Source organism: Zootoca vivipara, chromosome 1 (assembly GCF_965207765.1).
Source record: "Zootoca vivipara chromosome 1, rZooViv2.hap1.1, whole genome shotgun sequence".
Taxonomy (NCBI): Eukaryota; Metazoa; Chordata; class Lepidosauria; order Squamata; family Lacertidae; genus Zootoca; species Zootoca vivipara.
Window position 1 is genome coordinate 52280863 of NC_142582.1, and position 104579 is coordinate 52385441.

The window sequence follows — 104579 nt, forward strand, 5'->3', positions numbered from 1 at the left end:
TTTATGTATTCTTTATTAAATTTGTATACCCCGCCCTTCATCTGTAGATCTCAGGGTGGCTCACAACATAAAAATACAATATAAAAACACAAAATACATAATAAAATCAAGAATAAACAAACAAACACACAAACCAATATCACACCCTCCCCCTCCCCCCCAAAAAAGTATTGGAAATGCTAGTATTTCACTATTATAATCTTAGACCATTGCTTGGCTGGTTGACCATTCTAGATATATGGCTTAAGGTACCTTATGTACCTTAAATATGATTTTTTTTAAAAAAAAAACCAATATGTATAAGAGAGGGACAGGAAACTCCAGGATTGGGGGAGTGATGGGTTTGTTTCTCTTTCATTCAGAGAGCTACTGAAGCCAAAGAGAGGAGATACTCTGGGACTGTCTCCTCCTCCCTTTACTAAGCTGAAGAATGTATGCAGATATGACACAATTCAGATAATCTATGGGAGCCCATATATGCCATCCAATTTTGCACTTGGACATTATTCAAGGCAGTATGGCCATATACAGGGCACCCTGCCACATAGCTTTGCATGGCCCATGCCCTCAACACTATAGCTAAGTAGCCCCTTCGGCGGTGGGATGGAAGGGTGTAGCCATGTATTTGTGCACCAAGAGGATCTGTGATGCTCCAGCTGATAGGATGACCATTGCTGTCCAGGATGCAGGTACTGGGGAAGCACTTCACCATGTTGTCCAGGAACCGTCGGCTTTGTTCATTGCCCCCATGGGGCCATGTTTCATTTAGGATGTCAACATGGGAGCTTTTCAAGGTGGAAATTGTGAAGCCGGGATCTAGCCTGCAAGAAAAGACAGGCAAGAACAATATAGTCAGCGATGTTGGAAGAACACAGGAACCACCTTTTTGGCTCAGATCAAAGGTTCATCTAGTCCAGGCATCCCCAAACTTCAGCTCTCCAGATGTTTTGGTCTACAATTCCCATCATTCCTGACCACTGGTCCTCTTAGCTAGGGATCATGGGAGTTGTAGGCCAAAACATCTGGAGGGCCACAGTTTGGGGATGCCTGATCTAGTCCAACACATGTTAACGCTGTCCAGCAACCTCAGTAAGTCTCAAGCAGGAAACCAGTTTGCTTTTGCACACATGGGTTGCTTTATGGTGTCAGCATAGCCATTAATAGACAAAACATCTTTAGGAAACTTGTAGTGCCACCTTCGGTGCTTTGCTGTGCCAGCCAGGAGAAGGCAGACTTGGAAAGAGTGAATGCAAGGTCTGACCATAGTATTTTGGCTATGGAGATTCTCCAACTGGAAGCCCCACAGGTTAACCAGTGCCTCAAGCAGAAAGGAAGAAAGGGGGGGGAGCAAGTTGGAGACTTACTGGCGCTGAGGCATTTTATCTGGATTAGGGTTCAGGTAGGTGAAGTGGGGAATTGCAGTCAGATGAATTTTCTTGGCAGCAGCAGCATCTTTAGAGACGTCATAGATCCCATTCTGGTTCCCTGTAGAATAGTACAATATTCAACAACCAAGAGAATTGTGTGTGTGTTTTGAGAATAGGACAAGAAGTTGTTCAGTGCATCAGGACCACAGTAGGAGGCAAAATGTTAAAGTCCCCTCCCCATCTTCCATTTTGACACCTGATATTGACATTTTGAAAGCCCTTCGTATAATAATAATCCGTGGTTTTCCATGGATCTGAGGGCAATGAAACAATCGCTGAGACGGTTAGAGCACCGGTGGCGGATAACTCATTCTGAAGCTGACCGGACACGGGTTAGAGCTCAGTGTCGAGCCTACCAAGTGGCGGTAGCGACGGCAAAGAAGACTTTCTTCACCGCCTCTATTGCATCTGCAGAAAACAGCAGCAGGAGACTCTTTCAGGTGGTTCGCAATTTAGCGGAACCACCTGCTCCATCGGGGCCCACCACGGGCCACATGATCTCCTGCAATGATTTTGCAAAGTTTTTTGCAGATAAAGTCGCTCAGATTCGGGAAGAGGTAGACTCCACCGTGGGAGCAGGGCCGAGGGAGTGCTAGAGTCCTGCCTAGTCAAATTGTGTGGGATCAGTTTCAATCTGTTACCTCCGAGGATGTGGACAGGCTGCTTGGACAAGTGAAACCAACCACCTGTCTCCTTGATCCTTGCCCATCCTGGCTTATAAAAGCTAGCCGGGAAGGGCTGGGTGATGGACTTTGCAGGGTGGTGAATGCTTCTCTCTGTGAGGGAGCCTTCCCACACCTGCTGAAAGAGGTGGTTATTAAACTGCTTCTTAAAAAACATCTTTAGATGCGGCCAATATGGCCAACTATCGCCCAGTCTCAAATCTTCCATTCTTGGGCAAGGTGATTGAGCGAGTGGGTACTGAACAACTCCAGGCACACCTGGAAGAAGCGGACCATTTGGATCCCTTCCAGTCGGGATTCAGCCTCATCATGGGACTGAATCTGCCTTGGTCGCACTGGTCGATGATCTCCGGCGTGTTAGGGACAAAGGTGAGAGCTGTTTCCTGGTTCTGCTGGATCTCTCCGCAGCTTTTGACACCATCGACCATAACATCCTTCTGGACTGTCTAGAGGGGTTGGGAGCTGGGGGCACTGTCATACAGTGGTTCCGCTCCTTCCTCCTGGGACGTGTTCAGAAAGTGGTGGTGGGGGATGAGTGCTCAGACCCTTGGGCTCTCACTTGTGGGGTGCCTCAGGGTTCTGTCCTCTCCCCCATGCTTTTTAACATCTACATGCAGCCACTGGGAGAGATCATCAGGGGGTTTGGGCTGGGTGTTCATCAGTATGCGGATGGTACCCAGCTCTACCTCTCTTTCAAATCACAACCAGTGAAGGCGGTGAAGGTCCCGTGGGAATGTCTGGAGGAGGTTGGAGGTTGGATGGCGGCTAACAGATTGAGGTTGAATCCTGACAAGACAGAAGTACTGTTTGTGGGGGACAGGAGGCGGGCAGGTGTGGGGGACTCCCTGGTCCTGAATGGGGTAACTGTGCCCCTGAAGGACCAGGTGCGCAGCCTGGGAGTCATTTTGGACTCACAGCTGTCTATGGAGGCGCAGATTAATTCTGTATCCAGGGCAGCTGTTTATCAGCTCCATCTGGTACGCAGGCTGAGACCCTACCTGCCTGCGGACTGTCTCGCCAGAGTGGTGCATGCTCTAGTTATCTCTCGCTTGGACTACTGCAATGCGCTCTACGTGGGGCTACCTTTGAAGGTGACCCAGAAACTACAATTAATCCAGAATGCAGCAGCTAGACTGGTGGCTGGGAGCAGCCACCGAGACCACATAACACCAGTCTTGAAAGACCTGCATTGGCTCCCAGTACGTTTCCGAGCACAATTCAAAGTGTTGGTGCTGACCTTTAAAGCCCTAAACAGCCTTGGTCCAGTATACCTGAAGGAGGTCCAGTGCCGAGGGCCTTCGGGCGGTTCCCTCGCTGCGAGAAGCCAAGTTACAGGGAACCAGGCAGAGGGCCTTTTCGGTAGTGGCACCCGCCCTGTGGAACACCCTCCCACCAGATGTCAAAAAGAAAAAACTGCTAGACTTTTAGAGGAATCTGAAGGCAGCCCTGTTTAGGGAAGCTTAATCTTCAGGAAATTAGTGTATTTTAATATTTCTGTTGGAAGCCGCCCAGAGTGGCTGGGGAAACCCAGCCAGATGGGTGGGGTATAAATAATAAATTATAATCATCATCATCATCATCATCAATTCAACTTATAAACCACCCTATACCCGGAGGTCTCAGGGCGGTTCACAACAAGACCACAACATAAAAAATCAAACCCAAAGCAGTAACCCAGTAACCCCCCCCCAAAAAAAGCCACATTCTAAAAGGGTGTTGGATGTCAATAAGATCAACCAAAGCCCTGGTTAAAAAGGAACGTTTTTGTCTTGTGCCTAAAGGTGTATAATGATGGCACCAGGCGAACTTCCCTGGGGATAGCATTCCATAGACAGGAAGCCACTACAAAGAAGGCCCATTCTCGTGTTGCCATGTGATGCTATTTGTGCCTAGTTTGGGCCTAAGGTGTAGATACACCCTCTCTGCCTCTGCGGTCCTGAACAACAGAGAGCAAGAAATTCTGACCATTTCCCCATCCTGCAGTCTGTATGTGGGATAGATATGATGAAAAGGGATGGGAATAGCCATAATGAGCACATGATAATTGTGGATTGAGTTGGCTTCAGTCTAATCCAGGGTACAGCCCTAGAAATAAAATAAAATATATATTCAAATGTTACCACGCTGCTTAGCTACCTTTTATTTGCCATTTAAAAATTCACAGCCAATGTGCGAAGAGACAGTTAGAAAGGACCACATAGGTAATCTAGTCCAACTGCCTGCAATGCAGGGATCTCTTGCCCAACGTGGGACTTTGAACTCGTGGCCCTGAGATTAAGAGTCTCATGCTCTACCAACTGAGCTATCCCAAGTTTATTATCTTATTTTTTCTATGCTTGACTATTGCAGTTCTCTTCTTTCTTTTTTGCCTTCTATTCTTAATTCAGCTGCCTGTGTGGTTTCCTCCCATATTTTGGTTTACCTACACTTCCCTTTGGTTACACTCCGGTGACTTCCTTTTGGTTAAAGTGATCACATAAAGTATTTTCACTCTTTAGCTCTTTCTCTTTTCTTCCTTTGCCTTCCTCTCATTTCCACTCACTGATATTCTTCACCTCCTGGCTAAATCTCCATGTGCTCTTTGATTTCACAGCTCCAGCTTTTCTCTCTCTTGCTTCACATTTCCTCCGGAAACCATCATGGCCTCTCAGTATTCACATTGCTCTTTCCTTGCAAATGTTGAAGTAGCATGTGAAAATGCCTCTCTCTTCCCAAACCTTTAACCTCTGCTTTCTTTATTCCCTTCATGTTCCTTTTGAGTCCCTCCCTCCTTCTCAATGGGCTTCCACTTTTTGACTTCATTTCTCAATAGCACTTAAGTGTATGAGACACTTTATCAGGGGCATCACATCTCGTTTTGCCATCTGAGGTCAAACCGGAAGTGCCACCTTGCCACTGCCACCACGACCCACTGACAGAAGTGTCACAGGTATTGGCACAGTGGTACCTTGGGTTAAGAACTTAATTCATTCCGGAGGTCTGTTCTTAACCTGAAACTGTTTTTAACCCGAAGCACCACTTTAGCTAATGGGGCCTCCCGCTGCCGCTAAGCCGCCGGAGCACAATTTCTGTTCTCATCCTGAAGCAAGTTCTTAACCCGAGGTACTATTTCTGGCTTAGAGGAGTCTGTAACCTGAAGCGTATGTAACCTGAGGTCTACGTAACCCGAGGCACCACCGTACTGAATTTGGGTGAGAGCATGCTGATTGGGGTTGAGATCTCACTCCACAAGATCTCGTGCAATTTTGGCAACATCTCACTGGAAATCAGCACTGGGGCAAGCGAGGGTACCACCTTCCGGCATCCACTGCCTCACTCTGCCTGATGGCTGTGATGGTCCTGCACTTTGGAGGCTGGTCTTTTAGGGTGAATGGGGCCTGCTTCACCAAGCGCTATCTGCCCACAGCCAGCTCCTCCCACCGGCTTTTTACTTTCATCCAATGTGTGTGTGGGGGGGGACGGGGACGGACAACTTCTATCAGCTTCCTCCTCCTTAGTCTCAGCTTTGCCTCTCGTAGAAGGCAAATGCTGCCTATTATGGGTTCTGGATCCACCTATGTTGGTCTCCCTGCCTTCCGCCCGACCAGTTCCAATGAGAACCAGCCACCACAGTTTACATTACTTACAGTAATGTTATTTTCAAGGGAGGGAACTCTCTCATCTCATAACTTTTCCCTTAGAAAGAACTGCCTTCTACCATAGAGACGAAAGGTTTGCTTCCAGTTGATGGCATCTGTGTCCAGCAACAGTCTCCGGTACACATCAAGATCCCAGTAATAGGCTGCATATATGTTTTTATACAAATCTGCATCGTCTGTATCGGCCTAAAAGAGAGAGACATGGAACTTATTAGGATAGCTTTCCTGCCATCCCCTTCTCTAACCAGTTCTTCTTAGGTTGACAACTTTATTCTGGTAAAATTCCTGTGCTTTTAACTGCCTCCTGACACTTGATCAGATAAAGCTTTTCCTGATGTTGAGATGAAATGATGGGTGAACTTTCACCTGCTGCTCATTCTACGTCATGTCAACACAGTCATGTCACCCACCGTCTCGGATTTTTATGAAACTTGGTGTGCACCCTTCCCTTATGGTTGAAATAAAGCCCCTTAAATTTCCCCCCTCTATCTCAAATGGTTTTGATTTTATAGCACTTCAAAATTTCATGAAATCTGCGTTGTCTGTCCCTCTTGAGACCCTCGGTTACATGTACATTTTATTTTTTCCCTCCATAACCAATGATCAGAACTCTTTCAAATTTTACACAGAGCTCAATAAGAGGATTTCAGGAAAAAATACACAAGCACTCAAAAGATTTTATAAATGCCTTAAAAAAATTTATAAATGTAATTTTTTTGGTGGAAAAACTAGGTTTAGAAAACCTCAATTTTCAGCATGTGGACATGATGGAACGCAAAGTTTTTGATGTTGAAAATTATTGCAAAGACATGCTCTTTCTCAACAAATAATGAAATTTACGGGTTTTTTTATTCCCTGTAATGAAAATTTTATACTTTTTGGACATCATAGGGAAGAAATGGCTACTGGGTACAACTTTCCTACAATCCATAGCTGTAATAGAAAAAATTAATGAAACAAAGTTGTTCATCATAAAAATGAATATAATATTGGTTATTATAAGTTTTCCCCCCCAAAAGTAAAATGCCTACTTGTTTTAATTTGGGGATATTTGAATTTGAAGTTATGAAAATTGGCTATCAGGAAGTGACCCCATTGAATTTTCACAATGGATTTTCGCAGATCAAACACACTTGATCAAAACCACTTCAACACTAGAAAAACTTATAAAATTAAAACCGTTTGAGATAGAGGGAAAAAAATTAAGGGAGTTTCTTTCAACCATAAGGGAAGGGTGTACACCAAGTTTCATCAGAATCCGAGACAGTGGGTGACGAAACCCTTGCTTTTGGCGTTGATTTGATATGGAATGACCCCTGCTCGGATGCCAAACGTGCCCTCCTAAACAAAAGCCAATATCCCCTTTCAGTTTGAGCTTGGCTCAGAGGAAGTCCCAGCAAAGATCACGCAGCATTTCCAGCTGACATCCCACAAAGCACCTCCCACAAAATCCCCAAAGGCTACTACCTCTGTCCCTGGACGAGTCAGGACCGCTTTGAAATCCGGCCAAGAATCCACAATCACCTCATGGCCCACTGGGTTCCCGCGGTTTATATTCACGACTGCACCACAGACCTGTCAAGAGTCATAGGATGTCAGAGTTGGTGCTGCAGTTGAAGGAGGCAGCCTGGGAGAAATGTGTGGGGTGTGGGGAGAGAATTAGTGGTGTGGTGAGTCAGGCATGCCTTGAGTGGGGAGTCCTGATCTGAGTGAGCACTAGGGACAGGAGAATCTGTCAATTTCCCTTGGTGTTGCAGCTGAAAGCCTGAGACAAATGTTTGAGGAGAGAATCGGTGGTGTGGCCCCTAATTCAGATTTTGATCTGCTGCAGGAATCCCCACTGTTAGTGCCTAGCCCTTGAATAGTATTCCTTGACTGAGGACTCCCTGTTTACCAGATGATTAACAAAATCCAGGAACCCAGAGGGCCATTTCACATACTACACATATTTCTCACGAATCCTAGCTCTCTGCTGAGCGTATCAACATGATTCACACATTTTCAAGCACCTGCTTGTTGAACTTAAAAACTTAAAGCATGCACCTAAAAATGTAACATGTAATGGTGTTCTAAATTCAAAACGTGGAGTTTTGGAAAGATAAAGAGATGTTGACAGGAACCTGCCCCCATTCCTACCGTGTTTCCCCTTTTTTAATACGTAGTCAGAAAGTAAGCCATAGCAGGCTTTCAAAGCATTTGTGCAATATTAAACACCCCCCGAAAATAAGCCATATCTCCACGCAGCAGCGCCGCTCGCCTTGAGGCAGCGGGACCCAGCAGCAGCGCTGTCCTGTTGCTGCTGTTGCTGCTGCTCGCCCCTGGGGGCTGCATGGCCCAAGGCTGAGCAGCGGCGGAAGGCCCGCGGACGCTTCTGCATGGCTGGAGTGACGGGCGGCAGCGGGAGCGCTGCTGGCCCCTTCCGCGCCGCCGGGACAACAGGCGGCGGCGGGAGCGCTGCTGGCGCGTCGTGGGCTGCATGGCCCAAGGCAGAGCGGTGGCGGGAGCGCTGCTGGCCCCTTCCGCGCCGCCGGAGCGTCATGGGCTGCATGGCCCAAGGCAGAGCGGTGGCGGGAGCGCTGCTGGCCCCTTTCGCGCGACCGGGGCAACAGGCGGCGGCGGGAGCGCTGCTGGCCCCTTCTGCGCCGCCGGAGCGCCCGGCGAGGAGGCCTGCCTCCCCAGCGCCCGGAACCGGCGGCTGCAGAGCAGAGCGCTCTGACGCGCCGAGAGCTCGGAGCGCCTAGCAGCGCCTTGCGGAGCGCTGAGCCAGCGGCCTGGCCTCTGCCTGCCTGCCACCCCACCGCCCAGAACCGGCAAGGAGGAGGAGAAAGGGCGCCTGGGAAGGAGTCGGGAGGGCCCTTGCTGCATGAGCCATGGGCACGCGGCTCCTTCCAAGCGCAGTGAATGCCGCGCCTCGCTTTGAGCAAGAGGCATGAAAGGGACGTGGTGACGAGGGTGATGGCTGTGCGGGTGGCGCCCGCGTCACGTCTCCCGGCGGCCGTGGGGGCTCTCGGTGCTGCCTTGCCCGGGCCCTGCATTCCCCGGAGGCAGGTGGGTGGAAGGCGCGCGGGTGGCCTGTCTAAGGCCGGGCGGGATCCCTCAGCCCTGCTCATCCTCATGCGTTTATTTCGTGAAACACCCCCCCCCCAAATAAAGCAGCAGGAACCTTGGAGTGGTTGGCAGGGGGGGGATGGGAGAAAGATTTAAAAAACCAAGACAAAGGCATCACTGGGCGGAGCACCGAGCTAGCGGCCTGGCCTCTTCCTGGCCATGCCGAGGAGGCCTGCCGCCCCGCTGCCCGGAACATAGGTACCATAAAAACATAATAAAAATAAGGCATCCCCTGAAAATAAGACACCATGTGGTTTTTTGAGGAAAAAAAGTTATAAGACGGTGTCTTAAAAAAGGGGAAACACGGTAGCTCTTAAACCAGATTACAAAGCTCAAGATTACCGCAACTGTCTGAGGGAGGTTTCTCTTCAGCAGCCTCTCCAGCAACTGCAACTTGGAAGCACAGGATAGGATCAACATAGCTTGGGAGGTGAAAGCGGATGGGCTGGTACCAGCAGAAACAATGCCTGTGATAAACACCTGGGAGAGAGATCAGTTCTTTGTTGCTCACCAGAATCCCCAAACTGAGAAGTCTTCTATGTCATTGAAGTGGCTGGGGCAACCCAGTCAGAATGGGCCGGGTACAAATAACAAAATTAGTTTTATTATTACTTATTTAACCCCTATGTCTGCACACCAGTGTGAGATGGCACAGCTCACCCTGAGCTTCTAACTATAACAGGAAAGCCCTCGCCTTCCTTCCAGCTCAATTCTGAAAACCTCTTGCGAACTACTGACAAGATGCTCTCATACTTTCTCACCTGCTGTCCAAAACAGCAACTCGGACCTTTGCAGTTGGAGTCCTCTTTCCAGCTTGGTAACTTTAGGGACTGTTTTGATTAGGAGGGGGAATTTATTTAATTTTGTACTAGAGTGAGTGAACTGTTAACAGAATCATTCATTGGATATTAGCCACAGGCCTTGTGAGGTTGCATCCCAGTGATACAGAAGAATTGGCTGTATTCCTGAATAAGAATGAGGTGGGTTTGCTTCAAAAGGCTGGGAGAGAAGTGCTAGCTGCAGCTTCTTCCACCAGGATGAGTTGAAGGAAATAATGGAGGAGATGGAAAGAAAGCAAAGTCCCAACTAAAGAAGAATGACAGTTTAAACGACAGTGGACCCTCAGGTTATGTACCGCTCTGAATACGTAATCTTCGGGTTACGAAAGCGGACCAGAAGTGTATTCTTCCGAGTTTCGCCATTTGCGCAGAAATTTGTACACAGAAACACTATCGCACCGCATGCGTCCACAGAAGCAGCACACCTGGTTACAGATTTTTCGGGGTGCGCTCAGACCCCCGAAACGAATTAAATTCATAACCGGAGGGTCCACTGTAAACAGTTAATGATCTCCTGAGCAATATCTGATTTACTGACAGTCCCTGTCATGCTGTTCAAATGATTCGTAAAACTGATCTCGGGTATTAGCATGCTTGTGTGTGGGTATGAAGGTTGGACTCAGAAGAGGGTTCAATTCAATTCTGTTAATCATTCTGTAACAAGTCTAGCAGAACTACGGGGATTATTTAAATGAGTCTGTTGTCAATTACAATTAGTGAACCATTGGGGAGGGTCTTGATAGGGGCTGGGACTGAAGTAAGCGGGTTTCCTCTCCATGGCTGCAAAACTTCCAACAACTTGCATCTCCTATAAAGATACATTTCGCTTCCATCAGCTAGAATTGGCATCTAGAATGGTTTCCATAAAGTATTGGAAAGTAAATCTGATACTGACACTCTAAGAATATGTCAAATTTTGTAGAAATCTACTTCAAGCTAGCCAGGGAAAATATGTACTTGTACTAGGTTTGAGGAATATTAGGGATACACCAAATAATTACTGTATTTTTCTCTCCATGAGACACACTTTCCCCCTATTAAAAAGCAAGGGAAAACTCTGTGCGTCTTATGGAGCGATGCGAGAGCCGTGCACAGCGTTTAAGCGGCTCTTGGTCCGTTGGCTTTACAGTGAGCCAGGAGGAGGTCCCTTCTTCTGGCTCGCTATAAAGCCAGCAGACCGAGAGCCGCTTACCGGCTGCTCCCCCCCACCCCCCGCGGAGCAGGGTGGTAGCCACAGTTGCCCCTGCGAGAGGCGGTGGCGGCGGGATCAGCGCCCCGAAATGGCTCCTTGATAGCCGCCGTTGGCAGAGGTGCAGCGCAGTTTACTCTCGCAACAGCCTGCCCCAGCGAGAGGCGGCAGAGGGACGAAGCCCTTTCGGGGCGTTTGTCCCTCTGCTGCCTCTGTCACTGGCAAGAGCCGGCAGAGGAGCTGTGGTTGGGGGAGACGCAGTGCTGTGCCTGCGGCTCTTGTGCCTGCCCTGCCGCCTCTGCCTTTCTTTCTCTCTTTCTCTCTCTCCCACCCCTTCCTTCCTTCTCCCTCTTTCTTTCACACTCTCTCACCCCTTCCTTCCTTATTCTTATTCAGATTTTTTTTTTTCCCTCTAAAATCTAGGTGCGCCTTATGGTCAGGTGCGCCTTATGGCACGAAAATACGGTATGAAATAACCAGCAAATTGCAACGTTGGGCTGTCTTTTGGTCTTAGATCCTGCAGACATCTAATGAATTATTTCTCTATCATAGACATTTTCTGAGGAAATATCTTTGGATAAATTGGATGGACTTGTACTTACATATTGACATAGAATGACATAGAAAATTATCTTAGATATTTTGTTTGGTAAATGTATATAAATAATCTGGTTGGCCATGGTGAGAACATGATGCTGGACTTGATTGACCCGATCCAGCAGGCTCTTATGTTCTAGTTTCTATGTGAAGCATAATTAAACTAGATATCTTTATTGATCTTCCAATTTCTGGAGGGATAAATTTTAAAATGAGGTAAAGGGGAATAATGAGAGAATTATTATATTTATTAGGATAGGTCTACAGAGAGTAAACTAACTGGAAAGAACAATTGGAGAAAAAAAGAAGCATCCAACCCATGAGGATTTCTTTGATTTTTTTCTCTTTTTTGCAACTTTTGAATGCAATTTCTTTTATCATTAATGGAGAATGGTAAAAAAAATTGCAGTATAATTTTTCATTAAAGCACTAGTTCTCACTCTTGTTCTTTTCTTTGTAAGTTGCTTTGGGTTGCCCAGCATAAGATAAAGTGACTAACAAATTCAGTAAATAATAATAATAATTTCCAATTTAGGGTAACATAAAAATAATACCTGTATGCTGTATGTAAGTGTTGTTCCGTGAAACAGTCACTACATTTATCTGTAGAAGTGAACTCCTGCTGTACCCCTAAGGCAAGCTTTCTAAATGAACCAAAATTTGACCCACAACCCCTACTCAGGTTTGAAACACAAATTCCAAACTCTGGCACAGGATCTTAAAATCCTCACACCTTCTACTGCAACCAATAGAACACTTTTTTCAAGCCTAGCAGCATGGAGGAAATTTTCAATAGGTTGCAGCTAACGTGTGTTTGGGGGGGGGGGGTTAACCTTCCCCAGTAGTGACAAGCCAATAGAAGGCTTCGTTATCTCTGAAAGCTGTTACCCAGGTCTGCTTCCATTCTTAGGAACCATAACTATGGTTTAAAGTTATGTGTGAACAAGTTCACTGTGTACTCTACATTGATTTATCAGTATTTGCCACTGATGAAGAACCGGACAAAACATATTTGGCAATTTAAACTGTTGTTTATGCACAGCAGTTTGCAAAGCTATGCATTCTTCTGTCTTCCGATCAACTTTGTATTTTATTACTCTGCTCAAAAGTTGTATGCTATGCACAACAATATATTGAGCAAAATTTGCAGTGGGTAAACTACAGTTCCCAGGATTCTTGGTATGTGTGAATATGCTTTAAATGTTGGTGTGTGTACACAGCCTGAAAGTAGGGATTTATTTAACAGAGGTGCAAGAAGGTGTAACAGCTCAGTGCTCAAGATAGACAAAAAACACGGTCTTATACCGGTACAAGCTGCTGATGCTCCACCATGCTTTCAGCTACTCAGTTGTGGTCTTCTTGTTGATAAAAGCAGATTAGGAATGAGAAATCAAACTGAACACCCACCCACTGTGTGTGTCTTGTCCAGCTTGGTCTGTCTAAGGGGTGCTTTGCTTCGGGGAGCAAGGGATGGTGGTGTCGTGTATATGTGATGCTGAATGGTTCATTAACTCCACAAAATTGCTTGTTGGGTTGCAGCCGCAGGCCCAGTGGGATGTGATCTGGATGATACAGAATAATCGGCCGATTCTCCAAATAAAAGATCCCCCTACGGTAGTAATGTTACAATGCTTTACAAGGGATTTACCCTCTTTACGTGAGGCAAGTGAATGAATGATTAAATGGATGTAGTGCTTTAGTAAATAATAATATCGGCAGTATTGGGCAGGGGGTGACAGGCAACTCAACCAGCATTTGCGTGACTGATATATATCTGTCTCAAACACATTGTATGTGCTTGGTGAAATTGGGCACCTCTGTGGGAGAGATAAATATGACGAGCCCTGCTTAAAGGTGCCTCTGTAGGTATGCTTAGATGGTGATGGCATCCAAACAAGAGATATTTGTGTTCAAGGTGTTGGGCTCTGCCTGACATTCTATGGTACAGAATATGAGTTGGGTTGACTCAAAGAGACTTAAAAGACACTTAAGATTGACTTAAAAGAGACAGAAGGGGAAATGTGACTTAGACTAACTGAATATCCATCAGGACTACCTTTATCCTTAGTTCTTATCGGGAATGAAAAGTAGCCGCAATAGCTGCTTTGCTATGTATTTCATTTTAATTTTAAATATGTCCAGAACAGGTCACTAAATCTGGCCATGATGCTAAGACTGAAGTGATGTGCACATTTCTGGGAGCAAAAGGTTGCGGTGTGCTATCTTGTGGGCTGGAGGCTTGGTGTAAAGAAAAGCGCATACTTTGTCAAGGGCAAGATGTGGAATCCTTGACGCTTCAATGCCTGTTTGCTAGGCAGATTGTCTGCCAAAACCCCACCATACAGGGGGAACCCACATGCGTGCAACTTCACAGCTGTTGCCCTTGTCACAGCTGCCACACAGCGTTGTCCTCGGTACTGAGGGAGGGTGTAGCCATGTGTCAAACAACCCATTGGATCACTAAGGCACCAGGAAACCAGCTGGCCTTCTTTGTCCAGGAGGCAAGCACTTGGGAAGTTGCGGATCAGGCTGTCCAGATAGCGCAGGCTCCATTCATTGCGCCCAACACTCCAGTTCTCATTGAGCAGAGATGAATGAGAGGAGTTGAGGCTGCCCAAGTAGAAGAGGCCACTTTCGTACCTGAAACACAAAGAGAGGCAGTGATTGTCATGAGACAAACGTTCTTGAGCAGGCATCCCCAACCTTCGGACCTCCAGATGTTTTGGACTGCAATTTCCATCATCCCTGACCACTGGTCTTGTTGGCTAGGGATCATGGGAGTTGTAGGCCAAAACATCTGGAGGACCGCAGGTTGGGGATGCCTGTTCTTGAGAGCAGAAGAAGCAGTAAGGCCTACAAGGCCTACAAAATCATTCAAGCCTAAGCCTGCTAACTGCTAACTGTTAACAGCAAACTGCTAAGTCACTATGACTCGTGACTCATCTTGGGTGATGACTCATTCTTGCTGTAAAAGTAGCCAGCCTCTCTTTGGGCCTCAGTCAGAGAGCCGAATGGATTGTGTATGGTGTAGTCTGTGGAACAGTGCTGCTGTGGTTGCCATGTAAAGCTAAGGCAGACTGAGTGGCTCCAGGACTCTAGTAACTAAGACTGTGCCTCTGTGAAGAGTCAGATAGCTATGAGCACTCTGTGTATGCTCTTTAACTATGCTGTTTCTGAACAAATATATATTCTTCAGTAAAGTTTTATTCTGTTTATAAAGAAGACTCTGCTTTGATTAATTTACTGCTGCGTGACAGTGATGGCGGTTGAGCAGACTGAAAGCACCCCTTAGGCTTAAAAAGTATTTCGTCACCATCAACCAGAATAAAGGAACAGGAAGTTGCAAGAGAAAGCTCAGGAAGTGGGGCTTCTGGTTGGCCGCGCCATCTTGATCGGTCGGGTGTCCGTTCAGTGGAGCAGACCTTGGCACTTCAGAGGTGGAGGGCATCGTTCCAGCGAAACAACCCCCCCTAAAAAGCCCCAAATCGAGCTTTTTGGGGACAGATTTTGTCTGGCGGTGCCATTTGCGGGCTCTCTCTTCCCCGGATCGGCTTTGTTTAAGCCCCCAAGAGCGAGGAGATGAACCGCGGCGGACAGACTTAGATTGCTACTCTGAGAGCGCGAAGCTGCGTGACTGGAAGGTGGAGGCGGTCAATTCTTCTAAGAAAATTCAGCAATAGATCGGACTGTGAGTAACTGGACTTTTTGGAATTAAAAATTAAGGAAATTTGCTTATGGAAGAGAGGTTCTAAAAACGGAAGCCGACCTCCTTCTAATGATTGCCGCAAGAAGCAGTTAAGAAAATACCCGTTGCCAGGATAAAATTGGATTTGTTGTGTTCATGTATCTGCAAGAACTGGACTGAACTCCCCTTTTGTGGCAGGGCTAAGGGGAGAAGTGTGTAATTTATTAAAATCCCTGCAATTTTGGCAACAGAGGAGAGAAAAGCCTCTTCTTGCCACTGGAATCAGCAGCCTGGACGGACACAGCGAGACTTGTGAAAGGAGGGAGAGTTGAAATAATGTTGATAAGTTGAACTGCAAGAATCATCTACGAAAACTCCCTCCAGATAATTACAATTTGGAAATAAGTAACTGATTCTTTTTTTTAACTTGAGGATATATTGTAACCAGTTTAGAAAATGGCGATGGAATGAAGAAATGTAACCACTTCCTGTGCTTTGGAACAACACTGTGTCCTTGAGAGGAGTATAAAAATTGTCAACATGCGAGTATGCAGCTGGATTCAAGGAAAGAACTTTGAGACTCTTATGGGAACTTAGAATTGGAACATATAAAGACAATTTGCAATTAGGAGAGATGAAACAACTTCTCCAAGGAGACAAGGGGGAAAAAATGTCGGATGAAGAGATCAAAGAAGAAATCGATGAAGAACAAGAAGTATGTCAACTTTCGTGTAAGGAGGAAGTTTGCCATGAGAAGAAAGAGGAAAAAGTCTTCAATCAAGCGTATCAGAGAAACAGTGCCCCCATAGAAGGGAGAGCACAAATTATGTTTGGACTTCAGAATTCCCATAAGGAACAAAGACTGTTGGAGAAGATTAATCACAATGAACGGAACATTCAAATAAGAAAAGGGCAACAGGGAGGGAATGGAAAATTTGGGCATGTAAAACATTGCAGAAAGGGAGTGGGGTGAAGGGAAAGGATGTTATGTTTAAAGGCTGGTCAAAATGGTTTTGAAACTGGTTTGTGGACTTTGGAGCTTGCTGAATCGAGAAGGGATATGCTGTGAACAGGGGGGGAAGAGTCTACGTTAGAAAGAAAAGATATAAAATGGAATAAGAAAATAAGTTTGGGAATTTATAAATGTATGAGTGTTCTTGGAGAAAAATTTCAGGCAAGGGAGAAGTAGAGGACAGTGAAGGCTAAAGTGTATTTTAGATTAGAAATGGGAATATTAGTATAGCTTCTAGAAAATTGAATTGGAAGGGATAGCTGGGTGCTTCACCCGCCCCTGTGAGTCGTCTCCGTTCTGGGATCCCTTGGTGGCAGGGGGGCTTCTGGAATGGGGGGGACGGGGGCGGGGGGATCCAGCTGGAAAAGAACCATCCCCTGCTTGTCTTCCGCATTCTGGAAACTCTCAGTGGCAGGGAGAGTTCTGGGGTGCGGGGGGAAGGAGGGAATGGAAGGAGATAAATAAATATAAAAATTAATAGATAATTTGATTAAATGGCTAAATAGATAAATATAAGTTTAACGAGATTGGAACAGTTTGTGAATAGTAAAAATTTAAACTGTTAAAGGTGATTTGGCAAATGAAAATCAATCTGGGGAAGCCCATGGGATAATGTTTAGGAAAAATGATAAGGTTTAAAATTTTTGGTGTTAGTGTTTGATTTAGCGTGTTTTATTTTGTTTTTGTTTTTATTTTTAATGTCTTTTTTCGATTTTTTTTCTTCTTTTATGTTGCGAAGAGAATTATGTTCGGACAATTATGGATAGATTTATGTATGTGAATTATTGTAAAAAATTAATAAAAATTATTTTTTTAAAAAAAAGAGAAAGCTCAGGAAGTGACTGTGTCTCCTCCTGTTTTGTGGGTGGGAGTAATCCAGGACGTAGCAATCAGCATGTGGAACTTTGTGCTGGGTTACAATTCACTGCTTACTGATTATGAGGAGGAATGTCTGAGAATTCTGATGAAAATAGAAGCAGAATTTGCTGATGTTCACCTAGTCAGCCCTTTTCCAGAACAGAAAACAGCCCAATGAATACTGCATATTTGCTGGTGTTATTTTCAGTCCACAAATATTGTATATTCCTGCGTATAAGACTATTTTTTAACCCAGGAAAATCTTCTCAACAGTCGGGTGTCGTCTTATATGCCAGGTCATATTTCTTATACGGCGAGTATATCCCAAACTCTGTATTTTAACTGGAAAGGTTAGGGGTCGTCTTATATGCCGGAATATACGGTAATATGTAATGATATTGTTGTGGCGAAGGGCCTTGAATATGTAACTCAAAGATGCTATGAGCTATGCCTTGCAAGCCACCCAAGATGGACAGGTCATAGTGGAGGGTTTTGACTAAACGTGATCCACCTGGAGCAGGAACCGGCAAGCCACTCCAGTATCCCTGCCAAGAAAACTCTATGAACAAGAACAACAGGCATATAAAAATTATGACGCTGGAAGATGAGCCTCTCAGGTCAGAAGGTGTCCAACATGCTACTGAGGAAGAGCAGAGGACAAGTACAAGTAGATTCGGAGCTGAAGAAGTGACTGGGACAAAGCCAAAAGGACACTCAGTTGCGGATATGCCTGGAAGTGAAAGGAAAGTCCAATGCTGTAAAGAAAAATATTGCATAGGAACCTGGAATGTAAGATCCATGAACCAGGTTAAGCTGGATGTGGTCAAAAATGAGATGACAAGAATAAATATTGACATCCTGGGCATCAGTGAACCAAAATAGAAGGGAATGGACAAAATCAGTTTGGATGATCATCAAAGCTACTACTGTGGGCAAGACTCCCATAGAAGAAATGGAGTGGCCCTCATAGTCAACAAAAGAGTGGCAAAAGCTGTAATGGGATGCAATCTCAAAAATGATAGAATGATCTCGATGCAAACCCAAGGCAGACCTTTTAACATCACAGTAATCCAAGTTTATGCACCAACTCCTGGTGCTGAAGAAACTGAAATTGACCAATTCTATGAAGTCTTACAACACCTTCTAGAAATGACACCAAAGAAGGATGTTCTTCTCATTATAGGGGATTGGAATGCTAAAGTAGGGAGTCAAGAGATAAAAGGAACAACTGGCAAGTTTCGCCTTGAAGTTCAAAACGAAGCAGGGGAAAGGCTAATAGAGTTCTGTCAAGAGTACAAGCTGGTCACCACAAACACTCCTTTCCAACAACACAAGAGACGACTCTACACATGGACATCACCAGATGGGCAGCATCGAAATCAGATTGATTATATTCTCTGCAGCCAAAAATGGAGAAGCTCTATACAGTCAGCAAAAACAAGACCTGGAGCTGACTGTTGGCTCAGATCATCAGCTTCTTATAGCAAAATTCCAGCTTAAACTGAAGAAGTAGGAAAAACCACTGGGCCAGAAAGACACAATCTAAATCAAATCCCTTATTAATACGCAGTGGAAGAGAGGAACAGGTTTAAGGATTTAGATTTGGTGGACAGAGTGCCTGAAGAACAATGGATGGAGGCTCGTAACATTATACAGGAAGCAGCAATGAAAACCATCCCAATGAAAAGGAAATGCAAGAAAGCAAAGTGGCTGTCCAATGAGGCCTTACAAATAGCGGGGGAGAGAAGGCAAGCAAAATGTGAGGGAGATAGTGAAAGATACAGGAAATTGAATGTAGATTTCAAAAAAAATAGCAAGGAGAGACAAGAGGGCCTTGTTAAACGAGCAGTGCAAAGAAATAGAGGATAGCAATAGAATGGGAAAAACAGAGATCTGTTCAAGAAAATTCGAGATATGAAAGGAACATTTTGTGCAAAGATTACCATGATAAAGTACAAAAGTGGTAAGGACCTAACAGAAGCAGAAGACATCAAGAAGAGTTGGCAAGAATACACAGAGGAATTATACCAGAAAGATAGGGATGTCCCAGATACCCCAGAGAGTGTGGTTGCTGACCTTGAGTCAGACATCCTGGAGAGTGAAGTCAAATGGGCCGTAGAAAGCACTGCTAATAACAAGGCCAGTGGAAGTGATGACATTCCAGCTGAACTTTTTAAAATATTGATGCTGTTAAGCTGCTACACTCAATATGCCAGCAAGTTTGGAAAACTCAGCAGTGGCCGGAGGATTGGAGAAGATCAGTCTACCTCCTAATCGCAAAGAAGGACAGTAACAAAGAATGCTCCAACTACCACATAATTGCGCTCATTTCACATGCTAGCAAGGTTATGCTTAAAATTCTACAAGGTAGGCTTAAGCAGTATGTGGACCGAGAACTCCCAGAAGTGCAAGCTGGATTTCGAAAGGGCAGAGGAACCAGAGACCAAATAGCAAACATGCGCTGGATTATGGAGAAAGCTAGAGAGTTCCAGAAAAACGTCTACTTCTGCTTCATTGACTATGCAAAAGCCTTTGACTGTGTCGACCACAGCAAACTATGGCAAGTTCTTAAAGAAATGGGAGTGCCTGATCACCTCATCTGTCTCCTGAGAAATCTCTATGTGGGACAAGAAGCTACAGTTAGAACTGGATATGGAACAACTGATTGGTTCAAAATTGGGAAAGGAGTACGACAAGGGGCTTCCGGGTTCAGCGCCAGCGTCGATCGGCGGGGTTTCGTCTCGTCTCCGAGACGGCCCGTCTCTGCTAGGAGTGGGGAGGGCAGCGAGAGCAACGCTGCGCCCCTTAGAACCTCGGGAAGGGCGTCCCGAGGGCAATTTGCTCGGCACAGACCCAATCCGGACTCCCCAACTCTTCGGTTAGCTCTAATAAGAGCTCCGGAGCGAGGAGGGTAGAAGTCGCGGGGGCCATTTTGAGCGGCAACGTTATTCTAGCAGGGAGAAGCTTCAAGCCGAAGGCGGAGAGCGCTGGATTCTTCCGAAAATAAAACGATTGGAAAAGACTGTAAGTAACCTCACGATTTGGATTATAAAACAATTTGGTCTGGGAGAGAGGGGAGAAAAGAGGAAGCCACCCCCCCCCCCACGGCAACAAAGAGACAGTAAATAGAAACCCGAAGCCATAAACAGAAGATTTGTAATTCAAAAGGATCCCTCAAAGGCATCAAAGAGAATATCCCCTTTGATGCAGGGTGAAAAGGGGAGAGAGACTGTGGTTTATGACTGCCCTGCAGCAATGAGGTAAAGCCTAAGAAAAACCTTTCTTTCCCTCGGGAGCCGGCAGCCCAGGCAATCCAGTGAGTTGATCAGGATTTATAAGTCAATTTTTACTTCACTTTGTATTTCTGGACTTTGTGGAATTTCTTTTTTGGCTTAAGTGCTTGTGAAATGTGAGTTCGAACTTTATTGTTAACAAGACTTGAAGAATGCAGCCAGCTTGTTAAAATGGAGTCGAGAAAATAAACTGTGATCATATTCCACCCCACGTGATAAGTTTTGACCTTGGCAGGACTGAAATATGTCAACAAAAAAGTGTTCCCCTGAGTTCCAGCGGTCTGTTTTGACCTTAATGTGGGAAACAAGAATAGAGTTATGTCAAGAGGAGACACGACGACAGGAGTTACAGCAGAAATTTCAGGAGGTGATGGCGGAATATGATTTTCTAGGAGATGAAGCTTTTGACACTGAAAAAGAGCAATGTGAGAATGACAATGATGGGGAAGGAAAAGATGAAGATGAGGACTGTGATGATTCAACACAAAATGAAACACACCATGAAAAAAATGATGACTCTACTCTACAAAAAGTTGGATGGAGTGCCCTGCCTTTGAGGGGGGCACGATTGGTATTATTGGAACTCCAGAACGCCCACAGGGAAGAAGGAAAAAATATGCAGAGAAGAGAAGAAATTCAGGGGTCCTGTATGGTGACCTGGATGGCAAGAGACTGTAAACAGGGGGTGGGGTGAAGGGAAAGTGATGTTGTGATTATAAGGATGGATTAACAGGTTTATAACTGGTCTGCTGATTTTGGAATTTGCTGGATTGGGGGGGGTGGAGCCGGTAATCGGGGATGTAAGGTTAAATTGAGAATAGTTATAGTTTTAAAAGTGAATGGATTTTGGAAAATGTGAAAATATGGAGGCTTATAGAGGGAGAAAAAAAAAATTAGGCACGGGAAGAGAAAATGGGAGTTTGAATTTTCAGTGATTTGAATATTAGATGAAAATGTTAACAATTGATTTATAAGTTGTATAAGATACAAAGGTGTATTTTTATAAAGTAAGAAACTGTTGCAGATGATAAAAAAGGGATGAAAACCGGGGAAGGGGGGGAGGGGAAGCCCATAAAATATGGTTTTTCAACTATGAATGCAAGAAAATTTTTTCTGTTTTGTATTGTTTTTTTCTTTTTCTTTTTTTTCTTCGCCCTTTCTTTTTCCCCTTTTTTTCCTATTTCTATTTTTCTCTTTTTTTGGTATAACAATAGATGGTTGGATGGATGTCCTCCTGCGTACTGCCCTGGTTTGCTGGAGCTCCCTGGTGGCAGGGGGGGGCTTTGGGGTCAGGGGAGGGGGAGGAGGACAGAAATCCAAGCATAAAATGGACCATTTCTGACTGTTCACAAACATGGGATACTTCTGTGGCAGGGGAGGACCCATGTGGGTGGGTAGGAAGGAGGTGGAAAAGGGGTTTAAGTATGTACCGTTTTTTTGTTTTTTTTTGTATTTTGTAAAATTAATAAAAAGTATGTTAAAAAAAAAAAAAGGAGTACGACAAGGTTGTATATTGTCTCCCTGCTTATTTAGCTTATATGAAGAATACATCATGTGAAAAGCTGGACTGGATGAATCCCAAACCAGAATTAAGATTGCCGGAAGAAATATCAACAACCTCAGATATGCAGATGACAGAGCTTTGATTGCAGAGAGTGAGGAGGAATTAAAGAACCTCTTAATGAGGGTGAAAGAGGAGAGTGCAAAATATGGTCTGAAGTTCAGCATCAAAAAAACTAAGATTATAGCCACTGGTCCCATCACATCATGGCAAATAGAAGGGGAAGAAATGGAGGCAGTGACAGATTTTACCTTCTTGGGCTCCATGATCATTGCAGATGGTGGCAGCAGTCACACAGTTAAAAGACGCCTGCTTCTTGGGAGAAAAGCTAAAACCTAGACAGCATCTTAAAAAGCAGAGAAGCTTTGGTTTTCCCAGTAGTGATGTATGGAAGTGAGAGCTGGACCATAAAGAAGGCTGATTGCCAAAGAATGGGTGCTTTTGAATTATGGTGCTGTAGGAGACTCTTGAGAGTCCCATGGACTGCAAGAAGATCAAACCTATCCATTCTTAAGGAAATCAGCCCCTGAGTGCTCACTGCTCACTGGAAGGACAGATCCTGAAGCTGAGGCTCCAGAAATTTGGCCACCTTGTGAGAAGAGAAGACTCCCTGGAAAAGACCCTGACGTTGGGAAAGATGGAGGGCACAAGGAGAAGGGGACGACAGAGGATGAGATGGTTGGACAATGTTCTCGAAACTACCAACATGAATTTGACAAAACTGCGGGAGGCAGTGGAAGACAGGAGCGCCTGGCATGCTCTGGTCCATGGGGTAACGAAGAGTCAGACACGACTAAACGATAAACAACAACAACAACAAATTGTTAAGAGTTGCAGGGGAGAACTGATGCCCTCCTTACCCCTGGACCCAGGAACTGTTAAAATATAAGTCAGGCTAGCTTCCTGTGCTGACGTGATCACCTGGGTGATGGGCCATTAAGAGAACAAAGGATTAAGAGGCTTGGTGTGAGATGGTAAAGGGGTAGGGAGCTCCTCTCTCAACTAAATTTCAAAGGATAGTTGTATTTAAGGAAAGTGCAAGTTAAATAAGCTTGCCTTTAAATGGGAACTAAATTTAATTTCTCCCCCTCTCCAGTCAACAGACTCCCATCAATTAGATACCCCAGAGGTGAGAGTACACTCACTAACCGGCTCTGACAGTAGGCAGATGGGTCAGGATGCAGTGATGTCTGGTAGAAGTATGGCTTAAGATTGACACGTCTGGACTCTGCAATATCTTTGGCAGCTTCATATACGCCATCTTGGAGCCCTGCACACAATGAAAATGAGATGTCAACCTGGGGGCAAGAGTGAGGAATTATATTTTCTAAAGCTCTGTGTCTGCACCTTTTTCCTGTCGTATGATTATAGTGTTGTGTGCCACCCCAATCTCTGAGTGGTGCGAGATTCCAGGGGTTCCAGGTGCTTTCCCAGGGTTGGTGTTTCCTTTGGAATGAGATACAGCAGAGACTGTGGTGTCTCTGTGGCCTGTGGTTTATTTACACATATATACAACCTGAGCTGATAGGGGGGGGGTGGTTCACAGTATTAACACCCCAAGAGGGACTTGCTTCCCCCATGGTCACAGCCTTCTAAAGGTATTCCAACAGAAATCAAACATTGCTCTCTTTCTCTATTCCCAGCTTGCTAATGTGCCTCTAGGTCAGATCACTGCAACTCTCTCCTCTCAATTCAGCCTTTACTCTTCGAACTACCCACCCATTTTCCATCTCACACAGAACCACTTCCTTTGTACCTCTTAATGGCTCATCCCCTTACCAGGAACCTAGCTTTGCTATTCCAGGAATGGAATAGGTAAAGCATGTGGAGCTTTACCTTGAAGTTGAAAGGCCTTTCCCCAGTCAATGGCATCTGCATTTTCCAACAGTGTTCGCCAGGCGTCTACATCCAAGTAGAAAGCAGTATGAAGGTTGGCGTAGTAATCCTGCTTGTCTTTCACCACCTGCAGAACGTGGCACAGTCATTTAGCTATTGACAGGATGCAGGCAGCAGGGGTTGGTTGGGTCTTATTAACGACGGAGAGCAGGAGCAAGAGAAAGGCAAAGGAGGCAGGAACAGGCCCAGCACCCCCACGGAGTGTGTCTCCAATGGCTTTCCAGCCTCAGAAGCTACCGTCTCTTGGGCTTTCTCTCACAAATTCAGGTGACGGATTATGGGAGAATTCTTACTATACCTCCTTACATGGGCGGGTAAGGACAACTTTAAACTCCGGCCAAGAGTCCACCACCACTTCGTGCTGAGCTTGATTTCTACGGTTGATGTGCATCACAGCTCCGTAGGCCTGCCAAGGAAAGGAGGGGAGTTACCTAGGGCAAAAATCCATGCTGCTCCATGAGAAAATGGTAGGAAATGCCATTTATAAAATTGATGGGGAAAGGGTATGGCAGTAGAGGAGCGAGAATTACCGGAAGAGCCTGGGGCAGGTGACGTTGTAGCACAGTCTCAAGCAACCTCAACTTGGAGGGGCAGGTCAGGATCTGCATGGCTGGCCAAAGGGGCTGGTGGCTATGTCAGGTCCCAGGAAAGATAACGTGGGTGGGAAGGAAGCACTTGAAGGGGAAGAAGCACAGAAAGACACGCATCAGACCCTTACACTCAGTGCATCCGGACAATCCACAATCAGAATGACTTGCCATTTGTCATGAAATCTCTAGTACTCAAATTACATCACTAATTATGTCTGTAGATCAGGGATATATGGAGTTGATTGCTATTCCGGCTGAGGAGATTGACACTGGCTGCCCCTCATTCAGACAGTCCCCTACTCCCCTTTGCAGCTAGTCAGACCATAGCTGCCAAGTTTTCCCTTTTCTCACGAGGAAGCCTATTCAGCATAAGGGAATTTCCCTCAAAAAAGGGATAACTTGGCAGCTATGAGTCATACCATTTCCTCATTTTTCTAGCACTGAGGCAGTGCTGAATTGGTAGGCAAGAAGATTTGAGTCCCACTTATTTAGGGAGATCAGATTGTCCCCTTCAGAGGTCCACAATGACAGCTGCAGTGCTTACCTGAAGGGGCACGTCTGCCTTTGAGAAGAAGGTAGCAGCCTCCTATCACAGGGCTACTGCCATGATATGGAATGCCCTCCTTGCTGAGACAATTTATCCACTTAAGCATTTTTTTAATTATTATTATTCTGAAGCAATAAGCCATTAACAGGCTGGTGCCTTGGCCTTTTTCCCAGTGTCTCAACAGAGAAGGAAATTTGGCTGCAACATGCTTTTGCTTGAAGCCACCCTGCTGGGCGCTCCACCCCTCCAGGCCAGAGTCAAGGGGCGTGATTTTGACAGACACCCCAGAGCCAATCCCTAACCAATGCCTAGGTACGCCCCTACTTACACTTGGCCAAGTCTTCTCAGCCTTACACAGATTTATTTTGCTTCAAGTTCAGAGCAGGACAGCTAGGTATTCATTCACCAGGGACCCTTTCTCATTTCACAGCAATGTGGTAATGGGATGAACTCTGACAACATGTAAAAGTCAGGATGCCCAACCTCTCCAGTGGGGTAAAAGCTTCCTTTCCAGGGCCGGCCCTACGCCAAGGCTGGGTGGCCCGCACCCGCCAGACAGCCGCGCTGGGAAGCGGGGCGGAGGGGGTGGCGCTGGAGAGATCTTCGCGCCAGGGCACCAGATATGCTTAAGACGGCCCTGTCCCTTTCAATCTGTTTCAGTAAGAATCCAAGAAAATGCACCCCAAGTTATTCGCCATGGATATATATATATATAACTTCTTTCTTGGTGCCAAATTCTGATATGTCGATCCAGAGTACACAGTGACCTGGTTCATATATAACTTTAAACCACAGTTAAAATTAAACTATGATTTAAATATCACCTAGGGATGGAAGCAGGCCTGAGTAACAACCAGTTCTTCCTTTTTAGAGATGAGGAAGTCTTCTATAGTAGACGGTGATTAAGCTGACCTGGTTTGGGAAGAGGTGATGGGGGCCATAGCTGATGAAGAAAGGGTTAACTCTTTCCTCTCCAGGTGCAATTTCCAAAATTGCCCCTCTTCTGTTACAACTAGATTTGGAAGCAAAGCATACTACCGGCTCCAATGTAATTGTTGTGGGATGATCTTCCTGGAAATTGCAGGAAGATGAAAGGTTAACTCTTCTGCTGGTGCGCTCTCCACAAAGAGCACCACTATTATGTTTTTAAAAACGGAAAATGCCTTTTTCAAGAGTAATTGCTGGTAGGACAGCAGGTGGGTAGGGTTTAGAGTGAGTGTGTGGCTGCAGTGCAGATGTGAGCGGTTGTAAATGACAGTTTATCAGGTTTGCAAATATGCCCATTGTCCCAAAAAAGATTGGCCACCATTGCCAACCAGTGACTTTTGGGAGAACTCAAAAGAATGCGCAATATATTGTGATATTTTGGCTGGCCTAATGCAGGCATGTCCAAAGTCTGTTTCGGGGTCTAATCTGGCCCACCAGTTGGTTTAATCCCAGCCCCGTGGCAGTTTATATCCTGGGGTAAAATCCTCAAAAAAGCAGCTCAGCAACTTCAACCCTAAAAAACCTCAACAACTTCAATCCTAAAAAAGGTCAACAACCTTGGTTGGCCCTTCATCAAATCTGGCCCTCTTTGAAAAAAGTTTGGACACCACTGGCCTAATGGTATTTATTCATGTAAAGGTAAAGGGTAAAGGGACCCCTGACCATTAGGTCCAGTCGTGACCGACTCTGGGGTTGCGCGCTCATCTCGCATTATTGGCCGAGGGAGCCGGCGTATAGCTTCCAGGTCATGTGGCCAGCATGACAAAGCCGCTTCTGGCAAACCAGAGCAGCACATGGAAACGCCGTTTACCTTCCCGCTGTAGCGGTTCCTATTTATCTACTTGCATTTTGACGTGCTTTCGAACTGCTAGGTTGGCAGGAGCTGGGACCAAGCAACGGGAGCTCACCCCATCACAGGGATTCGAACCGCCGACCTTCTGATCAGCAAGCCCTAGGCTCAGTGGTTTAACCACAGCGCCACCTGGGTATTTATTCATGTATTCTTTATTAAATTTGTATACCCCCGCCCTTCATCCATAGATCTCAGGGCAGCTCACAACATAAAAATACAACATAAAAACACAAAACACATACCGTAATAAAATCAAGAACAAACAAAACACAAACACACAAACCAATATCACCCCCCCCCAAAAAAAGTATTGGAAATGCTAGTATTTCACTATTATAACCTTCCTGTATTTTAGAATTTCTGTATTTTAGAATTTCTGTTTTGTTGGAAGCCGCCCAGAGTGGCTGGGGGAACCCGGCCAGATGGGCGGAGTATAAATAATAAATTATTATTATTATTATTATTATTATTATTATTATTATTATTATTATTAGACCATTGCTTGGCTGGTTGACCATTGTAGATAGATGGCTTAAGGTACCTTATGTACCTTAAATATGAAATATTTTTTAAAACCAATATGTGTTAGAGAGGACAGGAAACTCCAGGATTGGGGGAGTGATGGGTTTGTTTCTCTTTCATTCAGAGAGCTACTGAAGCCAAAGAGAGGAGATACTCTGGGACTGTCTCCTCCTCCCTTTACGTCTAAGCTGAAGAATGTATGCAGATATGACACAATTCAGATAATCTCTGGGAGCCCATATATTCCAGCAAATTCTGCATTTGGACATTATTTAAGGCATATACAGGGCACCCTGCCATATACGGTAGCTTTGCATGGACTTTGCCCTCATCACTATAGCTAAGTAGCCCCTTTGGCGGTGGGATGGAAGGGTGTAGCCATGTATTTGTGCACCAAGAGGATCTGTGATGCTCCAGCTGATAGGATGACCATTGCTGTCCAGGATGCAGGTACTGGGGAAGCACTTCACCATGGTGTCCAGGAACCTTCGGCTTTGTTCATTGCCCCCATGGGGCCATGTTTCATTTAGGATGTCAACATAGGAGCTTTTCAAGGTGGAAATTGTGAATCCGGGATCTAGCCTGGAAGAAAAGACAGGCAAGAACAATATAGCCAGAGATGTTGGAAGAACACAGGAACCACCTTTTTGGCTCAGCCTCAAATCAAAGGTTCATCTTCTAGTCCAACACATGTTAACACTGGCCAGCAACCTGAGTAAGTCTCAAGCAGGAAACCACTTTGCTTTTGCACACATGGGTTGCTTTATGGTGTCAACATAGCCATTAATAGACAAAACATCTTTAAGAAACTTGTAGTGCCACCTTTGGTGCTTTGCTGTGCCAGCCAGGAGAAGGCAGACTTGGAAAGGGTGAATGCAAGGTCTGACCATAGTATTTTGGCTATGGAGATTCTCCAACTGGAAGCCCCACAGGTTAACCAGTGCCTCAACCAGAAAGGAAGAAAGGGGGGAGCAAGATGACACAGAGTAATCGGCCGATTCTCCGAATGAAAAAAAGGTGGGTCTGCTTCCAAAGCAGGGAGATGAGTGCTTGCTTCGGGGAAGCTTCTGCCGGCGGCAGTCTCTCCCACCAGGTGGTGCTGAAGGAGATCGCGGAGGAACAGGGATCGAGGGAGCTGTAAGGGGGAGGACCACTGCTGCTGGAGATGAGGAGGCTGCTCTCTAGTTCAGTGATTTTGGGAAAAACTCTCTTCAGGTAAAGCATTTATTTTCTGCTCAGGTTCCTTCACTCCTTACCCAAACAGCTGCCAAGCTAGCGCAGCAGGCAAGTTGCTAGGGCGACGTTTCCTCGGTTGGACGCCCCGCTCATTTCTTGGTCCGTCTCCGGATCAGCGTTTTAGCCCGGACATGTCCCGTGTCTCACTATTAATCGGCAGGCGTCTCGTTGCTACCTCTGGCGATTCTGTGGCTTCTGCTCCTCTGATCGCGGCAAAATCTCTCGAGCAAAAGGAAGAGAGAGCATGGATGCATGCGGCGCGGGACTAGGGGTACAGTGCGGGGAGCGCAGGAAACAGCTGGGAGAATAGCAAGATGTCTTAAACCGCCGTCCTTCCCCGGGTTGGCCGCCAGGGGCGCTTTCTCCGCCGCCGCCTTGAACGCAAAGCGAAAGCAGCGCTGCCATTGGCCGATCCGTGCAAAAACAACAAGCGGCTGCTCCGGGAGACCCAGAGCAGCTCCGGGGGGAATCAGGAGCAGTTCGTGCCAGCAGCTCCCACCCCGCAGTCCTTGCATCGCCCGCAAGAGACATTGAGGGGACAAGCACCGACAGCCCCCGGCGCAGCTCCTGGTAAGGACGCAGCTGCTTCTAGAGAGCTCGCAGAGCCGTTTTTCCGGGGTGACAGGAGGAGAGACCCTCCCTGCCCTTCTGCGTTTGGGCATTAGGGGAAGGAACTCCAGGGGGGCGACTCGAAAATGCTGCGGGGGATCGTCTGGAAGGGAAGGGGCCAAAATCTGGAACGCGGCTGCTATAGAAGGAACATGAGGGTGATATGTCTATTTGTTCAGGGGGATGAGAGGAAGGGGATCGTTTTGACCCCCAGGTCTCTTGGATTCTTGGTGTGGGAGAGAGTAACCAGTGGTTAGAGCAGGAACCGTGGAGTCTGTTCTCGAGGTCTGGATGAGGAGAGGGCCAAGTCGTGCATTGCTTTGATGGCTGCAGGAGGAAGCAGAGTCCAGGATGGGGACCGCAAGGGATTCTGTCGCACTTTTTGACAGAGGAATAGCCTCCCGCTCAGGGAAAAGACTTTGCCCTGCCTTGGAGTCGGGCTGAGAATTTTCAGTGTCAACACACAGTCCTGGAAAATGCAAAGGCATTTATAAAGAGCATAGGGTCTCTGACCATGCACAGAATATACTTCCTTCTCCTTTACATAAACTTAGGTTCTTTAATGTATATGGAGGCAAAGAGCTTCCACATGGGAGAAGCCACCAGCTAGGAGAGTCCAGACACCTTTGTGTGTGTGTGTGTGGGGGGGGGTTCTCGCAGAAATGAAGTCATTTTGACTGGTAGGTGGGTATTATGACAGTAGGTTTGGAGATAGAAGGTCCTAGTCAGCAGCTTGTCTAACAGTCTCTGCTTCTCCTCAGCTCCTTGTTTAGAGCAGCCTGTTAATGCTCTGTGAGCATTGCCACATGGAACCATGGGCAGGAAACGGCTAATCACAGACTCCTTCCAAGTGGTGAAGAAGAGGAAAAGAGACAGTAAGGAAACAAAGAAGGCTCAGAGCCCGCTCCATGGTGAGTATTGCTAGTAAGGGATGAGTGGATTTCAGCAGCACCTGGTGTGACCCCAAAATTCAGCGCCCCTCACCTCTCTCACTTCAGTCTAAATCATACTTTCAGCATTCCCTGTGGCACCCCCAAGGCTCTGTGCCCAGTGCAACCGATTTGGTCATGCTCCCGTAAATCCTTCTTCTTCTTTGGCAATCTCTCGTAGCCGAGTAAGATTGTCTTCCATGAACACAATCTTAACAGTGAGTCCATAAGTGAATGTGGAGGCCAATTCTGGATCCACAAGTTCTTCCACAGTGGGGACTGGTTTCTAGGCGGGAGTTGATCATGGTGAGGGTTTGCCAAACGTGTCTTCCTCTTATTGGGTTTCTCCCTTTCATCCTGAGTTCGAGCATCTTCAAAGTCCATGACACCTTTGGTAAAGGCTGTTCTCCGATTGGAGCGCTCGCAGGCCAGTGTTTCCCAGTTGTCAGTTTTTATACTACATTTCAAAAAAAATAAATTCTTGAGGGAGTCTTTAAACCTCTTTTGTTGACCACCAACATTACGCTTTCCATTTTTAAGTTCGGAATAGAGTAGTTGCTTTGGAAGACGATAATCAGGCATCCGCACAACATGACCAGTCCAACGTAGTTGATGCTGAAGAAACATTGCTTTGACACTGGTGATCTTTGCTTCTTCCAGTACACTGGCATTAGTTCACCTGTCTTCCCAAGTGATGTGTAAAAATTTTCGGAGACACCGTTACCATTTGCCGATCGCCATGGGAGTTTTATTAGTTTGGGTTTGGTATGGGTTTTTGGAAGATGCTTGTGTGTGAATTTGTTTCATGTGTGTAGATCAGTGCATGCTGACCAAAGCACAGTCTTCGCAGTAAGGCTCTATTCCAGTGGCATGAGTATCACGACGGCGGTAGAATCTTATCTGCTGCAGCCTTCATCTGCCTTCACAGCCATTGTAACATGCCACTTGTTATCTTCTGCCTGCTCTGTCATTGAGGACTTGGATCATTCTTTGTCTAGCTCCTCCCCTTTGACCTTACCACCTTGGGTGGCCCTGTTGGGAGTATGAGACTTCCGATGTCATCACTCACAAGGGTCATAGTGCAAGCCCACTCACCATGACAAGGTGATACCTCTGCTACAAGTAGGTAGATAATCTGAACGGGGGGGAAAGGGTGAAAATCCAGCAGCTTTAGGTGGGGAGTAAATGGGTGCCCATTGGAGTGGCCCTTCTTTTGAGATTTGCAAGACATCAGTTCTTGCAAACTCTTTCCCTGCATGGTCTTGCTTTGGTTGTCTCCTAGGTTGTTTGTTGGATCTGCACATAACTCAATACCACGGTTATGCGAGTAAGGGTTAATCAGTAATAGGCTTGCCACTTGCTTAGCTAGAAAGTTGCTATAGTACAGTGGTGATGAATTGTTGCACAGGATTGCTGTGAAAGTGAAGTATTTGAAATATCATTTAGCAGGAAGTAAAATTATATGAAACATATATTCCCAAAAGGTGGGGAACCCTCTACAGAAGAGGAGCATTCTCAATTAGCAATGGATTAATTACATTAGTGTTGTTTCCTTCAGTCAGCGCATGTAGTGTGTGTTCATATTTACATGAGATCGAAGTGTGGGTGAAGAAACGCTAAAAAAACACGGGCAGGGTTATATGGGTTGTAGAGCAAGCCAGAGATAACTAATGTAATGGTGTTCGGTAAAGAATTATGCTAACCCTTTCCTGCACACTCAGTTCATACAAGGGCTCTCCATAAGGCGGTGATAATCATCCATTTCTCTCTGATCAGACACGGTGACAGTCCAGGCAGTCCAAGATGCTGCACATCCAGACCAGCTGGAGACACTAAAGCAATTTGACCTCAGCTGGCAGTACGGCCCCTGTACAGGTAAGAACTTCCAATCATGCTGCTACTACAACTGAGCCAAAGTACACATCACTGCAATGAAAGCATAGGTTTTCCCTGCCTCCCTCCATGCACAATTTTAGATATACCTCCATGGGGCAGGGACCAGTCTCCCTATGCTCTGTTATAATGTTACATTATAATTAGTGGCAGCATACCAGGAAAAGGGGACCCCCTAGTTAATTCTCAAGTTCATCCAGCGGCAATAGACTTGCAAGGAAGGTGGTTGAAAATCGCTGGTGTTGAAGAGGCCACTTTGAGAGACCTTTTTTTCCTGACAGGAATCACCCGCTTGCAGCGCTGGGAGAGGGCACAGTTACTGGGTCTCAACCCCCCTGCTATGGTGCGGGAATTGCTAGAGAAGCACAACAAGGACCCTCTCGTTACATACAGGTTAGTATAGACAAGCTGCTCTGTCCTCAGGCATTGGGTGGAAGCATCTATTCTAGGGTAATGAGATCTATCTGGAAGAGGAAGACTATTGAGGTTGGGCTTGGTGGTGCAAGGCCATGGCAGTGCTAAGCAGGTCACATGATAACTTGGCTAAGCTCTGAGCATCTTTTATTCGCAACTGTATGAATGAGGAGTAACTGTATCCCAAGAGGTAATACACAAAATGAACTGGGCAAATGGAAATATGAGCTCAGCAAAGGTCAAGAAAAATCCATAACTCACCTATCGGGGATTAGAATAGGAAAGGGATCAGTAGCCAAGAACAAGCAGTTTTCCTTTATTTGCAGCTTCTGCAAGGGTGTTTGGTAGACGGTCCTGGCCATTTTATGGTAGGAAGTCCTAGTGGCCAAGATTGTCATGAAGCAGAGGCGCTTGCAAAGTTAACATTTGGTAGTCAGCTTGCATGTTGTGTGAGAACCTTGCCGAAGAATGAGATTTTTGCTTCACCTTTGCTGTACTTCCAACCTGCAGCATTTACTACAACTCCATTTGAAGCATTGTATTTATCCCTTTCCCCCAGTTTCTTTCTATGTACAGTATTCCTTTTCCTACTCGCCACCTTCTCTCTGGCCAATAACTTGCTAGAATTGAAAGCTCAGAGCTATGGCCTCCCCACAGATCATATGCTTATACTGACTGTAAAACATTCGCCTGCTCCATTGCTGCTGTTGTGCTGCCCATGCCTGCTGTTTGGCACAGTAGGTGGAAGAGGCATGTAAGATGCAAAGTCAGGATTCTTTCAGACAGTAACCATGTTCCAAATGCTTCCCTTGCAGCCTGTGGCATGGATATTGCCTCTGAGAGGAGAATGTGATGGTATCTCAGCCTGAGGAGAATTCCCTGAGTTTTGACAATACTGGATAACTCCTTCATTCCTATCGTGGAAATTCTGTGCTTGGCCCTAAAAAGATGCCAAGGTCTACTAGCTGATCTCCACTTACAGGTTCTGGCCCCAGTCTATCTGCCACTTATACATAATAATCAAAGCTTCTTAGGGAGTACTTAGATGGCTGAGGTCAAATGAAGGTGAGGATTGATTTAGATCAGTGTTTTTCAACCACTGTTCCGCGGCACACTAGTGTACCGCGAGATGTTGCCTGGTGTGCCATGGGGAAAATTGAAAAATTCGATTTATATATAGTCAATATAGGCACAGAGTTAATTTTTTAAACATTTTCTAATGGTGGTGTGCCTCGTGATTTTTTTCATGAAACAAGTGTGCCTTTGCCCAAAAAAGGTTGAAAAACACTGATTTAGATCAATATGCTGTGCTTTGGGGGGGGGGTGGAATCCCCAAAACTGGGTGACTAGTTCTTGGAAGCCAGGCTTAGTATGGCACTGCATCCTGTTTATTTTACTGTTGTGTGTTCTTTGAAAACTTGCTTAATTTGTTGAATTGGCTATCAAGTTAACTGACAGAGAAATAAAACAGTTGCACATCTAACAGTTGCATGTGTCAGTGGGGCCACATCTGAATAGTTTGTGACGCCTTCTCCCCACCCTGCTCAAGGAAGATGTATAGACTCATCAACCCCATCACCACACAGAGAGATCTATTGCATACCTCCCTACCTGCTGCCCAGCTGAGTAGCACTATGAACAACTGAATAGTATACTCCCCCCCCCAACTGAAGTGCTATTTGGCTATTCCTAGGCCTTAGCAGTGGGAATGACTCGGCAGAAGTTGGTTGTGGGATGCTTTTGAAAGATAGAACTGCAAGGCCCAGCAGGTGCTTTTGCAGTTTGGCCAAATATTGGCAGCTGCTTACATATATATATGAAGAGAGTGGATTTTCTGAATTTTAGAAGTAGTGATGGACAGAACTGGTTCCTAATTATCAGCAACTGGGACCACAAAGTCATGGTTCAAGAAAGTCTGTACAAAGGGAAACAACACTTAAAGATTACTCAAATGTATTTTAGTGACATATGTGGAACATACAGAAATAATGCTGAAATTACAAAATGATATAGAAACACAAGAAAACTCAAAGTGTCCACTGAATATTTTTCAAGATAGAATTCATAATTCATGTGTGCTCTCATTATTATTTTTAAGACACTTTAACTGAAGAAATCCTACAGGACTGGAGGAAGTAAAGTGCTATCAGTAATTACATCTAGGTGAGCGTGTCTTTTCTGCAGTAAGCCTCCCATGCTGAAAAGTGAAAGGGTCAGCTGTATTGTGCATTAACTTCACATAAATGCAGAGTGGTTACCTTCAGCTAATGCAGACTCTTTTAAAGCACCACCACCACAAAAGGGCAGGGCCATCTAACATCCCACAGACTGAAAGCACACCTGGGCTTGAAGTAGATTTTGTATATTGAGGTGAGTCTTCCATGGGAATCAATCAGTTGCCCATTCCTTGGTTGAAGTGGCTGATGGAAAGCTGCCATACTTTATCATACATATGATAATAGAATAGCTTTTTTGGTTTTGTTGCTGAAAGTTTTTGGCCTGTAGCAGAATGAAGAAATATTAAATCAGTAAAAAGAAACGAAAACCACACACACCTAGGTTGCATTGCAAGGGGTTGGACTAGATGATCCTTGTGGTCCCTTCCAACTCTTTCTCTTGTGTATTTCTGGACACATAAGTATTAGAATATCAGCTAGAACAATGTCCAATCATCAAAGGCTTTCATCTGGTAATGAAAGATAGGGCAATAGAGCTTACCCATCAGGAATGAAAAGGATCTATGCACCACCACAGTTCCTGCTCATTTCAATGGTTGTACATGTTACGGGGGGGGGGGGTAGAGGTGTGACATTTGGAGTCTCCGTTATCAGGTGCCAAAATGTCCAGAGCTACTTCAGATATTACTCAAAATTCTGGAAAGGGTAAAAAAGCCTTTTCCCTAGTTTAGTCAGCTGTAGGCATCAGCTTTATGACTAACTTAGGAGTTTGGAATGAGGTATTGCCATTTGCAGAAGGTTATGCAATTATACAATTACAGCAGTGGGGAGAACAGGTTGCCTATCAGTAGTTAGGTGGTCTCTTCCCCATCATCATACAACCTTCTTATGGTCAAATGTCAAGAGTTGCTGTACATTAGCTGGGAGCCTAGAACAAAGTTTGGCAAACATAGTACAGGATGTGTTGTGCATAAATAAACTCCAGATTCCACGCCAAGCTAATCTGTAACTTGAGAAAAGAAACATGAGCATAGGGGATGGAGAATGGCAGATATAAGCTATGCAGTACACTGAAGGTACAATCCTCAGAGCAAAGAGTATCATCACACCGTCAAATACTGAGCTGAAGTCAGATTCCACCCCCTGTAAAAATTCAGCAGATCTACAGAAAATACACAGTCCTACAAAGGGTCTCTGAACTAAAAGGAAAGATGGGAAAAATTGATACTCTGCACCTGAGAGAGGGTTCATGGGTATGGTTGCATAGGTAAGATCTGCCATCAACATATACTGCACTTGGGGGGGGGGGGTCAAAACCACGATCGGATTATTGTAAAGCAGTAACACTCATCAGGAGGACACTTACCATAAACACTCAAATTTAGTGAGGAACAAAGCCATGAATTGTTCAGAGGAAGTATCTCTCTACTGAGGGCCTGTAAGAATCCCTTTCACTGCCCTCTGGTGGGAAAATACAGGAAATGGAGCCCACACTAATTCTTATGCAGCTATAATCTTTCACCCCAGTTCTGAAGGGGTCAGCAACCTTTTTAAGCCGTGGGCCGGTCCGCCGTCCCTCAGACCATGTGGTGGGCCGGACTATATTTTTGGGGGGGAAATGAACGCATTCCTATGCCCCACAAATAACCCAGGGATGCATTTTAAATAAAAGGACACATTCTACTCATGTAAGAGCACACTGATTCCTGGACCTTCCGTGGGCCGGATTGAGCTGCATCTGGCCCATGGGCGTTAGGTTGCCTACCCTTGGCGCTAAAGCCCTGGCTAACATCCTACATCTGGCAATTAAATCTGCATTCTGGCTCTGTGTCTTGTCTTATGCCCCCACATCCCCCACTCTACTACCTGAAGTTCTGCAAAGAGAGAGAGTATTAAGAGGTGTCCAGCACCAAAATGAATACAGTCAAACCTTGGTTTGCGACCACTTCGGTTTCCGACCACCGCAGACCCAGAAGTGTTTACATCCGGGTTCCGCACGCGCAGAAGTACTCTATCAGCACCATGCACAGAAGCGTGCCTTCGGGGAGCGACCGATTCGGGGAGCGACCGGCTCCGCGGAACAGATTGCAGTTGCAAACCGAGGTACCACTGTACTGAGATTCTCTGCTCTGGCAATCTAAATCCCAATACTGTCAAACATAAGCTTCTTGATTGCATGGCAAATGATTTCCTGAGATAGAGGTCCCTGCTGCTGGCTTTCCTGGTAGTGTGTGAGGATGTCCATATAGCCCTGGACCTGGTCTTCATCCTAACTGTTGCTCTTGCAATGTGGAGGGCCAGATACCGCTTGCAGGGCTTGTTCACGCAATTGGCTTGGCCGAGTCAATATGGATGTGATCTTGCTTAGCTGCAGGAGGGAGCCAGAGATAGCTGTAGGACAAAGAACCAAAACAGTTACAATGAACTCAATGCAGACACTTTCTCCTAATTCCTAGAAAGAGAATCCTTTCAAGTCTTCAGGAAGTAACAGGAATAGAAGACTTGTGAGAACAGCTGGCATCTCCAGCTAGATTTTTTCCTAAACACCACAATGCCAGGTAACTCCAAGGTCATTGCTTTAAGGCAGTGCCCAATAATCTTGCTTCAGGGCAAGGAAAGGATCATAGTGATGGGCAATTGTGTCTAGTAACTTAGCAAGGCAGGAAAAGGGAATGTGGAATGTGGAGTATAATTGGTAAGCCATGGTTTTGCTCTACTCTCTTAGTTATGTGTGAACATAAGAGTACTTCAAGCAGGAGTAGGATGGGTGAATGATGCACAAGCATGTGCTAGATTTCAGAGCAGAAGGCAGGCAAGGATCATTGAAAGCCATGGGAGGCAAAGAGATGGGTCACAGAAGGGAAAGACATTTCTAGATTTCCCTGTTGATCCATACCAGGGCGCAAGATGGGCAGGGTACAGTGCTGCTCCAACCAGCTCAGCACTGAGTCGCAGAATTCCTTGACGTTGCCTGTGCTCACTGTCCTGGTGTAGCTCTCAAAGAGTGGCTTAATCACCATGCTGAACTGCAGGTTGGAAGAGGTTAAGGAGCCTATGCAGCCAAGTCTCCCTGCTCCGCTTAAGGACCCAGCAGGCCACTGATGCCATGCTAAACACCTCCCCTTGCTTGCTTTCTTGCACCCTAACCTGTCCTGTCCCATCCCATCCCATCCCATATGCTCACTGGTGGATACAAGCCAGAAGCGCCAGTCCTGCAAGGTGCGCTTGCGCACATACTCTTCATAAAGTTGAGAAGCCTGATCCGACTGTGGTGGCAGCACAGGAGCTCCCGTAGGTGGAAGCTGACGCTGAAAGTCACTGCAGGGAAGAGAAAAGACACAACTTGTTGACAGGAGTTCCCCTCTCACCTTTTAACTTGTATCCCTGATCCAATGAAAATTCAACCCCTTAAGCCAACCCCCCAACTCACTCAATGGCAGTGCTCAGCTCTTCGATTTCCCCACGTAGTCTTTCAACTGTCTCCTGAGCTTGTCGGCGCTCTTGCTGCAGTCTTTCCACATGTGCCGCACTTTTCTGCAGGAGCATCGCTTTGCTGAACTGGGGAGGTGAGGGGGTGGAGTAAAGGCGTAAGATGGATTGGCAGGGCAAAGACCACAAGAATAGCTCCAGCAGGTTCACAAAGCAAATTGGGAGGACTGGACAAACAGCAGAGAATATGTGCCCTTCCACCTTCTGGTACAATGGGGGATGCATACCTTAGTGCTGCTTTGATCAGGTCCTGTCAACACCAGAGTGGCAAGAGTGTTGAAGCCGGAGCTGATGACCCTACGGCGGGCATAGTCAGCTGAGGCAAGTGTTGATCTGCGCCTTCCCTGCAAGAGCCAATCAAGCCATGATTTGAGACATTGCCAGGCTACTACCCCTTTGGCTATCGTCTTTGAGAGAAGATGTCTTCTCCTCAAGCCAACAAGATGGGGTACAGCGGTGTGGGTATCCTTACTACCTTGGCAGTACAGCATTTGTCCACTTCCTGGGGTTTGCAGAGAGTGTTGTCCTCGGCTCTCTCCTTGGTTTTGGCACCTGAAATAATCCCAAAAATACTGGGGTAGGTGAGTTCCCCTTAAGGTGTGTATTCAATTTCTACTTCGGCACGGCATGTAGACCAATCAATTGAAAGCGGATGAGATATTGCTAAGAAGAGAGGCCGAGTGACTTCACACCCTCCTGAGCCAGCTTACCAGTGTCAGGGGAAGCAGCAGCAGCAGAGGCAAGACGAGGAGACTTCACTGTTGCCGAGAACGAGTTCAGCATATTTGCAGGGGGCTTTGGGACGCCACACACCTGTGGGAGAGGAAAAGCAGCGTTGAGAGAAAGAGAGAGCAGCCAAATAGAAAGAGAGAAAAATACCACGCCTGTCAACTCCAGAGGGAAAAAGCAGAATAGAGATAGGAGGCCTCGCAGAAGGAAGGTGGCAGAGGAGAGCATCCTTACCTGCACAGAATTCATGACTGGAGTGAGGGGCAGTGGGGCAGGACCTAGAGATGAAAGAGATGTTCTTATTTTCCCAGCCTCTATGTATTAACCCCCAATGCATGTACAAAACTTGGCTGGCTGAAGCAACATCACATACTCTCTGTAACTGCACAGCTTCATTTTAGCGGCTCACCAGTAGACCAAGTTTTTGAATGTGGCAGAATTTATTTAATGAAAAGGAGTCTGCTGCTTTATGAAATCTCACCCACCACAACTGAAAATACAATTCGGGCCAACGGTCTCTACTTAAATGCATGGCATCCTTGCCTCAGGGATCCCTTCCAAATCATACCTAGGCCTGGTTTCCCCATAACCATTAGCATCTCATAAAATTCCTGCGTGTACCAGCCAATCTGACAGCAACTGTTTGGTACCCACTTTGCCATCAGACACAAAGGATAGGACTTCTTGACCTTTATGTGTGAGTTTTAAATGGAGTAGAGAGGAAAGTTTCATAGTTACAGATTCTCTCTTCATAATGCGTGCACATTAGAAGACTCTACAGTTCTTGACAACTTTCCCCATTCAAAAAAGCTACAAGGCACAAGAACCTTGTTCTGCATTGGGTCAAGAAAATCTGTGCTCACTTGTAGATTTAGGAGAAATTAAAATACAATTTTAAAAAGCTAGTAAATAAGTATAGTTATATTAATGAGCTGTCATTTCACTTCTACTAATGAGTTGAAGGTTTTTTGTTTAACTATGAAGCATTTGGATGAATGTTAACATTTGTAGTTTTGCTTGATTTGCTTGATTCAATCTGCTGGCTGCATCAAAACAAAAAGCTTAACTACACTCCAGAGAAGCAAGAAGGGGATCAAAGCAGGAATCTGGGCATAGAGGACGTTTTCTTTCCCTTTCCAAACAACAGCTCCCAGACATCTTTACACATATGTATAGTTGCAAGTAAGATTGCCACTTAAATCTGTCTCCAATACCTGTGACTAACTGAACCATTTTTCTATTCTACGGACTAGTCAGTACATAGTTTTGACACACAATTTCTGCTAAACCCTAAATCCACTGAAGGAGATGCAGGCCCTGTTACGTAATGCCTATCAGCTCAGGTCAGATACAGTGGTACCTCAGTTTTTGAACGTCTTCATTGACGAACATTTCATTTTTGAATGCCGGAAACCCAAAAATAAATGCGTTGGTTTTCAAACACGCCTCAGAAGTCGAACATGCCACGCGGCTTCCGTATTGAGTTTTCCATACTCAGTTCCATTCTGAGTTTTCGGTTTTTGAATGTTCCAGAACTTGAACGGTCTTCTGGAACGGATTACATTCGAAAACCAAGGTACCGCTGTATATAATTTTAAAATTCTGCAGTAACACAAATACTATCTCCCTTGCAGTAACACAAAAAACTATCTCCCTGGATCACCTATTTTATTTTTTCCAGTACATAAAAATACTTTTGCTTCCAGTGATTCACAAGTATGAAGCTAAACTCCAGCTTCAGATAATTACTGGTATATCAAAATAAACACTAATAATGTATGCAGTTGTTTAAATTAGGGATTCCAAAAGTTGATCCTGGTGAGATTTGCTTGAGAAAACAACGACCAAAAAGAAAGGAGAATTCTGCACTATGACTTAAAACTCCAAATGGCTCTAGAGAAGCATTGTAGTCCAGGTCAGCAATGCCTCAATTTCCCCTACAGAGAGCCTGTCCTTGCAGGCACATACCAGTTGCAAGCAGGCAGGGGAGCGGAGCACTGGGAAGGGCTGGCTGCTGGCTAGAGAAGGGTGCTGGAGCAATCCGTTGCAGGTGTCTGCATTTCCCATCTTTGGGTGGAGGAGCAGAGACTGGCACAGCAAAAGTGTCCCGAAATATAGACGGGGAGTTTGTTTCCGATCCTGTGTGCGTGATGACAGAGAAGACCAAAGTGGTTTGAGGCTGCATGCGCAAGATGGGAGAGACAGGCGGCGGGCTGGTCCTCAGTGGGGAGGTGGGGAAGAATGGCAGGAAGGTCTGCTGTCCATTCAAAGGTATAGGCGGCTCCACATCCAGTGAGATGGGAATGGGGTTGAGAGAGTCTCCAGGCGGTGGGAGATCCTTGGTCCCAGGGGCAATGAGAGGCGTATCTGGGTTGCACTGGTTCAAGGCACTAGCATCCGTTACTGCAGGAGCCTAAGAGGGGGGAGAAGAGAGTGCGAATCAAACACAACTCCTGAGTCCAGGCTGGAGATGGCTGCATTGAAAATCATACCACTGCTCAGTTTTTTTGCAATGCTGAGAAAAGGCTATTGCCTTTCCAAAATCAAAATCAAACACAGACCTGTATCTGCAATAACTATCAGCGGTTGCAGAAGCCCAAGGAGTTTGCAAGCTATCAGATAAATTTATTCTCCTTACCTGGATCATGGGCTGAGAACGACAGGAAGTGATGAATTCTGTGAAAAGAAAGCAAAGATTTAAAGGGTACATGGCTGGGAGGAGATGAAGAGCAACTGGTAGAAGATAACTGGCTGGTGTGTCTGAATCAATTAAGCAAGGAATCATCAGGATTTCACCATACAGGTAGTATGCTGGTTGTTTAGCCGTAATAATGAACATTCATTCATTCATATTCACCATACAAGCAGCAGACATCAATTGGTGGTATCGAAGAAAGATGAGACCTAAATTCCAGGATATGTCAACTGAACCATTTGGTAGAGAAACTCAAGTCAAGAACAGGAGCAATCTGCAGGTGGGGACTGCTGATTTCAGAGTTATGTGACGGAGTGGCAGGAATGAGACTGAAATAGGCTCAATATATAGATGCTATACTTGCAAGTAGAAATTTTGAGATAACAAACTTGTAAGTTTAAGATTTTTCAAATTAAGAATTCATACAAGATTAATTTGCCTACTTTATTCTTCCTGTGAAAGGGGGATATACAATGGCTCTGAAGAATTTGTCCTGGCTGAATCAGAAAATGGGATAGTGGACAAACAATATATAAAGCACAGTATGCCTGTGATTATATGGAGAATGAGTCTTCTATTAGAGCATTGGACGCCCCAAAGAGGATTTTTATGTGCATGCTGACTGATTTAAAGAATGTCTAGTCTTACCAGGACATATCATGTTTGCTCAGCAGCATTCTGCTCCGGCCTTGGGTGAACTAGAATTTTGTCAATGTCAGGTTGGAAATAGTCTCCTCTCATCAGTGATAACTTTCAGCCCACTTTGGTGACCCAGACTCAGATTATTTACTCTTGAGGTCACAAGTTAATCTTTCAAAACTGGTGATTAACTTGTGGATTTAAAAAACAAATACATGTTTTTATTTGATTTTTGGGCCTTGGTGACATACTTTTTTATATTTTGTTGTTTTCTCCCAAACAGTGAGTTTAGTAAATATGCAAGCTGCAATTCTGAGGAATCTTAGGGTTCTTATACAGATAAGCACTGCAGGGAATTGCAGCTGATCAGGAGATCCTAGCAGCATGTACTCAGTAGCATTTATAAACAAACACAATTCTTTTAAGTGCATACAGTATGGATACATAATTTAAACACAGTCTAAAGTGGTCTTAAGAAGCCATACAAAGTGCTCCAGAGGATGTCTTTCAGCTTTGAGATGCACCACCTTACCACTAAGTACAGCCATATAAATCTCTGCTGTTACCTTGAATGGGGTCCAAGTCCATAAACTCCTCCCCAAAGATGGGATGCAGTTGGGTTAGGGTGGGCTGGATCATATCCGCATTTCCCTGGTGAGCTGAAGACACAAAATGAGAAATAATATCACTCGCTCACTATTTTGTTCCATAGCAAAAAATTGTTCTCTGGTGCAAGCAAGGGACTGGCTCTCACATGGAGATACTTCAAAAGCTCTCTCCACCCTTTAGAGGCATCTGTACTAGCCTCTGGGGACAGTGGAGAAAACGTAAAGGGATTCTTGGTAGAAAGGGACAGATCCCAGGGATAGATGGAATGAGCACAAAGCAAGGACTCTCACCAAGGCCACGGAGGTTGGGGCCACCATAAGGGTTGCGGCTAGAAATGAAGGTGTCCAGAAGTGCATCCAGATCATGCAAGGGGTCAAGGTCCATGGGGCTTCCATCTGTTCCCTCCGTTTTCAGCTCTGCCCTTGGAACATCATCAGCTACTTCCTGTCCAGAATGGGAGAGAAAGAGCTGTGAACTCCAACTTTAGGCAAACTCAAATGAGGGGCTGGAATACTGAATGGCTGCGGACAACCCCCAAGCTTTTTAATTCCACCCTGTGCCATGGGGAAAGGGGAATCTGGAGGGTGCAGTATAGGAACAAGGCTAAGCAAATCATTAAAATAGCACCTGAGCAGAACCATAGACGGGTTTATCCATCTTCTTTGAAGCCTAAAACAAAATGCACAGAATGTTTAGGATTAGGCCACTGAAAGTACTACAATTACAATACTTAGCTAGAGGAAAACCATAGGTGGCTAAATAAAATCATATCTGGCTCATTGCTGCCCTGGACACAATTGGGAGGAAGGGCTAGGTATAATGTACCATTATTATTACTACTGCTACAACAATGAACACCTGAGGCCTCAGCAAGCCATTGCAGACCACACAGGCATAGCTGGGTGACCAGTGTGTGTCTTTGTGGAAGTGAGAGGGCAAGAGAATGAGCGCTTTTGACAGCTACGGAAAGGAGTCTATAGGCCAAGACACCCATCAGTGTAAGATAGAAGGGTAGCCTTGCCAGTCTAGTACCAGATCACCTCATAACCACCAACTCCAATCTATGGTAGCCTGGCAAGAAGCATCTAGAAAAGCCACCTTCTTATAATGGAGTTCCAAGGTGCTTCTGGATGGGGCTACCTGATTTCCTTGGCTGACACTAAAAAGGACTGTATGAGCTTGGGTGGAACATGTCATCTAGGGGTGAAGGGGAGCTATACATAGCTGCCAAGTTTTCCCTTTTCTCGCGAGGAAGCCTATTCAGCATAAGGGAAAATCCCTGTAAAAAAGGGATAACTTGGCAGCTATGAGCTATATGAAGTACAACACATCTTGCTGGAGAAGACACTTACCTGGGTATAGGAAAACAACCTCCATTTGTGATATTCCCTGATGACAACCCCAATTTGGCGTTTCCAGTACTTTCCTTCCATGATGACAGCCTGCCAAATAAAGGTGCAGCCAGGGGGTCACTTACAGAAATGCATAATCTGTCTTCTTTGTATGTTCTTAAGTAAGAAAGGCCCAAGTAACCTTTGCTCACCTCAGGCTTGCGGTGCACATCTACATCACTGCACTCTAGTGGGGTCACAAAACTGCACACTGGGTTCTGCCGCTTCTCCACATCTGTATCCAGAATGAAATTGCAGAAAAGGGGCTGTAATCTGCAGTACAGCTTCAAGCAGGACCAAACAGAGAAAATACTTGCTGGCTGGCTGGCAGTCGCTCCCATTTCAGCATCGACTAAATAGGGCAGAAGAGCTGAAGAGCTTTAAATCCACAAGCAATATGTGACTTTTTCTAGCATAAAGCTTTGCAAACTTGCAAAACATAATTCTGTACAAAATAGTCTCCTTGGTTGAGGAAGTCATGGAAAACACTTGTAGGGATGGAGGAAGAACCCACTTTTTGTGGATTTATACACAGAATTTGGTGGTTCCCACCTAATCTGCCCGTATCGGATCACCTTTTACATGGTTGGGGGGTTTTGTGTTGTTTTTTTAAAATACCTTCTTCCAGGCTACTTACACTGCAGATACCAGGCCCTCCAGATGGCATTATTGAGCCGAATCTTGTCCCGCTGTAGCAGTTTCAGCCCTTTGAAGGTTTTCCATTTGGGAGAGACAAGTTTCTCACTACAGATGAGAAAGCCAAAAAAAAACAACCTCTTGTAATACCAAGTATATCCGCCTTTCAAGGGGAAACAGGGCCAGGCAACAACCCAAAGAAGAAAAAGGCAGCTCAAAACACAGCGGACAGGAGCATCTCTTCAATAAGCTTGACTATTCTATAGCCACAGTTTATTACTAATCTGTGCCAACAAAGCTAAATTCTGCACTCAAAACTATAAACTGTAAACTACTCAGATGTATACAAATGTTCACCTTTTGCACAGATTGACCCAATATGCCTGCTTTATTCTAAACCTCTCACTGGATGTTGATTCCTCAACTATGGATTTTAAAGCAAACTGTGGGAGAAGGAGAAAAATGAACAGGTGAGAAGTAGCACATGCTTATATGTGTAGAACATAATTATAGACCATATATAGGGATAAAAAGCTGTGTCGATTACAGAAGCTCTGCCCACAGAACTACATGGCTCTCTATGTATACTGCCTTCCTGTTTTTCTGATGAATCTCCTCAACAAAGGACAAAATCTTGCTTTTAAAAAGTATGCTATAGATACCAGCTTTGGGGTAGAATTCCATGTGGCAATTATGACAGAAGGAAAAATAACCCTGGCTTTAGGTGGCAGATCTGGAAATACCCCCCCCCCCACTCCCAGACTTACTATAAGGGGTCTTTCCCATTCATTATTGTTGCAGAACCCCATCTACGAAGAGCCAGTGATTGCTGGACAACTATTTCCTGGGCAGAACCTAATTCAATTATTCTGAAGAAATGCAGCATAATTTAAAACACATCCAGTTAAATGATTTGTGTTTTGCTATTAATAACCAATTTGGTGGTGAGTGTATCTCTCTACAACAGAGAAATATAGTATTTACTTCAGTAATCCAAACGATTAAAAACATATTGGAAGGTTAATTCAGTGGTTTATTTCTTCCACTGTTAAGGTAAAACTGTGCCTCAACTGTATGTTCTCACGAAGGAGAAGAAATTATAATGAGCCAGCACCTCCTTAGGAATACAGGCAGACACTGGCAGCTTGCATACCACTCATGCTCCCTGTTTAATCAGTAGCAACACACACTCATATTCTGCCCTTCAGAAGTTCACGTGAAGGTGCACAAACACCCCACATGAAAATCCGCACACTAAGCGTATTGGACTACATTCTCAGGCCACCTATTGCACTCTGCCCCATTACACTTCAAACCTGGCAGCTGTTTCACTGAACAGTTGTGTAAAAGAACAAAGGTACTGTTCAGAACCCATGCCCCTTCTTTGCTTTTCCGCCACAACAGCTTCTTATTCAAAATTGCACCTGCTTGAGACAGAATGAATATTGAGTAATCCCAGGCAGATAGATCAGTCACAGTTCTAATGCATAGCTGTGCAAAGATTCAAGATATGATTCTCTGTTACTATGAGCAAAATATAAAGTCTATTTCACTGGCTGGGGCAGAGGCTTGCACTGCCAGCCGAAACCAGTGGGCTCAGGTGTATGGTAAACTGAGCTTTTGACAAAGCTAATGCCAAAAAGGACTCTGTTGAGCAGATTTCTTGTTTCAGGCATTCAAACCCCTCATACTACTTTTGTCCTTTTGCTTAGTCCATGATGACATCTCATAATGTATTATGTTGTGGGAGATTAACTAGAAAATACCTAAAGGAGTCAACGTCGGAAATGTCATAATGCTGGAAGTCAAAGAACAGACCCAAAAATCCCAGTTCTGAGGATCTATTCCAGTTCACTAGGTTGCTGAAAATGCCAGAACAGGTTTTTTTCTTGATTTAAAGCAGCTTCATAGATTTTCTTTTTACAAGGAGATAAATGTAGGAAAAATGCACACAGTGTTACATTAAAAAAATGGCAGAAGCAGTAATTTTGCAGCAAATATATTGCTTGGGAAGCTAGTCTGCAACATACTGCTGTAGCATCCGCTGAATGTGCAACTCAGGTAAGAATACTGTACAACTTTTATATGAAAGGACTATAGTTATTTAATTCAAAACTCTATAGGCTAACATCAAGGCCAGACATTCCTGGGAACGGGATACTGGTTAAAACAAATGCTATCTGTTCCAGTGTGGTGCTTCTTGTTTTAATCATTTTTAGAACTAGGAGAAACCCCAAAGGTCAAGACCAGTTGAAGACAGGCTGTTTGGCTGCAAGAACCAGAAAAGAGAGTTGTTGTTTTACCATCACATGTCCAAAATGGTCTATGCAATCATGTCAAATGTTACTTAAAAAAAGAAACACTAGGATTTCTAAACTTTTAAGAGGCACACAGCCAGCAATCAAATGTTCTGGGTGCCATATGCAGCGAGCAGACTGCAAGTTTTTGATCCCTAATCTAATCCAAGTTATGCCCTGAAGCACAGTAATGTAAAACATTCCAGAGAGTTGCCCACCCAGCCTTTCTTTGAAAGTTTCCAAGGAAGCAAATTTCATTACCTCCCTAATCAGCTTGTTTCATTGCTCAAGTTTCTCTCCTACTTCTCAGAAATGTTGGGGGTGGGGTGGAACAGTCAACCAATTCAAAAAATTCAGGGCATGTATTAATTTTCAACATAGTACAGCATAGGTAACAATAATTAAAACTAGACTGTGCAAAACAGGCCAATTAGTTCCTTAACATAAATCATTAAAATTGTGCACAAGAGTTCACATTAAAATTCCATTAGGAAGCTAAGGGAGCACAGGAAGAAATACATGTCCTGTGAAAATTTCCTGTTTACCGGTATATAATTTGCCAAGTTGTTATGCTTTAGCAACACTACTATCAGAAAGGGGACAAAACAGATCTTTTCCAGAGTGGATATACTTTCTGATATTTAATCCCACATAACCCAGACAGCTTTTTGATTTTATGTCTCTAGCATCTGGCAGGGAAAACTTGGGTCATGGTCCATTTCTCACTCATGATAACTATCCACTACACTCTATCAAATAGAAATTTCTATTATTTAAGACTTCCTCTCCTTTCCACACATTAAAGGAGTCTGACCTGAGAGCTGATTAAAGATTAAAGGACTTAACTGCTTAATGAACAAGAGTCAACTGGGGTATGAGATACACTGAAAATGGGGTAGATAAAAACCAAAGTAATATGTATGGGTCAGAAGCACTGTCTAAGCAGCAATATGTGCTTTTCTGATGATTTTCTGGGAAGACTAAAGTTAGTGTCAATTCCCCTCCTCTATGCTGTGCTTATATGAACATATTCCCATATGCCACTAGAGACACTATTGGGCACCTTGCAAATACAGTAAAATAAGTAGCAGTGCAGTCCTCTGCACCTCTTCTCAAAAGTAACTCCTACTGAGTTCAATGAGACTTATTCATTTAGGCGAATCCCTTGTATGTAGAACTGCACCCAGAGTGAGTAAATAAATAAATAAATAATACTGTGCCAGAAAGCAAGTGGTAGTAGAATGCTGGAGAACCAGGCACAACTCTATGTCGTATCTAGGCTGCCTGATTTTTTTTAACTACAAAACTGGATTTGTTGGTTTCAACAGATGTATGCGTTTCTGACTCTAAAATGTCAGTTTTGCTCCTTGACTACTCTGTTGTCGCAAGTGATGCCTGAGAATCTCCCTCCCATAAGTGAAAGTTCTTAAGGTGGAATGAAAGGTTGTAGGTGAGCACTTCTTAACTGCCAGCTACATATCTAGATTTATTTATACACTCATTTAGATTTTAACTTGGCATGGCAGACACGACAAAGGCAAACTGCACCTTTGAAATGCCTTCTTGGGCGAAAATGCCCTTTATGTCTTTAGTTACAAGGAATCCGAGGCTTTTACTTAACGATGCCAAGTTACCTGCAGATGGATTCTCTTATTAGTATTGTTTATCTGCATAAATAGTAGTACATTACATCTTGCGTATGAATGGCAGGCTAATTGGTTGTGCTGCAGTTCCCACAGCAGGCACTCTGTAATCCCAAGTGGAGATAGGCATAGTGTGGTTCCCTGAATGCATCCTGAGAGGCAAGGGCCGGAGGCCCTTCTCTATCCCTTCCTACTGTGTCTCTCCACATTTCCCCACAGAAACACACGGCCCGCGGTGCCCCGTTCGCTCGGGGGCTGCCCTGCCCTGCCCTGCCCGCCCCGCCCTTACCTGTAGGCGAGCGTCATGCACTCGAAGAGCTTCGTGAGCGAAGGGTCGATGCTGAGGGCTCCGCTGCTTCGAGGCCCGTAGCGGTAGCACAGGCACGCGGCCTCGTTCACCATGTCGAAGTCGTAGGTGGCGGCGGCGGCGGCGGCCAGCTGGGCCCCGTCACCAGCCTTCCCGGCCGCGGTCTTCCGCGCGGAGCCAGCCCTTCTCACTCGCTCCGCCGCGCTCGGCGGGGCGCCTTGACCTGGCTGGCTCAGAGCCGCCTCGGGGTCCGGGTCCGGGTCCGGGTCGGCGTGGGGCTCCGACACCATGAAGTGGCCGCTGTGGATGATCTGCGGCCGCGACATCCTCCCAGGCGGAGGCCTCGCTGCCTCCCTCGCCGTCTCCCGGGGCATCTTTAGCACGCGAGAGGCAACGCCATGGCAACGAGGGCCGCCGCCAGCGCAAACCCCAGCCTGGAAAGAGTCGCTACAGGTACCAAAATGCCGCAGTCGCAGCGGAGGAACAAAAGAGAACGCGGACTCTACCTCTTCCCGGCAGCTGCAGTGCCGTAGGCTCCCATAGCAACAAGGAAAGAGCGTTCTGCGCATGTGTCCTAGTCCCCGCCCCCTTCCCGTGGCCGCAGGGCATGATGGTTATGGTAGTTTTGCTTCAACATCCACCTCGCGGCGAGAACGAGTGTTACTCGCTAGCTAGCATAGACTTCACTGGGTAGAGTGACACACAGGGATCTGCTTCCGGTATTTTAGATTTGCTTTAACATTTAACAGTGCAACTCTTCTGCATACAAGTCAGTAATTCAGGCCTTACTTCGCGTGGAATTTAAAAGAGTGCCCTGCCAATGCCAGTACAGTCCGATATTACAGAGGAGCATGGCTTTCAGCAGCCTTGCAATGTAGTCACTGAATGAAGGTTGGAGGCAGCGAGCCAGGGATGAGGCTGCCTTAAATTTCCAGCCCAAAGTCCACATAAAACACGCCTCGGGTTTCAGTATCAGTGGCATGTTAATTGCATTGTGCCCCTATCAGCTGCACTTCAGAAAAGTTGCGCACAGAAGCCCCGTGTTTACAGCATCAGCTGCTGTATCTCTGCATACTTTCTGGTTCTGCTTCTCAGTCAACAACTACGCTGAAATCTTGAATCTCACTGTCAATTACCAAGGGCAGCTCTCGCTTTCAGCTGGAGGAGACAAAAAATATTATACATACAGCTTCCCCCATCTGACAATGAGAGAAGCTACACTATTAAGTTCCTAGCTCTCTTCCTTTTAGCAGGCATGAGATGGCGGCGACGCAAAATTACGCAACGACGCCATGGCGCAAGCAGGAAGCGGACCGAAAGGGGTGCTGGTAATTGTAGTTTCCCCCCCACCCTCCGCTTGAGGTTCTGATGCTTACATGTAATGAAACCAGGCTCGCCAATTCTCCCTGGGATTCGTCACCGCCCGGAGAAGTTGGGGCGAGTGTGACCATGTGCTTTGCTGTCTGCACACTCTACTGGTCACATGGTGAGCTGCGCCCTCATTCTGCATAGGTAAAACTCAGCTCATCGTATGATCGAGGGGCCCACGGAAAACTGATTCTGCAAGCAGCCAGACGTTGTGGGATGCTTTACTGACCCATTGTTCCACCTAACGCAAATGGCCAGTGGCTAAAATAACCAGCTATTACCACGCAGCCACACTGTCTTTAACAGAGCCCCACAGCTGTGTGGATACTGAGTAGCCTAGCCAGAGGAAAAACTGTCCCCCATTTCCCTCCCTCAGGTAGGCGGGTTTGTGGTCACAGATTAGGTCCCAAGCATTAGGACACACATTTCAAAGAAAAGGACAAGACCATAGTTCCAGCAAGTGGAAAGTTAACCAACTCTTTTATTCCCAAGCAGAGTGAAGCTGGCAATGGCACAGTGGTTGTGTATGTGTGTGCAAAAGTAAACGGGCAGTTTCTTTCCCAGTTAGGATCACAGTGAGATGCTACTTCCCTAGCCCCACCTCATAAAGCAGGGATGTGGGGAGCCCAGAGCCCTCCTCATGTGCTGGACTACTACCGTACTCTCATCATCTCTGACCATTCACCATGCTGGCCGGGCTGGAGAGAGTTAAGAGTCCAGCGACATCTTGGGAGCCCATAGGGATCCCCATGGCTTTAAGAAAGGGTAGTGTTATCAAAAGTGTGTTGAAGGAAGAAGCAGAAGTGCCCTGCAGTATAGATCTTGGAGCTGTGCAGTCTTCAAGACCATTTAGAGGTCTGAAATAAGTGGATGGGACAGAGCCCCACAGGAGCGCTGGTTGCCCCACAGTGCAGCTCCATAGCGATGGAAAGAGATGGAGACCCTGTGAGGCACTATAGTCTCTTAAAGGGACGGTCTCCCTTCCTCCTCTTTCCTGCCCTTCTCCCAGGCAGCTTTAAATTGCCACTTCCCACACCAGCTGCCAATAGTGCTTCAAGGCAGAGGAAAGAAGCCCCCAATGCCTTCAGGGCTCCATTTATCACTCCACTTATGAACAGAAGAAAGGGAGAAATGGCACAGCAAGGGCTTCACCCTGAGTTGGGGTCCATGTCTACGCTGGCCTGGCGAACCATCCGCCGGGACCGGGAGCAGGGCAAGGAAGAACAGAGGGCAGTGCTTTCCTCAGGTTTGGATTCTCGAGGAGAAGGGGACCGGAGCTTGTCTGGTCCTTCGGGATCTGTGTGTCCCTCAAACTCCTTGGCCCGGCTCACCACCAGGGCAGCATCAGCCAGCTGAGCCACAGAGAGCCGGTGCTGTAAGGCAGGCCTGCGGCCAAATGGGACAGGGCCCTCCATGCGCCGGACAACTTTGCGCACCCTGCCTGGTGCCGGGTAGTATGAAAGCTGCTTGCAGACATGGGAACGTCCCCGGTGAGCCCTCCGCCCGCGTCGCCTGGCCCTGCGTCCCTGAGCCTCCTCTCCCTCTGGCAGTGGCGGCTTTGCTGTAGAGTCTGTTCCTGACCCTGAATTCTCTTCATTTTGGGGAGGTGGCTCAAAGGTCGCATCTGTCTTCTTTTTATCATGAAGAAATACCTGTTGGAGGAAGAAAAGGTAGATTGAATGAGGGCCAGCAACTAAAAGGGATTCTCCTTCATCCTGCCTCTACCATTCATCTTCGCATTAGCTGAGGTTCCAGATCCTTTGATTTATGCACTGCCCTTTTTGTTTCCCTTGTACGCCTTGAGGCTCCATTATAAGTTCCCTTACTCTTTCCACTTGCCTCTCTCTGGGAGCATGCCCTTACATGACCCTCTTACCTCTTCCTCAGCGGCACTCTCTGGTAGAGAGATGTGGTGTTCTGGGCTGTCCATTTCACTGATGCTGCGCATGACAGCATAGAGATTGATGCGCTCCCGTCTGAGCGTGGCTTGCCTCTCTGGCACTCTCATCGTAGCCAGGTGTCTTCGCACTTCCTCAGCTCCAGAGTCATCCGATGCCCCAGGTTCTTCTGTGGCCTGAAGACTGAGCCTGGGACTGTCAGGAGGGTCCAGAGGATGGTGAGGTTCTTCAGGAGGTTCCCGCAAAGGACGAAAGCAATACTGGGGGGTTGTCACTGGCTCCTCTGGTTCTTCTTCTGAGCTTAAAGTCTCGTAGTATGGGCTTCCTGAAGGATCACTGCTGGCATCACTTATATCTGGAGAACCTTCTGAGTGGGCATCTCCTGCCTTTTGTTCCCATAGGCTGCTGTGTCGGCTGTGTGGTAACATGAGGTGAACAATGTAAGAGATTATTCAGCAAGGAATGCTACATAAAGAGCCAAATAAAGAATGGACTTAGAATCCAGTCAGTTACAGTGAGAAGCATTAATTACACATATTAAAAATAATCACAATGTCTATTTATTTTTTGCTGCACTATTAAAGGTAAAGGGGCCCCTGACCATCAGGTCCAGTCGTGTCCGACTCGGGTTGCGGCGCTCATCTCGCTCTATAGGCCGAGGGAGCCGGCGTTTGTCCGCAGACAGCTTCTGGGTCATGTGGCCAGCATGACAAAGCCGCTTCTGGCGAACCAGAGCAGCGCACGGAAACGCCGTTTACCTTCCCGCCGGAGCGGTCCCTATTTATCTACTTGCACTTTGATGTGCTTTCGAACTGCTAGGTGAGCAGGAGCTGGGAATGAGCAACGGGAGCTCACCCCGTTGCAGGGATTCGAACCGCCGACCTTCTGATCAGCAAGCCCTAGACTCTGTGGTTTAACCCACAGCGCCACCTGGGTCCCTTGCTGCACTATTAGTGTGGGGCAATTTTGCTATCAGTGGCTCCCTGTGTAAGGTTAAATATTGTGTGCATAACAATACGAAACACCCCCTTTTTAACTGGAAGAAGTGCTTTGAAGTGGGAAGTTGGAAATGGAGCAGTTGGCATGGATGCCACTCTTTGGCACCCCCATCATTTGTTTCCACATGGAAGGTTTCCTGTTTGCCTTTGCACTCAGGTGCTTAGAAACCCAGGAAGGGGAGATCTTCTCTGATCCCAAAAGCCCCACTGAAAGTAGATTTTCCAGTCTAAAAGGATCATCATGCTATTGCTTGTAACATGTAGTTTGGCCCTTGGACAATAACAACAAAGCCTTCTGCTGGGGTCTGATCAGGCTGGTCAGCTGCAGCTCCTATCAGTCTCCCTTGCCCTCCCCACATACATACACAGTGACCAGACCATAGCTGCCAAGTTTTCCCTTTTCTCACGAGGAAGCCTATTCAGCATAAAGGAATTTCCCTTAAAAAAAGGGAGAACTTGGCAGCTATGGACCAGACCTGCTCTCCCTTCCCTTGGATTTACCTTGCGTCCAGAATGCCCTGATAAAGCTCCAGCTGTCTCATGAATCCTGGATTGGGGTGGACAATTGGGCGTCGTTCCCGTACATGGGAAAGGGCCTGCTCAAGTGACCACCCGTACTCCTTCATGGCATATGCAATCACTGTGGAGCCAGAGCGGCTCACGCCCATCTTGCAGTGCACCAACACCCGAGAGCCTTGCGCCCTGTAGGGAATGAATATTTGGTATAAGCAGGGCTACAGCATCACCCAGGGCAGTCATGAAATTCAGCATCCAGTTGCTGTACCCTCAGCCGAGAGTAGGATACCCCAGCTTCTTGGCCTAACTCAACACTTGCCAAGGCACAGGTTACTTATATTATGCTGAGGCCACTCTGCTGTGATCATGATGAATCCAAGTGAGTGACTATCATTGCTACTTGGAAAACATTATGGTCGCTCAACAGCCAGTGTGGTGTAGTGGTTAGAGTGCTGGACTAGGACATGGGAGACCAGGGTTTAAATCCCCACTTGGCCAGGAAGCAAGCTCACTGTGGCCAGTCACCATCTCTTAGCCTAACCTACCTCACAGGGTCGTTGTGAAGATAAACTGGGGGAAAGGAAAATAGTATGTGCTACCCTGAGATCTTTGGAGGAAATGTGAGATATAAATGTAGTAATAAAAATAAATGAAGCAGAGATATAGCTAGGGCAAGGATGGGGAACTTCTGCCCCTCCATATGGTGTTGAACTCTTAACCCCCATCACTCCTGGCCATTAGCCATGCTGATGGGAGTTGCAGTCCAACATCGTGTAGAGTGGCATCACAGTTTCCTGAATGCTGAGCTAAGGCAACAATGGGAATTTCGAGATATTGTTTCCAGCAGTGGTGACTGTAGCTCTGAGCTATGAATCCTCCAATATGGAAGGAGATAAAAAGCTAGGATCTGATGGTATGGTACTTCTTAATGAATCAGGGGGTGCATTGGGGCAACCCAGTCTGATGGGATTTATATTACTACTACTATTACTATCAAGGGCTGTGCCAAATTCTCACCTGCAAAATCTTCTGGGATGAAAGGAGAGAATGGGTTGACAGTCCTACCTGGTATCACAGGCCCTCTCAAACAACAGCTGACATTTCATCCAGGGAGGTGGGGGCTTTTTGTGAAAAGAGCCCTCCTCTTCCACCTCGGCCCTTGGATTCCCACTGAAAAACCCATTTCTGTGCCTGCAATCCCATTGACTAGATGGGGACCATGTTGGTTAGCCCAGCTTGCAATGCACAAGTGCAGCAGCTGAAATAACAACTACTATCCTGGTGTCCGCTTCTCACCAGGCAGCCGAAATGAAGTTGTAGGTTTCCTTCCAGTGCGGCAGCAGCTGTGAGGTTTCCTCATCATAGAGCCGGACATTCATGTACGTAAAGTGCTCTGGGAAGAAGTTGTCTATCTCACGGGTGACATTAAGGATGTGGCTGACCCTGTAAGGCAAGGCAAGGCGAGAATGCGAGCAGCTCTTTTTCGCCATGTTTTTAGCATGGCCTCAACTAACTAAACCATGTCCCATTTCCTAAACATCCCCCACTGCAGTTGCTCAGTATCTCAGTCGGGTTAAAATGCACAGGAGAAATCCCTTCCGACTAAAAGGCAAGTTTACATGGAGAGGTGTGGCGAATGGTCATCTCAGTGTCCAAGGAATCCAGATCAGATGAAGTTCCCGAAGGTACTAGTCTTGCTCTCTGAGCAGCATCTTGTGGTGACATACCTGTTCCTTTGAAGCTCCTCAAAGTTGGCTGCATTCCATTCAGAGCCCTGGGACAAAAAGGAACAACACCACGCATAGAGCTCAGTCCCAGGCAAGTGCAAATAGTTTACAAACATTCAGCCATCCTGTGATTGCTCATTAAATACTCAAAACCGAACACCACATTTAACCAAATCATGTGGTACGAGTCCCTTCTAGCTTATATACCACTGCAGACTGCAGATGATGGAACTGTGGTTTTGAATATGTCCCCAACAGGAAAAATTGCCTGCATGTAGAAAGATAGCAGAGAGTTGTCTTCCTGATGTCCTTGGTTGTGATTTTTATGCGCAGGGAGTAACTGTGAACTGCCCTGAGAACTATGGGTATAGGGTGGTATACTAATTTAATACCGCCTGCCCAGTTTCTTAGGTCAGCTTCCAAGGCTGTTCTGTACGTTCCACCACCTGTTGAGGCTAGACTGATGGCCACCAAAGATGGAGCCTTTTCAATGCAAACCATATGTTTAGGACTGCAGCCTTAGCTGCTTGCTGTGATCTTCAACTTTGTATGAAGTAAAGAATAAAAAACCTGGTGCCCCAGGCTATCTCTCAAGAAGGCCCTGTAGGTAGAAGAAGGGAGAGGCTTTACAAGGTGCTTTGCTTCCTCTTATCGTGGAAGGGAAGGCAAAGCCTGGAGGCCTCAAAATAACAGCAAGGCTTCCATCTTCCTGCCATTCCAGGAAAGAATTTTGATGCCTCTTAAATTGGGAGAAGGGACTGCCATTTTTAGGGGCTTGGAGCTCCAGTCTGCTGGCATCATGGGTCCCTTTCCTGTACTTCCTCACCAAGTAGAGATGGTCAAAAATCCTGGAGGGCCGATCCATCTGAGCCATAATGAGAAGCATTTCATTGTCGATAAACTCCTTATAGTCGTTCAGGCTCCGACCGGCTCTCCGCTCTAGTTCTGTACGGATCTGTAGGAAGAGAGGGAGGGAGCTTGTGAGAGCCTGAGGTCGCTTTCGAGCCTGGCTGCTTTTTAATGACATGCCCGTTCCCTGTCCATCACCCCAACCCCTATACATACCCCTGCTTTCCCACATTCCTTTCCCAAATTCTCTTCCCAGTCCCTGTTTTACATATCCTGCACCCACCCCCACATCCCACATACATCTCCATTCCCTTACATTCTCTCTCTCTCCCCTCCCCCTCCCCCTCCTCCCTCACCCCCTTGGCCCAACATCCCACCTCCTTGGAGGTGATGTTCTCCAGGTCAGTGGTGGCCATCACCTCACGCAGCTTGGCCCGGATCATCCGCTCTGTCATCTCCTGTGCTGTCGGCCTGAGGCACAGAGACGGAGGGGTCGGCAAAGCTCTTGGCTCGCCAGACTCTGCTCCAGACACCATGGCACGCCTAGAGCACCCCTCCCCCATTGGCAGTAGGGTTACAAATCTTGACACCCTTCCAAAGCTTTGCATTTCCCTAGATAGCTTTTAACGCATTTGTAAATGCGCTCATTCATTTATTGCTTGTATATCCCGTCCTTCCTCTGAGGGCCTTAAGGATTACTCCCCCCCCCTCAATTTTATTCTTACAAGTTGCTGTGAGGATATTGGCTCTGACTGACCCAATATCACCCTGCGAACTCAATGGCTGGGTGAGAATGTTAACCTGGGTCTCTCTCAAGTCCTAGTTTGGTACCCAAACCACTCCACTCCAGTGCACCACAAAAGGTGATGCTACATGCCCTGAACTGGGGGTGGGCTTCTGCTCTGATCTGTGTCTCTGATCAGCACCTCCCTCCCTCCCTCCCTCCCTTATTATTACAAAAAACAAAAACAAGAAGCCTTCATGACCCACAGAAGAGGAACTTTCTGCAGAGTAATCCCTAAAACTGGCTAGTAGGGCCACCTCAAATGTCTGTGCTTTGGACTACTGCATGGTATCCAAGAGTTCCACCTTGGAACCATTGCAGCTCTGCTGACTACATCATTCGCAGCCTATAACCAGCCCTAGGAGGGAAAGGGCCATCACTGACTGGTCAGAGAAGGCTGCAGGAGAAGTGGGCCGCACAGATTCCAAGTCGGACATGGCTAGCCATTCATTAATGCAGCTCTGCTCCGAGTTCACAGCCTTCTGATACCACTCGGTCCAGCTCAACGCACTGCCTCCTGGGAAATGGTTGTTGCAGACGGCTTCGCTGCATGCCTTGTGCAGCACTTGCAGCGCTGACCTGAGAGCAGAGATGACAGTCAGACGACATCAGAGATACGCTAAAAAATCCTCTGAAGGCTACCACTGCCATCAGAGAATTGCACATCTCTCTTCCCATTTTCCTCCATCATGCCCCTATCCCATCCTACCAAAAGCAATAGCAACTATATCCTTTCCCCACGCATTCCTCCTTTCCCACCCATGTCCTTGCGCTTTTCACCCCACCTAAAAGCCTTGCTTACCACATGGTCTGGACTGAAATGGGCTTAAAGATACGGGTCTGCCCCCCAGACGTCACACTGAAGCCCCTGGGGAAAGAGAAGGGGAGAATAGTGGCACAAGTAACTTGGGAGTGCTCCATCTGAGATGCAGATACAGGGCAGTATATGGAAAGTGGCAAATAACAATGCAGTACTTGGCATGGTTGTGAAACTAGTTTGAGGTCTTCCATGGTGCCAGGTTCCATTTGTAAGCAAAAAAAGAGAATCCGATCCTTTTCTGCTCTTGAGATCTAAAAGTCAGGATGGTGTTGCTTCTTGCCTTGTGCAATGGCAACAACCTTAATCTACGCATTCTAGAAAGGATGGTCCCAGCTGAAGTCAATATTTTAGGTACGCTTCTTCTGCACTGCTTAATCCTTCTAAAAATTCTCAGCCTTAGCAAAGAAAGTATTCTTCTCTCATTGTAACCATAAAGTTTTCTGCAGGGGACAAGTTAAATATGGAAAATTCTAACAACTCTACGGAGACCAGGCCAGTTGTCAGGCCCCACTGAGTTTAGTCTGTGATTACTTTTCCTCGGGGGGTGGGGGAGCCAGAAAAGTAAGTTGCAAAGCAATAAAGACTATCTGTGTAACTCTGGAAGTTAAACAGACAATTGTCTTTAATGTGTGATATATTACAATGAGGCCTGTATTGTGGGTTTTGCCCCTCAGCTGTTGGAATGCTCCTGTGACTTTCCTGACTATGCAGTGTAAACTAGTCTGGAGTTTCAGGGAGCTATTGATTTCCCTTCTGGACAAGGAAACCTGAAAGTCTGATTGCTTGCAGTTGTGGTTTACTGACTGGCCAATGTCCTGTTGAAGGAGTTCTGATTTTTTTTTTAATGGCAAATGCATTGTCTAACTGTAACAGAACACATTACTAGGGTACGTGGGGACTGAGACAACAGCATGGGCAGCTGCCCCTCTAGATCAAGTAAAACAATACAAATACTTAACTGAACAATCACATTGGTTCTGCCCCCCCCCCAAATCCTGGCTCCACCCATGGGTAACAGCTCTTAGCACTGATAGCTATTCTGTTTGCTCCAGTGAGGTCCTACAGGTGAAACTCGGAAAATTAGAATATCGCTGAAAAGTGCATTTATTTCAGTAATGCAACTTATTATTTTTTATTTTAATTTTTACAAATGCTTTCTTTTGGAAATTCCACAGTAATAAAACAAATAGTTACAATAATACAAAAAATAAACATCTCTATTACATTTCATTAATTACATTCCATTTATAATTGACCCGCCTAACGACAAATAATTACAATTACAACAAATAAAGGCTTGACATATCTTGCTTTGCATGTCATGCATCTATCTCATATATTGGTTTCACCTTTTACGTTGCATTACTGAAATAAATGCAGTTTTCGACGATATTCTAATTTTCCGAGTTTCACTTGTAATTGTGAGAATGGTAATCTATAGCAGTGTTTTCCAAATTTGGGTTGCCAACTGTTTTTGGGCTACAACTCCCATCATCCCTAGCTAACAGGACCAGTGGTCAGAGGTGATGGGAGCTGTAGTCTAAAAACAGCTGGAGGGCCAAGTTTGGGAAACACTAACCTAAAGCTTTAACTACAAAGTTGAAGGTTTTCAGTTAAAGCCTAGGTCTGCGTCCCTGGATTGTAGTGCACAGTTTGCAGGAGAGGTGTGAGGATACTTTCTAAAACCTTGTGCACCTTAGAATGACCTACAATACAGCCACTAGTGAAGATGGAACACAGTCAATAGGACTGGCTGTTGGATATCCAGGCTGGCCCTAGTCAAAGGAGTTCGCTTTGAGTTGCCTGCTGAGAAATGCGACTGGTTCCGGTGCATAAAGTTCATGGCAGATTTGATCCCATAACCCTGACTTTAATAAATCTTGGCCTGGGCCAGACACAGTGAATATGAAGCCTATGGGCACGCCCCAGTGCAGAGTTAAGTGGCTTAAGCTTGTGGTGGGTTGCGAACAGTTGGCCATACCATTAGCCGGAGCGGTGGATTGCCTCAGATTTAAGGGTGGCAAAGTGTCTGCTTTTTATTTTTCTATTTTTTCTTTGACGGGTACAATTTGGATTTATGTATTTATTTATTTTTTGCCTGAGCCCCCAAAATACATTGGGTTGGCCCTGAACCTTAGTTAGCCCCTAATAGGAACCGCTACAGCGGGAAGGTAAACGGCGTTTCCGTGCGCTGCTCTGGTTTGCCAGAAGTGGCTTTGTCATGCTGGCCACATGACCTGGAAGCTATACGCCGGCTCCCTCGGCCAATAATGCGAGATGAGCACGCAACCCCAGGGGTCAGGGGTCCCTTTACCTTTACCTTTAATAATAATAATAATAAATTTATACCCCGCCCATCCAGCTGGGTTTCCCCATCCACTCTGAATAAAACATCCACAAAATAAAACATCAAACATTAAAAACTTCCCTAAACACGGCTAATTAAGGCCCAGAGGTCCATCTCTTTGCTCTTTTATCCCAAAATATGGCCACTCAAGGCCTTTGTGCCTCAAGCTCAACCACCTTCAACTGCCTGAAGTTCTCCTGCTAACTCAGATGACCCTGCCTTTTACCCCCTTTGCCTCTTATGCCTAGAACTGCTCTCCAGAAAACCTGCGTGAAGTAGACCCCCTTGGACTTCCTTCAGAACATACCTTTCCTGTGAAAAGTTTGGCATGAACACACATACCCTAGTCCCTCTTCCATCATGGAACCAAACACAAGTACTATATGACTCACTGAAATAAAGCTGTGCACATTAGTGGTGCTACATGACTATTATTAACAACAACAACCATAAGATGAGACACAGCATGAGGCAGGCTCTCAAGGAGACTTTTTAAAGAAAAAGAGACCACGCAGAAAAGAATGGTTGGTTTCTACTTAATACAGGAGGGAGAGACAGCAAAAACAAAAACATAAAAACCCCCACAACCCTCCCCGTAGCTATTCAGGACGTCAGTGGTTTGTAGTCTGTGGAGACCATTTTTAAGTCAGGTGAGAGAGGAGGCAGTGTTGGTGAAACTGGGCGAGGAGAAAAATAAACACACACCCAAAAAAGGGCCTCTCACTATCTCAGTCTGTTTGAGTAGCCTAGTTTGTTTGCAAAGCACAAAGCTTATATGAGGATTACTATTACAAGGAGCATTGTGGGTGCCTGGTGGAGTTAGGTCTGTCTTACCCATCGCCATCAAGGAAGACCTGAGTGTCACTCCAAAGCGGAAGCACCATCCCCAGCGTGCAGGCAGTCGAGCTGGGAGGCAAAGAGAGAAGAGATCAGGTGGCTACTGAAGGTGTTATTACAGTCCCTGGGCTTCTCCTACAAACCTTCCCCATTTACCCCGTCTGCACTCGCCTCTTAACCTGCTTTTTCAATAGCACTGTAAAAATCATTGATAGCAAAGCCAAGCAAGCACTCCAGAGCTGTGACAGAGGTGCTTGGCGAACTGCACTGCTATCTTCCATTCAGCTCCTTGATTTGGACGTCTTCCTGCCGCATGCTCGAGTGCCTGTGCCCTTAAGGTAAAGGTAAAGGGACCCCTGACCATTAGGTCCAGTCGTGACCGACTCTGGGGTTGCGCGCTCATCTCGCATTATTGGCCGAGGGAGCCGGCGTATAGCTTCCAGGTCATGTGGCCAGCATGACAAAGCCGCTTCTGGCAAACCAGAGCAGCACATGGAAACGCTGTTTACCTTCCCGCTGTAGCGGTTCCTATTTATCTACTTGCATTTTGACGTGCTTTCGAACTGCTAGGTTGGCAGGAGCTGGGACCAAGCAACGGGAGCTCACCCCGTCACAGGGATTCGAACCGCCGACCTTCTGATCAGCAAGCCCTAGGCTCAGTGATTTAACCACAGCGCCACCTGGGTCCTCGCCTGTGCCCTTACTGAACACATAAACAAAGGTTCTTCTGGAGCACAGACATTGGGAATGGGGTGGGGAGGAAAGACTGGGTGAAGGGTTGCCAAACCAGTTCGACCAGGGAGTAAAAGACATTAAGGAGTTTAGATACACACAGAGAGAGAGAAGGACAGAAAGAAAGAACTCTGAAGCAAAGATGCTTCCGATAAGGGTTTTGAACAAACATCATGCAGAGAGAAAAGGGGTTGTGTTCTTCTAAGTGCGTTTTCTTGGAAGCATGCCCCATTAATTTCAACGGTACTTGCCTTCAGCTAATGGTAATTTGGAACACAACCTTGGTTTGGTTACTGAAGCAGAGAATGTTGCCTGTTCCCTATGCATGTTTGTTCAGAAGTAAGATCCACAGAGTTCAATAGGACTTACTTTCAAGGAAGTAGTGTGCATCAGACTGTAGTCTAAGAGACTTTCAGCACAATCCTAGTCATGTCTACTCAGAACGAAAGTCCCATATAATTAAATGGGGCTTACTCTCAGGCAAGTGAGTTAAGGATAGCAGCTTTATTGAGTATTTCATTTTGATCCAAGCCTTGATGAAAGACATCATGCAGAAGATACAAGGCAGGACAGTATAGACTGCTGGAAGCTTTTGTTGTAAGAATTTTAAGGTTATATATATATAATAATTGTTCATAAACATGTACATGAATGTACAGGCACATGTCTGAAGCAGCACAGGAAGACAGGCCTGACTGACACCATTTTGACTCTCTCTGACCAGGTGTTCCTCTACAAGGAAGAAGGGGGTGGTGGAAACCTTCTCATTGTCTCTGGCATCCTGATAACCTGAGTGCCAGACAAAAGGGTGTGATTAACTTGGCTGAGAAACAGGGAAATGTAAGTATCTCTTTTTTTTTTACTTGATTAGGTTTTGGGGGCAGGGGGCAGGGTCCAGGATACTCAGATTACTGCCACCAGACCTCCCCTTTCATGATGTATCCATGATGAATTTAGGGAGGGCGGTCTTGGGCTACACCCCTTCTGTGACATATGGGTGATGCTTCTGGGGGGGGCTGAAACCAATTACAAATTTCTGTTTAAGGGCAGGACACATTTGTTTGGGGTTCCTTCCTTGTTTTCCTGCATGAGGGAAGGACCCTGTTGCAACAGCAAAAATAAAGGCTTTGCTTCTCAAAATTCCCTGGTTGGCCTCTGTTATATTCTCCGACCGATGGAGAACCCAGTAAGGGCTCTTGTGTACCCCATAAGGGAATAAGGGCAGATTTTTGCTTATAACACTTTCTAGCTTAGAAGTGCCTGGGCCCCACCCCTTCTGCACCTTCTTGCTCCTTCCATTGTCCTCACCCTTCTTCAGGGAAGTCAACTCCCAGCAGCACCATCTCACTCTTGCTCTCCACCTCTGCTGCTGACACAACCAGCAAGTACCGGATCCGGTGAGCTCGAGCCGACTCCAGCCTCACAGCCTGGAGGAGGGGGGAAAAAACACACAGTCCTTGCAAGACTGTCCTTCAGTATGTCACCTCCACACATATGCCAGCAAGATTCCACCATAACTGTTGGTAGTGCATTTGGCAGATCCAGGGGTAGCTCTTTGTTTAGCACCACCAGCAACTTCTGAAAAAATTCCATGATTCCTGAGACCAGGGTCATAGCTAAGTACCATACTGTTACTTGCGTGGAAATAACATAAGATAGCAACTTGGGATAATCCAAGTAGGCCTAAGACAGAGTGCATCTTGCTCCTTGTCTGTAGCCATTTGTGCAATTTTCAGTGTGGGGGGGGGAGGTTTTGAGGAAAGACTCCATTTACATTTATCCAGAAATAAGTGCGTCACATTTTCATCTCTGAGCCCAAGAGCCCTGGCACTGAGGTTCTCAAAGCTATTAAATCATCCATTGAAAATTATATTATACAAGGCTTTTAGCACAAAATCATTAGGAAAATAGAACGGGAGTTTCAGAAAAAGGCCCTCCCCCCGCCCCTGGATTAAGTGAATGCAGTTTGGCATTGCGTGGTAGGATCACAGGGAAGGGCCTCGGGACCTAAGTGTTATGGGAGTGTTTTTCATATTTTTCTGCACACTTTCCACATTGGCAAATGCCATAGATCTTCAGTAGTTCTGCCAAGGGGTTTGGGAAGACACACACACACAGAGGGCAGGGAGTGTTATTGTGGACCACTAGAGAAGCATATGAGACCTCATACCTCGGGTTACAGATGCTTCAGGTTGCGTCTTTTCAGGTTGTGTCTTGCGCCGAACCCGGAAGTACCTGAATGGGTTACTTCCAGGTTTCGGCACTCGCATATGTGCAGAAGCACTAAATCGCGCTTTGCACATGCACAGAAGCACCAAATTGTGACCCGTGCATACGCAGACGTGGCGCTGCAGGTTGCGAACGCTGCAGGTTTCGAACGTGCCTCCCGCACGGATCACGTTCACAACCCGAGCATCCACTGTGTTGACTTGCCTGAACTGAGAGTATACTAGACAGATGCATTTTTCTTTATTTAGTTCTCCATTTTCCACACTGCAAGGGAAGATCCACAGTGGGGCAAGCTATCTTTGTCTACTGCTACTGAACTTCCGACTGAGCCATGTCTAAGCTCCCAAGAACACCAGCAGCTACCAGAAAGCGGCATGAGAACCACTGCCTTCAGGAACTGCCCCAGGGACTTGGAGGCTGTTGTGACTCACTCTCTAGAAAAGAAAGAAAACCCAGCACATGCTACTTTGGAAACCTCCCAGCAGAGTCCCCAAAGCCAAAGCCGGGATCAGACTCGGCAGAGACGCCAGCTCTGGCAGTCTGCCCAAGAGAGCAAAAGCCCCGCAGGCCATAAATGGGGAAGTGGCTGCAGCTCCCGGCGGAATGTCTGCCTGAAAACCGCATTCCTCAAGGAGAGGAATCCCTCGCCGCCCTGCTCTGAGCCTCCACAAGCGTGGACAATGAAGCCCTCAGAAGCCAGGCCTCTCCAGTGCAGAGTTTTGCAGCAGGAAGGCAAAGCGGAATCAGTTTATCACAGGACTCCCAGGCAAGAGGCAACACAGATTCTAGAATCACACTAAGAGGAGGAGAAAGGTGAAGATCAAGGTCAAGAGGAAGGAGTTAATAGTCGGGTGTCTACTCCACAGACCAGCTGAACTAGCCTGGGAAGCAATGTGGGTCACTAAGGAGTTCTCACTGAGGCAGTAAACTTTTGCCCTTTCGGGCTTCGGGTGCAATCCCACGATGGAAGGATTCAGTCATGTGAATCCCACCCACAGCCTGAAGTGATACTGTCTAGACACAGGTTTACACCTCCCTTTTCTGAAATATTGTTTCTGCAGAAAATAGCCCTTTTTCATTTCAGAACAGTTGTCTCTTGTGGCACGGCTTGCCCAACCAGGGCTGTAGGACAGCAGCAAGGCACACTGGGTACAGCTGGTGGCTCTGGATAGGAGGGCAGGAAAGCACTTATGCCATTGAGGAGAAGAATCCCACTAACATACATTTAAAGCACAGCTATACCACCTTAATAGTCACAACTTCCCATGGGAGCTGCAATAAATAAAACAAACGCTCTGTGGTGATGGGGATGTTATTGTTTTCGTTTGTTACTGTGCTATGTATTTTTGTGTTTTCATATTGTAAATCACTCTGTGATCCTCAGATGGAGGGGGGTGTAGAAATTTAATAAGTTATAAACAAATAGTTTACCAATCGCAGACCTATAGTAAACAGCACCAACCTACGGGGCTCTTTGGGGTGGGTGAAGCCATGCGCTTTAATTGTAATTTGTGGGCGTTACTACAGAAGGTCAGCTCTGATAAGATAAGATCATTTGATGAACAGAATGAACCTTAAACTGGCCGGGCTTGGCAGCAGAAAGCTGTATCATTTTTTTTGTTCCAACAGTAAGCAATGCTGAGCCAAGCAGGGAAGGGAATTTGCCCTAAGTGTTGGGCCTTGGCAGGGCTGAGTGGGTGAAAATGGAGTCTGTGCTGATTCCAGAACAGGGGGAGGGATAAGGGCAAAGGCCCTGCCCCAAGCAAGCTCTTTTGCAAGGCAGTCAAAAACACTGAACCCCATAACTGCCTGCTCCCAGACTCTTTTGAAGAAATTGGCAGCATTAGCCCATTATTTCAGTCTTAATCCGAAGAGGCACATTTTGTGGTCAGGCCGATTGCTTTCCTGTCTCTTGTCATCCTCACTCTGCCGTATCTCCCTGCCCTCACAGTCTCACCAGCCGGATGCTGTCTTCTGGCCGCATCAACCCCACCATTTGCTGTAAGTGCAGCTCCTGTTGTTCAGCCGCGGCATTCTCACTCTTAGGCTTGTGGTCCAGGGGGGTGGCTGGGCCTTCCTGCACGGACTCCAGCTTTTCTTCTTCCTGCAGGAGCAAAGCAGCTCCTTTGACCATGACGAAGCTGTGGCTGAAAAGGGAAAGAAATGGAGATAGGTAGAAAAACCCTCTTGCTCCAGAAGGAGAGCTTGCCCCATTAAATCCTTCTCCATTCCAAGGGGAACATAAGAAGCTGCCTTACCCCGACAATGATCCATTGAATTGAGTGTTTTCTACACTGATCAGCAACAGCTGTCTAGTGTTATAGGCTGGGAATCTCTCCCAGTCCACCTGGAACCTGAGACCTTCTGTATAAAAGGAGGTGCTCTACCACTGAACTACGGCCCTTCCCCATGAACTCTTGGGAGCAATTTGCAATTACAGAACAGTCACAAAATCTGAAGTAGTCCAAGGGAGGGAGGCCTAGCCATCCAGGGAAACTAAGTAGGTTCTGCTAGCTAGAAGCCTTAAGGCCTATTAAATGTATATAGAGGTGGCGGTATATTGAAAAATCACATCCGATTTTAAAATAAAATGTTGGAAAACGTTGAGTCTAAGGAATATATACCGTGTTTCTCATATTTTAAGGCATCCCCCAAAAATAAGCCATGACAGGATTTCAAAGGGTTGGTGAAAAATAAGACATACCCCGAAAATAAGCACTATCGCAAAGCCCCGACCGAGCGAGAGGCGAAGCCGCGGGACCCAGCAGGAGCTCCCTGCCTGCTTCCCCGAGCCGTAGCGCATCGGGGGACAGAGCCGAAGATCGGCGGGCGCTCCTTGCTGGGCTTGACGAGCCCGGCAAACAGCGCCCGCCGATCTTCGGACCTGTGCTGTGTGACGGGCGGGGTGGGGGGGGGGGAAAGCGGAGATCGTTCTCCGCTCTCCCCCCACCCCCGCCTGTCACCGAAGATCGGAGGGCGCTGTTTGCTGGGCTTCACAAGCCCGGCAAACAGCGCCCGCCGATCTTCGGCCCTGTGCTGTGTGACGGGCGGGGGTGGGGGGGAAGCGGAGATCGTTCTCCACTCTCCCCCCACCCCCGCCTGTCACCGAAGATCGGCGGGCGCTGTTTGCTGGGCTTGACAAGCCCGGCAAACAGCGCCCGCCGATCTTCGGCCCTGTGCTGTGTGACGGGCGGGGTGGGGGGAAAGCGGAGATCGTTCTCCGCTCTCCCCCCACCCCCGCCTGTCACCGAAGATCGGCGGGCGCTGTTTACTGGGCTTGACAAGCCCGGCAAACAGCGCCCGTGTGCACTTTATTAAAAAATAAGACATCCCTTGAAAATAAGCCATGTCGTGTTTTTTTGAGGAAAAAATTAATATAAGACATGTCTTATAATATGAGAAACACGGTAACCAATATTAGCAATACTCAGCTGGAATATAAGCAAGCATTTTAGAAATTGCAACCTCTTTTTTTTTATTACCTACTTTTTTAAATAAAAAAAACAGAAACAAAATAAAATGCATTTCCTCCCCGCAAGAGTGCCCTTAGCCTTTTCAGAATAATTTTTAAAAAACTATTTGCCAAATCTCCGCTTTTCTCACACTTTTAAAAAAGAGATGTGTGCTCCAAAAATGACCACCAACCCCTGACAAATTAGATAGGAAGGGTATGTATGACACTCCCCACATGCTACACACTAGCATGTGTAACACTGCTCCCACCATTTGTTAAAAAGCAGAGATTATCTAGGGGAAGTGATTTAGAGTGGAGGAGCAGTAGGGGAAGTGGGCAGTAGCCATTCCCTCAGCCATTATTTCTCTGTTCACTTCGCGCCCCCACCCTTAGTGCAGAGTTCAAAGGTGTTTGAAAAGATGGCAAGTTCCGTTACAGAGGACGAGGGAATTAGATCCTTCCAGTTCGGCAGAATTAGAGATCTTTCCACTATACTGTACATTTATATTTAATGCACAGTATCCTCCCATGTATTCGTTTGGTGCACATTTTCCATTGCAAGATAATTTATCCTATTCCCCACTCCTCTTTGCAAGGTTTCTTCCCTCTTTTCAGAGCAACAAACATGCAGTTGTTATGCTTTTGCTGCACACAATCTTGTCTCAAGATTGCACTTTTCTTGGGAAAAATGTAATTTTTCCCTCCCATGCAATTGGGACTGCGGTGTACAATTTGGTTTTGCAAATGTCATGTGATATTAATGAGGAACACAACTCTCTCCTCCTCCTCACCGCCAAACACCCACATCAGTTGGTCGCTGTGGCTCAGGCATTGATAAACTTGAGTTTGGATTACTGCAGTGTGCTTTACGTGGGGCTGCCCTTAGCTTGCCCTGCAAGCTGCAACTGGTGCAAAATGCAGCAATTAGACAACTCACGGGGTGCCTTATCACATGCATATTACACCACTCCTAAAGGAGCTGCATTAGCTGCCATTTAGCCACTGACCCAGGTTTAAGGTTTTGCTTTTGACCTATACTGCCTTAACAGTTTGGGACCGATTACCTGAAGGATCGCTTTCTCCTTCTTGTTCATTATAATCAGCTATGGCACACTTTTTAAGTGTGTTTGGCAGTAACCAAGAAGAGTCTTCTCTGCGCAGGCCCCCTCTCTCCCTTCAGCTTAAAAAGGCACCAGAATATGCTCTTAAATGTTTGCTGCTTTTTGATTCCTGAGTATGGTATCACGGTTTTAATTTACTCTGGGTCACTGTTGTCTTTTTAACCTGTAGGTTTTTTAAACAGTTTGATTTGTTATGATATCTTTTGTTGTACGCCACTTTGGATGCTTCATGAAAAACGGGGTAAACATAAATCAACTATTTTTTCCTGTTTGAACTCCTACACTATATTTTTCTAGTACTGGGGCACTTGGTGCAGCGCTAGTTTGTTGTTGTTTTTAAGTTATAAGAAGCAGCAATGCTCCAACTTCCTGCACCACCACTACCCACTGCACTGTTTTGGAATATTTATATTCTCTTCCTTCTGCATTTCTTCACTGTGTAGCTCCAGCATTGGAACCATCATTTAGAAAAATAAGTTGCAAAGTGCAACTTCCCCCACCCTAATGCCTTAAGTGGGAGGAAAAAATACACTGGTGCTGGGTTTCTGCTACTGGGAGAAACACCAGGGAGGACCCTGGTCTTTTTGTTTGTACAGGTGAAACTCGGAAAATTAGAATATCGCCGAAAAGTGCATTTATTTCAGTAATGCAACTTTTTTTTTCTTTTAATTTTTACAAATGCTTTCTTTTGGAAATTCCACAGTAATAAAACAAATAGTTACAATAATACAAAAAATAAACATCTCTATTACATTTCATTAATTACATTCCATTTATAACTGAGCCGCCTAACAACAAATAGTTACAATTACAACAAATAAAGGCTTGACATATCTTGCTTTGCATGTCATGCATCTATCTCATATATTGGTTTCACCTTTTAAGTTGCATTACTGAAATAAATGCAGTTTTCGACGATATTCTAATTTTCCGAGTTTCACCTGTATGTGTGAAAGGACAGGATTACAAAGGCTAGCTCCTTACCGTCGCTGCAGCTGTCTTTTCCGAGGAAGATCTTCATCCTGCAAGTGAATTCCAGGTAGATCAGTCACTTCTGATCCAGAGCAAAGAAGAAGAGATCTCCTGCTCCAGATTAAACGACGTTCTAAGTTTCCACATATGTGGCACCAATCTACTAGACACGGTCATTTCCACCAAGGGCTGTCCCAAGGCATTTTGCTTCCTGAGCCAAAGGGGGAAGATGGGGCTCCCCTTATTCCATTTGCAGAAGCCAACCAGGGGGGCCCTTGAATATCACCTGAACAGTGGAGATGGGACAGCATCCTTCCTTGGACCCGAGGACAGCAGGCTAGTTTGGGAGCTGCAAGGCAGATCACATGGCACACTCAGCTGCACTTCTCAGCAAATGCTGCCCAAAAGAGCCATCTTATTCTGCCTAATGGTAGAGGTGGGCCTGCTACCAAGGTCTTCCAGAGATAAGCAGGTCCATACAGAACAGGGGGCTTTTTTTCAGGCAACACTCTCTGGAACTCAGTCCAGGCACCTCTCAGGTAGGCACCATTGCCATTCTAAGAGAATGAGGGAGGTGTTCATGGTGAGTTCCAGAACCTCTTTTTCTAGAAAAATGGCACTGGCTCCTCAGAGGGCTAAGCTGGCTAGGGAAGCCTGCGCAGACTTGCACTGTCATGCCTCCTGGGCAACTGGGGACTCCCACCCCAGGCCTCAGGCAAGCTCTGCTTGGGCCTGGGGATAAAACAGTTTGACCCAATTAAATCACTGAGGCTTTTACCTTGGTGGGACTTGGGAGTGATAGCAGGCTGCCTTTCTTTTAAGTGATGGTTCAGTTTATTTGTCTAGACCACAAAGCCATAACATACAGCAATGCACAAACATAGTAAATGCAGGCTATAAAACCATAAAATATCCTACCATTTATAATGAAAATCATCTACCTCATGCACAGCTAAAATGTTTTACGCTCACGCTTGCCAACACAAAAGGCATACAAAGAAAGCACTGCTGGCGAGCACAGATTTAAGGGCTTCTCCATCCTCTGCTCTTTTCCAGGGACAGTCAGTGCTTCAAAGGTACATGTCCAAGCAACTCTCTTTTTTTTTTTGCTCCAGAGCTTTCCTGCAAAAACCTGCTCTTTAGTATTCAATCAGAGCACACGTCAATTTGCAGAAAACCAGAATTCACATTTCCTCTGATTTCAGAGGGAAAGCTCCGTGGCAAATAAGAAAAAAAGAAACACACTTGGACACAGAGCTTTAAAGCGCAGACTTGTGCCTGGAAAGAGTGGGGCAAAAGGTAGGTGTGGATAAGGCCCAAGTTCTGGCTGGCTACACCCTGTTATAGAAAATTATAAGGGGGGGGGATCAGGACACCATTATTAATGAACAGAGAGGGGTGACCGAATTTGACAGCTGCAATACCCAGAATCCTGTTCAACGCCATCTTCCCAGTCTCCGCTCCGCTTCAAAGACCCTCACCCCTCCCGCTTGGACTCAACCCTGCCTTAAGGACGGCTTAAGGATCAGCATATGCACACATTTCCACATGACTAGCAACTTGGGAGCCATAATTCCCCATCAATGGTATCTCATTCACAATGGAAGACTCCTCTGAACAAAAGACAGTGATCAACCCTTATGAAAATGTTAATTTCTCTTTGTGTTTAGGAATTCACGCCTGGGAGGGGTGATAGGAGGACTAGGAGAGGTGTCAAAAGTGCTCAGATTTCTACCTTGAACCCTCCTTTTTTGTGAGGTATTGATTACATAGCTGTGATGTAGGAATGATGTATTGGGGGCGTTTCTTGGTGATGGGAAAACTGATAAAAGTGGAGGTTCTCTTTTGTTCTGGGTGCCTTCCTTGTTCTCCTGAGTGAGGGGAAGGACCCTGTTGCAACAGCAAAAATAAAGGCTTTGCTTCTCAAACTTCTGTTTGGCCTCTGTTATATATTCTCCGACCGATGGAGAACCCAATAAGGCTCTTGTGTTCCCCATAAGGGAATAAGAGCAGATTTTTGCTTAGAGCAACCCCATGGCTGGGGCAGGTGGCTGGCGCTTTCCATAGCAGCTTCAGAGCGATTCCTTTATACCAGAAGAACCAAACCACCTCACAATTGTTTGCGCTGTTGGCTCTGCCATGGAAAATCATAGATTCGTAGAGTTGGAAGAGACCACAAGGGCCATCCAGTCCAACCCCCTGCCGAGCAGGAAACACCATCAAAGCATTCTTGACATATGCCTGTCAAGCCTCTGCTAAAAGACCTCCAAAGAAGGAGACTCCACCACACTCCTTGGTAGCAAATTCCACTGCCGAACAGCTCTTACTGTCAGGAAGTTCTTTCTAATGGACACTTCTTCAGAAACCCAGCATGGCATAATGTTCCTGTTCCAAGCAGTCCCTTCTGTGCCACAAGCACAGAACTGTTATGCCACCTCTGATCCCGAACATCAACAGGACTTCCATACAGGGCTCTGTATTTTACAGGCCCCAACCGACAGCCTGACTTTGTGCATTGGTGTTTATTTTGGATCATGTTTTATTATTTCAGAAGAGAGAAGGACAGAGTCTGAGCATTGAAGCCTAAGGTCTTGGAAGCCTTGCTCAGCCTTCTTCTGAGTTCCACAATTTCACAAGCAGGTTCCCAATTTATCTCAGCACCAAAAGGGTTAGAGACGTTCTCTTTTGAAGTGGGAAAAGAAAAAGAAAGAGCCCCAAATGTCTCAACATGCAGCTAATCAAATATACTAAGGTTGCATGCTACAATTAGACCCAGAATGCAGACACCGTCCTTCATCACAGAAGCTGGCTTGGTTCTCAACCTTATTTGAAAGAGATGTTGAAGTAGCTGTTGTTGTTGTTTAGTCGTTTAGTCGTGTCCGACTCTTCGTGACCCCATGGACCATAGCACGCCAGGCACTCCTGTCTTCCACTGCCTCCCGCAGTTCGGTCAAACTCATGTCCGTAGCCTCGAGAACACTGTCCAACCATCTCGTCCTCTGTCGTCCCCTTCTCCTAGTGCCCTCAATCTTTCCCAACATCAGGGTCTTTTCCAAGGATTCTTCTCTTCTCATGAGGTGGCCAAAGTATTGGAGCCTCAGCTTCACGATCTGTCCTTCCAGGGAGCACTCAGGGCTGATTTCCTTAAGAATGGATAGGTTTGATCTTCTAGCAGTCCATGGGACTCTCAAGAGTCTCCTCCAGCACCATAATTCAAAAGCATCAATTCTTCGGCGATCAGCCTTCTTTATGGTCCAGCTCTCACTTCCATACATCACTACTGGGAAAACCATAGCTTTAACTATACGGACCTTTGTCGGCAAGGTGATGTCTCTGCTTTTTAAGATGCTGTCTAGGTTTGTCATTGCTTTTCTCCCAAGAAGCAGGCGTCTTTTAATTTCGTGACTGCTGTCACCATCTGCAGTGATCAAGGAGCCCAAGAAAGTAAAATCTCTCACTGCCTCCATTTCTTCCCCTTCTATTTGCCAGGAGGTGATGGGACCAGTGGCCATGATCTTGGTTTTTTTGATGTTGAGCTTCAGACCATATTTTGCGCTCTCCTCTTTCACCCTCATTAAAAGGTTCTTTAATTCCTCCTCACTTTCTGCCATCAAGGTTGTGTCATCTGCATATCTGAGGTTGTTGATATTTCTTCCGGCAATCTTAATTCCTGCTTGGGATTCATCTAGTCCAGCCTTTCGCATGATGAATTCTGCATATAAGTTAAATAAGCAGGGAGACAATATACAACCTTGTCGTACTCCTTTCCCAATTTTGAACCAATCGGTTGTTCCATATCCAGTTCTAACTGTAGCTTCTTGTCCCACATAGAGATTTCTCAGGAGACAGATGAGGTGATCAGGCACTCCCATTTCTTTAAGAACTTGCCATAGTTTGCTGTGGTCGACACAGTCAAAGGCTTTTGCATAGTCAATGAAGCAGAAGTAGACGTTTTTCTGGAACTCTCTAGCTTTCTCCATAATCCAGCGCATGTTTGCTATTTGGTCTCTGGTTCCTCTGCCCTTTCGAAATCCAGCTTGCACTTCTGGGAGTTCTCGGTCCACATACTGCCTAAGCCTGCCTTGTAGAATTTTAAGCATAACCTTGCTAGCGTGTGAAATGAGGGCAATTGTGCGGTAGTTGGAGCATTCTTTGGCACTGCCCTTTTTTGGAATTGGGATGTAGACTGATCTTCTCCAATCCTCTGGCCATTGCTGAGTTTTCCAAACTTGCTGGCATATTGGGTGTAGCACCTTAACAGCATCATCTTTTAAAATTTTAAATAGTTCAGCTGGAATATCATCACTTCCACTGGCCTTGTTATTAGCAGTGCTTTCTAAGGCCCATTTGACTTCACTCTCCAAGATGTCTGGCTCAAGGTCAGCAACCACACTACCTGGGGTGTACGAGACCTCCATATCTTTCTGGTATAATTCCTCTGTGTATTCTTGCCACCTCTTCTTGATGTCTTCTGCTTCTGTTAGGTCCTTACCACTTTTGTCCTTGATTATGGTAATCTTTGTACGAAATGTTCCTTTCATATCTCCAATTTTCTTGAACAGATCTCTGGTTTTCCCCATTCTATTGTTTTCCTCTATTTCTTTGCATTGCTCATTTAAGAAGACCCTCTTGTCTCTCCTTGCTGTTTTTTGGAAATCTGCATTCAGTTTCCTGTATCTTTCCCTATCTCCCTTGCATTTTGCTTGCCTCCTCTCCTCCGCTATTTGTAAGGCCTCGTTGGACAGCCATTTTGCTTTCTTGCATTTCCTTTTCCTTGGGATGGTTTTTGTTGCTGCCTCCTGTATAATGTTACGAGCCTCCATCCATAGTTCTTCAGGCACTCTGTCCACCAAATCTAAATCCTTAAACCTGTTCCTCACTTCCACTGTGTATTCATAAGGGATTTGATTCAGATTGTATCTTACTGGCCCAGTGGTTTTTCCTACTTTCTTCATTTTAAGCTGGAATTTTGCTATAAGAAGCTGATGATCTGAGTTACAGTCAGCTCCAGGTCTTGTTTTTGCTGACTGTATAGAGCTTCTCCATCTTTGGCTGCAGAGAATATAATCAATCTGATTTCGATGCTGCCCATTTGGTGATATCCATGTGTAGAGTCGTCTCTTGTGTTGTTGGAAGAGAGTGTTTGTGATGACCAGCTTGTTCTCTTGACAGAACTCTATTAGCCTTTGCCCTGCTTCATTTTGAACTCCAAGGCCAAACTTGCCAGTTGTTCCTTTTATCTCTTGATTCCCTACTTTAGCATTCCAATCCCCTGTAATGAGAAGAACATCCTTCTTTGGTGCCATTTCTAGAAGGTGTTGTAGGTCTTCATAGAATTGGTCAATTTCACTTTCTTCAGCACCGGTAGTTGGTGCATAAACTTGGATTACTGTGATGTTAAAAGGTCTGCCTTGGATTCGTATCGAGATCATTCTGTCATTTTTGAGATTGCATCCCATCACAGCTTTTGCCACTCTTTTGTTGACTATGAGGGCCACTCCATTTCTTCTACAGGATTCTTGCCCACAGTAGTAGATATGATAGTCACCCGAACTGAATTCACCCATTCCCTTCCATTTTAGTTCACTGATGCCCAGGATGTCGATATTTATTCTTGTCATCTCATTTTTGACCACATCCAGCTTACCTCTATTCATGGTTCTTACATTCCAGGTTCCTATGCAATATTTTTCTTTACAGCATCGGACTTTCCTTTCGCTTCCAGGCATATCCGCAACTGAGCGTCCTTTCGGCTTTGGCCCAGCCGCTTCATCAGCTCTGAATCTACTTGTACTTGTCCTCCGCTCTTCCTCAGTAGCATGTTGGACGCCTTCCGACCTGAGGGGCTCATCTTCCAGCGTCATAACTTTTATATGCCTGTTGTCTTTGTCCATGGAGTTTTCTTGGCAGGGATACTGGAGTGGCTTGCCAGTTCCTTCTCCAGGTGGATCACGTTTAGTCAAAACTCTCCACTATGACCTGTCCATCTTGGGTGGCCCTGCATGGCATAGCTCATAGCTTCTCTGAGTTATTCAAGCCCCTTCGCCACGACAAGGCATTGATCCATGAAGGGGGTTGAAGTAGCTAGCCTTTCATTATGGGCCTACAAGCCAGGGCTGGATCTGGGACCAATGGGCAACAGATTCCAGAAGGGTGCCATTATCCTACCTCAAATTTCTTGTCTTTGTGTCATTTAAAAAAAAAACACTTCAGAACTGAACAGAAGGTCACCATATTGATTTTCGCTTCAGGTGGAAAACCAGGGCTGGCTCTACAGTGAATATGGGATTCTGCCATAAAAGGGATGCTTTTGTAAACCTGCTGGTTCTTGGCCTATATAAGAAGCTAGAACACTTGCTGAAGACAAAGGTGACCAATTAATAACAGTAGTTACAGGTAGGTAGCTGTGTTGGTCTGACGTAGTCGAAAAAAATAAAAAAAATAAACAAAAATAAGAATAAGAATATTCCTTCCAGTAGCACCTTAGAGACCAACTAAGTTTGTCATTGGTATGAACAGATACAGTATCTGAAGAAGTGTCCATGCACACGAAAGCTCATACCAATGACAAACTTAGTTGGTCTCTAAGGTGCTACTGGAAGGAATATTTTTATTTTGTTTCAATTAATAACAATCATAGAATTGTAGAGTTGGAAGGGACCCTGATGATCATCTAGTCTAACCCCCTGCAATGCAGGGGAGATATGCAGCTGCCCCATATGGGGACCAAACCTACAACCTTGGTGTTATCTGCACCACACTCTAACCAATTGAGTTTTCCAGGCTCTCGGTTGGATATAATGACAAGTACTCATTATTATGTATGTAATCAGGCTAGGTCATACATGAGGGTTCACTCCATTTACTTAGCACTACAAGAGATTTCAATAGTGAGAGCAATCCACACGCGTTATCCCAACAATCCCTATAACAGCCACAGGGAACCGGTGGCCCTCTAGACCAGTGTTTTTCAACCACTGTTCCGTGGCACACTAGTGTGCCGCGAGATGTTGCCTGGTGTGCCGTGGGAAAAATTGAAAAATTACTTTATATATAGTCAATATAGGCACAAAGTTAAATTTTTTAACATTTTCTAATGGTGGTGTGCCTCGTGATTTTTTTCATGAAACAAGTGTGCCTTTGCCCCAAAAAGGTTGAAAAACACTGCTCTAGACGTTGCTGAACAACAACTCCCATCATCCCCTGACCACTGGTCATGCTGGTTGAGGCTGATGGGGGTTCAACAACCTTTGGCCACAGGTCCCCCAGCCCTGCGCTACAACAACCCCACAAAGTATGCCAGTATTATTATCCCTGCACTGTAGATGGTGGGGCTGAGGCCAAAAGAGAGTGGCTTGTCCAAAGCTACCAAGTGAGCTCCCAGCTAAGGCAAGGGTCAAACTAAGGACATTGCAGCTCACGCTGTGAGCTGCTACACTAATTCTTAGCATTCTGCACCAAGCCTGGACATCTTATGTCCCACTAAGCTGAGTGTTCCCTGCGGACCACATCTATGGGCTGAGGTGCTCTTCACCTTGTTTTTCGTAGGTCCATATCCCATATAAGCAAGAAACTAGAAGATTGATCAAGCCTTGTGCATCTTACAATCTGCGATTGGTGGTCTGTGTTTGCCCTGGTGGATCACAAGCTGTGCAGACCTGCACAATGTCACAGTTTCACAGCTGAGGGCTGGTGGGTGGGTGGGTGGGAGGGAATCCAGCCTGGAAATACACAGTGTGGTTCCATTTTAGGACACTGCTAGTCTCCAGTCTCCTTGGAATGGTTGCAAATATTTTCCTGGAGCGGCCTTGAATCCAGGCTCTTGCATAACCTTATCTATGAGATTCCCAGTCTGTTGGCAATTTCCTGTGACATTTTTAAGCACGGAAAAAAACACAAACCGTGTCCCTGCCACTTCCTAATTGCCAGCTCCTTGCACAATGTCTAATTACGCTTGAAACGCAATCAGCCCAGCAAACTGCCAAGCTTGGGGGTTTGAGAACTCTGGCGCTAGGCACCCCAGTGCAAACGGACACAGAGGTACCCCAGGGTTGGTGTTCCGGAGTGGGGAAATCTTGCTTTTCTGAGGCTCTTATGCAAGGGTTATTTTTTGCTGCCTTCCACGGGCCTCTGAAGTTGCAATCTGCAAGGAGCAGGCAGGAAGTGGCAAGTTGTGAAACTCCCCGACAAGTCACTTATTAATGCCCAGCTCTCCTGCACAGGATCCTGAGCTGTCAAGAGCTGATTAGAGGAAGAAAAGGGGAAGGAGTAAGGACTGGGGAAAGCATATCTGAGGGGACCCAAGCAAGGAAAGGCAATTGACCACTGTGGCATGCTTTTGACAGGCTTCCTTACATGGAGAATTGAGAGAGGCAGTTGATCAGAGAGGCTCAGGCCAGAGGAGCTGAATGGGTGTTTCACAGCTGGCCCCTGCTCTCTACAACAGTCGCAATGAGCAGGGACTGTGAAGCTCAAACATTCTGGCTTCACGCAGCTAGATTACTCTACTCTGTATGAACCCCTCATTCCACCCACCCAGGAAGGCTACAAGTTGTGCAAGCACCCAGCCCAAGGAAGATGCTGGTAAAATGCCTCCACCATACCTTTCTGGGGGTGCCACATCATCAAGATTATGCCCTCTCCCACTCCATTAGGCAACCCAGAACTGTTTACAATAAGGTTACCAGATGTCCCTGTTTCCCAGGGACAGTCCCCAGATTTACAAATCAGTCCCCTGACAAAATCCACTGAATTTGACTGAAGTTGAAAAAATCTGGCAACCTTAGTTCTGTAGCCACAATTACCAGCACAGAGGTAGTTGCTTCTGCTTGGATATTTTAATACTACACCATAAGAGGTGTTAACATAGGAAGCTGCCTTAGACCAAATTAGACCATTGGCCCACCTAGTTCAATATTATCTACACATGGTCTGGCAGCATCTCTTCAGGGTTTCAGGCAGGGGACATTCCCAGCCCTGCCTGGAAACTCTGGGAATCAAACCTGCAGGCAGAGCAGATGCAGTCTAGAACATAAGAAGAGCCTGCTGGATCAGGCCCAAGACCCATTTAATCCAGCATCCTGTTCTCAGAGTGGTCAAACCAGATGCCTGCAGGAAGCCTGCAAACAGGGCATGACAGCAACAGCAGTTGCGGTTTCCAGCAACTAGTATTCAGAAGGATGGAGGCAGAACATAGCCATCATGAGGATCTACAGCCCTTCCCCTAGAAATGATGGCTTTAAAAAGAAAAAAACCCCACCTTTTGCCACTCTGTGATTTACACTGAATGCAAGTATGACAAAACAGCTAAGTGGGGTTCGTGTTTCAGGTTGAGACTGGCCCACCTTGAGTGGCAAAGGTGGGAAGCACGAGTCCCTGCTGCAGCAGGTAAAGAAATCCTACATATAAGAGTGGCAGACCGTCGTTTTCTTTCCCTATGCCACTCGTGCTACTGCTTCACCCCAGGGAGCTCCCTCTACTGGGAAGAGGAGAGGGCTAGAGACAGGGGAAAATCTATTTGGCGCGTGGGCCCCCTTCTCTGCGCAATACGCCCCCCACCCCGCGCAAGCCAGTCCTTCCGACAGCGCCCCTGCAGGGAGGTGCGAGAACAAACGGCCAGATCCTTCGGGGCCAAAATGGTGCAAGGTGCAGTCGCTTGCACAGCTCAGCATACAGCTTGCAATGGGAGACAGAGGTGGCCAGGAAGGGGCACACGATGGCGCAGCCGTCGAAACACAACACACACACACACACACACACCCCGCCAGCCCCAGAAAGGGGATGATGGATCGCAGCCGTGCCTAAAAGAAGACGAGCCGCTGCTGTGTGGGTCCCGTCGGGGGATCAGGGTGGGGTTCTCTTGGGGCGGCTTGAGGCTGGGCAAGAAGCGGCGTGCGAGCTCACCTTGCTGCCGGTGGGTGTCGAGTGGCCGCTCCCCGACGGGGAGCGACAGACGGTCACCAGCGCCATGCGCGGCTTCCGGCGCCCTTCCTCCGCTCCCAGCGCGCCGCGAGCCGACGGGGAAAGATCGTACCACTCGGCGCCGCTGCCGTCAGCCTCCAGGGGGCGGGCGTGCCCAGCCTTCCGCGCACTCCCTGGGTCACGCCAGGGTGGGACCTGCCGGCCGTAAACTTTCTTCTCCTGCCCACGGCCGCCTTAACCAGGAAGCTCAAGGATGCTGCGCGGAGGAATCGCGCACGTCCTTCGCGGGAGGCTCTTAAAGGAACCAGCCCCAATACGCGGGAGGGTTTTCCCCAGCCAGGAGCGGAGATGGGAGGAGCGTCGGGCTGCTCGGGGGCTCGCTTCCCCAAGCCGCAGTGGCACCCTTCCATCATAGCGGGCAAGGCTCAGCCCCGGCACCTATTCTGAGTGCTGCTAGGCCTGCGTATGGTGTGAAGCGGGGTAACAAGCGCCTCTGAGCCGAGGTGCCAACTTGAATGAAATATTGGGGGGGGGAGGGAGGAGAGGGAAGCCCGACCCACATAATCGATCACATGACACGCACACTATTTGAATGGCAAAGCCCATCAACTTCTTTTTTTGGGAGGGGGGGCGCTCAAATATTTTATTAAGGGGGCGGCGAAGGGACCGCAGCGGCCCCTGGGAGTTGGCTCCTATGCCTCGGAGGATGTGCACAGGTTGCTGCAGCTGCTGTGAGGTTGCTGTTGCTGCTTGCCTCGGGAGCGTTGGTGCAGCCGTGTGAAACGGAGGGAGGCTCTCTTCCCGTTGTGGCCTGAACATTAGGGAGGGCGGCGGGCACCGTGTTTGTTTGTTTTCATGCATGCAGAGTTAAAATCTCAGCTAACACCAGAGTCGGAGTTTAAAATGGAAAGCTGACGCCTTGCCGCTGCTGCCCCCCCCATATTACTACAATGACTCAGCAGGTGGTCGAGCGAAAAGACGAACGTCAGAGGCAGGAGAAGCAGCACAACGCCCCCCCCCCCCAAATCAGGCACGACGGCCGCATGGAGCCCACTGCCACCCCCGCCGCATATCGGGATCCAAAAAGCAGCCTTCCTAATCCATAGCATAGCGAGCCACAAGTACCGCCCTGCAAACATCGCCAGCTGCTGATACCGCCGCCGGGCCAGGCTATTGAAGGTAAAAGTAAAATCTGTTCAGAACTCAGCAGTGCTGATGTTCTAAAATGCTTCGGATATTGCGGAAGGCTGCTAGCAGACGACCTAGAATAGACACCCAGCTCTTCCCCCTAAAAGCTCAAATTGCTAACCAGTTCTCATTGGAAGCAGTTTTGATCCAAAGCATTTCAAGCAACTAGCCCTTTGTAAGGGGAATGCTTTAAAAAAATATCAACGAAATGATCATATATTTTAAAACATTAAAGTGCAAGTTGCATAGCGCACACTAGTTTGCACAGTTAAACCTCCAAGAATCATAGAATTGGAAGGGGCCACAAGTGTCATCTAGTCCAATCCCCTGCAATGCAAGTACCTTCCGCCCACACCCTTGAGATGAAGTGTCTCATGCTCTACCAACTGAGATTTGTTCAGTGTAGAAGATATAGCAGGAACTGCAGCTCATTCCTGGGTTTTTTTGTTGTGGATGCTTAATGTAAGCTGCTTCGTGAAGATAATGGAATTGTTTGCCTTGCATTTGATCTTTAAACACTCAGAACCAATGAAAGGGCGGACAACCACTGCACTTTCCTACGTGCCCTTGCTAGCTGTGAAAGACCCAGCAGGTGGAAAGGAGCGTGGGCAGGTGGGTCAGCGGTGTGAACGGCAGCAGCATCTCTTGTTGCTTTGGAGCTTTTGAAAGGAGTTGGCAGGATTTCCAGGTTCACTGCAGGCAGCCCTGATCTCAGTACACTCAGCCTTACCCACCCCCTCGATTCCCTGAGCCAGGCAGCCAGCCCCAGGCACACAATTACAATACAACCTATAAGACAGTGCTGCAATTTGGACCCAATATTAGTGCAGGCAGTTATGAAGCTGTTTCATAGCAAATCGGGCTATTGGCACATCTAGGTCAGTTGTATTGCTTGCACTCTCTGGCAGCACCTCCTTGAGGGTTTCAGATGGGGAAGCCGCTTCCCAGCCCCAGCTGGAGACACCAGGGGTTGAAACTGGGATATTTGGTTGCAGAGCATGTGCTGCACTACCACTGAGTACAGCTCTTCCCCCAAAATGCAGCTGGTTAAGCAGAGCAGCTCGCAGGAGCCCCTTGCACACCTTCCGAACGGGCAGGGGAGACTTGGCAACTGAAACCAGCCAAAGCAATTTTAACAGTACCATTGCCACCTGCTCTGTTTAAGGTCCTATGAGACACTGTGCTATCATGTGGCAGCCACGGTTCTTCACTGTGTACAATCATCGTGCCTGGCTTCCTAAATTGCACCATGCAGAAGGTTGGGGGGGGGGAGACGACGACAAATTGCAGTTCTGTGTATGCACACTAGATGGGGATATGCATTGTGTCAGGCAAGGCCAACAGCGATTTATACAAAGCACAGTGTATGCATATATTAGCACTTGGGCAGTCCAAAACTATATGCTAGGTTGGCTGAGCAGACATATAATTTCAGTGGCTCAGAAAACAAATCCATTGGTAGTCCAGTTTCTTTGAGGCAAGATGGAAGTTGTCGGTTTGATTAAAGTTAAGAAAGGACATGGAGCGACAAGGAGTGGCAGAGATGTGTTGATGAACAGCAACGGGGAAAAGGAAGAGTATTGGTGCAAAATGATGCACATGGTCTAGTGCAAGGGCTGTGTACTATTGACAGGAAGGGAGGAAGCAAAGGTGGAGGGTAGAAGATTGCTAGACTTTGCCAAGAAACTAAGCTAGTTGTTGCATTGGGGCATTGGACTAACAGGGCAATGAGGGCAAAGGAAGTGTGTAGATTTCACAAAATGATTTAAACTGAACACTTTCTGAGTGCAGTTGTAAGAAAAAGGATGGCACTACTCTATGACTCCAAGATCGTATTATTCTCCCTCCCTCTCTCACCCCTCCACCTGCCCTCTCTACTATTGTTCCTGCCAAATTGGGGATTAATAGCAACATAGCCTATTGAAGAACCTAAAGCAGCTTGTAAACCCTATTGTTTACCAAAATGGATACAGACTATCACCAACATATGGAGTCCCATTAGTGTATCGAGGGAGCAAAGTTTGCTCATGATACTAAATTGTTCAGGGTTAACAAAACAAAACAAGGGATTGCAAGGAGTTGCAAAAGAATTTCTCCAAACTGGGTGAATGTAAACTGGCAAACACAATTCAATGTCAGTAAAATAAATCCTCATTTGACATATATAGTAACAGGGTCTGAACTAGCAGTGACTGACCAGGGCTGCACACACACTATACACCTTTAAAGGACATTCAAAGCACATTCCCCCTCAAAAGTATTCTGGGTACTGTAGTTTACCTCTCAGAGGGTTACAGTTCCCAGCAACATTGAACAAACTACAGTGCCCAGAATTCTGGGAAGGGACAATATGTTCTGAATGCTCTTTAAGGGTGTAGTTTGTATGCAGCCTAGGAAAGACCTTGTGGTCATAGTGGATATCTTGATGAAAATGATGGCAACCCTGCATGTGGCAGCTGTGAAAAAGGCGGATTCCATGCTAGGGATCATTAGGGACAAAATAATGCTGGTATAATGATGGTTCAAACTATATGGGTTTTTTTGGGAGTATACTAACCAGCATGTTTGCTAATTTTCATAAGGAGAGCCACAGAAATCCTAGCAGGTTCTGGAGCCAAGTTTTATGTTTATGTCGCAGCCATGCAACCAGAGACCAAGATGGAAGAAAACGGAAGAACGTCACAGCAGAGCGATGCTGGTTTCTTAGTTTTATTTAGTAGTTCCTGCTGCCCAGAGCCCCCTGTGCCTGGTTCCCAGACGACAGGAGAAAGCCGCTCAGGAGTGGGCACAGCTGTTCCCTTTAGACCCACTGGGTTCAGTTTCTTAAAAAAAAAATAACCACACACCTCCCACTCCCCTTCTTGATATATCTTCAGAGATATAAATAAAATAAATTAAAAATAAGGGGGGCAGGGAGAGCAGCAGCTCGCAATGAGGAGGAAAATAAAATGCGGGACTGAAAATTATTCACCACAAGGCAGCCTGGTTTCAGGTCTCACCGCAAAACATCAGCCCATCAAGCTCCAGGCTTCCCCACCGCCTTCTATTGCCACTTCCCCAACTTGGTCCCGTCCCCAACAGGCCCAAACCCTTGCAAGGAAAGAGAAAGCAGCACATTCACCATCAGTCTCAGAAAAATATCATGCCGAGGTGATAAAAATTTCCTCAACGTCTTCCTCCCCACCCCCACCCCGCCCCACATCCCGCCCCCTTCTTATTTGTTTCTGCTCCTCTTCTCCAACCTGCCTCTCTGTGCTGTAGAAAACATTTCCTCAGTAAAGGTTGAGGATATAAAGCAAATTTAAAAAAAAATCTTACAGGAAATAATACCAGAGGATGGAACCGAGTGAGTCCCAGGAAATGCAGAAGGTGCTGTCTTCTCACATCCAGCCTGACCCTCAACTGGGAAGGGGCAAAGCATGAAACCCACCCCACCCCCCAGAGGTTAAAAATACAATGACGGCAAGGACAGCTAGGCTGGGCGGTGTGAGGCTTGAGGGCCTTGCTGGCAGGCTGGGACGCTACTTCTCCGTCAGAGAGAGCTGGAGGATGCGCTGCAACTCCTCGTCCTCCTCGCGGCGTTGGCGCTCCCTCTCCTCCTGCTCCCTCGAAGACAGCTCCATGGCCAAGCGCAGCTGCTCGTCAAAGCTGGGGTAGGGCGGGGGCAAGGCCGAGGAGCCACCCCCATTGGTGCTGAGAGGTGGGCTGCTCTCGGGAGGAGGGGCACCACCGTTGCCACCTCCAGACTCCACTGGGCTCAGGCCTGGCCCCGCCTGAAGGAACATGCTCTCCTGGATAGCCCTGAGAGGACACAGAATGAGAAGGGGGCATCAGCAAACAGGGCAGCAAGATATGGCTACTTGGTCATGCTTCTTAGGCCTGGTTCAGGCAAGCTTGCTCAAGCTGTTCTCAGATATGTCCCAACACCCCCAGCCCAATCTAGGCTTCCTCCGTTCCCACACAACTGCCCAGAGCCCGCTGGATGCTAGTAAAAAATAAAGAAATGGGCTGACCTTTGCTCAGTCTGGTTCTCAGTGTGCCAGAGAGCTTTCTGATGCTCTCTGCACCATTACAGTTCACAGGTTAAAAACAGTGCTTTTTGTGTAATTGCAATACACCTATTTTCACACCAAGGGTGCTTCAAAGCGACCTGTTTACTGAACATCCATGCCAATTTGTTAGCAGAGAGATTAGACAAGGTGGGCTATCTAAAGGTTTGCAAGGAGGCTAGATGATGTTACCTCAAAGCAAGTGTTATCTCACACTTTCCAGGGCAATTCCACATCATTTCACATTATCTTACATCAGAGATAACCTGACTGCTGGTTTGCCCAAAATGGCCTGGAAGGCTTAATTCATTGCCCTACAAGAAGCCTAAAGGATCTCCCGTGATGCAGTCTATGTGTGCTCTTACCTACACTGCTATACTCTACATCTCAGCAAAGGCCCTGGTGGGCCTAATTAGGCCTGTGGGCCACTGTGACTTTAGCTGGTGGGGATACGCAGTGAAGACCCTCCAAAGTTGACCTTACTTCATGGAAAGGCTCATCCTGTGATTAGGGGACTCTTCAGGCCCCGAACCCCACACTTCAAATTGCTCTCAGAAATGAACCAGGGGCCAGTGCAGTTGTTTAAATGTTGGTGATAGGTTTGAAACACCTGGTCCCATTTCACAGTCTAGTAGTTGTATTTTGCATTAATAACAGTTTCTGGAAAGTTTTCAAAGGTACTCCCATGTAGAATTTATTTTCGTAATCAAGCCTTGAGGTTACCAGGGAATACCCAAAGTATAGGCTACCCCCTGTCCAGGGCAGAGCTGCAAGCTTGTGCACTTGTCTCAAGGTGCTCTGTCCCACTTGGGCCTCTAGTGAGAAAGTGGGGTGTAGAGGCCCCTAAACTGTGAGCATGATTCTTCAGAGTACAATCCCATGCAGAATAGACTGAATAGCATTCTCTGGACATAGGCATTACCCATCAACAATTTTTTCCATCTTATCTGGATTGGAGAAACAGCAGTCTTTGTATCATCTAGCCTTTGAAAGGCTTGTGTCTTTTCTTCCTGTTGTCCCCAGATTGTTGCGTTGCATCAGAACTGTGGGTGGGTTCCCTGCTGGGCAGCAACTCAGGAAATGTAGGAGAAAGGGGAAGAGCCTATTGCTTGTAGTGAAGAAAATGCCTCACTGCCTGCACAGGCCACACCACAACCCAGGGGTTTTCTCCCGTTTGTTCCCTGATTTTCACTCCTTATGCATTTCTATGCCCTACACAAGAAGCCTGAAGGATCTCCCGTGATGCAGTCTATGTGTGCTCTTACCTACACTGCTATACGTCTACATCTCAGCAAAGGGCTTGCACTAGTTCTGGATCAGTGCGGGGAATGTTCACACCAATTCTCTCAAAACAGCTGCCGTTTCCTGCTGAGATTACCAGCAGGACAATTTTGCACGAGTAGTCTGTTTCAGTGACGAGAATAAAGCATCTTGTGGTACTGTAAATATTGTGGCCATTTTGTATCATGAACTTTTTGAGGGCTGAAGCCCATTTTGTTAGATGGAGTGGCTGCCAAAGTGGGAACCTACCCACAAAGTACAGAGTGAACCTGTCTTTCCACAAGATGATGCCAACCTCTCCCCCCCCCCAAGCAATACTAAAGATAGCAGCAGGTTTGTCACAATACTCGCCAGAGCACAAATAAACTACATTCATTTGATTGTATCTGGTGGACCCGCTCAGAGCAGGTGTGACTCTTTCTCAACAAGGATCTGCTGGGGTGACTAGGCATAGCAAGCTGAATCAGGTAAATAAAGACCAAAAGAAAGACAAATATGTTAGTTAACTAGCCACTCCTGGTGTTCATCAAGTCCAAGTTTCACTGTAGCAAACTTGGTGATGAATTTCAAGTAATGGCTGAAGTGATCTGAAAGCACCTAAGGCCACCTCTTTGCTGAAGGTGTGAGCTTGGTCAGTGCCCAGGAGACCACCTGAGAACCATCTGTATGCCGGAGGAAAGGCGGGATATAAATGTAAGAAAAATTAAAGAACACCCTCCCCGGCCTGGTCTCACACAAGAATCTCCATTTGAAACTTTGTGGTCTGCTTGTACTTTTAAGTAGGGGACCTCAAGGTCTGTTTCAGTAAGTTCTGGGAGACTGAAATGCTCTTGCCTTGGCTTCTGTGACTATTTTCATGTCTGATTTGTGTCTGTTTATTCCTTCATGTCACAACTGAGCAGTCTGACCCATGTAAACAACGGCATTGTCAGCAGATGACAGTGTACATCGCATGAGAAGATGCACAGGCCAATGAACGCTTAATGGAATGGCTGATGTCATTTGGTCCTGAGATAGCGTTTGAGTAGACACTGGGGACAGAATTGGAGTAAAGTATGTCACTTCTGGACTGCACTGCACTGCCTGAATAGTAGGAGTAAACTAAACTGCAATGTTGACAACACAGAAGAAACGAACTAAATTCCTGCATTGCAGGGGGTTGGACTAGATGACCCATGTGGTCGCTTCCAACCCCACAATTCTAAGATTCTGTTATCTCAGAAGTTACTGCTGGGAGTAAATTCCTGCTGCCTGAGAGCATAGGTGCAAATGTGCCTTCAGTCTTCTCTCAACTGCTGAATTTTAATGAAGCTCTGTGCTTGTGGAGCAATGGGTGGCTACTCATACAAAAAAATTTCCTTTAGGCTCTCTCAGCCTTCTCAGTTCTGTTGGCATCGTTCTCCAATTGGTGCCAGAAAGCGGGTGGTGCTTGCTTTCCACCCACTGGCAGACTGCAATTGTTCAAGAGATTTTAAAATTATTATTAGAAATAAGAACTGGCACCGTTGCAAAAACCCACTGAGGAATCTTACAGCTGAATGTGAAATATCACAAGCGCCTCCCAAAAGAAACCCCTATCCATGCCCCCCAGCAGGATATAAAGCTGTGCATCAAGACAGCCTTATTTTCCTCACGCGGAAGAAGGTCCACATGACAGATAAACAATCACACTTCAAACCAGGCAGAGTGGCCAAAGGCATGAGAAAGTAAGGTGAGAGGAGGTGGTAGGAAAAGCAGCTAGGTCCACACAACACCCACAATTATGAAGAGGGGAAATTTCTCCAAATACATTCGCATCTGCTTGAGCTGGAGGATTTTTACCCATCTTCAAAGTGTTTACAATCTGAGCTGTGCCAAGCTCAGTTTCTCGTAGCACCTATTCCTGGGGATCTCCCAGACAGATGGGTATATCGCTTACAAGCAGGCAAACTCCATTCACGGGTGATGCACTGGAAGCTAATTCAAGCTAATCCAATTCCTTCTCTGGCATCACGTTCCCCAAGAGGGCATTCCCATTTTGCTTGGTAAGAAAGGATGAGAGATGGGGAATGCGAGGTGACCGAGGAAGATGCCCTGCACCCCGCCTTATAGTGGAATATGAAGGAAAACAGCTGCATTCAGCCAATGGGAGAGGTCCTGTGAGGATATGGAGATGCTGCTCAGTTCTGTCTGCTTTTCCTTACACCCCACTGAGGCAGTGAAATCCTTGAGACAGTATCTGGAAGCAGTGAGGGTGTGGATGAGACCTGGCAAGACTGAAGCTCAATCCAGCTAAGATGGAGTTGCTGCTGGTGGGTGGACCAAATGACCACAAAGTAGGTTTTAGAAAATCATACGCCTTAATGTACAGGTTGCAGAACTGAATCCGTAATACCACCTCTTCCTTCTTGCTACGGAAACACTCACCGTTCCAGCTGTAGCTCCTCATCATAAGACGGAGGATTGGATCCTGGCCGTGTGTTGGTCAGAGCTTCCCAGATGGTCACCTGGTGTTAACACACAAGAATGAATATGCTAAAAGCAATAGCAAAGAGGCAGAATGGGTGCGTGCTCCTGCTGTAGCAGGTAATAATTTGAGGCTTGGACTTGGAATAATGCTAAAATAATAAGCCATAATGCTTTAGTTAAGCCATGGACTCTCTGGGAGGTCTGAGGCAAGCCATAATCTGATGGCCTCAGGTTCCACCCCCTCACACAAACACACAAGCACATGCAAAAAGGAAATATATAATCACCAGGTCCTACTGGGATGTAAAAGCCTTAATGAGATCAAGGTTTGCAAAGCACTCAGTGCTACATTTATAAGTGGCAGCCAAGAATTATCTCCACTCTGAGTCCCAACAACTGGGAGTTATTTTGCTACACCACTCAATCCAACCTTTACTTGGTCCCCACACAACCATCCTGGCACCATGAGCCCTCCCTCCAAGAGCCAGTTAGTTATACCTGCCTGCTATAATTTCACCCCTAGCGCAGGCAGGTTTCCCCCTCCCAATCACCTGGTCTGTCTCTGTGCCAGCATCCAGGAGGCTCTGCTGAATGGCGAACTGGAGCAAGTCATCATCCTCGTCCCGCATGGGCTCTGTACGGCCTGCACCCAACATTGTGTAGCCCTGGGGCACCTCAAATACTGATGGGTCCACCTCACAAGGGAAAGGGTACACTGGGGCAGGAAGGGAGAACAACGGTTAGTACGTTGGCCAACGGACTACACAACTTCCACAATGTCCTGTGTCACCAAAGACCAGTCCCTTCATCTTTGCCTCACTTTCTCCACCCATGAAAAGGGCTCGTAAAAACTTTTGCCAAAGGACATCTCCCTGGGGCCTAAGGCAAGCAGCAAATGGGCTGGGCCTCTTTACCAAAAAGTGCCTCCTGATTGTCACTACTTTGCAGGAGAGACTCAACACCAGGGTTCCTCGAACTCAGCCCTCCAGATGTTTTGAGACTACAATTCCCATCATTCCTGACCACTGGTCCTGCTAGCTAGGGATCATGGGAATCATAGGCCAAAAACATCTGGAGGGCCAAGTTTGAGGAAGTCTGCTCAACACGCACCGGAAATTTAGGTTTGTGTAACTGAAGTGGACTAAAGGGCTCTGTTGCCCTCGCACACAAAAATGCTGTTTTAAAAAGAATCCAGCTTTTTTGCAGTTTGGGAAGGGGTGGGGAAGTGCACTGAAAATTGCAGGGTGAGCAAATGACTAACAGGAAGCCATATCAACAGCGTGCAATCAAATCAGGATTAATGTGGGACAAATGCTTGTTGGGGCATAGCTGGCCCACAAATCAATCAGAATGAATGCTCAATAAAAACCAGATACAATCTAACCACCGTGTAAGCTTTGTGCAAGCAAATCCGAGTAAAAGTTGAATATACAATGGGAAACAAAAAGAACATGGCTGTGTTAGCATTCTTGAAGCGGAAAGACTTGATGTTTTAAAAAAAAAAGACGATAAACACCTTGAGCCAATATGTCCATTTTTAAAATGTGATGGTCAGTAGCGGGATCATGGAGAAGGATGTGTCAGTTCTAGAAAGCATGCTTTCCCTCCCACAGGGAAGGAGAGCCGCCCGTTTTCCAGTCACTCAGACCTCTTACACTTTCACATCTTCTTCTTAACCCTTTTGTCTACCAGTCCTGCAATATGGGCTCGCGGCCACGGCACCCTAATGCTGCCTCCCTCCCTCTCCCAGCCTGCAGGAACATCCTCCACCTCTTCCAATCTTCTCCTTCCTCAAAGGTTTAGATTAGCTGTTGAAAGTCCTGACCCTGGCTTCCCCCCCCCCCCCCGCAATCCCCCCCATCCTACCTTTGGTGTTGTCGGCTGCCTCTGCCCCAGCAGCCAGCTCCTCGGTGCTCTCTGGGGTGTGGGTGGGAGTACAGATTCGCACTGAGCTCAGTGGCTCATCACAACCGCACAAGTTACTAAAAGTGATCCGGGCATTCAGCACGTGGAAGAGGGGGATTTCTGTAGAAAAGAAAGAAGATGTACAAAGGAAGGTAAACCTCTATTTTCAAGCTTCTCCCTGGTGTCCCCCATGACCGCTTCCCTCCCCAGGACGTTATCCCTTTCCCCACAACAAAGGTTACAGGTAGGTAGCTGAGGGTTTCTCCAAATTGGGGACTGCACTCTCTCTCTCTAGCTGTATCATCCTATTTTAAACATTCATGGCTTCCCCCCAGGAATTCTGGGAGCTGTAATTTGTTAAGGGTTCTGGGAGTTATTAGGAGATCCCTATTCCCTTCACAAACCTGCAATTCCCAGAGTTCCCTGGGAAGAGGGGCTGATTGTTAAACCACTCTTGAGAATTTTGGCTTTGAGAAGAGGGAACTCAATTCATAGCACCCTCAAACTACAGTTCCCAGGATTCTTGGGGGGAACAACCCATGCCGGCTCAAAGTGGTATGATATTGCTTTAAATTTAAAGTGCAGATGGATCTAGGTTTTTCTTTCTGTAGATGTATTCTGCAATAATAGTGCATTAGTGGTGCATTTGTAGCAGACTCTCCACACATCATTCTGCTTTATTAGTTGTTCTGAGATGTCTCCCCAAAGTTATTGCATAATTGCCATCTGGAAGGGCACTCTTGCACCCACCCCAGAACATTTGAGGTGTGAAACGTTACAGGATTTCACCAATTTGAAATGAAGCAGTACGTCCGCTCTGAAACCTTTGCAGGCACAAACGGCACTGAAAGCAAGGTTGTGTATGAACTACCCCAATACCTTCATGAGCACAAATCATCATGGATGTACAACAGAAAGAATGTATGGAAAGGCCTATCCCCAAAGCTTCATTCTCTGCCTTCCTTTTTCTCTCTTCTCCACTTGATCTGCCTCCCATCAGTTTGTCTCCATGCCCCCCCCCCCGAGTTGCCAATGCCCCTCCCCACCAGCCAGGCTTCACACCTCTCACCGATTTTGACAGGGAAGCCAGGAGGTAACTTGAGGGTGATGAAGTCACGCAGCTTGGCAAAGTGGGCGTTGCTGATAGCCATCAGATCAATTATGGGCGTCACCTGCTCCACCAGGGAGAGGGGATGGTCCTCGCAGAGCCACAGAGTGGCCTTGAACCTGTCACACAAGGAGCATGTTAGTCTTCCCGGAGATCCATCCAGCTCCCTGCCCCCAACATCTGCTCACGGAGAGAGTGGGCCTGCAACTCCCCTAAAGGTAAAGGTACCCCTGACCGCTAGGTCCAGTCGCGGATGACTCTGGGGTTGAGGGAGCCGGCGTTTGTCCACAGACAGTTTTCCCGGGTCATGTGGCCAGCATGACAAAGCCACTTCTGGCGAACCAGAGCAGCACACGGAAACGCCGTTTATCTTCCTGTTTATCTACTTGCACTGTGTGCTTTTGAACTGTTACTCAACTGGCAGGAGCAGGGACCGAGCAACAGCAGCTCACCCCATCGCAGGGATTTGAACCGTCAACCTTCTGATCGGCAAGCCCTAGGCTCAGTGGTTTAGACTACAGCGCCACCCGTGTCCCTTGCAACTGCCCTACACAGATGAATTATCTGCAGGGACATGCTTTTATTTCCTCCACCTTTTGTTTCTTACCTTTCTCTGGAAAAATGAGTACCTTTCGTAAGAGTTACGTGCCAGCTGTTACATCCTGACATCTTATTCCATTTCTGACCCCACCCCGCTAATCCATGCAGTATCCCCCATCCTTCTCACCTTTGCACCTTGTTGGACATCTCAATAGGGCGGCCAATATTGCGGGACTCCAGGTTGAAGTTGGGGTCAAAGTATTCCTCAGGGGTAATAGATGTTGGGTTGGTTGGGCTGGCTGACTGCAGCACAGGGGCCTGCAAAAGTGAGGATCGGGGTCTGGATCTGGGTAGGAACTAGAACACCAACACTCTGGAGCCACACAATCCCTTCTCTGGCATATCCCCCTTGTGATCTGCTTCCCCACCTCCTGTACCCCTAGGCTAAATTTGTGTGGCTGGGCCAGCATCTCCTTTCCCCATATACGGACAGGATCTGACCTTGTCACTCACCCCATTCTGGGCAGCATGCTGCTGGGCGATTCCCAGGAAGGACTGGAATGGAGTCTTAGAACCTAGAAGGCAAAAGGAGGGTGTCCAAGTGAGTGAGTCCTCTCCAAAGAACCTACCACCACCTCCACCACTTTAGTGCAATTTATTTGTTACCTAGCTTTTTTTATCTGAAGTAGTTTTAGAGTGCCTTTACACAACAATGTTCAAGGCGGCTAGAACATTAGAACGACACAATCCAAGGAAAATGCAGCAAAGCAGTCATTGATAAGAGATAAAAAGAGGCAGAGGCAGGTGATTAAAAAAGAAAGTGACCTGCCTGGGCGGCAGCTCGACAAACCAAATGCCTGCCAAGAAAGGAAGATCTTTGCATTATGGCAGAAGGCTTTCTGGGAGAGGTCAAGGTGGGTCTCGACAGAGAGTTGCAGGGTGTAGGTGGCTACAGAAAAGGTCCTCTCTATTACTACCACAGATACCGATATCCATGAACTGAATGATTTTTACATTATGGGGCAAGATCTACAAAAGGATTGCCAGATGCATCATGGAATCACCAGGCTCCTCTACCTGCCGTAGCTGCTAAGGCTAGCCCACCTGCCGCCTGACATCCTCCTTCTCAGACTCCTTTTCCAGGAAAGTGGGTGCCTTCCATTGGCCTGCATGGCCCAAGTGGTCCCTCCCCTCTCAAACTCCTACAGTTATGCTGTGTACATATTCCCATTTACTCTGCATCTCCCACCAGTGGTTTGGGAAGCTGTCTCACAGGACAACAGTCAAAATCCATATCTATCCTGTTGCTTCTTAGGCAGCAGGATCAGGGAGCAATGAAATGGCAGCAATATTCGCTCGGCGCACTTGTGCAACTTTTCATTCTTGCTTAGCCATGATTCGGCTGAGCGTTACATATAGACCAGGCCAATATTCAGTATACCCTGCTGCCAATTTTTTTCTCTTTTAACCACCAGGTGAAGCCTGTAAATGGGAGAAGCACATCATGACTAACGAGGACAAGTCACTTGTGGTCAAAGGGCAGGCAGGAGCTGCCAAACAGCAAGTGCAGCACACAATTAAGCGGAGTTCTGGGAGTTGTAGGGTAAAACAATCCCTAGCAGCATGAAGGGTCATTGGATGAGTCAACACACCGAGTCACAACTGGAGGCAGTTCAACACCTGCTTTTACCTTTGTTGCGTGTCTTGTCCTGGTCTGACAGGTGCTCAGTACGGGTTTTGGTGACAAGCTCCACGTTGCTGGCACTGTAAACCTGGAAAAAGGACAAAGAGACTGTTGATATCACCTGGTCCCACCCAACACAAGCCCTGATTCCTCAAAGCAGTGAAGCTAAGCTAAACTTTGCTGAATTTTTCAGATTTACGCATGTAAGGAACAGGAATGGGGGAAGAGTTGTACCTTGGCTTCGTAGCCGCTGATGTTTTCCATCTTCTCAGAGCGCCAGCCCCAGATGCCAGACTTGTTCCTGCAGAGAGGAAAGCCCTTGGGTCAAGAGCGATAGAGTTTGCCATTGCAGACCTCAGCTGCACACACACACACACACAATGCAGCCTAAAGATACCCATTTATTCAAATGCCACTTTCTCAAACACCACCCCTACGATCGAGCTTCATCTCTTCCAACCCTTTTCAGACTTGGACTGCCCTCCTACTCTTCAGCCTAAAAGACAACCATCTCATCAAATGTCACTTTCTCTCTCTCTCACACCCCTACCTTCACCTCTTCTGACCCTGCCCTTGAAAGACTTGGACTAGGGAGCTGCAACTGGAGGTCTCTCCTCTGAGGGGAGATGGGGCATGTGCAGTAACAGGGCTGCAGACACCTATGGCAGTAGAAGCTGGGGCCTTGGTCCCCCTCTTTTTTCGCAAACCTAGTTGATGCTCGAGGGCCTGGGCAGCCTTCATCCTTCCCAGCTTTGGTCTCATGGGCCTCATCCTGTACCACAAAAAGAGCCCTGCGGCTGGATCACATCCATGGTCCCTCTGGTCTAGCATCCCATTTCCCACAATGACCAATCAGATGCCTCTGTGAAGCCAGCAAGCCTGATGACATTAGCCTTGTCCCGCTGCTGTCCCCTGACAATTCCGGTATTCTGAGCAGCATGCGGCTGCCTCTGATCCTGGTAGCTATCAGAGTTAACAACCAGCAACAGCAGCAGCACATGGTTCACACAGACCCATACGCTACCCTCCCCCTGCCCCAGCTCACCGCTCAAAGGCAATGTTCTTGGTATCCAGGTGGGTGGAGACGATGGGCGAAGTGAGCCGGCTGGCCACGTGCTCCTCGGAAGGCTGCATGGCAGCCAGCATCAGCTCCGGCTCATGCAAGGCTAGAGACAATGTTTCAGTGTACACCACCTGCTTGTCGTGGTCAACCTCCATCACTACAGCATTCTCATCTGGCCAATGAGGGGAAGGAGAAAAGAGGGTGGAGGAGCAACAGAGAGAAAAGCAGTCAGTATCATAGCCCCCCCACACCTCGCCAAGCATGCACCAATCTCCCCAGAAAAGAGATATTCTGACCTTCGCCTTTAAAGATGTAGCTGCGGCGGCCCCGCTGCCAGGTCATGTGCTCAAAGCCCAACAAGGTGGTGTCAACCCGCAAGTTTTCCCCACGCTTCCATACCCGGTACACGTCACTTGGGCATATCTTGGAGACCAGGGGCACTGGTGACGGAGAGAAAGAGAGGGAGCAGAGGGAGAGGGAACATTGTTTAGTGTCATTTTCTTGTTTGCCACATTTGTACCTCACCCACAGAAACACAGGGAGCTGCCTTATACTGATCCATCTTGGTCCATCTAACTGGTCCATCTAATACTGGTCCATCAATTTCTGTATTGCCTACATTGACTAGCAGCAGCTCTCCAGGATTTCAGGACGGGAGGCCCATCCCAGCCCTACACAGAGATGCCTGACTGAACCTGGGATCTTCTGTGTGAAAAGCAGGTGGTCTCCAACTGAGCTACAGCCCTTCAGAGAGGCACCATAGCCTCTGTGTGGAAGGTCGAGCTGAGAGACAGCGATATGCTCCAAAGTACCCAATGAGTTTCATGGCTGAGAGGTGCTTCTTGCCCTCTCTGCCTGGCATCACCTCAGTCCTTCAGAGTGTCACACCTCTAATCTCTTGAGCACGGCTAGGGCACCATGTGTCAATAGCTTGGATTCTGCTCCTTGGTGAAGCCATGGCAGCCACTGCAGAGAAAGGAGAATGCTTCCTTCTTCCTCAAAATGTCATCTATGCTTCTGAGCTCAGGAGGGCTAAGTAGTTATCTCTTCTGCTGCATCCTTTCCCCAGGACAAGCTCTCTCCTGTCAACTGCTCTGGCTTTTGTGGACCACTCCCAGAAGTGAAGCACTGACTTACCCCAGCTGGTAAACTCCCACTTCATCTCCACGTAGAAATCAGGAGCCTGTGGAGATGGAGAACCAAAGTGAGGGGGCAGAGCACTGCAAGTGAGAGAAGGGGCAGCGAGAACAGCCAATCCCTGTTCTCTAAAGGGACTACATTTTGCTATGACCATAATCTTATTAGAGTCACACTTTGCCAATGGGAGTTCAATTAGATCTAGCAACTGCTAGCGAGAAAACCCAAGAGTGCTTTCGAGCATCCCAGAGGGTTTAAAGGAGAAGAGGGTTGATGCTTCTGGGATGCAGAGTAACTGCTACCGCTGTCATCTTGAAATCATGCTGTTCAAATGCTTCATCTTCCAAGCCCCTTTGCAAGGGAATGTGGGAGGGGGGACAAGAGTGTTTCCCTTCCTGAAGTATGCATTAGAAGAACATAGGAATGGTTAAATTGCAATGGTTCTGTGCCCACACAAAAGTGAGGGATTTAATGCTGGTGCTCTATGGAAGAAGTATCCAGAGAGAGGGTTGTTGCTTTTCATTAACACAAACACAACCAGAGTTTTAGAAAGAAAGGGAGATTCCAATAAGATCCTAAGAGAGGGCAGCTTTGGCAAGATTTCTTTCTCCCTTCGCCAGGGGTCCTGACAAGAGTACAGTTGGGCACCCCTATAATAAAATCTGTAGACACTGATAAATACACAAGGACTGAAGTTGGCTGTGAGTTGAGAGTACATACTCTGCGCAGTTTGTTGAGCAATTCTGGGATGCCGCCTAGGCGCTGTGTGGCCCGCTGGTAATCGCGATACTGGAGCACCAGCTGCACCATCTCTGGGTCCCCTGTGCTTACTGCCTCCTGCAGGACTAGAGAGGCAGAGGGGGGAAAATCAGTACTTGGCTTCTTGGCCCCAGTCACTGTGCCCATCATCTCCCAAGTCCAAACGAGTTCCTCCTCTAGTCTCATTCCCAACCAGGAGCAGACAGCCTATTGATCTGCCAAAAGGACATGCCTGGCTGCCAAGGGCACAGGTATCATGCCAATCAGTGCTCAGTTCCCAGGGAAACTTCTACCATCCTAGGCAGGGCAAAGCAAGGCTCCAGAAACTTAAGCCAGAGAAGCAAGGATGGGTGCCTTAAACAAAAATGCCAGGAAGAGTCCTGCCTTCAAAGCACACATATTACTCCAGTACTGGCCTAAGCACTGGACTCTGGCTTTCATTCGTGTTTCTCGTCCCTCAAAACCACAGCCCTCATGTCTCAGGTCTTTCATTTCTCAACTGCTGTCTTCCCTTGCTCAGCTTTCACAACAACCCTTTCAACACATTCCTTCTTTTTCCACCCTTGCCTAGGATATAAGGAGATGCTTCAATATGAACGACTGTTATTGAGCCCAGTATTAAACAGCAGCACTGCAAGGTCCCGAGCAGAAGGCGTGTCACAGTCGTGCAACCTGACCATCCTGACGAACATGTGGCTCTCCAGGTTTTGTTGGACTCCATCTCCCATCAGCCTACAGCCAGCGTGGGAGTTGTAAGTGCAACAAAAACTGGAGGGCTGCAAGTTCCTCACCTTAGCATTAAGTGGAGGAGACAGAAATTGAAATGGACCAACATGGGGCACATACCCTCACCCACTGAGCCTTCATACCTGTCCAGCCATTGGCATTCTCCTGGCCCACACTGGCATTGTGTCGCAACAGCACTCGGACGGATTCCAGGTTCCCCAGGCACACGGCCAGCTCCAGGGGCGTTCGGCCTCGTGGGTCCAGCATCTCAATATCGTGCTGCAAAAGAGCCACAGGATTAATGAGCTAGGTGGACATTCCTTTGCAGGAGAAACAGGGATGAAGCTTTCTCTGCACTGGAAACAGTTTTCAGTACTGTACTAGGACTCAGAAGGGGTTTTAATCTCCTTGCACCAGTATCTCTTGCAAAAGAGGAAGATTCGCTCAAAATTCGTCCCCAGATAATGCTGTCCCTGACCTACAAGGACATCCAGGATACTAGGATAGAATTCACATATCCTATAGAATATCCGACCCAAGGGACCATGACGTATCATATCCACTGGCCAGAATAGAAGAGCCGGCCTTGCTGCTTAATCTAAGCTTGCGCATGCTGATATTCAGATATTCAAAAGCCTTGATGGGACTGCAAGAAGTGAAGGGCAGCACATTAGGGCTACAGCCCAGTTGCCCTCCAATGAAGAATATCATGGCAATACCTGGCCCCAACCATCAGCCAGAGAACCAGCAGGCTACATGGAACACACCTTCCCCCTTCCTACTCAGCTCCAACTTGCCCCAGGACTGTAGAAGCAAAAGGGAGAAGTTTGAAGTGCTTGCCCCACCCATTGGTCAAAGGAGCTGGAGCCAACAATTCCTATTCAAGGGAGAACATCAGCAAGGGAAGGGTACCTACCCTGGCCTCCACTGAGCATAAGTGCCCTCTCTTATAGCTCACCACTTTGTTCTGGCCTGGAAGGACTGATCTCTCTCCCACTCCACTTCCCTTTCCTTGTGTGTCTTGTCTTTTCAGTTTGCAAGCCTGCTGGCAGGACCTGACTCTGTTTTTGAACCACTTTGCGAGACTCTTGATTGCTTGAAAAATGGGGAAAAATCTAAGTATGTATGGAAATCAATTAATGTTGTGTCTTGGCTTCCTGATGAAAGGGCCTTCTTTGCAATGGCAAATGCTGCCTTGTTCCAAGATGCAATTAGAAGGGGCCATTCACCACAAAGGCCTTTGTCCCCACATGATAGAACAGAATAGGGACTAGCCCAGCCGTATTGTGAAACAACCTGTTTTGTTTTTAATTGTAAGAAGAGTGCACTCAAGTGCTACAGAAGGAGAGTACACGGCTTATGAATTAAAGAAAAGAAAGAAAAAAACAAAACAAAACCCGCAAGTAAATATGCTTTTGAGGGATGGATAATAAAAATGGATCAGGAGACAGGGCTGTGGTGTTTTGTGCAGATGTCATGGGCACCTTCCTTATGCTGAGGGTAGTGTAATCGCTTCAAGCAGTGGAGCTCAGAATCACATTTTTTCACAGCTGGTTACCAGCAATTCACCAACAATGGGAGTGCTTGCTGCAGAGAGGTCTGGCTGGCTCCATCATAGCTCCAGAATCCTTCCATGTTACCTGGAACAGCCCAGGGTCTCTTATATACTATAAGCTGGGCCTATTTTCACTGCACTTGCAGACTACTTGACCATAAGAGTATATCTGAAAATAGAATGTGATTTCTTCTACCACCAAGTTAAGTCATGCACAGGGTGGCTGAGCATCCTAAAGCATCTGCAAAAAGATGTAACAGCAGCTGATACCTTCAGAAATTCAGGATGTTACAAATCTGCCCACCCTGTCAAGCTATTCCGTTGCTTAGGCTCCATCCACTCAAAGCTCCATCCACCCAACACCCACTCTGAAAGTCATAATTTGATGGAAGCACCACAATATTCAGAAAGAATTTGCCTCTGAATGTCAGCTGCTGGATACAAGCAATAGCAGAACACTGTTGACCTCAGGCCTGGTTTGTAAAATCTTCACCTGCATTTGGCTGACCACTGCTGGAAACAGAATGCTGGACCAGATGGAGACACCTGACTTTCTCCAAGACTGCAAACTGAGTACAATGCAAAGGTGGAGCATGAGCTCCACACACCAAACCACTTCTTTGACCTCACATTTGATACTGCAACCTCCATTTTGCAGAAGGAAAACTGGTGAGACTGAGAGACAAGTGACCTAGCCAAACTGAACACAAGGCAGAGCCCCAAACCCTCCACACCATTTCCTTCCAAATATCTGCCCTGACCCAACTTTTGTTGCGATGCCACTGTATGCCATACTCTGAATCGTTCCTCTCCCACCTTTCCCAGACTGTCCATGATTTTTAAGAGACAAGATAAAAGCAAATTCAGAAACTTTGTCACTCAATGGGTAATTAACTCATGGAATTCACTGCTGTGAAGTATGTTGACGGCCACCAGCTTAAGTTAGTTTCAAAAAGGATTTGATAAATTTACAGAGGCCAAGTCTGTCAACAGCTACTAGCCTCAACCGCCAAATTAAATAGAACTTCCCTCTTCAAAGGTAACATACCTCTGAGTATCAGCTGTTAGGGAGTGACAACAAGAGAAGGCCATCACCTGAGTGCCCTATGTAATTAGATTCCAGAAACATCCGGCTGACCAAATTCCTTTCTTTTTGAGATCCTCCCAAAACTTACCCTAGATTGATCCATCAGTTCCTTCCCCGTTTCCCCCTTCCGAAACAAGAAATGGGAATCATCATTATCTCAGGTACCATCAGTTATCTCCAGCCCAGTCTTCTTTTAAGCCATGCTCCCTGACCTGCATTTCTCCCAGTTCCAAATCAGTTGCCAGGCAGAACTCTTCCTGTCAGTCTTCTCCCATATAGGTATTCTAATGACTCTGTTTTCTCTTAGTCTAACTCTAGGTGGGAGAACCAAGTCCCACCATTCGAAATGGGCAGCTGTCTAACCAGCAGCCACTCACCTGGGCCCCTGCTTTCACCACACTTTTTTTTTAAAAAAAGTATAGATGCTCAGCCTAGTCCAGTGCTGTGGTCCATAGGGGCAGGCAAGAAGGAAACTCTGTGAATTTCCCCTCTCCAATGCAACAGGGTGCTAGAACTGGCACTTGCTTGGAGGCTCTAATAATTGAATTAAATTATTTTTTTTAAAAGAGACCAATACCAACTGGGCACAGGCACATCACTCTTTAAGGATTATTTTGCCTTTCCCCATTTTTCTCTTTTCCAAAATGGTGGCTATCGGTGCACTACACATGAAACCACCACAGGAAGGTTGTTTTTTTTAAAAGAACAAAACAAAACACTAGGCCTCAATTGCTAGAGGATGTTATGGGACTGAGTATCACGGCACCCTTCAGAACCAACTGAGTGTGCGGATCCCTCGCATGCCTTGCCCTCATGTGCCCAAATTGCTACGAGGGGGCCTAAGACGAAGGAGCAGTGGATTATGGGATTCCAAACAGATGGCCTCAAATGAGGATTGCTGTTTGCTTCAAAGCTTCAACTGCCAAGTCTGATGAGGAATTATGAGGTTGGGGATTCCCAGCCCAAAAGAATCATCAAACATCTATACAGCTATTCTGAAACCACCAGTTCAGCTGGGGTGAGGAGGGAAGAGCTACAATCCAGAGGTACAAAGAGAAGGAATGGAGAGAGGGGACCAGTCTAGGAGCACTACAAAGGTGGGGGAAAGGTGATGATGCTATCACGACTGGGGGGGGGGGGTCAAGAGATGCCCCTTGGGCAGCTTTCCTGCTTGTGTGCGTGGCGTGGCTGGCGGGGGGGGGGAATTAACTGGATGTGGCAGGTTTAACAGGATGCAGGTGGAAGAAACCTAGGTTAGCAGCAGCCACCCCAGGACTAGGTGCCAGTATCTGGCCCTTGTTCATTCTCCCTCCCAGTGGCAGCAGCAGCAGCAGGGCTAACAACCTGGGGGCGGGGGGGGGGGGAGCGAAGGGCTGGGACCATCTTGGAAGGATCCCACATCACATCCCCCTCCCTGGTTGCCACATCTCCAACTCCTGCTGGAAAGGGCGACCTGGAATGCGGGGTTAAGGAAGGAGGGAGTCCTAGGAGATTGGGGGGGTGTCGAGGGGCTCCCCCATACCTGTCCCTTGCGCAGCTCGCTGTCCAGCGCCTGGTGCCGGTTGTGCCAGACGAGCAGGTGCAGGGGGAAGGCGTCTGTGATGCGGGCCATCCCGTCACCATGTCCCCGCGCCCGGCCGGGTCTCTCTCTCTGCCCGAGGCCTTTCCGGGTGGTGGCGGCGGCGGCGCTTTCCCTCCTGCTCGGTTTTGCGCTGGGCCCCGCTGCGACGGTGGCGGCGGCGGCGCCCCCGGGAGAGGCAGGCAGGCAGGCGGAGAGGGAGGGACGGCGGGGCGCACGCGCGGCCTGGCCGGGGTTCGCTCGCTGCGGCTCCCGGGGCCGACCCAGAACCAGGGAGCGGCGGGGCTGGGGGAGAAGGGGCGGGCCTGCCGGGCGCAGGGAGGAGACAGCGGCGGCAGGGGCGCGGAAAGCTGGCCCAGGCACTTTTCCGGCCTCGCTCGCTCCCTGCTGCAGCCCACGCGAGAGGGCCACGCTCTGGGCGTCGAGGACAGGCAACACCCCTTGCGTCACCACCGGCAGCGGGAGGGAGCGGAGCCGGCCGCCTTGGGCAGCCTGCCTCCCTCGTCAGCCGCCAGGGGAAGCGGGCGGAAGCGAAATTGCACCGCGCGGCAGCGGAAGCCACGGCCTCCTCGGGGTCCTCAGTCCCCAGAAGGGTGGGCGACTGGGCCGGCTTGGCTCCGCTTGCTTGCTTGCTTGCTGGGGGCGGACGGGAAGGTTGAGGCTGGCTGCAGTCAGATATCCATTCAAGCGAGAGGAACTGGAAGGGATCCCAAGGGTCATCTAGTCCAGCCCCCTGCAGTGCAGGAATCTCAGCTAGCTCATACGTGACAGGTGGCCATCCAAGCTCTGCTTAAAAACCTCCCGAGGAAGGCGAGTCTACCACCTCGCCTGGAGTCCGAACACCTTTTACTGCCCGGAAGTTCTTCCTCATGTTTAGTCAAAATCTCCTTTCTTGCAACTTGAATTGATTGGTTTGGGGCCTATTAAGCTGTGCCGAGTTTACCTCTGAGTAGATGTAGGATCATGTTCAGTTAGAGAGCCTTCTTCCCCTTGCAACTTTTATTATTCAGGGAAATAAGAATGGCACCAGAAGGGGTCGTGGGTGGCTTCTGGTTAGTGGCAAGCTGAAACCTGGAGCTGCCTCCTGTACTGTTTGCCTTGCCAGGGCTCAGCTATGAAATGTGGTTCAGTAAACCAGTGCACCTAAGCATATGCAGAGTGCACCTTTCCTCTACTGAGTAGGAACAATCAGGACTCCAGCCAAGCTTCTTGAACCTCACACAACTCGTTCTAGAAATTAAACGCTACCCTTCCAATCCTAAATATGGGCTATCAACTGCTTTTTATTTAAAGTTGTTTTGTGTACGCGTCTTTCAAGCCAGAATGATCTAGGACTGGGAAATCATTTCTAAAAACGCATTCCTAGACATATGCATTCAGAAATGAGTCCCTCTGTGTTTAGTGGGTATTAGGTCGCAGGTATTGGTCATCCAATATACCCCCTGGGAATAAATCTTATTCAGCTCAGTGACGCTTAATTCTGAGTAGACATGGATACGATTATTGCACAGTCTTTCAGTAATGGCTCCCTCGGGTTTTCACATGCAGGACCTGCTCTCTACCTGCTTGGGGAAGTGTTGCCTTGTTGCAGACTTGTTCAGTGGTTGAAGTAACAAAGTAGTTGGCACCCAGTTAAACCTGAAAAAAGTACCGTAGTTGTTTTCGCTAGGGAGAGGCAGTCATGGAGTAAACAAACTTTCCATGACTAGTTCTAGAAAAATGTAGCACAGGAAGTGTAGGGGAGGCACCTTAAAACAGCAAGGCAACCTTTCCTTTGGAAAGGTTACTATTCCTTCTCAAGAGTCAATAAACGTGCTCTGTGAATCATAAAGCGTCCACCCCAGCCTGTCTTTCCCTCCATATTTGACAGAAAGGGGTTCCATTGGCTTTTAAGAGTTATGTGATGGGCAGAAATTTAACAGGGAAGCTTACTCCAACCTGGCTTCCTTTAGATTGTGAAAAGCTCCCCGTTATATTTCTGCCTCAAACAGATGCTATTAAATTATTCTCAATTGTTGTTAAGAGGGATGGGGAAATGGAATTCCACTAGGCCATGAAGGTCATTTATGGAGAGAAAAGTATTCCAGCTGTTGTGTTAAGCTCCAGCCCAGCTGTGTCCAGTTTGTTCATTGAGATTCTTGTATCAGAAACAAGCAAGTCTTGTGGCACCTTCAAGACTTGAGTTGTTGTAGCAGAAGCTTTCATGAACTAGCACACATGACATCAGATGCATGAAGTGTTATCCTCAGTTGACAGATAATATATACATGCACATAGCTGTAGAGGGGGAAATGTAAACAGTGGGTCCAAGAGGCTATAAAATGCAAGGGGTTGCAGCAGGTCTGTGACGTTTTTGTGCAGAGCTCAAATGTATACAAGACAAGCACAGACTGGTGTACTCCAGCAGCAGTCACTATAATCCTATTGATCTTTCTGTGCTGTTTATTGATGCTAGTTTTTTGATGGTGTGTTGGGTTTTTTTTGGAGAGTTTTTTTAGCTCATGAAACCCCCCATATGGGTTCTATGGGAAGAGTGGAGCATGAATCATTTACTATGCAATGCTAATTCAGCACTTCCATAGCATGTTTGCAGGGGAGAACCACAGTCCTCATTAGGTCCAAATTGAACAGAACTGAATTTGATTATAAATTCTAATTTAGCTATTTTATGCTGGAGTATCCCTTAGAAACCTTGTGTGTGTGTGTGTGTGTGTGTGTGTGTGTGTGTGTGTGTGTGTGTGAAGCACGGCAATATTGTGGATATCAGAAATATTCTCCCACCCCTTTGTTTATCCTATGGGGACAGCAGAAGGACTTGCTTTGTTAGTGATGCACTATATTACGTTGGAGCTCGAGACCCATAGGAGAGAGTTGGTTGATCACCTATTATAATGCAAGAATTTCTTGACATATTTATGT

General features: G+C 46.9%; 6 protein-coding genes across 12 annotated transcripts; 1 reads left to right on the forward strand and 5 right to left on the reverse strand.

The window, feature by feature from the left end:
- Window positions 1-314: 314 nt before the first annotated feature.
- LOC132591764 (glycine N-acyltransferase-like protein 3) lies at window positions 315-28898 on the reverse strand. Of its 3 annotated transcripts, XM_060272091.2 has the most exons (5): window positions 9199-9276; window positions 7216-7323; window positions 5808-5934; window positions 1365-1485; window positions 315-821 (listed from the first exon to the last, which is right to left on the reverse strand). In XM_060272091.2, exons 1-5 carry the CDS (start codon window positions 9274-9276, stop codon window positions 419-421), a joined length of 837 nt encoding a protein of 278 aa, XP_060128074.1. In that variant the 3' UTR covers window positions 315-418. The 3 variants fall into 3 exon arrangements, 1 of the variants encoding a protein (XP_060128074.1); XR_015948526.1 differs by lacking the exons at window positions 1365-1485; window positions 5808-5934; window positions 7216-7323; window positions 9199-9276 and adding an exon at window positions 28542-28675 and having other exon boundaries at window positions 699-821; XR_015948527.1 differs by lacking the exons at window positions 315-821; window positions 1365-1485; window positions 5808-5934; window positions 7216-7323; window positions 9199-9276 and adding exons at window positions 27260-27867; window positions 28542-28898.
- LOC118082019 (glycine N-acyltransferase-like protein 3) lies at window positions 13574-24394 on the reverse strand. The gene is made up of 5 exons (XM_088663822.1): window positions 24317-24394; window positions 24085-24192; window positions 23727-23853; window positions 23040-23160; window positions 13574-14121 (listed from the first exon to the last, which is right to left on the reverse strand). The coding sequence occupies exons 1-5, from the start codon at window positions 24392-24394 to the stop codon at window positions 13701-13703; spliced, it is 855 nt and encodes a 284-aa protein (XP_088519948.1). The 3' UTR covers window positions 13574-13700.
- An 87-nt stretch (window positions 28899-28985) lies between the features above and the next one.
- Window positions 28986-33849, forward strand: POLD4 (DNA polymerase delta 4, accessory subunit). 2 transcript variants are annotated; one of them, XM_035125633.3, is made up of 5 exons: window positions 28986-29288; window positions 29892-30041; window positions 31836-31934; window positions 32234-32345; window positions 33182-33849. In XM_035125633.3, the coding sequence occupies exons 2-5, from the start codon at window positions 29945-29947 to the stop codon at window positions 33204-33206; spliced, it is 333 nt and encodes a 110-aa protein (XP_034981524.3). In that variant the 5' UTR covers window positions 28986-29288; window positions 29892-29944; the 3' UTR covers window positions 33207-33849. The 2 variants fall into 2 exon arrangements, with proteins under 2 accessions (XP_034981524.3, XP_034981516.3); XM_035125625.3 differs by having other exon boundaries at window positions 28986-29091.
- A 458-nt stretch (window positions 33850-34307) lies between these two features.
- LOC118090182 (MLX-interacting protein) lies at window positions 34308-49525 on the reverse strand. Its single transcript, XM_035125585.3, has 17 exons — window positions 48961-49525; window positions 44733-44839; window positions 44248-44330; window positions 44057-44146; window positions 43332-43373; window positions 42995-43148; window positions 42662-42754; window positions 41400-41437; window positions 40730-41174; window positions 38996-39039; window positions 38743-38845; window positions 38508-38584; window positions 38260-38376; window positions 37974-38101; window positions 37738-37861; window positions 37440-37569; window positions 34308-36934 (listed from the first exon to the last, which is right to left on the reverse strand). Exons 1-17 carry the CDS (start codon window positions 49350-49352, stop codon window positions 36813-36815), a joined length of 2289 nt encoding a protein of 762 aa, XP_034981476.3. The 5' UTR covers window positions 49353-49525; the 3' UTR covers window positions 34308-36812.
- Window positions 49526-50797: 1272 nt separating this feature from the next.
- On the reverse strand, window positions 50798-79938 carry SSH3 (slingshot protein phosphatase 3). Of its 3 annotated transcripts, none has more exons than XM_035125598.3 (14): window positions 79534-79938; window positions 69643-69680; window positions 66041-66230; window positions 63163-63281; window positions 61120-61191; window positions 57921-57986; window positions 57503-57697; window positions 56712-56805; window positions 56312-56440; window positions 55486-55532; window positions 55055-55201; window positions 53744-53944; window positions 52223-52658; window positions 50798-51998 (listed from the first exon to the last, which is right to left on the reverse strand). In XM_035125598.3, the coding sequence occupies exons 1-14, from the start codon at window positions 79597-79599 to the stop codon at window positions 51495-51497; spliced, it is 2304 nt and encodes a 767-aa protein (XP_034981489.2). In that variant the 5' UTR covers window positions 79600-79938; the 3' UTR covers window positions 50798-51494. The 3 variants fall into 3 exon arrangements, with proteins under 3 accessions (XP_034981489.2, XP_088519871.1, XP_088519865.1); XM_088663745.1 differs by having other exon boundaries at window positions 61120-61447; window positions 61815-63281; window positions 79534-79603; XM_088663739.1 differs by lacking the exon at window positions 69643-69680 and having other exon boundaries at window positions 79534-79674.
- A 3496-nt stretch (window positions 79939-83434) lies between these two features.
- ANKRD13D (ankyrin repeat domain 13D) lies at window positions 83435-102213 on the reverse strand. Of its 2 annotated transcripts, none has more exons than XM_035125559.3 (15): window positions 101604-102213; window positions 97583-97718; window positions 96675-96799; window positions 95955-96000; window positions 95114-95257; window positions 94800-94989; window positions 93989-94055; window positions 93761-93842; window positions 92584-92645; window positions 92258-92388; window positions 91492-91649; window positions 90384-90542; window positions 89069-89232; window positions 88476-88555; window positions 83435-84540 (listed from the first exon to the last, which is right to left on the reverse strand). In XM_035125559.3, exons 1-15 carry the CDS (start codon window positions 101691-101693, stop codon window positions 84261-84263), a joined length of 1914 nt encoding a protein of 637 aa, XP_034981450.2. In that variant the 5' UTR covers window positions 101694-102213; the 3' UTR covers window positions 83435-84260. The 2 variants fall into 2 exon arrangements, with proteins under 2 accessions (XP_034981450.2, XP_088519900.1); XM_088663774.1 differs by having other exon boundaries at window positions 92572-92645; window positions 101604-102077.
- Between the last annotated feature and the right edge of the window lie 2366 nt (window positions 102214-104579).

Coding starts and splice junctions, on each gene's coding strand:
- LOC132591764 (XM_060272091.2), bottom strand. CDS start 9,276: ATGTTGATCCTATCCTGTGCTTCCAAGTTGCAGTTGCTGGAGAGGCTG. Junction 5,935..7,215: donor TGACTCGTCCAGGGACAGAG/GTAGTAGCCTTT, acceptor TCTCTCTTTTAG/GCCGATACAGACGATGCAGA. Junction 1,486..5,807: donor GCAAACCTTTCGTCTCTATG/GTAGAAGGCAGT, acceptor ACTATTCTACAG/GGAACCAGAATGGGATCTAT.
- LOC118090182 (XM_035125585.3), bottom strand. CDS start 49,352: ATGCCCCGGGAGACGGCGAGGGAGGCAGCGAGGCCTCCGCCTGGGAGG. Junction 39,040..40,729: donor CCCCTGCCTGCTTGCAACTG/GTATGTGCCTGC, acceptor TTTCATCTCTAG/GTCCTGCCCCACTGCCCCTC. Junction 38,102..38,259: donor CTGATCAAAGCAGCACTAAG/GTATGCATCCCC, acceptor TCACCTCCCCAG/TTCAGCAAAGCGATGCTCCT.
- POLD4 (XM_035125633.3), top strand. CDS start 29,945: ATGGGCAGGAAACGGCTAATCACAGACTCCTTCCAAGTGGTGAAGAAG. Junction 30,042..31,835: donor GGCTCAGAGCCCGCTCCATG/GTGAGTATTGCT, acceptor CTCTCTGATCAG/ACACGGTGACAGTCCAGGCA. Junction 31,935..32,233: donor GCAGTACGGCCCCTGTACAG/GTAAGAACTTCC, acceptor TTTTCCTGACAG/GAATCACCCGCTTGCAGCGC.
- LOC118082019 (XM_088663822.1), bottom strand. CDS start 24,394: ATGCAGATCCTGACCTGCCCCTCCAAGTTGAGGTTGCTTGAGACTGTG. Junction 23,161..23,726: donor AAAGGCCTTTCAACTTCAAG/GTAAAGCTCCAC, acceptor CATTGTGTGCAG/GGCTCCAAGATGGCGTATAT. Junction 14,122..23,039: donor TCTGCCTACTGTCAGAGCCG/GTTAGTGAGTGT, acceptor TTTGTGTTTCAG/GTACGAAAGTGGCCTCTTCT.
- ANKRD13D (XM_088663774.1), bottom strand. CDS start 101,693: ATGGCCCGCATCACAGACGCCTTCCCCCTGCACCTGCTCGTCTGGCAC. Junction 93,843..93,988: donor TCAGCGGCTACGAAGCCAAG/GTACAACTCTTC, acceptor TCCTTTTTCCAG/GTTTACAGTGCCAGCAACGT. Junction 92,389..92,571: donor AGAATGGGGTGAGTGACAAG/GTCAGATCCTGT, acceptor TCACTTTTGCAG/GCCCCTGTGCTGCAGTCAGC.
- SSH3 (XM_035125598.3), bottom strand. CDS start 79,599: ATGGCGCTGGTGACCGTCTGTCGCTCCCCGTCGGGGAGCGGCCACTCG. Junction 63,282..66,040: donor CAGAAGACAGCATCCGGCTG/GTGAGACTGTGA, acceptor CCCCTCCTCCAG/GCTGTGAGGCTGGAGTCGGC. Junction 53,945..55,054: donor AACTTCATTTCGGCTGCCTG/GTGAGAAGCGGA, acceptor CATTCCCTACAG/GGCGCAAGGCTCTCGGGTGT.